Source organism: Conger conger, chromosome 1 (assembly GCF_963514075.1).
Source record: "Conger conger chromosome 1, fConCon1.1, whole genome shotgun sequence".
NCBI classification, from domain to species: Eukaryota; Metazoa; Chordata; class Actinopteri; order Anguilliformes; family Congridae; genus Conger; species Conger conger.
Window position 1 is genome coordinate 15,207,089 of NC_083760.1, and position 112,954 is coordinate 15,320,042.

Below are 112,954 nucleotides of genomic sequence, written 5' to 3' on the forward strand. Positions count from 1 at the left end.
AGCAGCTAATGGGGATCATAATAAAATCATAAATTCTAAATGCAGTTGCTGAATATTCAACCTGTAAAGCCTAGTTTGAAAGTTTGATCCGAGACTACCAATCTGCACTGACATGCACTGGAAGCCTCTCCATAGAAAATTAATTGAATGTGTTGTTTCAAACGGCAGGTTGGGACCAGTCGTACATTTTGTTCCTACGTAACAGAAATTCAGATACTCTGAACAGCCCAAAAGGTCTCTCACCCACTACACCGAATGTGACCACTGCCACTACCACTCAATCTGAACAAAGATGATACTTGATTGGGCTTGAAGTGGGATCCACTACACACATCAAGTCAGATTCACTAAACAGCAGCAGATGTCAAAAACTACAGAACAAAAATGATAAACCCAAGACTCTGTGGATCAGCAGTACTGTAGGGACAGATAGTATTGATGATTCTTAAGTGTATTTGAATTAGCACTGCTGAAATTGTGCATGCAATCCACCCTGTTAACAGCCACATTTATAATTTGGCCTTGTGCCGGAACAGTGGGGGATCAAGCTGGAGAGTGAATAGAATGTCAGTGTAAGCTTTCTTGTGATTTTACAAATCTGTTTGTGTCAGAATATTCACAGGGATGTCCAAGCAGGAAGATGTTAAGATGCAAATTGTGGGAAAAAAGGGATAGTTCAAATAAGACCAAAAACAGGAGTAACACATTGACTGAATTAGGACTTGACGTGGTGGCCATTTTAGGGGAAAAGTGTTATGGAGTATATGCTAAATCAGTTCCTTTCAGATTACATTCACAACAGTTGTGTGATATGACTAAGCTGATTTTTATGCTCATGGTATCAAATTGACGGAAAAGATGACCAAAGTCCATGTTTGAGACAAAACCAGGCAATGTGCCAATACAAATGGTGCAATGCTACCCTCCATTCACTGCATGTCAGATGATAAATGCATTAAACAAGAAACCAATATTCTGTGGCTTTTTCATTCAAAAGGTCTGTCACTCCAGTACCCAGACTGTAGAAACAGAGCTACAGGGAATTCAGGGAGAGTCACTTCTATGACTGTAAAAAACCCTCCTTTCTCAACCCATAATGCAGTGTTCAGAAGCATGTGTGCCTGGAATGATTCCGTGCGTTGCATGTATGTGCAAATTTCTGTTGTGGTTTTGTAAATTTAACAGGCCTGGTAGACTGACTGACCTACTGTACAGCCCATGGAGACAGTAGGTCACAATCACAGACACGGTTGAGCTTGACAAACCAATGCTTTGTTTATTTATCAATTAGCGTGCAGATGCATAAACTACCCAATCTTTCATGCTGGATTCACTTGCGGATATTAGCACACATATTGTAATTACACAGTAAGCGAAGTATTCAGAGTGTCTGTTCATAGACATAGTGCTAAATATAGCAAGTACCATTGATCTAGTCTCAGACAGACTTGCTGGATTTACTATAGTCTAAAGAGACAGTTAGTACTGTAAATGTTCTTTTAAAAAAATGCACAAAAGCCTCATGAAAGAAATCCGGACCTATGAAGTGGCTTCTGTTTCAGATTTAAAGAGTAAACTACTGCGTATAAACATCTGCTTCCTTCTTTTTCTTCTTTAAAATATCATGCATATCTGTCATTGTCTATATTCTCGGTTCCGCATTGACTCAAAATGGTTTCCCAGCAAATGGTTTTACATTACGTAAGCTGAACCATTTCAGTTAGGCTGCCATCTCACATTGGAGTGGCAAGTATGCAACATCAACAAAGCTAATTATATTGTGAGAATGCTAAATGAACTATGCTAAATGAAGTAATAAAAAACTAAGTGCAACTTCAAAGTACAAAAGTCCAATAAGACTACATGCCTAACAAGCCGATATATAAAGCTATAGTGTAAAACCATAAAAATACCACATCAAAAGCACAAAAGGAGGTAATGCGATGCAGTGGGAATTGGAGGGGACCTATTTAGAGTTTGAAAAGGTGGGTGTGAACTATCTGCGTGTCTGAAGGATGAAGACTGAGACTGCATCCGATTGGACAGTAAGTACACAATGTCCCTGGGCAGAATATAAATACAGGGGCCATGAAGGGCCTCTGTTAAAAAAAAAAAAAAAAAAAATTTTAAGAGCTAATAAGGGCATAATATGGTCTCCGCAGGTGGAAGTGTGTTTGTTCATTCCCCTGACTGGCCGATTAAAATGAGGCAAGGAAGAGGGCATTGGCGGTTATTGCAAAGGTCTGTTTTCACCATGGCGATTCAGAGGTGGATAAACCAGAGCAGTGAAGGATGTAGTAGCTCTGATGTTTAATCAAGCAATTATGCAAAGTTAATCCACTAACTACACATGAGATTTCAGGAAATTTTCTACCAGACAGCCTTTAAAGGCATCCAAGCCTTGGACAATATGAAGGAAGTTGGTAGAGAGGGGGTCAACCTGTTTTTTCAGGTGTCAAACCCTCAGTCCCAAATCTCTATGCATTCTGCTGACTAAACTATTCCAGGTAGAGACGAAATTCGTAGAACGCTATAGTTCTGTGAATGGATTTAACTTTAACAGGAATGTTCTCTTGAACGAGACAGTGTAACTTGGCCTACTGTGTACTCAGTAAACAATCTGCGTTGCTTTAAAGGACAACAAGAGTTCTGCTCTGATCCTATCCAGGTCCGAGGAAAAACTAATCCAAAATGTTTGTGAACTGGCCAATGCATTTCAAACAGCTTACATTAAAAAAAAAGGATTTAGTGAGCTAAAAAAAGAATTCTCCTGATACTGTAAGACAAATAAGCTAAGCATACTCAAAGTCTCAATAACATTACTTTTATTGAAAATCTGCTGCATTGTTAACATTTAAAAATGCAGAGCTTTCTGACATTTTAGAGTTAAATACAATTGTACTCTAGCAATTCAAAAGAACGATTATGCAAAAAGCAGTGACCCAGTTGGGAAGTTAAAAAGGACTGTATATTCTGAGTTATATACTGAATGAATGAACCACTATGCACTGTGATATGGCAATGCATGTTTAGTTCAACCTATGAGAAGCAAGGAAGAAACAACAACAGTGACTTCAACTGGTATGTTAAAACACCATATGAAATCATTTTCTTTCATGAGGCAACCACAAACTGCATTGGTATAAACATTTTTACTTTTTCAATGTCCTATAAAAATATATTGAAAATAATTGGCCAAAAAGAACATTAAGATTGACAGTGAATTTATTTCCGCAGTCTGACATACAGTATGTAAAATCTGGCATTTCGCAACGCAGCAGGATTTGGATTGTGAAAACATTTTTTTGAACCATGCATGATCAGGCTATACTGAACTATCTACCAAGAGTTAGCTTTTTTCAGATTCCAACAGACCACATGGGATTAAAGGTACAGTCATCACAGATATTGACCTGTAGTGAACAAGTTCCAAGAGATTCACCTGTGCCAGTGATGTACACTGGACGGTCTTACGTAACCTGCCTAAATTACAAAATAATTCTTGGCTTCATAAACGTGTAACAATGCCAGGATCAGAATACTTTCTATAACCTTATATAATGATCAGACAGGTATTTGATTTGCGTGACTTAACTAGTACCAAAAAAAGAGGAACACAAAACGCAATGCTGCGGCTCCGGGGAAGGGAAAGGAGGGGAACAGGTAAATGGGGAGGAAGAAAATCTAACAATACAATGAAACAGAGAGAAGACAATGCATGCCAGAAAGAAGCTGAGAAAGCACTCTGAGATTATATTATATTGATATTGATACTAGAAAAGAAAGATAAAACTGCCAGTCACTTATCTGTTGTTGGTGATTACGTGATGGATAGAGGGGACTGCACTGGTGTAAGAGAGTACAGGAGAGGCAGATATTGAGGTGGGGGTAGGTGGGGCTACACAGAGAGAGTCAACAGAGACCCATGTCATTTCTGTCTGGTTTGTATGGACTGACAGATGTGATAAACTATCAGAGAAGGCAAATAGGTAGTCCAGAGGATCACGGTCTGGAATGCCCTATCCCAATCAGCTCCTGAGGCCAGATCCAAAATTCTTTAAACTGGGAATTCTGAGGAAGATGTATTGGGAAAACACATGCTAATCCCAGCAGGGCAATTTTTGTGAAAAGAAATTCCATACACCAATAATCCTTCAGAAGTTACTTATCGAATCTGGAGATGAGATCTGGATCTGTAACAATCCAGAATTTTCATTACTCAACTAACGTCTCTTGATTCTTAATTTTATTTTAGTCATTGTGTGAAATAATATTTCTGCAGCATTTGAAAAATTACTTCAAACAAAAAAAAACTTTAGCAGAATTCCCGAATTTTCCCTTTCCTTTTCTTTTTTTTTTTTTTTTTGAAGTTGCAAACACTGGAAAAATGGTGGCCAAAGACGGAAGTGTAAGAAACCACACTGACCCAAGAATATAAAATTATTCAAATATGGCATGTGATGCTTCAGTCACGGAACAATATGTGGGTCACCCATCTGTGTTATGAATGGATCTACTGTGAAAAGCTTGCAAAGTTCCTTCCAAGAGCTTAATTTATGAAATAATGTTTCTGCACTGCAACTGCCACACTGTTTATACAACACTGCCCATGCTGTCAAAAAGAAACATCCTCCCTGCAAAGCAATTGCCCATACTGATTAATCTCTGTAACATTGCAAATTCTGCCCTAAAAAAAAGTCTATTCATTATTCATGGTCCAAACTGAAGTCTCTGTCCTATCACTTGTGCTAAACACATTTTATTGAATTATTATTATTATTATTATTATTATTATTATTATTATTATTATTATTATTATTATTATTATTATTAAGAAGAGGAAGAAGAAGAAGAATAACTAGGTTTTATTATGTGACATTGGATAGACTTTTGTATTGACTGTATTCATTGTAAATGGGAACTTTTCTGTTGTTCTGTCATTAATACATTGCTCTCTCATGAAATACATACAGTCAAAGCAAATCCTGGTGAATAACTGAACTCTGGCACCGCTTCATACTGATCAAATGTACTTACATTTTTATTAGAATTTTTTGGAATATTTCAGATTAGTTCACATCAACCTTGAAAGCACAGTGAGGATAAAGGTGCATGGCGTGGCATACATTAAGGAATGTGGTAGGCAGTACTCATGAGGTCATAAGCACTTGTACACAAAGCCTATGAAAGAAATAACAGACAGAAAGGCAAAACACAAGTAATGAAATTTGTGAATTTAATGAATACTTCACAAATTATACACAAAGCCTTGAGAGAGATACATTTGAGTAAGAACAGCTTGGTGGAAAATCATAACATTTATTGCTTTCAGTAAAATTAATTAGTGTCTTCAACGCAAGGCATACAGAAGTACCCTTAGCGATATTATCTCACAGGGAATAACCTGAAAAAGGAGACTTGTATTTTGGTGTTTTTTTCGAGGTAAGAATTCAGAAACCACACAGCACCTACCTGTATGGGGATATGCAGTCTACCCCACAGATGATGAATTCATTGTATCCATTGAAATAATGGCTTAACATGAAAAATATTGTTTGGCAGGGTCAAGCAATCTGCCTTGCATTAGGTTCAACAGGTCAGAACAAGGCATTTGCTAAATTCCAGTATACTATATTACCTGCAAAACAAGATATCATCTGAAAACAAGAGTGGCCTGAATTCCTAAACAGCTGCGCTCAGGTTTATACATAATATTGATAAAATTGCTACATCTGAGACATTATGGACACACATCTTAACATTTCCTTTCTGGAGAATGAAAGTATGATTTTAAAATACGTTTGTAATTAGATTGATAGATGTATTTGTGGAATAGCAAAACAGGCTGGAGTTGTGAATTTTGTAAACACTAATGAGACATGGCATTACCATCCCTGGTGACAACTACAGTGTGTTATTGGCAGGAAAGGTGCATAAAAGACATGGAATTTAGCTATTTCAATTTATACAGCCTAAAGCAACTCGCTATTACAATATTGATTTGGAGAAAGTCAATTACAGTTTAATCCCAAAATACAAGGGCAGAGAAGACAAACTGAATAGGACACAAATTAATACAGTGTAATGCTCGGTAGTGAATAGCACTAAAAGATCTGGCAGAGAACCTTAGCACGCAACACAGCCTGGGTCCCCTCTGAGTTGCATCTTGCTTATTTTACACCAAAATCAAGTGTTCCCTGCTCTTTCTTGGATAGATGCAACCGCCACACATATTGCAGCTGTCTCCACGAGTTGAAAAAGCCAACAGCAGAACGAAGGAGAAGCGGGGAGGTGGGGAGAGGAGAGAGGCTGAAAAACTTCCTGGGAGCCTCTCTGTGCCCTTTCATCTGTGCGAAGCGGTGCGGTACACACAATGTTCTCGGTATTATTCAGTCATAGGCAATTCCACCATTTCCGCCTCTTCTGGCATCTTCAAATAATCTTTTGAAGTTTGCCACTTCCAGTGTGTTGGCACAACAAAACCTTCAGCTCCACCACCACACTTTGATTACCGCCGAAGATCTGTGCAAGAAAGATAAAACAGATTCTGTCTCACGGGCTGGAGGATTGTGTTATTCTGCATCGATGCCTATCAAGTACATAGTCCTCTAAGTATTGAGCTGAACATGACTCATTGTTACAGTGCAACTCAGATTCAGCCATGAGAAATAAATTATGAATACAGTTGCCAAAGCCCTTCACTGGTAATGAATTGTCCTCTTGTTCGCTTTTGGTGGGAATGTTGTAATGGGACAGGATTTTTCTACCTGTTGGTGTTGTTGTTGCTGTTGTTCTGGTTGTTCTAATTGTTGGGTATTGTTGTTGTTGTTGTTGTTGTTGTTGTTGTTGTTGTTGTTGGTGATGGTGATGGTGTTGGTTGTTGTTGTTGTTGGTGGTGGTGGTGGTTGTTGGTGGTGGTGGTGTTTTTGCTGTTGTTGTTGGTTGTGGTGTTGGTTATTGTTGTTGGTGGTGGTGGTTGTTGTTGCTGTTGTTGTTGGTTGTTGTTGGTGGTGTTGGTGTTGTGTGGTGGCCACAGTCAATCAGTGCAGGTTGTAAACTCAGTATTCCCCAGAGGAAGAAGTTACACAAAGCACAATATAATATGAGGTAATATGAACAAAATATGAGGTATCTAAAACTCTTTCACCTGAGGCCAACTGCCAATTTCAAGTGTACACATTTTTTGTTTAGCAACTGTTATATGCATTAGCATCTATGTATTTTCAAGACCATAACTCATTAAGCAGATTTCAAGTGCACAGGTACAGTAAATATGAGTAATATATCTAAATCAGATGCCTAAACATACATATATTTAACACATGTGTAATTAAAACAAAGGTCCCCTACCAGTTACAGTTATAAGAACTAGTATGCAACTAATTGGACAGTTACTTATGTTGAAATTGGCCATTTAATGACTAATAATATGCCATTAAACTGCCTTGATTCACCTATTATATTCATTTACACAGGAAATCGGTGGATATTTTCTGAGAATTAGCTCCTAGGGGTAACAGTTTCTAAAATGGCAGTCTGACGCAGACACTAATGGCATTTCACAGATGAAAACCATTGACATCACTTAGTCTGTCCCTGCTGAAACAGCAGCAGCCCCGTTGAACCCCCTGGCTCCCTACCAACTAATGTACTGGATTGCTGGATTTGGGTGGCATTCAAGCATTTCTTCATCCCTTATCATCTTTCCTGATGATGGCTGAAAATTGCAGCTCGAGTTTATCTACTTTCATCATCACTCACACACAGCCAGAGTAAGTTCCCCTTAAAAAGAGAACACATCCACAGAACCCTAGAACCAAACGGCTGCACTCAGTTTCAAAATGGACCTTGTGTTCTATAAAAGAAATGGGCAATGTATCAATTGGTTTGCATGCCTAATGGATATAAGAATTAGACACAGTAACTTGGCATTATTCCACTTGCAACAAGAGGCATAAGGTTTTTTTGGGTTCTTTTTTTACTCCATCAGCAATTCCATATACTGTACAGTGCTGATGTCTTAGACACCTGTAAAACATTCTGTACAATATATATATATATATATAATAAATATATAATATTCTTTCAAAAATAATTCAATGGAAGGTCCTAAATAAATATACTATACATTTTACATTACATTTCAGTAATTTTGCAGAATAGTTAAAAACTTAATCAAATCAATATTTTTTGTGACCACCCTTGTTAAAACTGCATCACTTCTCTGAGATAGCCAGCGCTGTCCTGCAGTTCTATCAGACAATCAGCAGGGAGGTTGTTCCAACCATGATGGAGAACTTGCCACAGTTCTTCTGCAGACTTTGGTTGGGACCTTGCTTCTGATCTCAGACAGCCTTGATCAAGTTTTTAATGTAAAAAGTAATCAATTGCTTACATTTAAAAATTAAATACAAAAATGTCACTGTAAAATTTCATCTTTTGGAAAACGAATATTTGGAAATCTCAATGTGTTCTTTTATACTAACACACACAAAAAACTAAACATATATATAATAAAGTCTCGAGTGCCTAAGTACTGTATAATGTATTTATTAACTTGATTTTATCTGAAATAGGTCAAGGGCTTTCTTTTTTTAAATAAACATTATTTAGTAACTTAGTAACCTTTGTCTAGTCACGTGTGGTATGGTCCAAGTCATTTATTTTCCAAAATGACACAGTGTCAGTGTATATAAAGAAATAATCTGTCAGGTAGGCTACACCTTCTATGAACATGGACACACAAAGCACAAAATGAAGCATGTCTTATCCATCTCTGCTATTGTCATTATATTTGACTTTCTTCTGCATGTCTGTATTAAAGGGACACAGCAACAACAGGCATTAATTAGTAATTATTTCATAATAAATATGTTGATTGGACAAATCCCACCTGGAGCAATATGGTGTGGAGGACGCAGCTCCAACTGCTGTGCAGATTTTATTGCGGCTACACCGGGCCTTTAGAGCATTAGAGCAACAGAGAAGTTATTCGAACTTTTTTCGAATAAAAGTGCAATTCCTAAAACTGCAACTGCTCAATGAAGACTTTCTATAAAAAAATCTACTGATGAAGAACGGTGATCAAATACATCTCTGAATCTCTGTTTAAAAAAGATTAAATATTAAAGTCAACCAAATTGTCTTACGTTACATTGGTAATAATCGAATACAAATTGATTACTTTCTACATTATTTTATTCTTTTTCAAAATGTTGAACAATATAGGGGAGTTTTTTATGTTGTCAGCAACGATAAAAAAGGAACAAACCCGATAAACCTCTGGTGCATATGTTCATTTTGTGCCGTGTAGAGTGGAGTGGCATCACTGACCTCTCTGGAAGCTACTTGTAATACCCTTTGTAATATCACTGTAATCAAGGAGGGACACAGGCTCCATTAAGAGCCTCTTACTGCTGAAAGGAAATGTTCCCGTGTGCTATTTTAATACTTTAAAACAATTTTAAAGGAGTGAATCACGGCTGTGTTTCAAAACACTGTGTGACTGATAGAACAGGGACCTGTTCCGCGAAGCAGCTTTGCTTGAGTTATTCCGATAACAGCACTGAGTAAACCCTGGGCAGCCCAAAATCAGTAGAAAGAGTTGTTCCGTGTTTTACTCAGTGCAGGGTCATTCCATACCAACTCCAGGAGCACCACAGCACATCTCTGATTTTTTTATGAGATATAAAATTCCTGAAAACCGGAGCTTCGTACTCCATTTATTTTTCCTGGTAGAGCCAGTTAAAGGTTGTCAGGTGTTACGGCATGAAATATGATTTTTAGGGGTCCATAACTTTGTAAAGAAAAGCCCTAAATCCATGTATATTTGCATATCACACCTTCTACTTTTGTTTTGGAGATTCTTTTGTTTAAGACGATCAAGGATGTAAAGGAACAAATTACACCCCATTTAAAAATTGAAATTTTATATAAGAAGGGTATTACATGTATATAAAGACATATGAAGTTATGATAGCTGGAAGTGTTGTATAAACAAAACCAAAGTACCAAAGCTGAATATTTCTAGAATTTCTTTAGTAAGGATGTACCTTCAAAATATGTAGAGGGTCAGGTGACATTTCTGACATTGGTTTCCAGGCAGGTCTAAATGTGGCAAAAGTGGCCAAATTGAATTTTCCATGGGTCATTTGTCACCTAATGTTATCAGTAAAGTCCTTACACAGTGAGAAAGTAATCTTAGATGACTCTCATGTATAAATGTATGAATGACACTCACAATATGTTTACTTTTGGGGATACTGTATAACCTGAGCCTAACGTGAATACTACATACAAAATTCCGTTAGGATGCAAGATATGGCTTTTTTATGGCTTTTAAAATGGCTCTACTGACAAAACAAAGCAGAGTATGAAGCTCAAATTTGCAGGGGGTGTACAGTATATCTCATCATTATCTACTATTCAAACAAACAGTGAAAGAAAAACATCTGAGAGGTGCTGGGGTGCAACCTCCTGCAGTTGGCATGGAATGGCCCTACAGTTATCTGGTTACCTCAGTAACCGTGCTTTGTGGAACAGGCCCCAGGAGAGGATGCAGTTCTGATTACAAATCAGAGTATCATGTAGCGTACAACTAATCAGGACCACCTCGCCCAATTAATATCAGTCCCTATCTAATAAGAATTATAAACACATGCACTAGTTGTCAGCTATTAGTACATCTCAAAAACAACAGTCAGGTGTGCATCAGGTCCCAGTGCAATCTTAAATCTCATTCATTCCAAAGTTCACACATGCCCAGCATGCAAAACTACTGATTTATTTTCTTTGGGAATGCACACCTCTTGGCATTGTCAAATTAAATAAACACTCAAGACTATTTTTCAAAAGACAGGGTTAAGGTTAAGGAGAGGCATACATTTCAATATTTGCCAGCACAGATGTTGGTTTGCAATGTTTTCTTTCTTACAGCATATCTATTGGTTAAATAGTAACTATGCAGATCGTTATAGGTTCCATTTTTATTTTTTATTTAGATTTTATTCTGACACTTTAGGTATTTTCTATGCAGTGCCTTCCAGACTTATTCACACACTTTATAAAGATAGTGAAGAAGGCTGTGTAAATAAAGATCACAATGTATATTTATTTATTTGCTCAGGGGAAAAAAAGGTGTTTGAATAGTTTAAATAGCATTACTTTTTTTTTTTTTTTAAAGGATTTGACTCACAATTATATGCCCGCTGATAATTATTTTAAATAAAATGTCCCTTTTGTTGTTTCACTAAGGTTTTTAGAAACCACTTTCCAATATTTATGAGGTGGATACTTAAGAGCTTAAAACCCCCTGGAAGAGTGGGTATTGCCCCCATTCTCAGATATTTATAGAACAAGGTTTCGTGTGTATGTGTGTGTGTGTGTGTGTGTGTGTGTGTGTGTGTGTGTGTGTGTGTGTGTGTGTGTGTGTGTGTGCTATGAACCTGTGTTTTATTAGATCTTTCTGATTATTCAATCAAAACATATTTCAGTTGAATTAAAAAAAATAAAACACATGTAATAATATACTCAAGAAGTTCTACTTTATGAAGTAAAGCATTTTAAAAGAAATGTCTTCCTATCAATTGGGCAAAATCTTTGCCATTGTATGACCTCCAAAGGCACTATTTTACTTTGGTTGCTGTCTAACTATCCCTTAAATTGATGGCTTCTGTGCAGTACTCTACCACCTACACTAAAGCCCAGACCCACAGAAGCCTCCACGGATCCGGACCCAACATAAGATGTGAACCAGAAGAGAGGGTTCATATTGTGACTGCTGGCCCAGTGAGAGGATATTGGATGTACAGAAACAGTGAGGGAGCAAACCATGGGGGCAGATGTGCCCAATTCCCTTAGCAAACAGCAGTTTCTGTAATCACATATGGCTGTATGGAGAGGAATAAGTGCATCACACGGATTAGGAGAGAGTGAATTGCATGCAGGCCAGGCACTTACTGTCTACCAAAGCTCTCCTCTTCTCTCTGAATCCAAGGACAATGATGTCCCCAGTGAATCACACTCTTCCTGTTTGTCCCTTGTGCCTAGGCAATTTAGCTAGCCCCTGACAATCACAGACCAGCACTAGGCACAAAACCCCCCAAAAGAAAAAGACCTCATTGAACCTACAACCTCATCAGTGTAGAGAAACAGTCCTGAAAGGAATAGTGTCTTGTTGTTACTTCCGCAGTAAAATTGTACACAACATTAAAACATAAAAATAGAATGTGTGAAAAGAAATGCATTACATTCAAACTGGTGCTTCAACTCCTATCTTTCTCTCTTAGGCTCACCTCTGGCACCATGACAGAAAATCATATTTTAAAAAAAACACCAGTGAGATTTTTCTTTAGCCTAAGGAAGTTATTTCAAAACTGAACTTTCCTCAATAAACTGGAGTCAGCTAAACTCCCACCAATTTAAAAGGTCTCAATGTTTTCTTTCTAAGGGGCAGATATCGGCCATATAGCACTTCATACTGTACATTTTGACAGTGAACAACTGAACAATGATTATTTGACTACTCGCCCATTTTTAGCGAACAGGCTCATTCAAGACACTGAAAATGGAAAACATTCAGGGGAGGGGGTACACTGAAATTATAAACCTCATCAAAATAATTGTATTGAACTCGACTGTATCTACTGTTTGTTGGAAATAAATATCAAGAAATATCTTAATCTTAGTGTCACACATTCCACATTATCCCGCAAGACCTGCCTTGAAGTGGCCCTAATGAATTTGAAACTGAATATCCATACATTTTATAATAATCTGGGATTTGCTGGATGAATCCTGAAATATGAAGCATTAATTTGACATCACAGAATTAACACTTCTCCAGGATTTTTTTCACATTTCCCCGCATTAATTTGAGCATCTACCACTACAAAGACCAATAGCAGGGATCTAGGACGCAAAATTAAACCCTTTAAGCACTGCTATTGCACATGATTTAAGCAGCGGCTGACAAAGGACTCATTGCAGGTGCCTGTGGCTGGAGAAATACTTTTGTCCAAAAAGTACTGTTCACTGTGCATGTCCACATGGGAAAGCCCAGCATCTCTGGCCTGGGGATTAGCTCAATAATACATGCTATTGAGTGCTAATGCCATTGCTGGGAGATTGAAGCACCAGAAGTGGATCTCATTATGAACTGAACAAGTTGTACTGAAACATAAAGAACAAGGAGAGAAAGATGAGTAATGTGTGTGAGGCACTGAAGTTGGAGCCTACTGTTTCCAGGCATAGCACATCCGTAGCATATCAGCAGCACTGTCACTTCTACAGAGGAAGCCAACGTGTGCAATTAGAGTGATATATGGTATCACTGGAAAGCTTTGTCTGAAGTATGCTGGGCTTAAAGCCAGCACAGTATACAAAATAAAATAGTTGAAATAATTGATCGATTGTTTACACCATTGATGTTGAAGTTCCGTGATCTCAGGCTTCACCCACACCCATCACAACACCATCTTAAATTTTATTATGAATAACTTTTTATTCTCTCATTTTTGTCTTCAGGTTGGAGTGCCCTATTGTAGTTTTAGGTTCAACCCACTGTTGCAAGATCATCTGCCAGATAAGAAGCAGAAATTAGTAAATGTATAATAAACACATAAAATAAACATCAGTCCACAATCCAGGCGGATACTCCAGCTAAGCTGGGAGGAGGCCGCGTTTAGACAGGATGTAACTGACTGACCACAGCCCCACTTCCTGGTGACTCTTAAAACGCATCAAAGCTAACAAAACAAGTTCAATATTAATGAGTTTTTTCTTAAAACACGACACAGAGTACATCATAGAAAGCTGGGGTTAAGTTCATTGTCAGGGGATATAGTCCTGAAAAGCTTAAGAAGTTAACCATTATTTATTTACAAAATTGAGCAAACTGTGTTTCAAGTTGCTCTGTGAGTAGTTTGAGGCACTGGTTAAGTTACAATTATTTTTGAGTGTTAACAATGTGTTTTACAAATTATTTTACAATGGATGATATTAGCTCTAAGATCACCCATTGAAATATTCTGTTTCCCATAACAGGGCTTTGATGAGAAACCACTGAGCAGTGAGCCAGCAGATTAACTGTCAACTGGAATCCCATCTTTTAAAAAATAATATTTACTTTTTATTTATTTATTTAATTATTAAGTCTTCCCTGCCTGAGTGACACTATGGGCAAATATTGCACCATCACATTGGACATAGCCAGCCACAGCACTGATCTGTATGGATGCAATAAACAGTTGGCATGACATTAAAAGCATATACGGGCATCAACTGCCTAATTATAGGATGCTACTGGGGTCAAATATACCTGGTTTTCAGGACATAAAATCCAGCTGCCGGAGCCTCTTAGTAGATTCAACCTTCACCTTATTGAGCGAGAGTTCTTAATAGCCTCATCAGAAACTGGCACCATGATGTGATTGTGTGGGTTTACGCATTAGAATAGAGAGTGGAGATCGGAGGGACTGGCACCTTTGCAAATTGGTGGTCTTCCACCAGACATATGTTGTACTATACAGCAGATGTGTGGATGTAATGAGCTATAAAGAACTCATTTTTCCTTTCCTTCAAATTGAGCTATTGAGGACATTTTGCTGTACACACCTTGCCGGTGCTGATATCTCTGCCTACTCCCCTTCATTTGCCTACATGCACTGTCACGGTTGCAGCAAGAGCAATTCAGACCAAGCCAGAGTGATAACGAGCTCACAGCTATTGCAGAAACTCTGCTACATGAATGTAGTCATTGGAACAGCCAGCTCTCATGCAATGTTAACACAAATCACACTTGATGACAAAACAGTAATAACTGCATGAATAACAGCACAAGCACTGAAGTCTGGAGTTTAAACTTTGCCCTTTTTGCTGTAGTTTCCATTAAAGGTTTCACCATTTAAAAGCTCCACCAGTTCATTCTGAAAATGATTCACTGGGGTCAAACCTGCTTTGATATATTTAGCCATCAATGGCAGTGTGTAGCCACCCATTCACATATATTCCAGTCCAGTCCACTCTGTCTTTTATTTTGTAGATTCAGGTCAGTCCAAATTGGCCTGAATTTACAACATAACATACCAGAATGATGTGTGCTTTCATTTAGGTGATTTAGCAACTTTCCCTGCAATAGGTCTCATATTCATTCAGTTTAAAGGAAGCTGCCCTCCCCATTCATGCTGGTTGGGTTAGTGACAGGGTATTTACATGAAATGCAGTTTGCATTGTTAATCCTGAATTCCCTTCAGTTGGGTGATGTGCTGCCTCCTTACATGAATACAAAGGATCTGCATATTTTAACTGTCAGAGCTTTGAAAGGCACGCAGGTGTGGGTGCTGACCCACAACGTATGTACTGTGCTGCAACTGTAGCTGCAAAGTTACAGTTTGAAATATCTGCAATCAAACATGAATGAATTACTCAAAACCTAAGTGAATCTGTATGACATAACAATAAAGGTATCCTTTTGGCTCAAATTTGCTTATATGTCAGTAGGATAAATTCTCATTAGTTAAAATGATAAGAATTGAAACCATTCAAATTATAACCTATGATCATTAAATCCAATCACATGTCAATGGACTGCTTTTTGAACAACAGTAAACATATGATCCATCCTAATACTAGCTAATCGGCTATTAGCTTTGCTGTATCCAAATAAAACATACTTTTTTTTCATTTCTTACTCAAACCAGACAACAAAGGCATATTTTTAGGGAAGCATTTACATCAATGCAAGTGTTAGCTTCGATAATTATTCAGGTTGCATTATAATTTTGATTTGGCAGCAGGAGAATCTGTTTCTGCAGTGCTACTTCTGCTGAGCATGTCAATTATTTTCTGTGGGGCCCATTGTAAACATAGCTGCCATATAAAAATTCTATCTGTACATTACATAATTCCACATTTAACTTGACTGTCCCCCGTTTCCTCATAAAAATCCAGATGGGACTTGTTCCTTTCTTTCCGGGCAAGAAGTTTTGTTAAAAATAAAAGGGAAAGAAATAACATTCCTATATGACAAGTAAAAGCTTGCTCAAATTACAAACAAAAAATAAAAAAAACAATTGGAAACATCTGTCTTGGTGGGTGTTTCAAAAAAAAAAAAGAGGAAAAGTTATTGTATTTGTTGATCTGAGGTAAATTCACTGTGACATTCTAATGGAAATCTAAACAAAACCAGATCTCTACAGAACTGTTGCCAAAGCTACAGATCAGTTAATAGTTTCTGCGTAAATGTGATGATACACCCTGTTGCCCGGGAATTGGATGTACATCTTGTGATCAAAACAACAAAACGCCACCTGTCTCCAATGTAAAGTACAATAAACAACTCTTCCCCCGAGAACAAGGTAAGCTCAACTGAGCCATCCTACTCCTCAATAAACTCCTGCGTCATGTTGTATTAATGTAATCTTTTCAAAAGCCCAGCTAATATGCACTCTACAGGATGACATTTATTGATGTTTATGTTCTGCATCGTACTGATTAGTTCAGTGTAATTACCTTAATGGTTCTGTAAGTACAGGGCAGCATCTGATAAAAAACTGTTCTGAAAAAGTTCCTTTAGGATTAAATATGATAATAAGTGGAGAGAACTAGGGAATTAAAAGTTAAATGACAAATGACATACTGTATACCTGTACTTAGTGTAACAGTTAAGCCATGAATGAGCATGCCATTAATATGATTTCATCGATAATTCTGGAGTTCATTGTGCTTTAATTACTATTTCTACATTTTGCCTGGAATTTGGGTTCCCTAACTTATAATGACAGTAATGAAGTGTTCATAGCAGTCTGGGCTTCGATGAAATATAAATAAATCTAATCTAGATGAAAGGGAAATTATATGACATAATTCTTAAAATGGTTCTCAGTGCATGGACAAAATGACATGCAGTATAATGGCATAATAATTCTTATTGACATTTGTGGATGTATGTGAAATGCGATTACATTTATCAGAGATGTTTTCCTTGGACGGGTCCCATGTCCGTTGTCTTGCTGCGAGCTTCCCTGAAAACCCCTGGAGTAAACTAAAACAGGACATTTACTATGAAATACACTTTCCCACTTCACATGCATACACTTTCAATTTAAGATGCCTGACTATTTTTCCACAAATTAACAAAATAAGTTATTTATTAGCTCTCTAATACTAGACAAATCCATGAATTCTCACACTCACTCTTAATGAGGTACCATATGAGGTACCATGAATTGATCTGAATCAGGTTTCACCTCTGATAATAGAAATCTAGTTATCATGTGTTATAGTATCAAATAACTTCCAACTTGCCCCTCAGCTCATTTTCATTCTGCCCTCTTCTGATTCAAAAGTAATATACCCCTCTGCAGACTTTTAATAAGACTGGTTTGTATCCTACAGTAGCTTCTCTAAATCCTTCTAATTCATTCGATCGAAAGAAATGAGAGTGTGAAAGGGAAACAATCTGTTGATTTATGAATAGAGTGGGCTAGACTGATTAAGTTCTGTGTGCATATGTGTATATAGAACATATGAAAACTTCTCATTTATTTGTGTACCAGTTTTTACAAGACAAATTGTCACAAAGCAGCTTTACAAAGAACCCAGACTTGAAACCCCCTCAGACCTAGCCTACAGTGTGGCACCAATTTATTACCAAATGGCAAGCCTGCGAAGCAACTAAATGTCTGATAGTGAGCATTTTTCTTTTATGAGCTCCTGGCATCTGGGCTAGCGCAATAAAGGCCATACCTTTGGTGATTAGTGCCCAGACTCTGGAGGGCTGTCTGGGCAGTAATCAGTTTTCTGGGCAGTATGGCATGGCACTCTACCTGTCTCTTTGTATAAACGGATTGCGTTGCATGTATGTAAAAATATCTAAGCCACCTGGCTTGCGGCTACATTGGTTGAGCTCCCTTGGTGCTCGTGGCACACTGGAATATGACACACTGGAATATTTGCGCACTCGGCTTAACACTGTGCAAAAGGGAATTCTGGTGGGGAATCTGGGAACCAAAGTGCTGGCAACCCAACTACATCCTCCTCCAACTAGAGTCGTAGCCATAGCAATCATTCCATACAATCTAACATTCCAGTGTCATCCCAGTCCCATGTAGCAGCCATAGGGGCCAGTTGAAGTAGCTCCAGGTTTAGATTCCCTGGGGGGCACAGGCACTGCCTCTGTACTGTTAACCCAGGGGCATTTCTCTGTAAATATACAGCTGCATAAATGAAGAAAGGTTATAAAATATAGACTATAAGCTATACCAACCCAAGATACATAACAGCATCTGGTGAAATAACAAGAAAAAACTAAAATAAATCAAGAAATAATAAAGCAATGGAAGGTGTGAGCAGCTGCCATGTATCTGAGGTAAGTCTGCCTCCAGTAGACTGCAGCCTAAACTGTTCATGCTGTCTTTTACAGGAACATAAGGTATGCGAGTTTTAGGGAAAAACGTTAGAAAAACAAGGCGGTAACTCCCCCACCCGACATTGCATCTGTCAAGATGTGGATCGTTCACACTGCAGAACACTCTCTCTGTAAACGCGTTCTCAGGTACAAGGAGCTCCTAAAACCACCTCCAAAACGCTGACAAGACTGCGGTGGAGGAGGAAGGAGAGCGGCAGACACGGAGCCGGCCTTCCTCCGCAGACGCTCTCCGGCTGCGAGAAGCGCCGCTGTTCAAAACCCGGTGAACCGTGGGAAAAAAAGGCAAAATGAAACGTGGCGTGTCACAAGCATTGCTGGGATTTAATAAAAGCAATATCCCGAAATTGCATGTCATGAATAAAGGACCACTAACAGTACATGGAGGAATGTCTTTAACGCAGAAAACCCACGTGCGCTGAATGAATTCTCCGGATTTATCTTGGATGTGCCAAGACAGTGCTCAGCAGACACAGTTAATAACGGCTTCCATGGTGCAGAGCAGCACTTGTGGTCAGCCAGTCTGTGCCCAAAGTGCCACCATTACTTCTTCCACACTCTGGTAATCATCACCGACTAATGTCATCCCATCCCTGAAGCAGGGTCAGCCACTGAATGCAACCCAGGGATGAGTACTCCCAAGTCCCAACAATCAGCAGGTTGGTTTACATACTTTCTCCAGACATGTTTTGCAGCAGAAAATGGCCCCACTCCCAGCACTGGACGTGTTGCCCATGCAGTGTGATTCCTGGTGCAACTATGACTGTTATTATTTAAATGTTTGGAAATATTATTTTCTTAAACACTGACTGGGTTAATTACGGGGTTCGGTAACCTAATTTTTTATGCTAGATGCTTGGAAGGGTGTTTTTTCTCTTGGGCCACTGCCAGAACAGACTTTAATACACAGGATTTATAGTTTTCTTGAATATTTGAGCAAGTAAGGAACAGGACAATGTGTGTATGGGGGGGTGGGATATGTAATGTGTGTGCTTATGTGTGTGTGTGTGCGCGCATGGCAGATTGACTTGATACAGTACATGCTGTACACGATGTCCGCTTCAAAACTCTTTGGTTTTGTCAGTTTGTTGTCTATCACATAATTAAAGTAGCACTGGAATAAGTCCCCCAGTTGCACTTTGGATGAGCCATTAAAAATGTTCATGTTAAATCTTGGTGGACATTTTGTTTTTCCTATCAACTTCTGTTTCATTTAAGTAATGTCTGATTCTGTTTTGCGTTTGGAAGAAACACTATCTCACTATGGCAGCTCCTGATTTCCACACTGGAGAACTTAAACTGGTATCAATCTTTATTACGAGTATCTTCATAATCATATGCATCACCATTTTAAAGGTTGTAAAATTTTAAAACCTGAAGTTAACCCATTAAAAATGAAATGCTGAGAGTAAGAAAAATGAAAAAATGCTCTTGGCCCATTGCAGAACCCCTCCCACCCATAAAGGTCTTTGGCTGTAGGGAGAACCCATGGTCATAATGAACCTTTAAGCTGCACTCAGTAAGCACTCAGGTATTTATTAGACACATTTTTTAGACTTATTAAGTCTTCTGCTGTAGCCTATTCACAGGTTTGACGTGTTGTGTGTTCAGAGATGCTACTCATACCACTGTTGTAATGTGTGGTTATTTTTGTTACTGTCACCTTCCTGTCAGCTTTGACCAATCTGGCCATTCTCCTCTGACAACTCTCATTAAGGCATTTCTGCTCGGAGAACTGCTGCACACTGGATGTTTTTTGTTTTTCGCACCATTCTCTGCAAATGCTTGAGACTGTTGTGCATAGAAAATCCAAGGAGATCAGACATTTCTGGGATACTCAGACCATCCTCTCTGGCACCAACAATCAAAGTCACTTAGATCACATTTTCCCCCATTCTGATGGTTGATGTAAACATCCCGTATCTGCATGATTTAATGCATTTCACTACTGCCACACGATTGGCTGATTGGATAATCTCATGAATGAGTAGGTGTACAGGTGTTCCTATTAAAGTACTCTGTGAGTGTATATGGTTTTGTAAAAGTGGTGAATTACTCCTGCACACAATCAATGCTATGCCTAATGCAACATAATACAGAAACTGTCTGGAACATACAACAAATAAGTGATTTTTACTGTGGTAGAGTGACAATGGACTGCTATGTCCATTAAAGTTTGAAGTTCATGACATCTCTGACATACATTTTAAGCTCAATCACAGATGCCTTTGTCAAAGTTCAGAGCTCTGTGAGAAAGCCACGACTTTAACAATGACCTTTTATAATAGCTGCCGTTTCAAAGTATAGACTGTAAAAAGAAGATTAACCTGTGGCCCTGCTGATGGTAAATGGCTGGCATTTATACAGCACCTTTATCCAAAGAGCTGTACAATTGAGGCTTCTCATTCACCCATTTACACACACACTCACACAACAATGGTGATTGGCTGCCATGCAAGGCACCACCAGCCCGTCAGGAGCAGTGCTTGCAAATGCTGGTTTCTGGTGGATGCACAAAGGATACAATCTGCAATCAACAGCACATGTGTATCTTCCTATAATAAACACATGATCTTGCTGTGCCATTGGACGCCTACTGTAGAACAAAAAGCAAACTAAATCCAGCTATGCTAGCTTGACCAGCTTGAAAATTGAGCTGGTAAAACTGGTCATAAGCTGGTCTAGCTGGGTATGAGCTGGACAACCAGCATGACCAAGCTGGTCATGAAGCTGCTCTAGTTGGGTGTTACCTGGTCAACCAGCTGCCAGCTGTTTCAAAACATAGCTTGAGCTAGTCAAACCATGTCAAGCTGGGAGCTGGTCTGAACTGGTCAGCCAGCTATATCATATCGAGCTGGCAGCTGGTCTGAACTAGTCAGCCAGCTATGCCATATCGAGCTGGGAGCTGGTCTGAACTGGTTTCAAAACCTAGCTTGAGCTGTTTTTATTTTCAGCAGGGTTGTGATATCACACCAATCACAATTTGCACATTGGTTTCCATCGTATTTATGAAGTAATTCAAGAGTTTGTCCTGATTTAATGATTGTGCTTTTCCAGATGGTATTAGGAGCAAATGCTTACTCTCTGGTTTGTACACCACAGCTGTATCAAACATTAATTTTCTTCAACCCTGCAGTGTTTTATGATATGATTACATTTTACTGCTTTATTGCATTTCCATTGCTTTTATATGAGGTTGTCATGAACATAAAAGAGTGATGTCAGCAGTCTGACAGAAGAACCAGCATCCAGGGTTTCTATTCATGCCATAAACTCTTGAAAGGAAATGCTGTTTTAGAGGTTGACTGTTGACATTTTAAAAAATTGTGTGCAAATATCTTACTGAATTAATAAGGCCAATGTTGGTCACTCATCTCCCATGCTTCCAAATGAGGAGATGGACACATTTTTAAACAAACCTGGGTCACTATCTATCACTATCAAACAACTGGGGACAACAACATTGAACTTTCAACTTTATAACAAGCTGCAACATTAGATACTTTGCTTATCTACCACACCAGGGAAAGCTATCACCTTTCTGTATGTATGGACAGACTAAAATGAAATAAAATTGATTCAAGGAATTTCAATATTTTGATATGTCATCAATGTACTGCTCACTGGATGTTTTTTTTTCTTTTTTTCGCACCATTCTCTGCTAACCCATCACTGGATAGTGCAGTCCTTTGCCAGGAGCCCTGTCCCTCTCTTCTGCAGAGATATCCCCCACACCCAGACAGACAGACAAACAGACAGACAAATACCCAGACAAACAGACACCCAGACATCAGACACCTGCAAACACTCGGACTGGTTGGCTCCGGAACAGGACATTATTCTCTTGTTCTTGCCAAGAAACACTTGGCCTTTGACACCATTGAACTTGAAAGCACCTGCCCCCCTTCCCCCCTCCCCACACCACTCCCACCCCCTCACCCCACACATAAAATCAATACTACGATACCAGTCACATGCTGTGCGCACCTTGCCAATTACGTGCCATTCAAATAGTTTTACAAAGCAGGAGGGGCTAGGGAGAGTCAGAGCGCTGTATCCAACCAAGAGTGTGCACGCATTGTCTGCTTTTCATAACGGCGTGCGTATGTTGCTACAATACTGCTGCCTCAGTAAAGAGATGGTGAAATGCTTACACCTACTAGGAGAGCAGTCTCCAGTGTCTTTGAGTCTCGGTGGTTCTCTTCTGGAATTGAATTCAAGTGCCTGAGTTCTTCAATAATTGGGGGTCTTTCTCATATAATGGCCTCCGGTAAGCCAGCTGCAACATTTAACTTGTATTCCCAAATCCCACAGGCCTTTTTCTGCACTGTTCACACTGCCAAGAGTTTGATGCTAAAGATCTGCTGTTGTCTCTGAAGTATTAGGGCATTACCATTATAGCGCTTTGATGTTTTAATCGTATAACATTGTGAAATACGGAGCTAGTGCCTAGTACTTAAATTCTCAGCTCTGAGAAACATGAAAACTGACTCGACGTGGGGGCTGCACAGCATAAAATCAGCGTCTTTGATAACTGAAAACTGGGGTAAACACTGTCTACCTCAGAAAACACTGCCACAATATGTAGTGGACCAAGCTGACAGCAGTGTCCTACGTTATGTAGAACGGAGGGCATGAGGCAGTGACAAAGATGGATAGAGACTGCAGCGGGATCTTAAACCACAGTTCAGAGCTCAATTACCCGACGAACCTCATTATTATGTACCTCGTTCTCCCACTCTGTCTGGCTCCTATTGTTCAGTAACCATTTCCAATTATAGTTTTTATAAAAACGGCTATTATGTAATTCAACTGTGCATCTGCCTCAGTCTGTGGTGTGCCATGAGGGATAAATCACATTTGTTAGTTTGACAAAAAAGCTATTCATATAATCATATGCGGTAGTGCCCTCTGGTGGTGACAGTAATAGAGACGTGCCGACATTTTGATTTATGAGACTGGATGACTGCAGAATAGCAAAACCGGAATAATTAAACCTGATTATCCTCATGGCTGGTGCAGTGCTTTCTTTCCTTCACAAGATTTGGAGGGGCAGATAACTGGTGATATGAAAATGCCTAGTTTGCATATGAGATATAAGCTTTGGACCGCTGACAAAGCTCTACCCCACCAGCGGCAGATGTGATTTATGAGTGTTGGTGAACCCCTGTTTGCAAGAGGTGGATTGCGGTAGTACCAATAATAAGTGGAAAAGCAGTCAAAAACATAATCAGTTTTATAATCTGACATAATCAAAAACGTGGTTAGTACATATCTCTGTCATTTCACGTCACATCTGCTAGTGCAACTGCCGGACACAATGTAAAAATGGTTTCTACTTACATCAAAGTATCTTTTTCCTCTCTTTCTTTGATGTCATGTCAAATAATTATATGGAGAGGTGTTGGGTAATACATCCTGGTCAGGCATTGTTTTAGTTGATGGATTGGGCCCCTCCATTGATCACAACCATCCAGAAATTAATCAGAGCATGCATGGTGCCCTGTTAATTAAATGAGCACGTTGTCTCTGTTTGATCTCTTTACCTGCCCGTTACATGCAGTTCCAATAGGTCAAAGGGTCATATAGAGGGCCAGTGCCAACTGTGGCCCACTCACAAGATGATGCTCAATTGACTTGCAATAAAGGTAAGAAAAGTGTCCAAAAAGGTACACATGCTTGTCACTGGGCTGGTACCCTGTGCAACTAATCACTAATCAGTACCTTTTTTGCTTAGAAAAAGAACCCAAAATAGAATGTTACTGTACTTCCAGGGTACAGTATATTTGGGAAATGTTATCCTTGAAGAACAGAAATGTACCTCCACTGTCACTCTTTCTGAGAGTGTGCTGTCACTCAGGGACGGGAGGTTTTCAGTCAGAGGAGATGACAGCGTCTCATCACACACCATCAGTCTGCCTGCGGTTCACATTTACCCACCGTTCACATCTCATTTCGTCCAACATTTTTCCCCTAGTTTGATTTTGGCAAGAGGAGCGGGAGAGAAGGTCACATGTCACACAAAACAGTTAATATGATAAGCAATGGACCAGTCACCCAGCTGCCAGCATACTGGGTATATGTGCCTCATATGACATATTAGAACTGGCTGAGGGGGCTGTGTAGCCAGCCGCCTATGCAGCGCCCCCTACAGTTCTGTTATGGAAGTCATCAGCATATGGAATCTAGTGTAGCGTGGCTCCCATCATCAAACACCTGCTTTATCAGGGCCTCAGCTCCAGGTGCTGCCCGCAAAGTCAGGGGGAGGGAGCCAGATGATAGCATAAATAAACACTGTCCTGAAAAAACCAGAGGGATTCGGCTTGACACAGCTTGATTCAGCTTATTTTTAAGCATAAGAAAGGTGCCTCAGCCTAATCTTCCTCCTGGGAGAGCTCCATAAATTATTTCAATCTGGAAGATTTTCTGTGATGCAAAAAAAGAGTAAAAAGTGCTTCAACCTGAGAACCGCATCATCGCCTTAGCAACTATTTCACCCACTGCATTGAAGATGGTGTCCTAAATCCACTGAAGTTCAAAAGAACTGCGCCCGGGTGTATGAAGAAAAAAGCCTTATTTTTAGCGGTGCTGAATTAATGCACTGGAAGTGTTTGGATGTAAAGGAGGAACCTGAAAATGATGACATGGGAGAAAGAGCACCAAGTGAGACTTCCTACAACCATACACTGCTGAGATGAATCCCCAATAGTTTCCGCTCGTTGTTTCTTGGTCACACTTCTGCTCCATTGCAGTGCCTGTCATACATCTCAAAAGTCCTTCTCCAGCCGTGACCAGCCAGCCAGCAGAACCTATTGGACTTTAACAGACAAGTCGACAAAACCGCATTTGCAAATCAGCACTATATTGCAGATAATCTTCAGCTATTAAGTGTCCGTGGCCCTGGTGTCTCTCATCTCATTCACCTTGATTGTCCACAAGTGGGACACTGCATTGCCAATTTGCAAGAAACTGGTCGACTGACATCTGTGACATTACTATACAGCAGGTCCCTATATACTTTCTTGATCAGTACTCGTTCGGGGAGACTCTCTCATCCTGGCCTGATAGAGAGCAGCTCTGTTGCCATGGCAGTTAAGATTTTATCAGTGCAACTCGAGTTTTTGCAGCCTTTTACTTTTTTACCTTGAGTGTGCCCTGGCCAGATTCTTCCCCTCTAGGGCGTAGCGCGAAAATAGGACACGTCTTGCACATCTGTCCGATTTCAGCGTCCCTGAGCTCCAAATCCTTACTCAGCAACTCTTTACTCCCCCCGGACCTGCCTGCTCAGGACCTCCAGCAGCTCCTCCCCCAGCACCTCCATCTGGTGCCTGTTCTCCTCCTCTCCCTTTCAGATTAGGCTGGTGCAATCACCCCGAGGGTTCGGAGTCAGAAATGAATCACTACAGCCGTTTCTCATCTCACAAAGAGACTCAACAAAAGCACCGACAGCACCGCAGTTCAAAAGGACGTATAATACCCTAGGTAGCCAATACAGTGATGAAACCGAGATGGGTGAGAAAAACGTGACTCTCTTTAATAAAGGTGCCGTGTGACTCATTCTCTCTCAAAGGCACAAGAACTGCCCAGGTGAAAGAAATAGTATGCTGAAGTATACCTGAAGTATACTATTTTAGACATGAGAATACTCAAAGTATAATTGAAGTTAGGTGTAAAGGATACTTAACATATAATTTAATTTTATATCAAGAATGCTTACTATTTTTTCTACTTGGTTTGAATGAAGATCAGCCTTCTACTGTAAGTGGCCCTTTGACCTTTTGGAAATCACACTTGTAAAGGCATGGTTTCCATGTCAAACGGAACAACATGCTCATTTATTGTTAAACAGGGGACATTTACACCGAAGAATAAACATCCCCACGTATTCAAATATGAGCTGAGCAATCATTATGAGGTTCTTGGTGCTGGTCCATTTTACAGATAAGTATCGATGGATCAATTAACAAATCAGGAACAAGATGTTCTGCCCTTCAAAAGAAGCTTTCTCAACAGCTTTCATTTTCTCATGTTTCTGAAAACCAGCAAAATTACATTGTTTTCAACGCATAAGCTTTAGTAATCAGCTTAACAGCCCCTCTGCTTCAATGCTTTCACAAAGATATTCATAGGTTTATGAATGGCACACAAATGGGTAAGATGCCAGCAGAGGAGTAGTTTCAAATGGTCTCTGTGAGAAAAAGAAAATCCACATAAAATTTTAAGAACACACTGTTTTATTGGCAGCAGGAAAATAATTGCAGAGGTTTATTTCCAGATTATCTGTAACACGCCCTGCCATGGTGATAAAGCTGTATGAATTGAACTGAATTAAACAGAATTTAATTAAATGAAACCAGGAAGTGATCAGGTGATGTTGCAGAGTTGACTTGAACTCAAAACAACCTGTCATTTAAGAAACTACTAAAATTACTGTTGACAAGTGACCATGAACCAGAACATTAGCTGATGTCATATTACATCAGTTATGTTGCAATAGGTTGTGATATAACATCAGTCATATCAGTTGATAATTTGGATCCTTTCCCACCTCTCTTGCTTGAATTTATAAATTATATGTATTTATTTATTTGGAAGTGTTTTTTATAGTGTATGCGTATAGTGATTTCATAATGAATTTCTAAATAGCCTGTGCTAACATAAGTGTAGATCCTGCGTCTAAGGTATTCCCATTTCCAGCTGGACATTGCAGTAGCCCATAGACTCCTGTTCTGCTTCACTCACCTGGATCTCTCTGGGCTGCACTAACAGTACTTCCTCACCCATAGCAGGATTCACTGTCTGGATCATGAGGAGTGGACAGAGACAGCAAATCGCGAGCAGAAAGGGAACATTTCACTTCATAGGAGAAGACCGCAGGGTACAACCTAGCCATCAGGATTCATTGGTCCTACCACTCAGCTGTTTATTCAAAACAAATGAACTGTACTTAGGCATGCAAAATCAAGACAGTGCTCCTTCCTAATAGAGGTTTAAACCTCTCTGGGAAGTCATATGATGATACATCACTTTGTATTCACGGTAATCTTCAATTTCAGTTTACAACCTAGTCATGTGTCACTGGTGTCAGCAACTCTGGGAATAATGAAATTAAAGTTTTCTACCCATATCTTATGCAATTTAATAAGAAACAAATTAACTTTTACCTCAGGAAAATTTGAATGTTTACAAGGGAAATGTTGGGACACAAGGTTAAATTGCATCACTGAGCATGTTTTCTTTGTTGAGGCAATACCACTAAGCTTACCTGGCAAAACAATGCTATGCTCCTGTGTGTAGCACCATGAGTGACAACAGCCAAAATGTTAACCCTTCAGCAGTTTCCTACATTTCCTTTCCTGAAGTTTTAAGCACACACAGCAGGTGGGAAACTATTTCCAATGAACTACAGGCAGATGCCAAGTTGATCACCGTCTCATTTCTTCTCTATTATTTACACGAAACATATCTTCTGCATCACCGGGCATATCACATTCATTAACTTCTATCAGGTTTTACAGTTTAATACCGTGTCATGAACTGCCACCGCTATTCTGGTCTTCACACTGTTCTGCCACAATGGCCTGCATTAATTACAGTCTGTTATGAGTGATTAATATGCAACTTTAACTCAATTGTTCTTTGGTGTTGCGTGACTCTTCTGTTTCTATAAAGAGTACACTTTACAAACACCTTACAGAACAACACTGTCCATCCACAATAACCCATAATTACAACAAATAGTCCTTTTCTTACTGCTATACTTCACATTTCAATTGTGCAGCAGACGCGGCTGTCCAGAGCGAGTTCAAATAGACAAGAACACCAGTGTTAGTCTCAGGAGTGCTATGATTAGGCCTATCATACTGTTACCTTTGAATGAAGAGTGAATTGGAATATTAGTGCAAAACTGGATGGCGCTTATTTTAAGACCTATCAGCAAATATTTGCAAGTGAACACATAAATGAGTAAGGAGGCACTTGCAGCTATTTTAACTCCCTAGTCTGAGACAACTTCTCCAATCCAATCAACAGGCACTTCTCAGTCTGTAGTCTATTATAGACAGATCCAGAAACCATTAACATCTCCCGGAACACACCTCCAGCTCCCCACTGGCATTTTTGATTGCATTAGTATTGCATTCTATTCATACAGAAACGAAAGGAGAGTTGAGGTTCTCACATTAGGGTTGAAAATTGAGGGTTTTTTGTATTGTAATCCTATGTTGTGATCTAATCAGGAATATATCTAAATAATATTGCAGTTCAATGGCAGGTTCAGGATCACATTTTTGTTTAAAATTAAGGATACATCTATCTGAATTGTACATTGGGTAGGATTTAGTGTAGCACATATAGGATTATGCTGTGCAGGTGTACGATACTGTATACCTATTCTGCTGTGCAACCAGGAAGTTGTCGGGGCTGCTTAGATCTGGCATGTTAGATCATGTCAGTCATGTTCGATACCACTTACCTCTTAAAAAAGAGTAAGCTCTATAAAATAATGTGAATCTGGGAGGTTAAGCCCAGTTCATGCTCTACCACTTTCAGTCTCATCTCTCTCCCCAATCTGGCATGCCAAATCACAACTGTGGGTCTGTCCTTTTGCTAAATTGATGATTCAAAGAAAATTCAATACCATAATAGTAGAATAATACACAGTTTATGTATTTGCAGATGTGCATAGTAATTCCCAGACTATGCACAGTAATGGTGCATATATGTCTTTTAAGATGTGATCCTTTTGAAGTCACATGAAAGGCATGAATAGGCTGTTGCTCAATGGTAAAAGATATTGATAAAAGAATATAAAAGACATTCTCTATAGCCATTGTAGAGTAAGGAGGTTTATTTTATGAAAGCTAGCCTTTGAAATTGCATGCTATTGTATCACCACTATTGTATGTATAATAATAATAATAATAATAATAATAATAATAATAATAATAATAACACAGGTTAGACTTTATGGCCTACAGCTGATAGGAACAAAACATGGAATTTATGGAAATGCATACAGATAATACAGCACATAGGCCTATTCTGTTAGTTTGGTGTTTATGAGGTGGAGCTGATTCTCTGTCCATGTCAGCTTTGTCTGTGCAGTAGTTTATTTTCTGCGGTTTACACAAACATTAAAAACCTGAGGGGAGAACTACATGCTGAGGGGTGTATAACCCCGAAGGCTGGCCCAGCTATCCCTGGTGCTGTTCCCCCAGCACAGCAACCCACCGTCATCCCTATCCATAGCTTCCATTACCCTTTTTTAAAATTGAGGTCACATCACTTATGATGTGGTCTTATTCAGAAGTAGATTGCTTGTTGGTGATACTTTCTCCTCCCCCCACCCCTTAAGTTATATATGCGTATATAAAAAAAGATTACGCAAAGAATTTTAAATCCATACGGACACCATTTTGAGATAGAAACTTCAATAATTGTTTCACCTTATGTCAAATGAGAAAAGTACTCACACTGCTGCTTTGAAGAGTCCAGAACATACATCACATTCAAGGTCAAAGCCATTGCTCTCAAAAACGTTGGATTATCATATTGTAGTTAGCTACAAAGTCAGGGACAAATGGTAGAGAGGGAAGGAGAACACTAGCCACAATGCATGAATCTTCATTGTATGAGGTAGTTGCTACAACATTTTGGATGCCTGGCTAAAAACAAAAGAAAGAAAATAATACTAACAATACGGTTGAATAAATTTTAAGAAGCTGAAAGCATTGTTTTATACAAGTCTGCAGTTTTGCTATTGTGGGAGGGGTCAGGTGGCAGGTTGATGGTGACAGGTCTAATCGAGGACATAACGGGTGGATATATCATGAGTTGATTTTGAAGAGGTGTAACCTGCAGTCCAATACGTCAGATCTATTGTCCAGACAACTCTAAATAGTAAAAATGGTCATCCAAATACCTGAATAAGCAAGAGAATTTAAAGTTTTCATCAAAATAACTGAAAGAAACATCCATGGAAGGCTATGGGGGAGCCTAAGGGATCTGGTATAGAGACAGAAAGTGGTCCAGAACTGAACTTGGGGGAACACTTGTCAAGGAAAAATGGGCAGAACAAAGCAATATAAAACCATTCTGGAAGACTTGAAGAAGGGGCAAGGGTGTTTAGTTCCAGCTGACTGACAGATAGATTTTTGAGGACATGATTGACAAAGGTTTGGTTGAAGACTGAGGGTACATATCCAGGGGCAATGAATGAGCTGAGAGGGATTATGACAATGCACACAGTGTGGAGGAGGAAGAACATAATATTCATATGGATTAGTGGTACTCTTTCATACCTGCTGCAGAGAACACATGTACTCAGTTATTATCATTTATTATTATCAGTTATGTAGTCAATTCTGGTCTCAGATCCAACAATCAACACAAATTAAATCTAGAAGGCTTCAATTTAGAGATACGTCTTTGGCAGCATTTCCACGCAGTCTGTGTAAACATGATAGACCATGTGATTCACTTAGTCTGCACATCTGAGAACAGAGAAGCATTTAATGAAAAGTGCTGCAGAACAAATCGAAAAACCCTCTCCTGTAACACAAATACTTAAATGGAGGCAACAATCATGTTCTGCACGTGTGTGGGGTCAATATTCCCTTTAAGTTTTCATATTGAATAAATCATATTTCAAAGAAATCAATGGAAAGGAACCCCAGAGACTTATTAGTGCAATTTTCACCAGATCTGTTGCAAAATTGGGCCTTAAAGGCACTTAAAGGGACTTGGCGATGGCCACTCCAATACCTTGTTGTCCTTGACTTTGTTGTCCTTACACCATTTTGCCACAACTTTAGAAGTATGCTTTGGGTCATTTGCAAGCTTTAACTTCCTGGCTGATGAAGGGCACCAGTCCCTCTTGCAGCAGAGCACCCCCAAAACATGATGCTGCAAGGTTGCTGTTGACCTTGGATTGATTCACACTTTTCGCTCCAAAGCACATTAATCTCTAGGAGACGTGAATTAAAAGTGAAATCTGTCTGTAAACAAGTGTTGGAAAATTATGTCCTAAAAGACTTGCCAGCACTATAGCTTGCTAACGTGAAATCTGTGGAGTAATTAAAAATGTGTTTTAATTACTTTAGCCATGTGCATGTAAACTCCCAAATTCAACTGTATCTAAAATAGACACAACACCATGCAGTGATATATTTTTACTGAACATCAGTTTCAAAGGATTTCCCAGGCTCACCACACAGTAGCACAACAGATCTCTCAGATCTTAGCAAAAGCTGTTGTTTGTCTGGCATCTGTTTGATAATCATCAGACTGACATTTCTATACCAACTTGATTAATAAATGATTATTCATTAATTCCAAAAATATCACCCTTTTCTACTCTCACCAGGAAATTAGCAGGAAAAAGTAAAAGCAACACAAACAGTCCAGTACAGTGTGGTAATGTACGTCTAACATTTGGTTATTCGTACCATGCTAGATATAAATTTACCTTCTACTCTACTCCATCAATCCGGAGGCCCCTCTCCAATGGATGCAAGGCACCAAGCAGCTCATCAGGAGCAATAGGTGTCATGCTCAGGGGCCCCTTTGGCAGCATCGAACCAGCAACCCTCCGACTGCCAGACAACTGCTCTGACCTCCTGAGCCAATGTTGCCCCGATGAGTTTAGGATCATTATGCATACACAGGGACAACTGATTGGCTGATTGTCTATATGTATAATCTCATTCATAATTGGTGAACTGTATATCACTATAAAGCCTGACTCGTGCTTCATCCGGCAGCCTCCGTATGGAAGGGCCGTATGGTACTGAGACTCCTTCATAGTTCCCTTCATAGTTCCAATTGTTCCAGATTGTTCCACACAGCAGCGCGCTATAGAGACAATGAGATAGCTTTGTTTGACAATACGGATCAATACGGAGCACGCCGTATATAGTTAACATTTTTTGGGTGGCGAACAGAGTCTCAGTTTTGTGTCTGTACGGGCCCTCCACCAGGACCAGAATCTCTGGAACCACCGTACAGGCCCTCCGTACAGAGGCTGCCGGATGAAGCGTTAATCGGGCTTAAATCTGTACAGATGGAAAAATAAATAATGGCAGTTTCAGTGAGGCCATTTCAAGTCTAATGTGTCTTTGTGCATTCTGTGACTGGTGTGAGCGCCTGTTATGTACTCCTGCAGGTGGGTGATCCCAGACCGTAGCTGGCACTGTCACACCACTCTGCCCCTGATGATGCTAGGTAAGCTGTCTATTGTTCATATATTTGCGTGGTGCGGTATAAGAAAAATAAATAATAATAATAATAATAATAAAATTGAAATTAAATTAAAAATTTTATTTTTTATGTATAAATATAATCCATTAATCAAATAAGCCCTGGTCCTTATCTTTGTTGTACAGGTAGCAGTTGAAATTGTACTTCCCTTTCGGGTCTTTCAGCACTCTTATCCCTGGTTATGGGTATGCACTTTGCACTTTGTTGTAAGTTGCTGTGGATAAGAGCGTCTGCCAAATGCCAGTAATGTAATGTAATGTAATGTAATGTAATGATGACAAAGTCAGCTCAGAGCAGCTAGGCCAGTGCCACAGTCCACAGAGACAGGGAGTTTATGTCAATAAGTTACTATGAGCTTACTGCAAAAGTCATCGCTTTCCCTGCTATGCTGAAGGGAAAAGAGACCGTGTGTTGAAAAGAAACAAATATCCCGAATTACTGTTTCAATATAGCTAATGATGTAAAATCATACAAAAAAATGATTAGTACTGTGTAGCACTTGAAACAAGGATACTTGTGAGGATGATCAAGAATTCTCGCTTCTGAAATAAGCCTTTCAACAGGCTTTTGCCTCTGAGAAAAAGTTTTAATTTCACTTCCTTCCATCTAATGTAGAGGAAAATGCAAAAGCCATACTTTAGTCTATGTTAATTTTCGCATTAGAAAACAAAAGAAAACATACCACCGAGCAGCAGATGTGCCAGATGCTTGCATTTATCAGGAAGTAAAAGAATGCAATCATCAAATATGAAAGTATTTCTGGTTTCACAGTTAATGCAGTTTATTTTAGTAATCATTTTATTACAACACTTGTCTTTTCAATAGCACGGTTCAAATAACAAAAGCTGTAAATTAGCTAACATTGTGCGTTTCAGTGTGCCAAGAAAATCAGTTTGCTACATTTTTCAAGATTAAACACTGCCCTCTTCTGGATTTCTATGGAACTACTCAAATCCTCAAATACTGAGGATCAGTGGGGGGCATCTTGTCTTGTTGGTTGACTACCTGCATTTGTGGCTCAGTTTGTCTTCAACAGCTTACAAGCCCTCAGGAAGACGTGTGTGTGCACCTGCAGGACCAGTATTCTGTATTTAAAATGTCGATAACACAATTATGAAAGGTAAAAATAAGCCCTTTGCATCTTTGCATATGCAACTTACACATTTTTTGTGCTGGTAAGTACAGTACATTATTTAATGATTGCTACACTAAAATAGGTAAGTTTTGCCTTTAGGTGAGGACAACAGTTGAAGAAAAGAATGAGTAACGTCCTAAAACAAGTACTTCTATACTTCCCCAAGGAACAATACTGCTGCAACAGAAATTTGTTGCAAGAAACATCAATATTGTACCTATACCAGCATAGGTATCAGGTCTGACATTATTGAAAGGTTAATTTCATGAATTAGTATATCATTAATTCATGTTGACAACTACAATCAAGGCTGGCCCAGGCATTTTTGATGACCCTAGACATGCTTTTATTGTCGCCTCTGACCCCCCCAAACAAACCGAACCAAAATAGTGAAAAATAAGTTGTTCAAATAATTGTTATTAATTGCTTAGTAATGGCAAATTATTTCACTCAATAAAAACAACAATTCACAGTCAGGCAATAAGGCAAGTGAGACCAATACCAATCAGCAGTTTTGTCAGTTTTACACGACTAGAACACATAAGAACTATATAAATAAACTCAATATACGTTTAAACAGTTTCCACAATGGTGAAAAGCCTATTGTTTCTAGCAGTTTTTTATTTTATTTTATTCCTCAGCTTCTCAGCCTCATAATGGCTTCCTTGACTGTCATTGGCACAACTCTGTCATCCGGGGTTGACAAATGGCTATAGACTCCCATTAGTGTTAGCAAGCTAGGTGAGGATATGATAACCAAAAGAAGTAACGGAAATGTTGTGACAAAAAATAAATGGATGTGACATACATTGGGGGGCGGGGGAGGGGGGGTTGGCAGCACACACAAACCCCCACCCCCTAATCATCACAGCCAACCTAACTGTAATGGAAATATCAAGACTTTTCTCTTTTAATTCAATCCTTAATTCCTCACCATCTACACACACACGATGCATTTTCATCACAATACTGCATCATTAACAAATGGACAACCATTAATTGCACATCATTAACAAATGTACAAAGAGTGCATTTTAAGAAATACCGGCACCACCAGGGTCAGTAGGAATAGTCGGTGGGTTTGGTGGGGACATTCGTTTTAAAACTAGAAAGTAGCCCATTTTTACTCCTCACAAGAAGAGGTAGCCAGCAGAGAAATTATTACCATCTCAACATCAAATTTTTATGAAATAATTTTTACTAAACCGCAGAGTTGCCTAGTAACAAGAAAATTATTAACCAAAAAGCTACATCCTAAGTCATTTTTGCACTAACTCATAGTAATTGACACACTGACTTCATTGGAACACATTGATTAAAAAGTAAACCTGTAATGTTCATGCTTCACAATGCTAATTATGTTATGTATTATAACAGAAGTTATGTTTCTTAAGCTATAATTTGATCATTTTATTCTGTCCAGGAGGGGGTGCTCTATTGTTCACTGTGTTGGTGCAGGACACTCTTAGTGCTTGAATGTAAAAGAAAAGGACTTAAAACTGCAGGAGGAAGTTAACAATGGGGGAACTCAACACAAAAAGAAAAAAATATACTTGTCTGTACTTGTGACTTAATTCAATCCAAAATCCAAATACCTCAAGTTTATACGTTATCATTCCCACACTTTTGGAATGCACTGTATTACATGGATTGCTTTGTCCGGTGTCTTTTTCTCTGAGCAAAATGTCATTTTTTCTCGGTCTATGCTGGTTTTCATTACAACCACAAATGCAATCCCGGAATTTTTCTTAATAAGCTGCTTTTCACATTTATTTGTCTAAATATTTATCTATACATTTATCTATTTATTTCTATCCTTAAAAACAGTAGTAAGAATATGAATGAATGTACCTAGAAAACAACGACAAAATAAAAATGCAATAAATCAACACATCAAGAGAACAATGCAGTGACTGAAAAGGTAAAAATGATAAACACAAACTAAGAAACTAGTAGTTGGGGGCGGTCCTGCAGGTAGATGAGCACGGTCTTCGTGTTTTTTCCCTGCTGCTGCGGATGGCAGATGCTATTAGCGGATACAGGTTGGCCACGGAAGCACTGAGCTTGTTGTTTGCAGAAGCCGATCTTGCTGAGCAGGATGATGACATCGCCATGGAAGGCCTTGGTAAAGATTGTGTAGAGGAAAGGGTTGGCACAGGCATTGAGAGGGTAAAAGAGGACCAGTAGAATCTTGGAGTCAGAGACCGTGATGAGGGGTTTGTAAATCACGGCTGACAGTACGAAGAAGGAGATGGGTGCCATGCAGAGGAAGTCCATGAAGATGAGGATAGCCATACGTTTGACGATGATGGCGTCATCGCTTCTGCAGCTGCTTTGAGGGTTTTGCATCATGCAGTATATCCTGACGTAGCACACGCAAATTACCATGAATGCAAAAATGTTGAGGGACAGCATGGAGACAATGTAGACCTTGGCTAACGTGGAGTTGGTGTCCATGGGTAGGCAGATGCTGACCTTCTGGTAGCTGCTGATGCCCACCAAGGGGAGCAGAGCCAGCAGGGAGCAAAGGATCCAGCCCCCCAACATAACAATGGAGACATGGAGGAGACGCAGCCTGCAGTCTAAACGCAAAGCAAACGTGATAGTATACCAACGCTCCAATGTTATCACAGTCAGTGTGTAGACAGACAACTCACTGGCAAAGACTGTCAAGAAGCCAGCTAAGCTGCAACCTGGGCTCATCTGCCAGTCTATGGCATAGTTGTAGTATTCAGACCTCGTATGGAGGTCAACCGAGGCGATAATTATGAGATATATGCCCATGCACAGGTCCGCAAAGGCTAAATTACACATTAAGAAGCGTGAGACAGACAGCTTATAATGGCTGGTGAACAGGATGACTAAGACAAACAGGTTCCCCAGGATGGTCAGTAGGCTTATGAACCAAACAGATACACGCAGGAAACTATAGCCCATAATGTCCTCACAGGGGTTCAATGCATCTGGCACAGGAGAGCAGGTAATATATATGCTCTCCTCACACATTGTGTAGTCATAAATGCTGTCAAAATATTGGCTGCTGTCTTCCTGCATGGTCTGAATGGTATCCTCAAAACCAAGGTTGTTTACCAAATTTTGGTAATGCAGGTCGGAATGGAAGTCTTGGAGTTCATAGTCTTCCTTGATTGCATCCTTATGTTGAACTTCGCTCTCTCTGTAGTTTTGGGAGAGACCTTTCAAATCACTCGCTTCATTCCAATTCTTCTGATATTGCCTGGAGGTAGTCAGGTTACAAAGGGCATATTCAATATATCTGCAGAATTATAAAAGCAAAACATCTTTTGGTAACTCAAACCACCCTGTCGGGCACAAACAATCAGTCCACAGTCAAAGTCACTTAGATCATATTTCTTCCCCATTCTGACTTTTGGTCTGAACAACAGCTTAACCTCTTGACCACGTCTGCATGCTTTTATGCATTTAGTTGCTGCCAACAGGGGAAGACTACAGGTCTTAAAAGGAATTAATTATTGAAAGTCAAACAGTGCCAAAACATCATTTAAAATTCTGTATCATTACTGTCATTTTTTGACATGGCAACAATTGCTGTGCAAACATGAAAATCAGATAGCTTTCAGAGTTCAATAGACTGACAGACAGCAAACTTAGCCACCAAACACAACCTTAAAAACTGGCAACATGTAGCTAACATTAGTTAATGTTACTTGCAACTTGTTACAGTTTTCAGATCATCCAGCCAGCTAGCTACTCAATCAAAGCTACTGGGAAAGCGTTGTGAATGTAAGTTACCTGTAGGTTAGTTATTGACGATTAGCCAACTATTAACTAGTTATGTTGTAGCTATAGCTAATGAGCCATAATGCTGTTCAATACCATATTACACTTCCTTAAGATAGCCTTCCGTGTAGCCTATGTCTTTATACAGACAAAATATGTAGCAAATTCAAATTCACAAAGAAATATTTGGAGGGACAGCTGCAAGACAACAAAAAACTAAATTGTGAGACTGCCCCTGAAACGTGGCTTCTATGGTACAATACAGTGGCCCAGAAGGAAATTCTGTTTGCTGTTGTTTCTGAGAGAGAGGATTGTGATTGAGAATGTGAGGATTGCCCCTCAGGCCACTGTACTATATAGTCAATAGGCAGAGAGCATACAAACAATGTTTGTTGACATGTTTACAAATTTGACTCCTGGCAAGGTACACATATAGATAATTACAGTGATTTCAATATAAGCACATATAAACAATACCAAAACTGAGATTTTTTTTTAAGCCAAATACCATTTTTGTCATTATTTTTTGGAACCCGATTTAATCCGTGATCATCTGCTTTTGTCCAGTGTTTGGAATCACAAACCACTCAGAAATCTTTTTCAAACATTTCTCAAGTATATAGCCCAAACAAGAAACAGCTTTGCAGTCTCCAATCCTGAGTACAGCTCTGCGGTTTTCGGGAGTTGAATTAGTCTAGAGTGGCCTCTCAAGATTTCAGGTGCCTGAGAAAAGAAATGGCATGACCGTGAGAAACAGTCTCCTGCCCCCTTACTCACAATTTATTTTTCTTTAAGTCCTTAAATCCACAGCAATGACTCGGGTAGGTCACATCTACTTTCAGTAGATGCTGAAAGGTTGTTACCGGCGGTAGTTTCTTCAGGGTCCATGTGTTTCTTGCCATGAGTTCCTGGAGGGACTCCAGACCCATTGTGGGTAAAGAGGTCACGTGTGAATGGGAAACATCGCTGCCCAACAACAATTCATCAAATTAATTGGGGACAGCGAGAGACTTGGTTCTCATTTATAAAGAATAGCAGCAGGGCAGCAGGGCAGCAGGAGCACTTCCAAGAGCATAGGCTCAGTACTAATATCAGTTTGATATAAAAGCCAAATGCAGCATTAGCTGGGAACCTTCAGATTAAAAAATATAGATTTCTGTTAGCATGTACACATTCCACAAAAGTGTTAAACATGTTGGAAAAATTTGAGTTATCTGTGTTAATAAATAAGTAAATCTATGTTGCACTTAAATGTGTTTGGTTGAGTAAATCAGGAGTTAAATGTTAGGTAATTAGCTTTATCACCATATAGTTTTTTACAGTAGGTTTATACCCATGTCTCAATACTGAGTACGCTTTTTCGAAACTCTTAAGACAGGTAGCAGTCTATACGGACTAAACTCCTTTTTCGTTGCTGAAGGATGACAACATCTTTCAAAATTCATTTTCTCACTCAAACAAAACCACCAGGAAAACTCTGTATCTGTGTAACTACAGTTCAATACAAACATAATTGAGTTAGACAGACATTTGACATGTCCACAATGATACCATATTGAAATATATTGAAAATCTAAAAGTAAAAAAATAGAAACAAAAATAGATCAGCACAGAGTCACCATCTTTCCTTAGCATTGGACAAAGAGAAACAGTGAAAGTTCCTGCTCAGAGGGGAGCCAGCATACTGTATCAATGTGAGCAGCAATATCCTCAGATGGACTGCTGTTACACGTGCCGGTAATTGACCCATACAATACAGAGTGCCTCATCTAATTTCTGGGTGACCTCTGTGGCAGACTTGAACCAAGGGAGGAAAGGGGGCCCATGTGGCATTTCACCACCCTCGTGCCCTCACAGAATGGTTTGAAGCCCATCCAGGGATGATGTCACCTCCCAAGTTACACCATTCCTTGACCTAATAGAGGAACTCTTTTTCTTTTCCTCATAGCGGTAGAAGGTATATGACCACCGTCCACATGATCTGATGTCCCTGCTGAATGCAATGAATGCTGCATGCCAGGACATACAGTGGTGTGAAAAAGTGTTTGCCCCCTTCCTGATTTCTTATTTTTTTGCATGTTTCTCACACTTAAATGTTTCAGATCATCAAACAAATTTAAATATTATTCAAAGACAACACAAGTAAACACAAAATGCAGTTTTTAAATGAAGGTTTTTATTATTAAGGGAGAAAAAAAATCCAAACCTACATGGCCCTGTGTGAAAAAGTGATTACCCCCCCTGTTAAAACATAACTTAACTGTGGTTTATCAAACCTGAGTTCAATTTCTCTAGCCACACCCAGGCCTGATTACTGCCACACCTGTTATCAATCAAGAAATCACTTAAATAGGACCTGCCTGACAAAGTGAAGTAGACCAAATGATCCTCAAAAGCTAGACATCATGCCGAGATCTAAAGAAATTCAGGAACAAATGAGAAAGAAAGTAATTGAGATCTATCAGTCTGGAAAAGGTTATAAAGCCATTTCTAAAGCTTTGGTACTCCAGCGAACCACAGTGAGAGCCATTATCCACAAATGGCGAAAACATGGAACAGTGGTGAACCTTCCCAGGAGTGGCCGGCCGACCAAAACTACCCCAAGAGTGCAGCAACGACTCATCCAAGAGGTCACAAAATACCCCACAACAACATCCAAAGAACTGCAGGCCTCACTTGCCTCAGTTAAGGTCAGTGTTCATGACTCCACCATAAGAGACTGGGCAAAAATGGCCTGCATGGCAGAGTTCCAAGACGAAAACCACTGCTGAGCAAAAAGAACATTAAGGCTTGTCTCAATTTTGCCAGAAAACATCTTGATGATCCCCAAGACTTTTGGGAAAATACTCTGTGGTCTAACGAGACAAAAGTTGAACTTTTTGGAAGGTATGTGTCCCATTACATCTGGCGTAAAAGTAACACCGCATTTCAGAAAAAGAACATCATACCAACAGTAAAATATGGTGGTGGTAGTGTGATGGTCTGGGGCTGTTTGCTGCTTCAGGACCTGGAAGACTTGCTGTTATAAATGGAACCATGAATTCTGCTGTCTACCAAAAAATCCTGAAGGAGAATGTCCGGCCATCTGTTCGTGACCTCAAGCTGAAACGAACTTGGGTTCTGCAGCAGGACAATGATCCAAAACACACCAGCAAGTCCACCTCTGAATGGCTGAAGAAAAACAAAATGAAGACTTTGGAGTGGCCTAGTCAAAGTCCTGACCTGAATCCTATTGAGATGCTGTGGCATGAACTTAAAAAGGCGGTTCATGCTCGAAAACTCTCCAATGTGGCTGAATTAGAACAATTCTGCAAAGATGAGTGGGCCAAAATTCCTCCACAGCGCTGTAAGAGACTCATTGCAAGTTATCGCAAACGCTTGATTGCAGTTGTTGCTGCTAAGGGTGGCCCAACCAGTTATTAGGTGTAGGGGGCAATCACTTTTTCACACAGGGCCATGTAGGTTTGGATTTTTTTTCTCCCTTAATAATAAAAACCTTCATTTAAAAACTGCATTTTGTGTTTACTTGTGTTGTCTTTGACTAATATTTAAATTTGTTTGATCTGAAACATTTAAGTGTGACAAACATGCAAAAAAATAAGAAATCAGGAAGGGGGCAAACACTTTTTCACACGACTGTATCTGCAGAAGATTGCCTGGGATGGATCAGGCATTCAAAGAGGTTTTTTCCCAGGTGAATGGCAAGCGAGAATATAAATTGTAATATGGATGAGAAATTGTGGCTCAATCCAGAGGACCAGGTTGACTAGCACTGATGTACTGTACATACAGTATTTATCAATGAGTACATATTCTATATATACAGTATATGTGTGCTTTTTTCCTAAGACGCTATTGGAATTGTTTCATTTTGTATATTTTGTGTTTCCATTTTGGGTTGGAATTTTGGAATTTGAGAACTACAGCATATGCAAAAATACGGCAAAAATAAAGCATATTGTGGAATATTAATGCATTATCAATTCATTTAATTAATTCCTTTAAAAGTAGTGGTCTTATTTTGAATTTGCATCTTGAGTTTATGTTAGAAAACAAGACGCTTCAAAGAAAAATGATGCATCTTGTAATGCCTGTTAGTGTTTTTAGGTCATTCTGTTGTGAGTGACAAAGAGATCTTATTGGGCGACACCTTTAGCCATTGTTATGGTAGAATGTATTGATTTTGAGACAAGTATGAAGTGGTTTGGGAGTCTTAGTGCATTTTGTGTGCAAGATGAACTGCTGTGCCAAGCTGCGTGTTGTTGAAGAGAACTGTCTTAAGAGTTTTGAGAAAGTATACTCAGTATTGAGACATGGAAATAATCAATTGTAAAAAAAAAACTGTAATATCTAACTGAACAGAAAGCAAACCTGACCTCAAAATGGTACTGTATAAAGTTCAACATTTCTTCAAATCAGAAAATTTGAAAATTGAACAGTTGAAGTCAAGGCGAGGTCTGGATGTCACAGTTTTATACTTTGTGTTGCTAGCCGCTAGGTGTCACTACATTGATTTTGTCTCATTGCCTAATTGTATTGTTGTACGCACCTGTTGTTAAGTCTTGTGATTAGTGTTGCCCATTGTCTACTCTATATAGCCCGGTCCTTTTCACTTGGTCTTTGTTGAGTCTTCACTTTAACCCTCCGTGAGTACCCTGTCTGATTCCCTGTCTACGTGTACCTTGATTGGATATTCTGTTTTTGACCCTGGATTGTTTGTACACTACGAGACTTGGATTGCCCTTTGTGTTTTGGCTACCTTTTGGAGTATTTTTAGTTTACCCTTTTTGGAAGTTCATTGTTGTTTTTTGCTTAAATGGAATTTTGGAAAATCCTCTGTTTTTGATTTTTGGTTCGTAAATCTTCTGTGCTTTTGGAACTTTGTATTTTGTTCGAATAAATCATTGGACTACACCTGCAGTAATCCGCAATTGAGTTATCCTCAGTACTTGGTGGTTTAGGGGATTGGCATCTGACTAGCACGCCAGAGACTGGGGTTCTAGACCTGACCGTGACAGAAGACTCAACTATGTCTGACCCAGCGGATGCATCTGCAGGAGAAACCAGTAGTGTTAATCTGGCGGTTTCAGAAATTCAAAAAATCATGACAGCTCTCAACAGTTTTTGTAGCACTATGGACACTCATGGGCAGGCTCTCACTCTCCAGCAACAGACTCTTGCCCATCATGATCAACTCCTTCAGCAGCTCGTCCAGTCGGTGCGGAACCCAGGACCCGATCCACCAGGTGGACAGCCTTCATCTCCCGATCCTCCGGCACCTCTATACCCTGGCACGGAGCCACGTCTACCTGCACCCCAGAGATACAACGGTAACTCTGGTGGTTGTCGTGGGTTCATAACGCAATGCCAACTGACCTTTGAGCTGCAGCCCACCACGTTCCCTTCCGCTAGGTCCAAAATAGCTTATGTGATCACCCTATTGACGGACAAGACATTAGCCTGGGCCACGGCAATCTGGCAGAAACAGGGTCCTGAATGCTCTGACTTTTCTCTGTTTACCAATCAGATGCTGCGGGTTTTTGACCAGTCTGCTGCTGGCAAAGAGGCTGCTAAGAGACTCTTGCTTCTCCGCCAAGGGGAAGACCGAGCATCTGACTACGCCATTTCTTTCCGAACTTTGGCCACAGAAAGTGGCTGGAATGAGACGGCCCTGGTTTCCACCTTTTTAAATGGCCTGTCGGACTCACTGAAAGACTGTTTAGCCGTAACCGAGTGCCCTAACGATCTTGAGTCTCTCATCTCTCAGTCTATATGTCTAGATAATCGTCTCCAGGAGCGTCGAAAGGACCAGACCTGTGTCCAGCTGCCAACCAGCGTCCAGAGCCGGTCCACACCTCCCGTACCCACCTGGGACTCTCCTGCTTCCCCTTAGGCCACCGAACCCATGCAGATCGGACGAACACGGCTCTCACAGGAGAGGGATCGGAGACGGAGGGAGGGGCTGTGCATTTATTGTGGTAAATTGGGCCATTTCAGACGTTCTTGCCCCAAACTCCAGGGAAAAGGTCACCCCCGTTCAGCCGAGGGAGGGCTGTGACTGGGGTCACTCGTTCTCCCGAACTTCCCGGAACTGGAGTCTACCTCTCAGTAACCTTGGCCTGGGGAGAGCGAAGACACTCCTGTCAGGCTTTAGTGGACTCTGGTGCTGCTGGGAATTTCATTGACACCAACCTGGCCCAAAGACTGAAGATTCCCCAAGCCGCCTTGCAAACTCCGCTCTGTGTCGGCATTAGACGGCCAACCTCTCGGCGATGGGAAGGTTACGTCAACCACAACTCCACTCCACCTTATTGTTGGGAACCACAACGAAACCATTACCTAACACTTGATTGACTCACCAGAATTTCCTGTGGTCCTGGGTTTTCCATGGTTGAATCGTCACAACCCGCACATCGACAGGTCGACGGGGTCCATCTTAGAGTGGGGTCCTACTTGCCATGCCACCTGCCTTTTTTCAAGACCATTTCCTGTGTCCAAGTCTCCAGATCCCTCCGAGCTAAGTCACATTCCCAGTGAATATCTCGACCTTAAGGAAGTGTTTAGCAAACAAAGGGCCTGCACACTTCCACCCCATAGATCGTAGGATTGCTCAATAGAACTCTAGCCAGGATCCAGTCCCCCACGCAGTGGGATCTTCTCTCTCTCCTTACCTGAAAGGAAAACCATGGACGATTACATCAAGGATGCCCTCTCCACCAGATTTATACGCCCCTCCACATCTCCTGCTGGTGCGGGGTTTTTCTTTGTGGGGAGAAAAGATGGTGGATTGCGCCCATGCATTGACTACAGGGCTCTGAACAACAACACCATACGCAACCGCTATCCGCTTGCCTTGATATCCACTGCTTTCGATCTGTTACAAGGGGCCACTATATTTACTAAGTTAATCCGCATCCGCCAAGGTGATGAGTGGAAGACAGCATTTAATACCCCTTCAGGACATTATGAATATCTAGTAATGCCCTTTGGACTCACCAATGCCCCAGCTGTTTTTCAGGCCGTGATAAACAATGTGCTGGGTGACATGATAAATCGTTTTGTATTTGTTTATCTAGATCATGGGTGTCAAACTCTGGCCCGCGGGCCAAATTTGGCCCGCAGTGTAATTATATTTGGCCCGCGAGGCAATATCAAATCACTATTAGAGCTGGCCCGCCGGTATTATGTAACAGCGCATTCACCGCTAATACTACAAATCCCGTAATGCTCTGCTGTTGTTTTGGCGCGTCAATCAGGACAGGACCCAGACATGCCCTCTCCTGTGTGTCAGTAGCGATCCGTGTTTCGGCAGGAAAGCCCCCGCTCACCCCGCCTCCCCGTGCCTCTCTCCCAGACCACGCCGCGACCTCATACTACAACTGTCACCGTGTTACCCCTTCCCAAAAATGTCGAAAAGAAAGGCAGAAAACAGAACTTTTCTGGACAGGTGGGAGGCAGAATATCTGTTTACATATGTAAAAGACAGACCTGTTTGTCTTGTTTTAGGGAGGGCAAAGTGGAGCTTTAGAATGTAGACCGCTGTGTGTGCACGTGAGCTCGCCAATACATTTCTCACAGAAAACGTAATTTGTCCACTTTTTTACTTCACAGTAGAAGTGATCAAACTTACAATAACTAAGAGCTAGTGTGTTCTAAGCCTTTACTGGTCCCTGTACGATGTTAGCATGATGTAGCTAGCATACGCAAATAGCACAATTTGCTTTTTAACGGCACTTGGTCATTCAAACGATATAAATAAAAGCATTCGATTAAGTTCGACGGCACCGGAATTTTCTGTCGTACCGTCCATAAATGGCAAAAGTCCCACCAGAGGATTTATTTAAATCTTTAAAAGTTATACATTTTCTGAATTGTCATTAATTCATCCTGTTTCTATCAGTGATTCGGCGTGATCGGACAGTTCTGTAGCTATGTAAATGACGGATACAGCACTGTTATTTGCTACCTAAACTCGAGAGCGTTAACATTATTGAAGTCTGACATGTCTATTGTCAAAATCCATTGAAACTATTAAAAAGTAACCAGGGACTTTGGACTTATAAGGCTGGACATACCGAGTACCCAGCAAAAATATTGACCTGGCTACAGTCACACTTTTGACAGTTCGAACTGCCATCAACTGCCATGTATGAGCGCGTGAAGTAAACCAGTAAAAGCTATTGTTGCGTCACCATTTTCGATCTCGATAAATGTAAACAATGGAATGGCAGTGAAATCTGCCTGTTTTTCGGTGCCGTCGGGGTCCAGCATTTAACATTGATGGAACCGCCGTGTGCGCACAGTTTGCTGAAAAACTCAGTGTACTCGGCGCTGAGTTTAGCCGGCGATTTGCCGACTTTGATGTCCAGAAATGTAGATTTCAACTGCTTAGTAATCCTTCGGAAAACGCACCAACCAACCTCCAAATGGAGCTGATTGAACTCCAGTGTAATGACACGCCGAAGTCAAAGTATGATGCTGTTGGCGCCGCACAGTTTCCACAGTTCATCGCTGACACAATGCCTCAGCTCCGCACCCAAGCTGCTCAATTGCTCTCCATGTTCGGCAGCACTTATCTATGTGAGCAACTTTTCTCCTTGATGAAGATGACGAAAACATCTCACAGGAGACGTCTGACTGATGAACACCTTCGTTCGATACTGAGGGTTTCCTCAGCTCAGAGCCTGAGCCCAGACATTGATGAACTAGCATCCAAGAAAAGATGCCAGGTATCTGGCTTGGGCACATCAGATTAGATCAGTGTGTCGCAAACTGAGCAATAATTAACGTTTTCTTTATGCACTTTTTCTTGCTACTCCAAGGCCTGAATGGTTGATTCATTCATTGTTGTTATTTTATTTTCAAATTTATTAGCCTGTGGAAAAAGTTTATTTTGATATTTACCTCAGAAGGCTGCAAATAGAAAAGAGGCATACAATTTTTATTTAAATTTTATTTTATATGCCATTGATATGTTTTTTTTTAAATTTGAAATTCGAAGTTATATAAGCGTTGCTTGTTCCATATTCAATGTTAAAGCAAAACTTGTTTGGGTCCATATTAAAAGGTTCATTTGTTCAACGTTGGCCCGTGGCTTTGTTTAATTTTAAATTTTGGCCCACTGTGTATTTGAGTTTGACACCCCTGATCTAGATGATATTTGGATTTTTTCCAGGTCACGTCACGAGCACTTCCAGCATGTGCGCCAGGTTCTCCAGAGACTCCTTAAGAATCACCTGTTTGTTAAGCCTGAAAAGTGTGAGTTCCATGTCAACACTGTGTCATTCCTTGGTTTTATTCTCAAACAGGGTCAGGTGCAGATGGACCCTAAGAAAACCAAGGCTGTGCAAGACTGGTCCAGTCCCAGGAATGTGAAGGAGGTCCAACAATTCCTTGGGTTTGCTCATTTTTACAGACGTTTCATAAGAGGTTTTAGTTCTGTGGCTGCCCCTATTTCTGCTCTGACTAAAAAGGACAGGTACCCATTTGCATGGACTCCTGAGGCAGACCAGGCTTTCCGAAGCCTCAAGGAGCGCTTCTCGTCAGCGCCTATATTGACTCTGCCTAATCCCTCTCTGCTGTTTATTGTAGAGGTCGATGCCTCCGGTGTGGGTGTGGGTGCGGTTCTGTCACAACGCTCGACTGATGGCAAAGTACACCCGTGTGCCTTCCTCTCACACCGCCTTACCCCCACTGAGACCTCTCACACCGCCTTACCCCCACTGAGACGAGGTATGATGTGGGGGACCGAGAACTGCTGGCAGTGAGGATGGCGCTGGAAGAGTGGCGCCACTGGCTGGAGGGGGCCCAACATCCTTTCCTGGTCTGGACAGACCACCGGAACCTGGAGTACCTTCAGCAGGCCAAACGCCTGAACCCTCGGCAGGCTCGGTGGGCATTATTCTTCGGCCGATTTGACTTCACGTTGTCCTATCGACCGGGTTCCAAGAACGGGAAACCCGATGCCCTCTCCAGGCAGTTTGGGTCCGAAAACAGAGCAGAAGACATAGGACCAGTCATTTCCCCTACCAGGATCATCGCACCCGTCCCATGGGGAATAGAGACGGTAGTCCAACAGGCTCTTCAGCAGGAACCTGCTCCTGGCCTTGCCCCGGCTGGGAAACTGTTCGTTCCCAGAAGGGCCAGGTCTGAAGTCCTCCTCACACTCCTCACACCTCACTACTCACCCGGGCACCCAAAGGACTCTGGAATTCCTAAGGCGACGCTTTTGGTGGCCTGAAATGGACAGAGAGGTAAAGGACTTCGTGGCAGCCTGCACCACCTGTGTCCGAAGCAAAGACCCGCGTCAACGGCCTCAAGGGTTGCTTCACTCACTCCCTACTCCCAGTCGGCCCTGGTCGCATTTGTCCATGGACTTTGTTACAGGCCTACCCATCTCAGAAGGTAACACGGTTATTTTGGTTATTGTTGACCGGTTCTCCAAAGCCTGTAAATTAATACCGTTAGCTAAATTACCCTCTGCACTTGAGACTGCTAGACTCGTGTTTAATCATGTGTTTCGAGTTTTTGGTCTGCCGCAGGACATCGTCTCTGCCGTGGGCAGAATATGCTCACAACACCCTCCAGTCCTCCTCCACTGGCCTTTCTCCATTCCAGTGCCAGTTTGGGTTCTAGCCATCCTTACAAGAAAACAAAGCAGCCGTGCCATCAGCGCTACACTTTGTGAGGCGGTGCAGACGGAGCTGGATGAGGGTCCATCTGGCACTGCTTCGCACGGCCAGACGGAACCAGGAGCAGGCCAACCGCCACCGAGGGCCAGCTCCTCGCTTCCGCCCGGGACAGAGGGTCTGGCTATCTTCCAGGGACCTACCTTTGCGGGTGGAATCCTGTAAACTGGCTCCACGCTACATCGGCCCTTTCAAGGTGACCCATCGGGTCAATCTGGTGACCTACAGACTTGCATTGCCCCGTTCCATGGGAATCCACCCCACGTTTCACGTTTCCCAGTTAAGACCCGTTCTCACCTCCCCTTTTGCCCCAGCTCCCAAGCCCCCTCCTCCACCCCGTATGGTTGATGGTCAACTGTACACTGTCTGCCAGCTGCTGGACTCCCGTTGGGTCCAACGGTCGGTCCAATACCTGGTGGACTGGGAGGGCTACGGCCCAATAGAACGGTCATGGGTTCCTGCCCGGAACATTGTTGACAAGAATTAGAGACTTTCACCAGCAGCATCCTGGTCGTCCTGGGAATGCCAGGAGGCGAGATTTTTGAAGCCTTCTCCTTCTTGGTGGAAATGATCTTCATTCTGACATCCACAGGAACCCATGGTTGTTAACACCAGACCGAACAGCCAGTCAGTTGGATATTTTAGAAGGCATGGAGTTACTTAAAATAAAAAGTTCAGCCCTAGAACTCACCTGATCAACTGAAGCCCTAACAAGTAAATCACCTGGGTCTGGGCCTTGGTAATCATCTTTTAAAAAAAGGAATAATCCAAAAGGGTTCCCAAACGTTTGCACAGGGCCCTTTTTTAAATATTATTTATAAACAGTAAAAATAAAACATTTGCAGAAAGGTTTCATGTTAAACTCTGTACTATTTAGAGTTCAGGCTTGCTTTCAATCATGTAAAGATTCATAGTAACAGATATTTAAACCAGGGGTGCCTACATTTTTGCACCCCACTGTATATGTGTTTATCTCAGGACTTTCGCCCACCTGCTTAAATTGGCACCTCCACCTAAGCCAATGCACAACATTTTCATTTCAACATCATACGAATTTTGAATAACTTGTGTTACCGATGGGGTACTTTTTTCACATTTCTGTACTCCACTGTATACATGAGTCAGGTGCCGTGGTATTCCTATTCAATATTCCACATTTCACAATGTTAAAATAACTTCACTGCTCACTGCACTTTTGACCATATTCAGTCACCGGAAGGTTACATGAAAAAAGTGGCACCGGTAAAGCTGGACATAAAAGGAACAAAGACCCAAGCCATGGTACACCGGAATTCAGCACAACAAAAGCCTTTGAAGCAGTGTTCTCTTATGAAACTGAAGCTGTACAGAATTAAGAGATTATCTGCCAGCTACTCACAGATGCAATGGTCCATTTATCATGCCGGCAAACCCCATCTCGTCAATTCTGGTCAAGAGTTCATTTCTGTGAAGGTAGCTGGGGTAAAAAGAGCACAAGATGTCAAAACCATGTACAATCAGAATTATTGGCACCCTTGATGGAAAAAGGCTGCATAAAATGTACCACAGATAATGAGATATATTTTATGCTTTATGCTTTTATTCAACAATAATTATTATTTAAGTTCTAATACTTTTCCTTAAAAACATAGGTATCAAAATGAATGGTACCTCTATTAAAAAAAATAAAAAATAAAAATAAAAAAAATTTACAATGAAATCAGTTAAATCTGAAATGGACTCATTCAAGTTTATCTGTCTTAAGGAAATGTATTGTGTATCATAAAAATGAGATACCATGCTTCTCAAGAACCTTTTGTAAACCACAAACTATCAAATAACAGAGACATGGCTGTTGGCTTACACAAATCAGGCAGAGGATATCAAAAATTATCAGATGGTTAAACACTGTTAGGGCACTAATCAAATAGTTTGATGCATCTGGAACAGTTTCAAACATGCCAGTAAGCGGACACAAACAGCACACAGTGCAGAAAATGGTGAGGGAGGCAAAGAGGAACCAAAAGATAACCGTTTCAATAACAGCAAAGATTAGTTGCATCTTGGTTATTAAGTCTCAAAATTAACCATAAAATGCCACCTCCATACCAGCAGACTCTTTAGAAGGGTTGCATGAAGAAAGCCCTTCAATATTACAGCCATTACCATTTGCAATTGTTAATGTCATAATTACATAGTGCCTACCTTTCTTCTCATTCTCTTCCATGGAGCTTCTGACCTTTTCCTCACCCTTCACAGACAGCTCCAGCCCTCTCCCTCTCCTAGTCCAGCCCATGCCATGACAACTTGGAGGCTACCCGCCCCTCTGAACTGCATATTCCACCTCTCTTTTCGTGGACTTTCTCTTTTGCCTGCTAGTTTATTAATATCTCAGACTGTGACCTGCCCAGCCCATTTGGTTAACCGTTCTGATAGATCCCTCATTTCATTTGTTACCCTACAATTTCATTTTTACTATCGCACCAGGCCAATCAGCAGAGGATGCCCCCACCCTCTACACCCGGGCTCCTCCCATGATTTCTTTCCATTGGGCAGTTTTTTAATTCCCACTGGCAAGTTTTAATCACTTAGGCAGTCCATTTACTTTGTGTTCTGGTTCTTTCCCCACATTTTAGTGAAAGTAGGATGCCGTCTATGAGAAGAGATGCCATCTGGGCCTGTAAATTTGTCATTGCATACCTTACAAAACAACTGTTGGACCTTATGTCAACCACTAGCCTAGACCCTGGATCATTACATGAACCAGGGCACAGGCCTACACATTTGTGAAAGTGTCTCTATGAAAAGCACTATACAAATAAAATTGAATTGAATTGAAAGTATCTAACAAATTCAAGTCTAGACTTTTGGAACTCAATGCTAAGGTCATATGAGACCCAAAGTGACTATCATTTGAGACAGAGAGTGACAGAAAGAGAGTGAGAGAAAGAGAGAAAGAGAGAGAAGAGAAGAGGGTATGAAGGAATACATACGCAGCTTTCAGTTTAGTCCCATTGAAGGCATATGGCTTGATTTCAGTAAAACCATTGCTGTACAACATCCTGTAAAATAAAAATGTATAATACACAAATGTAACAAAAAGGCAACATCAGTCACCTAGCCAGTGAGTTCTGGAAAAACTTACCTGATCTAGATATTGCTTTTGATTCCAGCATGGTTCTTAAACATAGTATGAATAGGATACAGTATTATCCAAGTGACTACTGCCTACCATTTTAAAACAGAAGCAGACTTAAACAAACCACCAGCAAGATTAAAGACAGTTGATCCCTAGATATCACAAAACCAGACATAATCAGCATGCAATACTTGCTGAGGAACTTGTAATACTGCAATAATAGTAATAATACAGTTTTTAGAAGTAATGGTAAAAGGTCTGCTAATAAAGACTCCACCTAAATATTCCTAGTCAAATAAAGGTTTATATATAAATATTTGATTGGTGTTGCCATGTTATTGTAACATGGGTGAGATTTGGGACGTAACACCTACTGAGAATAATGATGACAGACCTATTGTTTTTACATCAATTGTGATTAAATACATGGTGTCTATGCTGGTGTGGGTTTTTTTTGTTGCATGAATTGCTTTTTTTGACAGTGCAATTTTCAATTACTATGGTAACACGATATACCAGTAACCACAATGCAATTGCTAAGTATAGGCGTTCTCCCCATCCATGCCCAATCAACCTCAGTGTGACTATGTACATATTATTGAAGTGATGACTGAAAATAATTTTAGCCAATCACATTCCACTTCCAACTGGGTATAGATGGTTAGGCTTGCATAAAACAACACAGCAATTATTTGCATGTAATTTTGGCATGCAAATACAGTTCTTTCGATTTCATGCCTAAAAAGGTTCATGTTTTACAACAAAAAAATTATTTTGCATGCCTACATCTAAATAGAGGACTTCCAAGGAGTCTATCATCTGACTGAATATTTCTGAGGAAGACAGTGAAAAACCTTTGACTCCACAATAGAGGGCATTTTCAGTGACGTAACCCCATTTTATATAAGGTGAGCATCTAAGTACATTCTCAAATTATTTAATTATTATTCAGTATGCTTATAAATAAGAAGCCAGCCTGCTTTTAATAAGAAATAGCATGTGAAACTGTGGAATGTGTTTGACTTGTTGATGGGGGTTGGGTACTTATCAATCTTAAAACATTACAGCAGAGTAGAAAACCTGGTATCTCAGGTAAATGATGAATATAGTTGGTAATTAAGTCTCAAACTCAAAGGTGGAAAGAAAAGGCCACAATAGGTACAAAAAAAAACAAATAAAGAAATAAATAAGAAGAGGAAAAAGGAAAAGGAAATCCTTTAGTCAGAATGAATGAATTGCCCTAAAACTGTAAATATTGTTAGAAAATGATAAAACTATTATCTTTCTTTTTTTTGTCATTATATTCTGTTCACTTTTGTTCAATTTGCATGTATGACAATAACTTTATTTTCCAAATATTGTTTAATGTATGTCAAATTTGTATAAAAAGTTGTTGAGGGATTTAGAAATTTCTTTTATATGTTATTGTCATTATTGTATTCTTTTTTATGATACTCTCAACCTGTTGCTGGGAGAGGGTAGGGAGGTGGGGGGGGGTGCAAGGCGGAGGTAAGTGCGGACACTTTTTTTTCAGTATAATTCAGTTGATTCAGTTGATGATTCAGTTTAGTTTAGTATAGTTTAGTATAATTTACTTTCCATGTGTCCTAGGCATAGCATAACAATGCAGAATGCTCATTTTTGGGATTTTTCAAGTGTTTTGGTTGTGGCTTTCATTGTGTTTCTAACCACATCAGCCACAATAATCTGTATCCATTCGAAAACAGAGTATCTTTTCAGTGAGGATAAAAGCTTCCTCTTTCACTGTGTTTGGGCTTCTTCTTTGCTTAAGTAATACGTAGAGTAATTATCTTGTAATTTTCAAGCTTGTGTCAAGAAAAGGGGAAAAACTTAAGGGGTTAACTTATGTGACTTTTGAGTCACATATGCTACCTACAAAAGAAAATGTGGACACTTTATTAACTGTAATAAAGCTTATTGAATTCTTATTGTTGATGTCATTGACTGAATGGCCATCATGGCATTAATTAGGGCAAGTCTTTATAAGAGGATTTTTTTCTTTTACCATTTCATTGAAGACAAAGGACAGAGATGTACAAAACATAAATAATTATTTAAATAAATAAAGTTCCAACCATAACAAGATACAGTGTTGCAGAGTCCATGGTTTTATTTGTGCTTTCATAGAACAGGCCATGGAAATAAAACTGAGCTTCACACACAATCCTCGAAAAAAGATCCAGCTTTATCTTAGTCTAGTTTTATCTGTTACTAGTTATTTTTAAAAGAGGAAAGAGTATCCGTGACCATTTGTACATGTTAATATGCCACAAATTAACATGTTTAATGATGGTTCACAATGTTGCCGTGCTCATGGTTTTAACTTTAGTTTTGAGAATCTCAAGCAACAACATTTATTCTTACACAATCAGCACCCGCAGCATTACTTACACAGTCAGGACATTCTTGGTAATGCCATGGAAGGAGTTGGCTGGGATTGCTGTGATGTAGGGATGATCAGCCATTTCACTGTGGAAATAAAAAGAGAGCACTAAGAAAAATTTTCTGCAAGCACACATTGTTGTTGAAATTATATATTCATGTGATTATTTTATTATTAATTGCTTATCCTATTATTAGTGCTTATCCTATTATTAATTGCTTATGCTGGAGTGATCCAGATCATACATAATTGTTAAAGTACCATAACTTGCTTTGTGCTAATGAATATTATTTTCTGTAACTGTGTGAGTGGAAATGTCTCTCCCTGTCTGTACCATGGGCCTTATCTTGTCTTGGTGCCTGAGAGCCTGCAGAACCAAAAACATAAAACCTCATGACGGAAGCTACCATGGGGATTATCTTCCTGGAAATAGGGAGTTAAAACAAGATAAGATAGATTTCTCAGACGCGCAGTTAATTGCACATATGCGTATACATCATGCTGGAATGTTTTGAGAACATGTATTTGCATAAACAGTACCTTGAAGGGGGGAGATGTGAATAAATAATCTGTAGTAAGGAGAAGAGTGGTGGATTGGCTTTGAATATTGATCATTGGGAATATTAATATTCAAAGGGGGCGTACATTTGTTGCGCTCTGCACATACATATATCCAGACAAAGGAGAAAAACCTTTGTCCTTGTTTTTGCATGTAACTTGGACCCAATGCGCATAGTAAAGATTGGATTTTATTTACTGTCTCTGTCTCTGAGTGTTTTCTTACAGGAATAAATTAAAATTCCCACCACACACATGGTTGCATCAAGAGTCCAAATAATAGAAGGATTGTGTGTAATATAACTTTTAACAAGAAATGAATGCAAGCAGTGTACTATTGTTTAGGGACATCTACTGAAATATGCAGACCACCCATTAATTTTAGGTGGGCTTTTGAAGTGTATACTTCATAGGACTTGAACCGAGGCCCAGAGATATTTGTATGGGAAAAAATGGGTCAGCACAGAAATAAATACCAGGGTGGCCAATGAAGATATAACAATACTGTAAATAAAAACTGATAATGGCAAGAGAGAGACTGTGCATTTATACTGCACCTCCTAATTTATCTGAATGGAAGAACTATGCTGATAACACTGCATGGAAACCAGTTGTGTTTCACTATATTGCACATATACTTGCACATTTTGGCATGATCTTAGTAGGTGTATAATTCATAACACCTAATATGCAAACATTATATTTACTGTCATTGCACAACTTGCTCAAAAAGTGATGAGAATGTTTTTTTATTTATCTCATTCTGTTTCTTGCTATATTCCATAATACAAAAAAACAAACTATTTAATAATTAATTAAATAGTTAAGTGTTTTTCTCAAATTAATACAATTAATAATTAATAAAAAAAACTCATTTTATTATTTTTGTTTAATATGTCTACACCTGGTAGTTTCTTTTTATATGTTCTTCATTTTTAGGGCCCAAGCACCCTAGGGTGCGAAGGACCCTATTGTAATTGTAAAGATTTTTTTTTTTTTTTTTTTTCAGTAAAATGGACATTTTTGAGGGGCTTCCCATGCGTAAAAAGTCTTGAGATTTTGAACACACACCAGAAGTGATGGTCAACTGAATCTATCAGATGCTCAGACCTGGGTGTGGCTGAGGGACTCCACAGCGCCCCCTATCGTATTTTCTTGTTTTGTGGGCATGCGCTTCGACATAAATGCACCTAATTTGGTAGGCATGTGGGTCTCCTCAAGACAAACACATTTCACATTTGCATCGATGAATATATGCAAACAGGAAGTCAGCCATTGCAGATTTTGTGTGTTTTTAAACATACACTTTCCAAACTTTTAAATACTCCTCCTAGGGGGTTCATCACATTCACACCAAAGGCAGTGAGAATGGTCTCAGGATAGTCCTGATACTAAATTGCCAGGATGTTTTTGATATGTCAAACGGTATGGCCATGGCGAGGTGTACAATTTCATGTCTCGACCCGCCAACAGGAGTGTAATCTCATCCATATACCAATAAAAGCTCAATGGCATAGCGCCACCATCTGGCAACAGGAAGTGGCCTTAATTTCACTCTACATCTTCCGATGTGGCTGAAAATGTAGAAATATGTTTATTATTTGAGTGTAATCAAGTCCATACACTAAAAACGGCTCAATGTTATAGCACCACCATCTGGCAACAGGAAGTGGTCTTAATTTCACTCGACATCTTCCGATGTGGCTGAAAATGTAGAAATATGTTTATTGTTGGAGTGTAATCAAATCCATATACCAAAAACGGCTTAATGTTATAACGCCACCATCTGGCAACAGGAAGTGGTCTTAATTTCACTCGACATCTTCCGATGTGGCTGAAAATGTAGAAATATGTTTATTTTTGGAGTGTAATCAAATCCATATACCAAAAACGGCTCAATGTTATAGCGCCACCATCTGGCAACAGGAGTTTTACGCATTCCAATAGTGGCACCAACACCTTCATTGATCAAAGGGGAATTCCTGTGCACACTATACATTGCCTAGGAAGGTGATTATTTCCAAGTGTGTACATATTGTTAATCATGTCATTGGCACAACTATGCAATAATGCAATAATGTAATCTATGCCACCAAGGCGGCTGCGCCCATGGTGCTTGGGCCCGCTCATTGCTGCTTGCAGCTATATTTATCAATTGTTTTTTAAAGACCTTTTACCTTCAATTTTCAAATATATTTTTGTTAGCATTCATGTGTATACTATATACTTTCAACAATTTATACTTGTTACTTCAATAAAGGTGTTTGGAAAAGAAAGGCTTATTTCTGTCTTAATCTAAAAGCACATTTAAAAAAAGGTTTTTCAGTTGCTTGAATACAATACATATATATAAACCTAAAATAATTTGTTTACTGAACCAAATCACAATGACACAGTACTATAATATGGGTACTTATATAAGCAGATAATCATAAGTGAATTGCATTCAAACGTTTAATTTTTTAATGAAAACAGAAACTTTGTATGCTCATTGGGCAGGGGTGCATTGTTTTGTAATTAAATATTAAATATCTTGGTATATACATTCTTGGTACTTTCTCATGATCTATCATAACAGGTGCTACAGGACTTGTAGAATAATAAAGACCATCTGCCATATTTCAAAATGCATGGGATCTATTCCTTCATAAGTTTCACCACATGCAGCACCATGCAATTCAAATGGAGGGAAGAAGGGTGAAACCTACTTGGGATTAGATGCCATGCATTAATAAATATGGCAGGTTGCCAAATGTGAATGTAAAATGTAAAAATGTCTTCTTCTTTTTTTTAAATATGAAAAATTCTACAGGTCCTGGAGAATGTGTTAAGATGGACATCATCATGAACACCAGTACGTACCAAAATAATTAAATTTATCTAATTTCTGTCTTTCAGATCAATTTTTTGTTAATTTAGATTACATTTATGAACACTCGCTTTATGTCTTTTTTTAAATGGCAAAACACTTACATGCAATGTAGTTATCAGTCAACATTAACAGATTTATTTTTTACAAAGAATGGATTTAATCTGCTAGTGGCTTCCTGAAAGAAACTGAGTTATGGCTAAGCACCTTGCTCAATGGTGCAATACTCCATATATTAATTTAATTAAATTGAATTTAACCTTGGAGCCAATTTCTTTCATGATAACCGTATTTGTTACATCCTGCCTGGTTTTCTGGTCAGTTTGTAAGCAAGAGGATCACGTTTGCTTTAGTTAACTTGATAAAGGAAATATGTAACTGTATCATGCAAACATTGAGTTCAGCTACAACAGGACTCAGAACAGGAAGTCAGCATATGTGAAATATTACATATGTTCTTGTAAAGTTGAGTGGAAAAAGATTTTCTTCTGTTGAGATTATTGGACATAGATATTTACTCATTGCCTGTCAGTTTATTGTTTACTGACTAGAAAATAAACCCATGCCTAGCAACGACTATTTCTGACAAGAGACAACTGTTTCTTTGAGAACAAATTCCCCAATGGGGAAGAAAGCACCATTGTATACTAAACCTAGACAGTGAAATCACTTTCTATAGCTTTCCATAGACTTACAGATTTTTAGCACAGCTCCGAAAACATACATTGATGTAGTGAATCTGTCCTTTCTATAACCATGAAGAAACAGATGGTTGAAAAGAAGATAACTTACAGTATGAAGTTCATATCATCAGAGTTGATCTTGGTCAGGTCAGGGAATACTGAAAGCCCGGTATTAAAAATCCCCCTGCAATGAAATCCGAGAGCCAAGATATTAATGAAATAGCAAATGAAAACCAAGTCTTTGCGTGTGTGTATGTGTGTGTGTGTGTGTGGGGGGGGGGGGGGTAGAGGGGGAGGGGTAGCAGTGGTGACAGAGGCTGACAGGGAGAGAGAAAGAAACACAAGAAATAATGCTTACAAGTACTTCAGATTTGGTAGGTTCTTAAATGCCTCTGAGTCAATGTATGCCAAACTCCTGGTATTCCGTACTTCTCTGGAAAACAGAAAAGCTACGTCAATTGTAATGGTATTTTGGTCATTTTATTTTGCGATTTGTGCAAGGAGTTTACAATAGAGATCAATTTAATCAGCTATATGCTGTCAACCTATTGATATGAATACTGAAACCTAGTGGTTTCACCACACATCAGAAAAGAAAAAAAAAAAGAAGAAATGACGGTACCCACTTAATTATTTGTCAATGGTACTAATGTGGTCAAAATACAGTCAATCTTTTTTTTTCTTACAAGAACATGTAATCATAGGTGTTTTTTCTTCATCTGTGTCCCCATGAGCCAATTTGTTACAGTAAGTGATTATGTTATTTGGACTATATTTTCATATTTTGTGGACAGTTCAGTCTGTGTCACTACCTAGTCACTGGATCTGAAATTTCATACTAGCATACTATTTACTATGAGAAAGCTTTTAGTATATCATCCAAAACCATAGTATTCAAAAGAAAATTGTGATATTACAGTACATAGTGCATAGTTAATGACCCAAGAAACCAGACATCAACTAATATTGGCATAGGGTGGTTCAAGCCAAAGCAGCGAAATAATTTTTATTTCAATGAATTACCTATCACTGTGCTTATCAGAAAGTAGTTAAACCAATGGTCATATGTTTCACCCTTTTTGTTTTGATGTTTACCTTACACATTCACATCAACTAGATGTTTTTTTTTTTTTCTAGCACACAGCAGCCCAACATTAGCGAACCTAAACAGTTCTCTTGAGTGACATATTTTACTGATCCAGAATATACCGAGTTATGTACATACCGTGAGCGATACATTTCAACATAATATTATTACATAAGGTTGCATTTGCAAGTTTATACAAGTAAACAGATAACATGAGGATTTATGTCATTAAGTTATTATTTTGGATATTATGTCCATAGACAGCAAAACCAAAGCAAGGTGTAATAAGTAAACTTCATAAGAGAATATTTGATTATACTAAAATAGGTAACAATAACATAGTGGAACAAAAACATTGTAGGGATATACAGTGGTGTGAAAAAGTGTTTGCCCCCTTCCTGATTTCTTATTTTTTTGCATGTTTGTCACACTTAAATGTTTCAGATCATCAAACAAATTTAAATAGTAGTCAAAGACAACACAAGTAAACACAAAATGCAGTTTTTAAATGAAGGTTTTTATTATTATGGGAGAAAAAAAATCCAAACCTACATGGCCCTGTGTGAAAATGTGATTGCCCCCTAAACCTAATAACTGGTTGGGCCACCCTTAGCAGCAACAACTGCAATCAAGCGTTTGCGATAACTTGCAATGAGTCTCTTACAGCGCTGTGGAGGAATTTTGGCCCACTCATCTTTGCAGAATTGTTGTAATTCAGCCACATTGGACTAATATTTAAATTTGTTTGATGATCTGAAACATTTAAGTGTGACAAACATGCAAAAAAATAAGAAATCAGGAAGGGGGCAAACATTTTTTCACACCACTGTATATTGCTATTAACTGTATCTCCCAATTACATTGGTATATCTCAAAAAGCAATGATAAACAAATTGGTTTGTCTACAGTACTTACATGTGGGTGGCTTTCATTAAATTGTAAAATGAGTGCTTCTCCAGCCTCTTCAATATCACATCTCCGTATATGTATCTGAAAGAAACAGCCAGAGAAATCTGTCAATAGACAGCTTGCTGGCAAGATGTGTGCCAAGTTCCTAGACAGTCCGGACACCACTGTCTTTTTAAGGGCAATGGGCAAGGAAATGGAAAGTGCATAGAAAGAAGAATATCAATAGTTCTATGTAATGTTCTTTGAATATACATTTTCATCATGATCTTTAGCACCACATAGGCCATTAATAGCACTTCCTGTGGTCCCTCTTTTGTGTTAGCAGTGCACCATTTAAACCACATCTACTGTAAAACTTTTTGTGTTTGAAAAAGTATTGTGTTAAAATAAAAGTTCCCCTATATGTCTCATTTGTGTTAATCTTTTCATTTTTATGAAGGGTGTTGCCTGCACATATCACTTATATGCTATAAATAATTAATATCATTGATCCTACAAAATGTTTAAGTATGATATCATAATATAATGTTAGTATAATGTGAATCATTAGGAAAAAGTACAATCATGTTCCCCATTTATTCCTTTACACCAAAATTCACAAATTAAAAACTGCATCATAACACAACTATTTGCAAGCTAGGATTATTAAAGTTTTTTACAATCACTTTGGCACTAATTTCAGAACCTTGAGGTATTTTTTCAAAACTCAAAACTCAAAATGGATAATCTAAAAGCACATTAAAAAAAAAACCTTTTCAGTTGCTTGAATACAATACATATATATAAACCTAAAATAATTTGTTATCAATTATTGTTACCAAATCACAATGACACAGTACTATAATATGGGTACTTATATAAGCAGATAATCATAAGTGAATTGCATTCAAACGTTTAATTTTTTAATGAAAACAGAAACTTTGTATGCTCATTGGGCAGGGGTGCATTGTTTTGTAATTAAATATTAAATATCTTGGTATATACATTCTTGGTACTTTCTCATGATCTATCATAACAGGTGCTACAGGACTTGTAGAATAATAAAGACCATCTGCCATATTTCAAAACGCATGGGATCTATTCCTTCATAAGTTTCACCACATGCAGCACCATGCAATTCGAATGGAGGGAAGAAGGGTGAAACCTACTTGGGATTAGATGCCATGCATTAATAAATATGGCAGGTTGCCAAATGTGAATGTAAAATGTAAAAATGTCTTCTTCTTTTTTTTAAATATGAAAAATTCTACAGGTCCTGGAGAATGTGTTAAGATGGACGTCATCATGAGCACCAGTACGTACCAAGATAATTTAATTGATCTTATTTCTGTCTTTCAGATTAATTTTTTGTTAATTTAGATTACATTTATGAACACTCATTTTATGTTTTTTTTTTTTTAATGGCAAAACACTTACATGCAATGTAGTTATCAGTCAACATTAACAGATTTATTTTTACAAAGAATGCATTTAATCTGCTAGTGGCTTCCTGAAAGGAACTGAGTTATGGCTAAGCACCTTGCTCAATGGTACAATACTCCATATATTAATTAAATTAAATTGAATTTAACCTCGGAACCAATTTCTTTCATGATAACCACATTTGTTACATCCTGTTCCATGGACTGCCTGGTTTTCTGGTCAGTTTGTAAGCAAGAGGATCACGTTTGCTTTAGTTAACTTGATAAAGGAAATATATAACTGTATCATGTAAACATTGAGTTCAGCTACAGCAGGACTCAGAAGTCAGCATATGTGAAATATTGCATATTTTCTTGTAAAGTTGAGGGGAAAAAGATTTTCTTCTGTTGAGATTATTGGACATAGATATTTACTTATTGCCTGTCAGTTTATTGTTTACTGACTAGAAAATAAACCCATGCCTAGCAACGACTATTTCTGACAAGAGACAACTGTTTCTTTGAGAACAAATTCCCCAAAGGGGAAGAAATGCACCATTGTATACTAAACCTAGACAGTGAAATCACTTTCTATAGCTTTCCATAGACTTACAGATTTTTAGCACAGCTCCAAAAACATACATTGATGTAGGGGATCTGTCCTTTCTATAACAATGAAAAACTCAAAACTCAAAACTCAAAACGGATAATCTAAAAGCACATTTAAAAAAAACTTGTTCAGTTGCTTGAATACAATACATATATATAAACCTAAAATAATTTGTTTACTGAACCAAATCACAATGACACAGTACTATGATATGGGTACTTATATAAGCAGATAATCATAAGCGAATTGCATTCAAATGTTAAATTTTTAAATGAAAACAGAAACTTTGTATGCTCATTGGGGTGCATTGTTTTGTTATTAAATATTAAATATCTTGGTATATATATACTTGGTACTTTCTCATGATCACGTCTATCGTAACAGGTGCTACAGGACCTGTAGAATTTATCATATTTAAAAAATAATAAAGACCACCTGCCATATTTCAAAACGCATGGGATCTACTCCTACATAAGTTTCACCACATGCAGCACCATGCAATTCCAATGGAGGGAAGAAGAGTGAAACCTACTTGGGATTAGATGCCATGCATTTATAAATATGGCAGGTTGCCAAATGTAAATGTAAAATGTAAAAATGTCTTCTTTTTTTTTTAAATATGAAAAATTCTACAGGTCCTGGAGAATGTGTTAAGATGGACGTCATCATGAACACCAGTACGTACCACGATAATTAAATCACAAAACAATGCACCCATCCCAATGACTAAACAAGGTTTCTACTTTCATTTTAAAATTAAACTTTTGAATGCAATTCACTTATGATTATCTGCTTATATAAGTACACAAGTGTTTAAGTTTATGAGGTTTAAAGCATTTTTAATCATGAAAAAACTGATTTAAGCACAGTTTTGATGTTGTGGCTGAACGGTGTATTATGAATGCACAATGCAAGATTTTAAACAGAGGATAGGCTCTGTTCCAAGCGCTAACCATTTTTGAGTCTTGTGTCTAAGGTTTTGAAACTCAAGTTTAGAAACTTTGAAAATTGTGAGATTAGCACCAAAGTGATTGTAAAAAAAATGAACTTAGTACATGACATTTGAAATGCTGTTGAAGAAATAAAATGATATGTTTCTACTCACATCCCTGAGATGTTGACCATGTTCACAAAGGCATCGTGTGGAACTGCTGTGAGTCGTGTCTCCAGGAGCCATCTGTTTATGACATACATCATACATAGTATTGTACCTAGTACATAGTAGCGCTTATATGTGGAGCATAATATAATACATTTAAAAAGGATTTCAAAAACACAATGAACCCATTTTTCTGGGCTGTTCAGGCAGAGGCACACATACCTCCTTCGGTTTCATGAGACCTCAACTGATCATTGGAGCAGAATTAACAGTGAATAAATATAGGCAAAGATGAAGGAAAGAAGAAAATATGTGCATAGAAATATTAATTTGAGATATGTTCTTGTCATATATAGTAAATAGATGATTGTATATTCAATATATTCATTTGATTGTCTTGACCAAGAAAAACATACATGTATATTATATAATAACAATATATTATATATGATATATATATATATATATGATAATTACATGACATTACTATTATATTACATTAATTAAAAATACTTATTCTAAACTATGAATAACTCATAATCTCAAATATGTATAACTATTATATTACATTATAATTATAGAATATTATATTTATTTTAATATATATATAACTAGCAACTATCAGGTTTTTTTTTACCAAAACTACTGGGTATAGTGAGATTAAGTAAATCAGAGCACTTTAATCCTGCTGTTCACACAAAACACACACGTGGATGATGTTGGCAATACATTCAAAAAGCAACACACGGGAAAATGTACTTACAGCGTTTCTGTGCTTGCAGGAAATGTAGGCATTACATCAATATCAAAGCAGGAAATTGTGTAGGTCATCCATTCAGAGCATTCACAGATAGCAGGACATGGTTCAGAATCCCCCAGGATATAGGCTGGTGATATGACACTGAGCAGTGCAGGCATAAAATATAGCATTTTCCTCATTTTGTTACCATATTTGAAAGCAACATAAACTTTTGGGAGCTGGTGAAATTATCAGTGCTGTTATGTTGTATTAAAAGAAACAACACAAAGTATGTGCTAATGCTGGTTAAACCCTTTGTTTTCTTTCCTGACACTTGCAGCTTCTCAGCTCCTGAATATCTGTCAGTAATACAGCACTGGATAAGAGGCTCCCTGACAAAGGGCTCAAGGATGGCTTTTATGCTCTCTTTCGTTGGACTCTGGAATTGCAGTTACCAACCATGCGTTGCACACCATTGTCATATATTTCTGCCTAATATAAAATGACGAAATCCTGCATGTCTTTGTATTCCACATTCCTTATTGGGGGCCAAGCAGTGAAGCTGCGTAGGAACACAGTGTGTTTCTACCTTTTGTTATTGGGGGCCAAGCAGGGGAGCTGCATAGGAACACAGTGTGTTTATACCTTTTTTTATTGGGGGCCAAGCAGGGGAGCTGCATAGGAACACAGTGTGTTGGTACCTTTTCTTATTGGGGGCCAAGTAGCAAAGCCTTTTCTTATTATTATTCAACATCATCATCATCGTCATCATTTCTTCTGGCTAGGGTGTCTATGGCAGCCCCTAGAACCGTATGGTAAAAAGTTTAGAAATTTGGCACATTGATTGGGGACAATCACACGATTCTTTTCACCAAGATCCATGTCTCCACCTCGAGTGATGGTCCAGGTTGGAGGTGCGGTTATGCATGTAAGTTTTGAGCCTCTTGGATTCCTTGGATCAAGCCGAGTTCAACACACCCATTGACGTCAATTTCTGCCATATTGTTTTTTCCACCATATTGGATTTTCTGAAAAAGTTCTAGAACATTTCACTGGCCACAAATTTTGTCCAATCTTCACCAGATTGGCACAGATAACGTTCAGACCAAGCCTCACAAAAGTTGTCGGATGGATTTTTGATTTTGGAAAGCGTTCGTCCGTCACAGCCAATCAAAATCCGTGGTGTAGGCGCCAACAGGAAGTGACCTCATATTTCAGCAACGCTTTGATGTATCAACACCAAACTTGGTACATAGACTCAGTACCCCTTCCTGTGCAAGAAAGGTGAGTCATTTGACCACTGGGGGGCGCCGCAATAAGAAAAAAAGTGTTTGGCCTAATAACTGTTGATGTGTTTGGCCTAAAAAAGTAATTCTTGTGTGGGGCTGTATCTTGGGAGATCCTAAGGCAGTGACAAATGCATTTGCCCATTACATTGAAAATGGGGGCAAAATCCAGTGGTTGAGGAAGCACCAAAAGGTTTCCATCATTTTACAACTGGGGGGCGCTGCAATAAGCAAAAAAGCATTTTGGCTAATAACTAAGAGGCTAAAAAGTTATTTGATGTGTTTGCAAAAAAAAAAAACTAATGTCTGGTGATACTGTGAGAGGTCCCAAGGCCGAGACATGGCAACTTTTCATGTCAACCTAATTGATGCGGCTGCCATATTGAATTTTATCAAAAGATTTCAAAGTTTTTCACAGGCCACAAGGTTTGCCCAATTTTCACCAAATTTGGCACAGATTCTAAAACAAAATTTTTATTTTTATTTGTTCAATAAAATTAGAAAGTGAGGGCATATCTCAGCAACGCTTTGATGTTTAAATACCAAATTTGGCAAATGGACTCAGGACTCCTTCCAGGGCATTTGGTGACATTTGACAACTAGGAGGCACTGCAATGAGCAAAAATGTATTTCGCTTAAAGGTTTTGTGTTAAAACATTGTTACAAGACCATTGTAAATCCATTCCTATCATTGAAAAAGGGTCATTGACGTGTTGTCTCACCCTCTGTGCTTATAGTCCTTAAATTCTAATTGCAAAATATACAGTTGATTTACCGACACTCTGTGCCAAATAATTCAAGCTCTTTGGTTGAAAATTGGTTCTAATTGCCACAGCCAATGACATTGAGGGTGCTTGTTGACCATTAGAAGTCTGACATGACCTTTAAAAAAACTGATTCTTATGCATGCTGATCCCTTGGTAAATCCTAAAAATATGACAACATGTAAGCTGAACTTAATTGATGGGGCTGCCATATTGGACTTGATCACAATGTTTAAAAACATTTCAACACCAACATATTTTGTCTAATCTTCACCAAACTTGCACAGATTATCTTCAGGCCAACCCTCAAAAAAACATCTCTGATGCATTTTTGATTTTCAAAAACATTCATCCATTATAGCCAAATCAAAGGCAAACTATGTGAGCTCATATCTCAGTTACACCCAATTGGCGAATTGACATAAAACTTGCTATCAGAGCTCACAGCCACAGTTTTAACAAGATCCGATCAAGTTGCCTGAACTGCTTCGTCCCCTCTGCTTGCAGGTTTAATGATAAAATATACTTACCTATTATTTAACATATTCACAATGAAGAATCATCATCTTTGATTTATTTCTAATAATTACAATTAAGAGTTAACTTCATAAGTAAGATGGCCTTTTAAAACATATTTATCTGAAATTGATACACATCCCAGATTTAAGAGAGCTATTAAAAGAACATTTCAGCATCCCACTCTCTGACTTATTGAGCATACTGAACTGAATTTGCAGGAAACGAAGCCACATCTTATCCTACTGTGCCAATTTTCTTGTGTTTCTTGTTCAGTATACTTGCTTGATGTTCAAGTCCTTCCATTTTTGTGATTGTCATTGGAAGACATTCTTTTTGCATTTCTTGAGTAGCTTAAACAAGTAGCAAATTTCTCTGTGACCGTAGATTGCCCCCTTTTCAACGAAACATAATTAAGATGCTTGAGTATGAGCTTTACAATTCCGCTGTGAATACAACATTTCCTTTAATTACTTCCAATTACTGAACCCTGCTTTTTGAAAGTGCCCAATTCTTTTCTTTCCGCAGCTGATCCTCGCTCACTCCTGTGAGCGGTATGTAGACCCCCAGCCAATTGTAGCAGAACATTGGCTACGGAAATTCACTAAACCATTTTGGCTCATTGTGGAGAGCTTGAAGCTATTCTTTCTATATAATGCTTGAGTTTTAGTTTGGATGAATGTTCAGGATATTATTAACGGCTCTCATCTGTAGTCTCTACGACTAAAGGTGATATACAGTACACAATTATTTTTTTTTTTCATTCTCAGTGTTCTGCGAAACTCAAAGTTCATAATGTGAGAAGTATGCATGGCTGAAACAGTTCATACATGGTAAGGGTAGTTATCTAGTAAATATTTGAGAAGAACTCTGCAGTCTTGCCACTGGACCCCGAGAATAACTTTTGAAACTAATGGGTAGTCAGCTATCAAAAACTCTATCATGTACCACTCCACTACAACAGATCTTGCTAGCTCGAAGAAGAAAAATGAGCAAAATATAGATGCAAGCCGCAATTAAGGATGCCAAGCACTTATAGCCCAAATGCCCTAATGACAGTGTTATCACATATACACCCTTCATTTTTTGTTCATATGCCTTTCTAAATCTATGGCATCTATGAAATGTCTTTCTCTTGCAGACATTGAAATTGAATAATACAAGCAAGCATAATCACTGAACATTTGACTGAACATTTAACATTTTTTCTTTCCCCATTAAGACATTCCCCCCAATTAGTGAGATGAATTCAGTGTCCACCTGCCTGAGCAGGAATTGTTTTAGTAAAGCTGTTTTGATGTGTTTAGAGAGAATGATATTGCTTTGCTGATACCGTAGATGTAAAAAAAATGTAGCACAGACTAATCAACAACTAAATGGTCACTTGCAAGCCTTTTCCACAGGGAAGAGGACAGAATATACAAATGTTGTAAAGTGCTCGGGATATCTTAAAGCGCAGCAGACAAAGCCTTCTCTGTTCAGAAGCTTGCATAACAAAGACTTTGAACTCTCTGGTTTTCTTAATGCTAGGACTAAAGGCCCGTTAGTCATTGAAATGCTTTCTGAAGCCCTGGACCCCACCCCAGAATATGTTTCTTTTTGTTCCCTGCAAGCAATCTGTTTAATGGTTTATCTAGGTCTTAAATACACCCACAACAAAACTGCACTGTTCCTAAGAATGACCCCAGCAAGTGACAGATATAAGAACAGGAAGTCCATGAACTGGCTTCACTTTGAAGGTGTCTGGAATGCATCCACTCTCAATCACATTGATTCCCGGATATGCAACAGATTCGAGTTTTCTTTTTTAGGATTTAAAGGTACAATAGATAAGATTTTTGTGTTAAAATATTGTTACAAGAGCATTGTAAATCCCTTCCTATCATTGAAAAAGGCTCACTGGCATGTTGACTCACCCTCTGCCAGTGTTTATAGTCCTTAAATTCGGGTTTCAAAGTGTACATTTGTCAGGCCGTCACTCTGTATGAAAACATTTTACAGTTGTACAACAATTTAAGTTAATTGGTTGACAATTGGTTCTAACTGTAACCAATGGCGTGGGTGTTTATTCAGATTGTTTGTGTAGCTGCCCAAATTGCATTCCAGACAAGCGATCACTGAAACTCAGTATACTATTGGATTATTGTCCAAGCAAAGACTACATATCTAGTTAAAAAACAATACCAGTTTGTTATTGGTAGCAACAAGCAAATTAGCTATAGTTAGCTTGACGAATTAACAAATATCCACTTACGATAAAATATAGGCAATACGGACATAGTAGTGATTGCACAAGCATTGTGATTCAGGTGGATATTTGTAAATTCGAGAAGCTGACTAGTAATAGCTCATTTTCTTGTTGTTACTGATAGCGAACTGGTATTGTTTAATAACTAGATAAGCAATAGTATACAGAGTTTCAGTGATCACTTGTCAGGAGTGAAATTTGGGCAGCTAAACATTCTGTTTACGCATTCAATCACCAGTGTTTAGCTAAACCTTTATTTCTCTCAAACTGTAAGTTACAGTTGCATCGTTCGTGATAGACGATCATATCTCAGTTATATAGGCAGCTAGTTACGTAGCCAAATAACTGGCTTGCTCACAATATAGTTGGTCAGCTAAAGTGACAACTTTAAAGACAGAAAATATAAAAAGTGCTGTGTAGCATACCAAAGTCACCTGTTTGGCAAACATTTTCTTACAAGAACACTACAAAAAGTCGGCAGACTTTTGTCACTGTCAGCTTTCCAAAACAGTGCACAAGAACATTGAACTGTATAATAACACTTTATATTCATAAAATGTGAGAAGCATAAACAGTGTTGTGGTTTGAGGTTGTTTGTTGTTGCAATTCCTCTCTTGACCGTTAGGAGTCCGAAATTACCTATTGTACATTTAACTTAGATCTGTATCTCCACCTCCAGCTTGTTTCGGGTCTTCTCTTCATCGTTTGAAAAACGTTCAATTCGATTCAGATCAGGTAAATGACTTGGCAAGTCAATAATTTTCCAGTTTTTGGCTTTGATAAACTCCAGTATGTTTGGGATCATTGTCTTCAGGGCTGTAGTGGTAAATAAAAAGGTGGGTAAACCCTATCTCGTCGCAGCTGTGCAATGCAGGCCAACCCAGCATGGGGAAGAAAATAGAAAATGTATTTTTTCACAACAAATATTACATTCTTTTCTTATTATTATTATTATTATTATTATTATTGTTGTTGGGGTTTTTTTCTATTGGGGAAATTTTGCCCTATCTATTCCAATTACCCATGTTGCTGTGGATACACTGCAACGGCCCCGTCGTTCAGGATTAGGATATTAGAGAGCGATACACCTTCGATAAGCCGCATCGTCTCAAGTTCCCACGACCGTGACTCCAAGGCGAGCCTCACGTGTGCTGGCCAACCTCGGCTGTGGCAGAACCGGAGATCGGACCCCGGTCCTCTGTGTGCAACTGCAACAAACTGATGCCTGCAGCAATGTCTGTCGCTTTAGCTGTGCGCCACCATGCCACGATACCACACCCTGCCGTGTATCTATCTAGTGGGCTTAATCTGGGTCCTTACAGAAACAGCGCGATTTCGCCAAGAAAAGTGCTCAACTTAAAATGTGATATTAAATTTGAATGCGTTGTGTTAACCACAAGTTTCACTCCAGTGGATAAGTACATTGACTGATGTGTGAAGTTGTGCATCGAGTCAAACACAATAGCTAAACTAACTAAATTAAGTTGTCACATTACATGCCACAATGAGTTGAATTCATGCCACTGTCTGCTTTTTTTTCAATAATGGGTATGTTGACGTAGTTTGACCATTAATGAATCGGATATTGGCTAGTGGTGTAATGGTATTAGAACACAGCGGAGCATCACTCCATGACTTTATATGGGGAGGTGTAGTAGAGTAATATAAAAAATATTATAATATAATATTAATAAACCACCTCTATACTCAGAATGGTTTGACCAGCTCAAGCTATGTTTTGAAAAAGCAGGAAGCTGGTACAGGTCATAGCTGGATACACCAGGGCATACATTAATCTGACTACTATTCCTTTACACTGTGGTCACACCATCTCCACTCCGAGAAACGCTGGTCAAACTATCTGTACTTAAAATTTTGGTGCGCATTTGGTGTGCTTTGTAGTAAACCGTGTTTTGACAAAAATGTACTAGAGCAGGAAAACTATTCACGTTCAAAACTTCAAATTATGCCTTTCGGTTACTACATTTCTAAACATTCAATAATAAAAATAATAACCTTTAATACACCATTTATTTTCATTATTTTAATGAATTGGAAGGGTACATTTATGAAATTTGATCCTTGAAGAGCAAAACACTCACTTTATTTCTGAAAGTCTGGTGAAGTCAGTCACTTGCAATCTCTGTTTCACAACACATCACTACACTTCATTCAGCAGTATATCCAGATGAGATTGTACACAAACACCAAAACACTGGCGCATCACTACAAACCTGCATGGCTGGAGCCTGCAGTCCACAACTTTGGGATGTGAATATGATGCTGTATGCAGCACTGGGTGCCATTTGGACCTGTCATCATTTTTAGGACCTGGCCTGTGGTAACAAACATAAGAAAATGGCCGATAAATTAGAAAATAGAAAAACAGTGAACAAATGATTATCCACAAACAAGTTAACCAGTGTGCACACACTACTTTTTAAGCAATCACGTGTGTCTGTTTGTAAGCAATTAGATCAAGTTGTTTGTCTCAGCCATAATTGGATGCTTTGTTCATGACTCTCATGAACGCAGAATATATACAGTAACCAGAAAGCGTGTTGCCTTTTCTTCAGAGAAACATAAAACTGATGTCGCACTTGAGTCGCACATACACGCATTCCAGACTCGACTCGGACTCGTCGAAAAATGACTTGAGACTCGACTCCTTAGTGAATAATGTCACAGCCAATGATTATTTTTCAATTATTTATATTAAAGATATACCTCAGTTAAAACACACCCAACGTCGTTTTACGCGCCACACCGAACGCCTTTTAGTAGCAAACATAGCAACACCCTACGATGTATTTCTTGCAGCATAGCTCGCTAAGGTTACAGTTCGACATGTTGTGGCCTTTGAGTTTAACAAATTCAGGCTCATCGAGCCAAACAAAATGATTGCAACTAGCAATTAAAATAAAAGATCCACGTCAAATTTCAACAGACATTTGAAAACTCCTAGGGAACTGTAAGTCAGTTCACCAGCACCAGAGCTGACCTTACCGCTGTTCACTGTTACGTTAATGAAACTCACGTTTCATACTCAGTATAGCTAATGTTCGTAACAGCATAACAGAAGCGCATATTTTCTTATTTTGTCAACTGACAAGTTGTAGCTATGTTGGCTTGCATTTCAAATTGTTGATCTTCAGGTTGGCTTGAAAAGCCCCGTACATTTTCATTGTCAACGTAGTTCACACAAGCAGCTCCGTTTTCAGTAAAACGGCCATGTAATGGGATTGTAATCTGGAGCCTGATGAACTATTTAAAAAACCTTTCAGTATGGTCTTTAAGATCGCAAGCAGGACAGCGAGTGATTCTGAATGTCTTGTTAGGTGACGTTATATACTAGTTGCGTGGACGTTGTTTGGTATTCTAGTGTCATACAAATATGAACGGTATTTTCGTTTGCAATTGACGTTAACATTAAAAGCTACCGTAGATCCCGAGTTTGGCATACTGTAGTTGCATGCGGTTTTGAAATGATTTATAAAATGAGGTTCTCCTATAGCATAATGTAGATGTAGTCCAAAAATCATGCATAAACAATATCTAGCCTCATTTTTTAAAATGATTAAAGTAAATGTAAATGTAAAGTAAAAAAAATTTTGTTGTTTTTTTTTTGGGTTAGACAAGAGGGATAGGGATATCACAAAGGGGGGCGGGGGAAATCAGGAGGGAGGACTAAGGTACAGTTTGAAAAGGTGTGTTTTTAGTCTGGTCAAAATAGGGGGAGGGATTCTGCTGTCCTGACAATGGTAGGCAAGTCATTCCACCACTGAGGAACCAGAACGGAAAACAGGCGTGAACATGCAGCTCGACCGCCAGGTGCTTGTAGAGAGGGAACCATAAGGTGACCAGAGCTGGCAGACCGGAGTGGTCTAGCTGGGGAGTAGGGAGTGATTAAGGATTGTATGTAAGGTGGGGCAGTCCCCTTAGCAGCCTATAATGCCAACACTAGGGCCTTGAATCGGATGTGTGCGGCAATAGGAAGCCAGTGGAGGCCAATGAGGAGCGGGGTGACATGAGCCGACCTGGGCTGACTGGTGATCAGGCGGGCTGCAGCATTCTGGACCAGCTGGAGGGGCTTGATAGCACAAGCTGGGAGACCGGCTAGGAGGGAGTTGCAGTAATCCAGGCGGGAAATGACGAGCGCCTGGACTAGGAGCTGGGTGGCTTTCTCTGTTAGGAGATGACAGATACGGCGTATATTGCAGAGGAAGAACCTGCAGGTTCTGGCAGTGGAGGATACTTGTGGAGCCAGGGTGAGGCAGTTATCAAGAGTCACCCCAAGATTCTTTGCCGTCTGGGAGGAGGAAACTACAAAGTCCTCAACAATCAGTGAGAGGTTGATTGTCGGAGAGGACTTAGCAGGGATGTAGAGAAGCTCAGGTTTGGCAAGGTTAAGCTTCAGGTGGTGAGAAGTCATCCACGCAGAGATATCAGCCAAGCAGGCAGAGATCTGTGTAGTGACCTGGGTATCGGGGGGGAAGGAAATAAAGAGTTGGGTGTCATCGGCGTAAGAGTGGTAAGAAAAGCTATGGGAAGAGATAACAGAACCAAGAGACATGGTGTATAGCGAGAAGAGGAGAGGACCAAGAACTGAGCACTGCGGGACTCCAGTTTGTAGGGGGTGAGGGTCAGAGACTGAGCCCATCCAAGTCACCTGGTAGGAACGACCAGAGAGGTAGGAGGAAAACCAAGCAAGTGCAGATCCTGTGACACCCATCCCAGACAGCGATGAGAGCAGAATCTCATGGTTGACTGTATCGAAGGTGGCCGACAGGTCGAGGAAGATGAGGACAGAGGAGAGGGATTTGGCTTTAGCAGAGTGGAGTGCCTCAGTGACCACAAGCAGGGTGGTCTCAGTGGAGTGGCCACTCTGGAAGCCGGACTGGTTGGGATCGTGGAGATTGTTGTGAAGAAGATAAGTGGACAGTTGGGAGCAGACCGCCCCTTCCAGAGTTTTAGCGAGAAAGGGAAGAAAAGAGACAGGCCGGTAGTTGTTCAGAGCAGAGGGGTCAAGAGTAGGTTTTTTGAGCAGGGGAGTGACTCTGGCCCTCTTCAGGGAAGAGGGCATGGTGCCGGAAGAGAGGGAAGTATTGATTAGAGAGGAGAGAAAAGGGAGAATGTCATTAGAGATAGATTGTAGAAGGGGAGAGGGGACGGGGTCAAGAGGACAGGTGGTCGGGCGGTGGGATGTAAGGAGTTTCAAAGTGTCGGAGTCAGAGAGGGGAGAAAAGGAGGCTAAGGAGTTGGGGAAGGTAGGAGGGTCAGCCAATGAACCAATACTGCAAATTTCAACACTTTGTAACTTTGTTTACAAATAAAGTTATAATTATTATTCTTCTCAGATTTTTCCATTTTATCCCAATTTGGTAGCCAATTGTACCCTATCTAATCCAATTGGTGTTATCTGGGGGATGCACCGCCTATATGCTCATGACCCTGAATCCGAGGCGCCCGGGGTGCTGTTGTGTGTGGCGATCCGCTAACCCTTCCAAGTCCCTCCCTCTGGAGCAGCAAGCCAATTATGCTGCTCCACGAGAGCCGGCCAAACTTGGCAACTGCAACGAACTGCAACCGCGAGTCCGCTGCATCTTAGCCTATTGCGCCACCCTATTTTGCCATTGACCGTCATCTTATATTACAGTTCATGGTAATGCGTCACACAGATTTCTTTAAAAAATAGGTTATCTTATTTATTGATATTACCTACCACACCAGACCTGAGGTTTTGGCAAGCCATTCTCTAGCCATCTTGGCTCAGGCATGGTAGTTCATTGATATATGAATAAATAAATGAAATAACCACTATCTTTTTGTGTGCCCCTGATAATACTGCTTCTTCAGTTGTCACACACTTGATGTCATATACAAAATATGTCTTCTACACTTCTGGTTTCTATATCTTCAATTAGCATAGGGATCGTGATGAATTTCTATAGCCATACTGTTGTTTACGCTGTACCATTTTGGAGACTTGACTCGGACTCTAGCTCAGAGACTTGAGACTTGACTTGGACTCTAGTTCAGACACTTGAGACTTGACTTGCATTTGATGACTTGTAAACATCTCTGATAGGAACATAACACTGTACCCCTAGGCAGCAATATATAATTAATTTGTGTGCAAACAGAGCAAAAATGTACCTGAGAGAGAAGAAGCCACTTGATATGTTGGCCTGTGGTTAAAAAAGATTGCCATAGCAACGATACCGTTACCATGGAGCTTTACCTCCTAAGAAAAAAATAATTTGGAGGTAATATATGAATAGTTGCTACATCACCTGGGGGCTCATTACAGGGGTCTGCTTTTCAGGCAAGGGAGTTTGCTTGGAGACTGGTGATTAGACTGGTGTTTTTTTTGTTTGGTTTTTTTGACTTACGACTTTTTGACTGCCTTTTTTAACCTCTGCCGGAGTGCTCAGGTAATTAGCATTATTTTGTGTTGACTTTTGATGACTTATTTGTTTGTGGACCTAATAAAAGGCAGTGAGCCAAATGTTTTCTTTTGATTTTGTGCCATTTGTTCACCACATGATCAGTGGCCACCCTACCCTGCCTCACAACCTGCTCAGAGTACTCTGCACAATTACCCCAAATGTAGCAACACTCATGCATCACCTGTATCTTGATCTTCTTCTAACCCATTTGTATCTCCATCTAGCACTGATTTTGACTTCTTACCTCCATTTTGATGCTGTAGTTCTTTCCCATAATTCTTGTAACCATGCCTTACTTCTAGGTTAAGGCATGCTATAACTTTACTGATGTAAAGTAGCTAGAACTACACATGATGTTCATGGCATATGGATATGATGCTTTTTGTGAAATGTTATCTGACCTTTGCTCTCTAGTTGTCAATGACCTTCGGTATGCATATATTGTATGTTGCTTTGGATAAAAGCATCTGTCAAATAAACGTATCGTAATGTCTGCATGCCCCTTGTGCCTAAGAAATTGGACACTGGAGTACCTGGGAGAGGGACGCTATCACCACCGGGTGCTGAAGACCCTTGCTGACACCATCGTCAAACACCTTGGGGAGAAGCTCCAGTCAGAACCATGGATGCTGGCAGGGCTCCAGGAAACAGCTAGGGACTGGCTAAGGCTCAATTTGGCTAAGGACTGGCTAAGGCTCAATTTGGCTGAATCAATCACATGATGACACTTCTTTAGAACAGACTTGGTGATGCAGTCAGAACCAGGTGGCAAGCAGGCGGTCATGCTCGAGTCGACTGTTCCCTGGGAAGATTGGCTGGAAAGGGGTGGAGGCACAGTGTTTGCCCAGAGAGGGAGGTGCAGGAGGTTCGCTGGTCAGTCCCGCGGTAAAAAGACAACAATCTACCGGGCATCACAGGTGCTTGCACAATGAAGGCCATCAGGACTGCCACAGAGACTGCTAGCATGCAGGAGGACATCAGAAATGAGTAGATTCAAACTCACAATATTAAGAGCTTATAGACAAGTATAAACAGTTTTTCATCATGAGAAATTGGTTTAAGCAGGTGGTTTTAATGTTGTGGCTGATCGGTGTATATTTTAGCTTCTGGCGCTTTTGAGTGTTTGAGGACAGTGGACGTCAAGGTTTTGGCTGTAGCATTAGGCTACTTACTCCTAGCCCAGTGATCCAAGTTGGGGAATCTAAATTATACACATTGTATAATCCTATGTATTGCTTTTCCAAGTTATTTGCCCCCCTCCCCATCCTCAAATCCTAGCTACGCCCAGTTGTCATGGATTATTGAAGAAAGACCACAATGAAAAAGATTTTAGAGAAAAAAAGTATTTCCTTTATCTGTGCAAAGTAACAACATTTAAAAATAAAAATGCACCAACACATACTTTTTGATTCCAGTCTTAACCATAAGGCATGCTGATTATGTTAGTGGGGTAATTTGTTGCTGTAAACAGGTGTCAGGTATGAAAGCAATACACAGTAAAAAAAAGAAAAAAAAGAAAAAACAAATCACAATTGAAATGTGCACAATTCATAGCTTCCCCAATAGGCTACAGAGCCACAGTTCACCATATAAATATGCTGTCTTTAGTCATTCCAACAGTGAAGGGAAATGTAATCAATACATGGTCATACACAGAGTGTACTGCTTTAGAATGGTTGTAATAAAGACATATTGTTGGTCTGGCAAACCCTTAGAAAGCCTATCAAATATTTATATCAGAGTTTTAAAGCCGTTGTGAATGTTTCCTTTACAAATGAACAAATAAGACAGGAACTATGCTACGGCAATAGGCACTAAAATCCCTTTTCACGTTTCATGTTTACTGTCCCGTGCTGCAGCAGAGCATTGTTCAGTCAAAGTCAAACTGCATTCCCTTACCAAGTAAACTCCAACCAGTGAAAATATACTGTTTAAGGATGCAAGAGCAATTGGCAATACACAATGTGTAATTTGGGTTCTTCTGTACAGTAAATTTGAAGTTGGTACTAAATATATGGCAGTATGTTCAGCTATATAATATGCAAAACACATTTTATCTGGTCAATTCAGAAAAAAGAGATGGCACACAAGATTCAGCACTGAGGCGTTGATTTCTTTTCTAATACCACCACACCCTGTCTCACGTTTACCTTCCAGCTGGCAGCGATTCATTCAAAACTTCACAACCTGGCAATGATGGAAAGAAAAAGTGGCAACACTGATTATAAAAAACAAAAATGTCACCTAACCTGAATGGTCTTGCAGGATACATGAGAAGTTTTGCAACATACTTTTCAGGAACTATAAAACTGGACATACATTAGTGCACAAAGACTTCATCATTAGATGTAGGTACACAGTTTTAAAGCACAGATCACTTGTTATTTTTTGCTTCTTACATCCATATATAGGCTTGTATGGATTTCCTCCAGTACAGCCATTTTCTTTCAAAAATTCAAAAACTTTAAGTTGATGTTAGTAGTTTGAACATAGTTTGTGCAGCTATACACATGCATTATATTGATGTGTAATAACAAAAAAAGACATTTCTTTTTACCACATCAGATACAGCAGTTTTGATATCACTGATATCAACATTTAGCATAACGGTTAACACAATTCCATATCAAAGAGACAATTTGTATTTCTCGCAATCACTTTTGTTCTGCTAATACATGTGTTGCTCGAGAGCTCCATTTAGCCCTACACTGAACTTGTAGGATACTTGGTTTTGTTTAACAGATTGGTATGACAAGATAAACACTGACCCTTAATTCCAGGAGGTCCCTTATCATTTTCCAACATGCATATTTGTTGCTTCAGACATTTTACACATTTTTCAAGCGGTATTCTAGTTTTGCACACTGTTTAAGCATTAGAGAGAATAGGCTAACTGCAAAAAAATCTAAATTAAAGCTTTTCAGAAACCTGAAAATTGTTTGAATTCTGAATCTGGAATGGGAACAGGGGAAAACAGTAATGCAATTTAAAAAATCCTTCTGTCTTCAACAGAAATGTATGCAAAACTGTACGTAGAAATCAACCTAAAGCCTGTGTCTGTAAATAAATGAGCAAGACAATGATTCAAAAGATCAGAATACTAATCATATGAAGTAAAAAAAAAAGAAATGTATGGGGAGAAATTAAATGAAATAAATGAAGTCCTAGCTCTAATTTACTTTCCGCAGTATTGATCCTTTTCACAGGATCAGAAGAGCAGAGTGCCAAATTAAAGGCACCTTAGTGTCAAAGCTTCAGTTCATCAAAACGTGATCACAAATAACCAAGCTTACTGTACATGGTCAAAATGGAAATCAAACTCCAAACCATCTTTTGTGTTGCATTTCATTTGAACATTTCAGAATCTTTTCCACAAGAAAGCAAACTTTCAGTCAGACGATTTGCCAGACAATACACTATACACAGGCCTTCAAGAGACATTTTACACCTTCTGTTCCCTCCAAAATAAGCTCTGAAATATTACAAAGTTGAAGCCAGTCATATCTGTCAGCTAATAAATTACTCATATAAAAATATGTTCCCCAAGACCACGCTGGTTACAGCCTACAAAAACAGACAAGACAACATAAAGCAAACCACAGTCGTTCAGCATCCCACACAGTATCAACAGACATTTGAAATGGTAAATGGTTGGCATGTATATAGCGCCTTTATCAAAAGCGCTGTACAATTGATGCTTCTCATTCACCCACTCATACACACATTCACACTCGCACACCAACCATGCAAGGCACCAACCAGCTCGTCAGGAGCATTTGAGGGTTAGGTGTCTTGCTCAGGGACACTTCGACACACCCACGGCGGGATCGAACCGGCAACCCTCTGACTGCCAGACGACTGCTCTTACTGCCTGAGCCAATGTCGCCCCCTACTTGGACATTTACTGTCCAATAATTTTTCCAAAGTGCAAAATTATGCCTTTTCTCCTGTATTTCCAGTGTTAAAACAGGCAGACATCCAAGAGATCCGCCTCACTGCTGCACACACTCCCCAGGCTGGTCAGACTGCTGGCTGTCCGAAACACTGCTATTCTTCTGCTCTATCTCCACCTTGAACACAGAAACATCATTAGAACGCAGACAGAAAACACACAAGGCAATCAGGCCACAACAGCAGTGACCATCTTCAACCACAAGATGGCAGTACTTCCACACAGATAAAAGGGATGCAAGAAAGTTTGAAATACGAAACATTAAAAAAAACTTCACATGGAAACAGACCGAGGGTAAGGAACCCTCATTCTCATAATCACTGATACGATGAAGATTGATATGCATATTATTAATAGACTCATTTAATTTATGTATTTGCTGGTAGGATCCAAGGTAAAAAGGGAGAACATAACCCTCATGAACCAAGCCCAACTAGATTATATTTGCTGACATACTTTTGTCCCTGGAGAAGTAATACTGTGCAGTGTCATATTCAGACAGCCTGCTTATTAGATGGTGAGCCCCAATCCCCGCCCTCCCCCCATCACCGCAACATAATACTGAAGTTATCCCACTCTGATGACAGAGCAGTCTGCTTTTGTGACTGAATAATGCTGACCTCAGACATTTGCTTGCGTCTAAGCTTCTGCGCCTAAAGTCCTTGTGAAATAAATAACATTTCATTGGTCTGGAATGAATACATGTATGACCACTTGCAACTCATTATAAAGTTACATTGGCTGCCTCTGTCCAAGGGCCCACATCAACCTATTGACTATTCTGCCTTGTTGTGAAAAAGGATTCCATTGTACAGTCACACAAACACATCAGTTTGTTGGCATGACTCAAACGAACATGCTGACTTCTGGTAAAGCTCCTCCCCCACCACCACTGCCACCACCCACCCAAAAATAATAATAATATGAAAAAACAAAAAACTAACAAATAAATTTAAAAATATATATATTTTCATATTTTATAATATTATTATTTTGAGCGGGCTGTTGGAATCAGAGAAAATATCACCAGTGAGGTTTTACTCCTTCAATAACCATGTCTTGGTTAGTACATTTCATCAACAAAGCAACCAGGGAGAACTGATTAACTGTCCAATAGTTCATATGGATATTACATAGACACAAAACGCACAAACGTACCTGGTAACTGTAGTGTGATTTGTAGTTGATCCACTTCTTAACATCGGTCCTCTCGCCCACGGACAATGAGCGTACAGTGGCTTTAGAAGCGGAGGCGGCGGGCATGTCAAACTCCACCTCCAGATGGCGATGAAACTTCGGGGGCACGTCTCGATCCGAGCCCAGCTCCAGCCGACAGAAGAAGGTGTGGGGGTGTCCCAGGGCTTATGGATCAAAAGACACAACGAGAGTGTTAAAATCACAACGTTAAACTCAATCCCTAACACTGAGTTCTTGGGGAATCCTAGCCGGTCTCATTAATGTCCTGGGGCAGACATTTATGGGCACATTCAGCTATCTGACCTTGCCTCCCAATATCCTGACCCTGGTTGACAAACAACTATCCAGGATTTCTGCTCAATGGGTGCAGAGTGATGACTTTGGCCATTTCAGAGGGAAAAATTATTCACACACAGCAGTGGTTTCCTTCTCTTCTCAGAGTGGAAAGAAACAAGAGAGGGCCCACACTGAGCCTCCAAATCCAGTAAGCAAATCTCATTAAGGCTAAGTGTGAAAGAAATCCTAGAAGCTCAACATTGTGTCACAGAGGAACACGGAGCCTCAGTTCTCCCTTTGAGAGGTCCCATTGGCCTGTGGATTTTATTGTGAGATGCGTAGAAAGACTTTTGTAATGTTTGGTTTTGTGTCGAGAAGAAAGAAAGAAATGTCCCGCGCTGTTAAGTGAGGGGAAAGGATGGGATCACAAAGAAGATGCAGGGCTGTGATTTTGTGAGTTAATGAATGCTGACAGCGGTGCTTTGTCTAACCAATGGAACGGGGAGAGAGGGGACCCTGCTGCTGTCACACTGAAAGGCCTTGAGGGGGAACCATCGGCTGGGAAATAGCAACACAGGCCCAGGGAAAGCATGCACTTAGAGGGGAAACCTAGAATTTTAATAATAGGCTCTCTCTGCGCCGTAGCACATGCCGCTGGCCTCACCAACAAATCATAAGCGTGCTGAGGTTTGGCAAAGGTGTAAGAAGACAGTTTAATACACATGTAAGCTGCCAAAGTTGTGGCAGCATCACGGCTTCAAGCTGAATGACTGGTTTACAGAAACGCATAATATAAAGGCTTTCACATGGTCAGCACTTTCAGAACTATCTTTCTTTCACATGATTTGGAGCAACCAACAGCCTTTCAAAAAAGATAAAACTACAGCTTTAAATGTAAACTATTTGTCCAGCTTAATACCATGTAAAGTAGCAAAGAATATTTAAACATACTTGGACAATCTGTAGTACAGCTGAAAACATATTCAAAAAGTGCAAACACCAATGGCATGACCAAGAGGCCAGGATACACCAACATGTTAAGGTTCTGGTTTTGGTTCTGGTTCAGAAGCAGGTTCAAATTCTCATGTTACAAGCGCTTAATACCAGCCCCGAAAGATACTAATGGTTTAATTACACAAAAGAGAAAGGAAATCATTGTGATGAATTGTATGGAAGATGTGAGTTGGCAGCTTTTGCTGGGATAGATGACACATTATTTATATATTTAGACTACTTCAAGATTTATGGACAGAAAATACCTGTGACTGTGATTTACACATTGACAGCAAAGTAAAATGATCACCACCACAACCATGAAAACACAAGATATAATCATAGATATTTCTAGAGATATGATATGCAATTGAAATTGTACTTCCCTCTAGTGTCTTTCAGCGCACTTACCCCTGGTTATGGGTATGCACTTTGTTGTACGTCGCTCTGGATAAGAGCGTCTGCCAAATGCCAATAATGTAATGTAATGTAATGCAATATGAGAGGCAGGGCTTAATCATTTGAAATAGTGGACCCCTTATTGGACCCCTGATTGAAAGTGTTTGTAGTTCAGAGTATAATTAATCCATGACAAGCATAAACAATTAAACACAAAGAAAAATAGTTATAGAACAATATGGTTTTGTTTTTCTGTCATTTCTTTCATTTATCATATACTGTACGCGTATGGCTGTGTCCACAGCATATTGACCCCACCAGGTGTTGCTTGTTCGAACAACCTTCTTCTTCACATATTTGACATATTTTTTAAATGACTTTCACAAAACTTTTTTAAGATCATCAATATACATGAACCCCAAGTTAGTATAATAGACAAAGTTGTGTCAATTTGTATGTTGTGCTATACCATTTTTTGCTTCCCATCCTGGAAAGCAAAAAGTCATTTTTAATAACTAACTGCATGTGATCACTTCACTTCAACATCCATTTGGACTCTTATGAAAGAGGTCCCTGCAAATGCAACGCTCTAGTTAAATTCCATTTCTCCATGCACTAGCTTGTATAGAATTCTATTGCACCTGTATTTGCATACCCGGCGAATCTTGCCTACCTGCGTTTTTGTCCGGGAGTCTGTTTATCCTCCACACCACAGACTTGAAGGCATGTTCATATTTGGCAGTTCCCAAAGTTACCCTCATGGCTGGTTCTGACCCAGACGTGCTAGCGGAGCCAAAGCTGGCGCCTTTGTTGAATCGTGCCTTCAAAGACTTCTCCCCCGTGACGCTGTCCCGGCGGAAGTTCTTGGCCCACATCAGGGGGATGGGGAATCGAATCATCACGTTTTCACACGGGATCAGAGTCAGAGGATCTCGGTTGGATGAGAAGCCAGTTGACATCACCAGCCATGACTGCAGCTCCACCTCCGCTCCCTTGACACTGGCCACGGTCCTCACGGTGAAAGGGAGGGTCTTCTCGGCAAAGACCGTACGAAAACGCAGCAGCTCGAATCTGCGCCCACCAGGAGGGCTGAAGGCGATCGCCCTAGACTCTGCAAACTCCTTCTTGTCCGCATAGCCATGCAGCTGGCAGTCCCACAGCTTGATCCAGCGAGTGGTGGTGTTGGGGATGATGTCGTGCCGGGACACAACCTCGTTCCCTTTGACCTGAATGTCATTAAGCCCTATCTTGCAAAGCGGAGACCCAGAAACAAAAGGCAGCACATTGACATGGGTCACCACCAGCTGCTGAAGGATCCGGTTGTCCCCTTTGGATACCACCCCATGGAACTCATCTCGTACATCCACAACTACCTCCTCCTCAGAGTAGGACCCTGGGTTGCTTGCGGGGCGAGAACTGACCGGAAGGCGCATCAGCTTTTCTTGCAGCATGGCGGTGAAGCTCAGGAAGTCCTGGTAGTGGATGGTGCCCAGCTTGACCAGCTGCTCCTTGATGGGCATGTGTACCACGGCCACCTTGGGCTGGATCTTGCGTTTCTCCTTGTAGACCACGTGGTCAATGCTGATGGTGTGCACTCGACCGTTCTCGTCGTAGTTCTGCAGCTTGTGCTCCGACAGCTCGTGGCGGCCGTCCAGCTGGAACTCCTTGAAGGGCTTCTCCAGACCCTTCTCGTAGAAGAGCTGTAGTCGCCCGGAGTCGGTTAGCTTCACGAAAATGGGGCCCCAGTGCCGCGATGACATGATGTTCTTCTTCTCTGGTATGCGCAGCATCATGGGCCAGCCGTCCTGCGGGTTCAGGTAGGCCGGCTGGTACGGGGGCTCCTCTGGCTCCTCAGAGTCTGGGAGATCATCCGGTAACGTGGGACTGCCGAGCTGGTCTGGGTCCGAGATCTGCAGACTCTTAAGCTGCTCCAGCCGGTCTTTGGGAGGGCAGAAAACATTGTCATCTACGGAGCTTGAAACAGGAGAAAACAACAGTAAAGATTCCCTTTTGACATCTGGGACATCGGACTTAAAGAAAGGGGAGCTGAAAGAGAATATGTGGGGACTCTCTGAGCTTGAGCCATTGCTCTGAGAAACTGTCATTTGCTTTTCATCAAAATAGGCACTGAAAGGGTTGATAGGGGAGGGCTGGACATTTACGAGTTCCTCATCCAGGAAAGGGTTCTTCTTATTGTAAGGGGTGTTTGTGCTGAGCAGCGAGCTGTCCAGGGTAAAGGCAGGGTTGACACAGTCTGGTGTCAAGTCCAGAAGGTGCCGCTCCACTCTCTGGTTCTGAACCGGAGATATGATCATGTTGCTGTTGGCATCCTGGGTGGAACCACAGCTGAGGTTCTCCAATTTGAGGGAGGAGACCCTCCCAGGACATTGGAAGTTTGGCTCATCGTCATCGAAAGTGACCCAGCTGGAGAACCGGCCTGTGCTGGTATCTGATTGGCCGTTCATGTGTTTAGCGCTTGGGAGCCAGTTAACTGAGTCCATGTCTACGCTGTCATCGTCTTGATAGATGGAACAATCTACAAAACAAGAACATGCCTATGCATTATAACACAACATAATTTCTGATTCTTGTTAGAGAACCACAATTTGGAATAAATACAGTCAATAGCATACAGTGGTGTGAAAAAGTGTTTGCCCCCTTCCTGATTTCTTTTTATTTTTTTATTTTTTTTATTTTTTTTCATGTTTGTCGCACTTAAATGTTTCAGATCATCAAACAAATTTAAATATTAGTCAAAGACAACACAAGTAAACACAAAATGCAGTTTTTAAATGAAGGTTTTTATTATTAACCTAATAATTACCTAATAACTGGTTGGGCCACCCTTAGCAGCAACAACTGCAATCAAGCGTTTGCGATAACTTGCAATGAGTCTCTTACAGCGCTGTGGAGGAATTTTGGCCCACTCATCTTTGCAGAATTGTTGTAATTCAGCCACATTGGAGGGTTTTCGAGCATGAACCGCCTTTTTAAGGTCATGCCACAGCATCTCAATAGGATTCAGGTCAGGACTTTGACTAGGCCACTCCAAAGTCTTCATTTTGTTTTTCTTCAGCCATTCAGAGGTGGACTTGCTGGTGTGTTTTGGATCATTGTCCTGCTGCAGAACCCAAGTTCGTTTCAGCTTGAGGTCACGAACAGATGGCCGGACATTCTCCTTCAGGATTTTTTGGGAGACAGCAGAATTCATGGTTCCATTTATCACAGCAAGTCTTCCAGGTCCTGAAGCAGCAAAACAGCCCCAGACCATCACACTACCACCACCATATTTTACTGTTGGTATGATGTTCTTTTTCTGAAATGCGGTGTTACTTTTACGCCAGATGTAATGCGACACACACCTTCCAAAAAGTCCAACTTTTGTCTCGTCAGACCACAGAGTATTTTCCCAAAAGTCTTGGGGAACATCAAGATGTTTTCTGGCAAAATTGAGACAAGCCTTAATGTTCTTTTTGCTCAGCAGTGGTTTTCGTCTTGGAACTCTGCCATGCAGGCCATTTTTGCCCAGTCTCTTTCTTATGGTGGAGTCATGAACACTGACCTTAACTGAGGCAAGTGAGGCCTGCAGTTCTTTGGATGTTGTTGTGGGGTATTTTGTGACCTCTTGGATGAGTCGTTGCTGCGCTCTTGCGGTAATTTTGGTCGGCCGGCCACTCCTGGGAAGGTTCACCACTGTTCCATGTTTTCGCCATTTGTGGATAATGGCTCTCACTGTGGTTCGCTGGAGTCCCAAAGCTTTAGAAATGGCTTTATAACCTTTTCCAGACTGATAGATCTCAATTACTTTCTTTCTCATTTGTTCCTGAATTTCTTTAGATCTCGGCATGATGTCTAGCTTTTGAGGATCATTTGGTCTACTTCACTTTGTCAGGCAGGTCCTATTTAAGTGATGTCTTGATTGAGAACAGGTGTGGCAGTAATCAGGCCTGGGTGTGGCTAGAGAAATTGAACTCAGGTTTGATAAACCACAGTTAAGTTATGTTTTAACAGGGGGGGCAATCACTTTTTCACACAGGGCCATGTAGGTTTGGATTTTCTTTCTCCCTTCATAATAAAAACCTTCATTTTCATCAACCTTCATCAAACTGCATTTTGTGTTTACTTGTGTTGTCTTTGACTAATATTTACATTTGTTTGAGGATCTGAAACATTTAAGTGTGACAAACATGCAAAAAAATAAGAAATCAGGAACACTTTTTCACACCACTGTATATTGAGAATTTCATATTATCATGGATTAAATCAGAAAGTTCAAAAAAGTGAAGTCAGTTAACCGCTATGTGTCCCACATACACCATGGAACAAAATCATCTCACTAACCATATCAAACACACAAACAAAAACAAATAACAAACCCTTGTCACATTTGCATACTCTTACGTCGCGAACACAAATTCATGGTCATTTTCAGACATTTTCATTATCAACAAACCTAGTTCTTTATATCAACATTTATTATGTACATTTAGGCCTGATTACCTAAAATAAAATAAAGTAATCAAATTAACCATTTTATATTTTATCATCTATCTTCACACATTATAATACCATGCACTCAATAATTTAGCAGGCACATACTGAATCCAATGAATGTGCTGAGTGAAGTCTTGCTTTGAGACAGTACAGAACACAGACTCCTACATGCACTCACTTGCAGTCGATGACTAATTAACAGATTTCCAAACTAGGCAGCACACCCGAAACACGATGACACACAGATGTTTGCACAATATCCTGCCACTGAGCCGCTTTCGATTTCTCTTTCAACAGTCATGTTTTGCTGACAACAAGGATTCTTTAGAACTGCCCGGACAAAGGTCCCACAACCAACTTGACTTGGAAAAGATCCAAAAATCACAATTTGGTATCATCAATAACACAGCAATATCGTCTGATGTGATTTAAGGCCTTAAAGATTTATTTTTTATATACATTCAAAATGCTTTTGGGATCATATGTATTAGGGAGACCTGTACACCAACTTGTTAATGCAAATATTTAATTAGCCAATCATATGAAGGGTCAGACTGGTCGAAGTGGACAAGAAGGTGACAGTAACGCAAATAACCACTCATTGGTATGCAGTGGTATGCAGAAGAGCATCATATCAACACATAATGTGTCAAACCTCTAAGTGGATAGGCTACAGCAGCAGAAGACCAATAAGTCTAAAAAATAAGTCTAATAAATACCTAATAAAGTGCTCACTGAGTGTTAAGAGAGTTCATAAAAGAATGTATCAGGAGGAAATGAAAGGGTAAGTTTGGGCAAGCTTTTCATTCCGTGTCTAAACTACGAAGCCACCATGCACACTCCAAAACATCTCCTTTTTCACATAAATGGAATAATGGGAAAAGCTGGTTTCGGTTGCAGACTTTGGGAGAAGGCTGAGGACCAGCTTCAAGAACACAACGCCACTCTGAAGTATTCAATTCATACATGAATTATGTATTATGAATGAAGTATGTATTCCTACCATTTCAACGCATAACAAAAACGGGCATTTTCATTCATGTATATTTAACATTGAACACAAATATTTAAAATGGAACAGAAATTCAAAAGTATACTTATTCAGTGAATGAAACTAAACTCAGGCAACTATGGCAGCCTGATATTCAGTTGCATATTGTATTGTGTAGCAGCATCTGCAGACTCCTTCACCCTAAAAGTACCCTTTTTCTAGACAATAAAAAGAAAATGTCTTCACCTGTTGCTAGGCACCGGCATTCTCCAGCTCAGATTCACTTCTTCTGCCAAGGCAACAAAGCATTAAATGAATGCACTGCCGCAAAGTGAACACAATGAAGGAAAAGCCAGCCCAGCTCAATCCGTGTGGGGGAAAACAGATTGGCAGGGGGAGTGACATGGCGAAGCACAGAATTCTCATGCCTTTTCCAAAAAACTATCAACTTCAGCCATGAGACTGGCAGAAATGGGTCCGGTAAAGAGCCCATGCTTCTCTTCATCCTGGCCGTGTATAGTGTAGCGTCCGGAGGACCCAATAACATAAACCTGGTGCAGAATGAAACATTGCTTCTGAATTTTTAAGACTTTTAAAGACACAACTCAACTAGATGCATGTGTGGCCCTTAAACTGCGCAGATACAGCATCCCATGTAATCTTGCTTAAGAACATTTAACTCCACAAAATCACAATTAAAACAACAATTTAAAAGTTTAACGCTCAAATATTAAGGCCAAGTTCATTCACACAAAAACTGTAAAAAAATAACTTTGTTTTTAAGGTTACTGAACGATGCTGACTTCCGTAACTGTTTTTTTCTGGAGACGCTGCAATGACCCAACAAGTAGCTTCATGTTTCCCAGAACAAAAAGCAGGACCTGGGGCAAAGATAATTATCTACAAAGACAGTAAAAAGGTCTTGTTCTCTCGGCTGCTTTGGTTTTGCTTTGAAAGTTTAGTAAGGGAGTTTGTTTCTTTTAATCTTGATCTCTATCTACTGTTGATCCACCTCATGATGAAAGTGGTGTGGGGGGGGGGCACTTCTCGGCCTCCATAGAGTCCATTTAAAATGGTCAAGGCTCTCACGAAAAAAAAAAAAAAGACCAGAGCATGTTGCTAAGCACCAGCTCTCTCCGGCTTATCTGGGCATTTCTCTACAAGACGACAAAGCGCTACATTAATGCACGGCTGCTGAACCAGGGGTCTCAGAACTTAATCAGTATTGAACAGTGTGTGGCTTTGTCAGCATGACTCTCCCTCACTCTCCCTCTGCACAGATATCAGCTCCAGTTTCAACCTTATCTTTCACGCTCTGGCCGTGAGCCTACAAAGGTAATTGAGAAATGGTGAGTATAATTCCTTTTTACAGAGCTGAATGTCATTTCTGTTCTGTATCTAGAGCTACATTCCTCAAAAATGAGAAAAAGTTTGTAGGAGCCAAAAAGTGTTTCTAAGAAAATATTAACATCAATGTTATTACGGTAACGTTAATTACTTGTATCTCTCATCTGCCCAATGGTTCGCCTGTTGGATCAGACAAAGCCCTCCGGTCCCACCACTTCAACTCATTCCCCACCAGCTGTTCACAGGCCACAACCCCCGCCCCACCACCCCTGACACACAAACACACACACAGACACACGCACACACACACAACAGAACAACTATAGACCCCGGGTCACATTACCGGTTCACATGGATCCTAAGTAGCCCTGTGGAGGGGACCGACCACCGCAGTCGGATCGGGAGCGGAGCCACAGCAGGCAGAGGGCGAGGCTGTCCAACAGCGGAATGCTCCGGAATAACACAACAGAACAGTCACTGGTTGAAGCTCAAGTTTAAGAGCCCTGGTGCACAGGGTAGCTGCCGTGTCTATCTGGCCCTGCACCACACTGCCGGGAGAGGGTCACGTGACAAACTAGGCAACCTGCATTTTTCAGCACAGGCTTGTAGTCGCTTGCCTGGCTGCCTACCGTGTTCAAAGATCTGAGGGAACGAAGCGGCAGGTTAACTCTCTTTACAGAGGAGCCACACCCAGCCATACAGCCAGAGGGTGAGAGAGAGAGAGAGAGAGAGAGAGAGAGAGAGAGAGAGAGAAAGAGAGAAAGAGAGAAAGAGAGAAAGAGAGAAAGAGAGAAAGAGAGAGAGAGAGAGAGAGAGAGAATGTAAACATTGCAATGCCAAAAGTTCAGACAGTCCAAGAATTTCTCTACAATGTACCTTAGAGCCTCTATCAGAGCCAGTGATATTTCAAAGTGACTTGCTAATGGCAGTTCTTGAATATTTCAGATGAAGGTGCAAAGGCCATAATAACAAAAAAACTATGTCAAAGGATTGGGAGCAGTTCACTATCATAAATGATCAATAATAATACATTAAATGTGTGTATTTTATAAAAACACTATTCTAACAAAACTGGAGAGTAATGAATAAACAATGTGGCTCAACTTTCGCGAGTCTAATATATTCTACCACATGTATTTCAGTACCTTATCAACAACTCTTCACATCCCGTTTGGGTCAGACTGCCATAAACACGGTTCCTGAGTTCGGAGGGCACATCCCGGGAAAAGTCTACATCCAGGGAAAAATAAAAGCGGACTTCCCTACCCACAGGAAGTCCTGCTGGAAACTTCAGCTCTGCGACAGTGTGGCTGCAGAGCTGTGATCCGCAGCCACAGGTGTAACTCAAGGGGGGCGGGCAAGGGTCATGCCAGGGTCAAACAAAAGGAAGTGTTGTGTTAACTGCACGGAGAGAAACCAGATGCTTTTAAACACATTACCACCTCTGAAACGGCTCCAAAACAAAAGGTTTGCAGGCAACTATCCACGATGACAGCCAAAATGGTCACGTGAGCACATACAAAAAAATATGCTCTTAATAAAACTAACCATGAATCACACCGGTTCCTGTGTCATTCCTCGCTATTGGACATACCCCCGGTCTCACATTTTTATTTGTTTTGACTACGTGAAACCGAAGACAAACGTGTATTTAACAACAAAAAGTTGCGTCCATAAACAATGTCAAGAGGTCACCGTCTGAACGTCAGGTGGAAAGACATGGAATGCAGTTTCTGTCGCAGTGATTTCATTTGATTTAGTTTGATTTCACTTGGAGATTAAGAGAAGGAACCAGCATGAGAAGAGAAATGTTGGCAAAGCACCTTGGCTCTGCGTCACAAGCATGATTCTGTTCAAACTTGCCCAACACCTCACTGGACCTGAGTTTGAGCAGTTACAAGCCACTGGGAAAAGTGCTCATCCATCTGTTGGGGTCATTAGTTCTGCATGTACACTCCAAAACTGCAGACAGGCTCCAACTGTTCCTCTGTCACAGACACACTGTCACTCAGCCGGTAAAAGCAAAAACTACCACACACAGACACAGACGCACACACAAAGGAAGCATACTCGACAGACCAAGCCAGTTCCTTTGTTACTGTAGTCCTATTTGGAGGCCAAATCAGCAGGCTCACAACAAGAGACAGAGCTCCAACTCCATCTCTCACTCTCACCGATCAGTTCCTGGGGTGTCTCTGTGCATTTTATGACAATACTCTAGGTCTGAACACCTACTGTCTGAAACTTTAACACAAGCTAGACAAAGCCAGGACACACAACAGCTGTTCTGTTCCCTTGGGAACAAGCACAGACATCCACTCATATATCACACCGCACAGGACCCAAGCAAAATTGAACAACCGGAGAAAATAAATAGCCTAAACACAACGGGGATCATTAAAACAATAATTAAAATGGCACAGCATTGCATATTTCAGTTTATTCAACAGAAGAAAAAAAGACTCTAAGGAAGTGTACAGTATTTAAAGGAGTGAGAAGTATACAGGTATGTGCCTTCACACAACATGAAGTGAGTGCCTCAGTGCCAAGCCACAACATGAAGAACCTACACAGGATGATCTGTGAGATCTTGCCAATTATTGGGTTTCAAATGCAATTACCATTAATAAGCAAGCAATTTAAAGAGTTCAGCATCACTAGAAGCAAGAGAACAATACATTCAGGTTACAAGCAAACAGAAAGCAAATAAGAACATATTGATTACAGACTGCCTTCAAGTTACCAGATGGCATTAAATGAGGTTGGAAAGATACAAAGTGGAGAAACAACATGAAAAGAGCATAAATATTGTTTTAAGATGTATGCCTAGGGAGGAAACGATACTGTGTACTCATGGTGTTAGGGCACAGTTTATTAATCACAGAGATTGAGATGTATAAACAGAAAAACAAAGAGACTGTTAAAGATTACCTCCAGGGACAAGAGGGAGAGTTGGAAGAAATACGATTTTATATTGCCAATATGGCACGTGGAATGTAGCATAGTGCCACAACGTCAGCTCAAAGTGACGGATCGGACATGCAGCATTGCGTTCAAAACCATTTTCGTGCTGTTAAACATGGCTGACGAAGATTAAAAGATGATCCACGTCTTTTCATCCAGCACAAATAATTATGGTGGTTTCATAAGATTATGGGATCCAGAGAGCTTCAGTCGGTTTAGTCACTCAGTAAGAGAGCGGGTAGGCCTAATGGCACAGACCTTGGCAGCAATGCCACTAGCTGACTACAACTGTGAGTCTGCTGGGGGTCCTTGGGTTACCATTGCATTGGCCCCTCTCAACACTGCAGCAGGAGCACATAGGCTCCCAGCTCCACCAATCAGGGCCAGCTTTACTGTGTGGCCTACAGTATGAAAAGCAGTCACTAGCACCACTGCAGATTTAGCTGCAGTGCTTCCTGCATAGGTGTGGGTGGTACAATTACAACTCACAATCACTGCCACAGCTAAAGTCACAGCCTTCAGTGTCAGCTTTACGGATGTGTGTTGTTCTTAAACAAAGAGGTGACAGTCCTCTCTCTTTTCATTTGTTCCTCTTTATTCAGTTGGTAGAAAGCAGAGAGGGTAACGGAGATGGAGTCACAGCTCACAAAGTGAGCGCAGTGACAGGATCGTTGAACCCCACCCACACGAGGGGACTGATACGGCTTGAGTCAGCCGCCCTATGAACTGTCGCCATAGAACACATTTCATAATATCTGCAAGGTCAAAACCTTCCACGACTAGACAATGCTGTGGCTTTCAAGACAATATCTAACCAAAGGAGGACTACACAGCTTTATTCAACCGTATACAGTAGTTAAAAAAACAACAATGCAGTGATAATGCAATGTTCTAGAGCAGACACAAGACTTTCCCAGCAGTGCCCCTTTATAAGCCTTCTGAATTGATATCAAACATATTTTTCCCACAAAAATGTATAGTTGCTCAGTTACGCATGCCATGCTACATGGAAAGATTTGATATTCAGTAACGCAAGGCAAACACAGCTAAACACCAGCTAAACCACATTGCCTCTACTTCAGTCTCCATGGAAACGCTCCTCTCAATAAAACCACCAGGAGGAATAGGTTAGTCTAGACAATGATGGATCAGTCTTACAGTAAGTGATCAAATCCCTGGGATGTAATATATGCAAGAGGGAATTTTTTCAGGGTGTCAATCAAGCAAGAGAAACATACTATATACTTGGCAGTACAGGACTGGGTTGTTATTAATTTTATCATTAGTAAGAGGAATAAAATGTCTATATATTTGGAATGTGGCTACATTTCCTCCTCATTTTCTGGGGTTGATAAAACTCTCAAGATGGTTGAATTCCGATAGCACATTTTAGATTATATATTCTATCCAACCCTTCCTGATATATTGCTGTGAGCAGACTTTCACTTCTTCTTTCCCTCCCCCTCCACCTTAGCTTGTGTCCGCACTGTGACCGCTGTCTTCTCGTTCAGACAGACAGTGGTTGAACTAAGGCATGTGAATTCCAGGGAATAAGGAACTTAGGACATTCCCTCCACTCTATAATTTCTACTCACTCCGGTGAGAGATCACTTTCCCACAGGAACAAGGCTGTTTCAGTTACTACAGTTATCACACTCTCAGTGACGGAAACCCTTTCATGATCTGGCTATCCTGGAGTGACTCACACGGAAAGTTTACCTGCAAACAGAACAGGGTGGGGACTGCCTAGTCATTGGCGATGAATACAAATTCCTACGAGGACCACCTGATAAGGATGAATACTTACAGTCTGCACTTTAACCTCATATTGGTGGTTTTATTTCTAATTCACTAAGCTGGAGTACAAAGCCAAAACAAAAAAAATTGTGTCAGTGTCCCAATACTTTTGAATATAACTTTTTGATGGTTGTTGTCAACTTATAGTCCTCATGATATACACACACACAGACCACTGTCCCAATACTTTTGCATTTAACCATAGATAGGGTGGAAGAATTGTCCACTTTTTGTTTTGTAGGATCAGCAACCATCAGCACTCATACGGCACTCACTGGGAGAGGACACACTGGATGGCGTCTGATTGGCGGGATCCTCAATGGGGAGGGATGGGAGGTCGCAGGACGACTCCCCCATGCTCAAGGAGCTGTGCTCCTCAGACTGACCGGTCCAACTGCTCTCCGAGGGAGGCGCGATGCTCCAGAAACTGGCAGAGGAGCACACGCTGTGTCTGGGGCCTGAGAGAGAGCGAGAGCGAGAGCGAGAGCGAGAGAGGGAGGGAGGGAGACAGGGAGAGAGAGAGAGAGAGAGAGAGCTTTTATTGGACAGGGCTCGGCCAGCCCAGACATATTCAACATGCCTGAAATAGCCAACAAGCATAAAGATTATGTGAGCAGGTGGTATCAATGAATTATATATATATGAAAGATTAAATAAGAAAAGAACAGATTAGAAGGGATACCATATTCTATGCAAACATCGCTTTTTAGGTCATATTAACACCGGCAAAGGGATTGCCTTTGATGTTGTGAATTACTCTAAAACACAGTGATTTCATTCATATGATTTCATTCACAAGGGCGTGTATTTTCAACAGCTTCAAAACAATAAGGACTGACCTCAGAAGCTGATTCAGAAACATAACTTGCCAATCAAAAACAATGTTTTACATTCCTCTGAAACGTACATCAAACTTGAGATAGCAACATGATATAAAATAATATATTAAAATTATTTTACACAGGCCTAGTTAGATGATGGTAAAATTGCTTATGTTATCAGCATCAAAATAGTGTTTCAGTCTCGGTTTATCTGAAGTGATTTATCAGTGCCTCTACAATCTGGTTGAAAGACCCATTTAAAATGAAATAGGAGAGCAGATGAGTGTGGAAAAAAAAACAACACACTGCTTCTCTGGATCATCAAGCATTACCCAAGACTCCACTTCAGTGTCCTGGAAGCACATTCTTGCATTTCCCCTGCCGTCAGCCCTTCATTCAGGATTAAAAAGAGATGTCACGAGGCCCAGAAGTTCCATCAAAACCATCAACAGACGGGGTGTGGCGAATTACCCATCTTCTGTCTCACTGCACTAACAACAATCGGCCCTTGTCTGTGGTGTTGGCCGTGACAGAGGGCTGCCCGGCCACAATCCCCCGTGACACACGGCTAATGAGGGGGCAAGTGGCCGCAAGCTAACCACGTCATTGGTCACTACAGAGAGAATACTGTACAGCGCTGGACAACTACTGTATGAAATGAAATCCACATTGCAGAGACATTTAAACTGAAACTCCTAACAGATCTTTGAGCTATACGAGGGTTATATTACAGCAAGGAACTTGAAAAGCATTCAGAGCAATTTTGCATTGCAAGCTCCAAAATCATTTTTCACATTGTGATCTCCAAAAACCAAAATATCCATTTTAATTCCTTAATGATGCTGTCCCCCGATTTAAACTGCTGTGTTTATAAGTACACACTGGGCACCGATATTCCAGATAAAAAGATAATCCCAATGTTGACATGTAATCTTCAGAATCTGAACAGGGCTTGATGTACAAACCCACTATTTATAGACTATTTTTATACAGCTAGATTTCATTGAGCAACAACAGATTAGACTAATGCTATAGGACTGTCTTCGCATGTTGGTCTCCTTGTTTTGAAGCTTTTCAAAGACACAGATTCACAGCATGTAAACTATAATGAATCTTCTTCGATCCATAATGCATTAAAATGGAAACATTTCATAAAAGCACTCTTTCTCAGTCACATAAAATGATATAGTCGTGCACATTGTCACGGGCACAACACTTTCGCAAATTAAGCTACAACAAAATTTATTAAGATCACCATGACAACGTGCACCTTCTCCCCCTCAAACTGGCCAAAGCCAGAGAGCCCAGAGACAACAGAGCCAGCCACCCGGACTATACTGACAAGTAACAAGCAATCTTCCTCCATTAATTAGAAAATAAAAGAGAAATTGATGGACATCCTAAGATATCAAATAACAGTGGATAGGCCAGAGCCGACACCATTAGGCATTCAGACATTAAAATAAAAATTATACCAACACCGTGTCAATGAATGCAATACCTTCCGCCTTCGACTCCTACATATTGGGGCTTAAAATAATTAAAATAATAGGGAAAGAAGAAGTGAAAGTCTGCTCACTGCAAAACATAGATTCAGTAAAGAAACAGACAGTTTGTGCCATTTTCTTCACAAAAACCCCCTGCCACCAGCAGAGGCAGCAGGTGCAGGTACCCAAGGGTGAATATGTAAAAACACATTACGTGCATAATGAGCAAATGCGCAAAACAAAAAAGTGTGCTGAATTTATTATGACTGAAATGATAGCTTATACTGTAGGCATCCCCCCTGGCAGATGCCTACAGTATAAGCTATCTTTCTTCTCATACACAGACACACACACACACACACACACAGTCATAAGGATAAGAAATCCAAAAACTCCACATCAGTCAAAGGACACATACATTTTTCCAAGGCGGGATTTTCTGAAGCACTCCTTCCATGGTCCTACGAGGATACAAAGGGCATGTCATACCTTTTACCTGTGACTGAGAAGGAGAGGGGGAGCGCCAGGACTTCTCATCGAAATGGACCCAGGCATTCTGCTGTGAAAGTGCTCCTGTCTCTCCCCTAGAGGCAGGACCGAGGGGTGGGGAGACCTCCTCCTGGGGCAGAGCTGTGAAGGACTTCTGCAGGTTGCAGTTCCCATCTGAAGGACAGAAGGTGCAAACATGACACCTAGCGATGAATCGGGTGCATTCGGCCATTTCACAGAGCGGGCGGGTCACACGGAGGTGTCAAAACTAGCACGGGGCGGGAAGAAGTCAGAGACCCGCCCCCGCGCGGCCTCTGGCCTGCATATCGGAGGGAGGGACTGGAATTTCACAGCAGAGAGAGAACGCACACTAATGTGATGGAACCACATTTGCTGGGCAAAGAAAGGCACCGAGCCTTGACTTTAAAGGGCACTTGGCAAACTCATTTCTCTCTCTAAGATTAAGTACTATAAATACATTTCTAGAAAGTGCACCAGGCACATATCGCATGCTGTCACTACTGACTGGACAACCTGTTTTTTTTTTTCAGAACTGCAAAAGAACAGCGATAGTGAGGTTCATGTCTCTCGGCTTGATCTGATACGCGTTTGCAGGTTAACAGAACGTGCGGTAGTAAAAATATTCAAAGCATGCTCATTATCGCATCTGTACTGTACCTTTCTGGAATTCCATATTGGACCAGGAAGGGTCGTCTGAAAAGGCCACCCAGCCAGTTCTCTGGGTGCTGGTGACATCACCAGCCGCAGCGCTCATGGTGGGCGGAGCCAGCACCCAGGGCCAACCTCTCACTCGTCTGTGGAGTGCAGCAGTCTTCACACCTCAGCATCAATGCACTCCTTAATGGGCTGAAACAGAGAGAGGAACAGCAGGGAGGGGATGAGGCATCATTGATACCAGCCCCATTTTATACCATAGCTACTGACACCAGAGATAGATAGACAGATAATGACATTATCAAAGCCACTCAAAGCACTTTACAGTGATGAGTAGGAAACTCGGCTCAACCACCAACAGCAGTTTTTTTTTCTTAACTGCTTAATTGCGAGCATATTCAATGAAAAGCTCATAAATTAAAAGAAGGAGGCCCACACACTGATATGCTCAGCGTTGTCATCCGAGTAAATCTTCGTCAGGCCACCATGTTATAACATGTTATTCCCAGCAGCTACCCGCCCAGTTGTTTTTTCCTGATTTGAAATACTTAATCATAACAGTAATCTGCTCTCCTCACAACATCCTCCAGTGAATTGGGAATCCTGTAGACTAGAATGAGTTGTTGAAAGGAGGTGCAATCAGCTAGTGCTAACTCAAGCTGCATAGTCCACCAGCTGAACTGTGCAGCCACTGTGCGGAAGCACTGCAGTTTAGCGGCCCACAGATGCCGGGCCAAACAACAAATGTGTTAATGTGCATTGAGCCAGATGTTAACCCACCAACCGAAACCCTCCCTCTGTCTCAATCATGCTGCTGCATGGCAGTTGGGACGGACATTTTGTTTCAGACCTCCAGCTTATCACCAGGGGTTTGGCCTGTAGTTGAATGATCTGCACCAGCTGTCATGATATGCAGGATATCCTTAAAATATAAAATTATAAAACATTGCTCACGTCAAATTCTAGCACCATTACCTCTCACTTGCGCAACACACAATTAATAATAATACAAATAATATAGCAAAGTGATTACGCGCTTTTCATTGAATAAACAATCTCAAAGTGCTACACAAAAAGATAAAATAAATTATCTTTGTCAATTGTCTTTATCTTGCCATAAACTGATGTGCTAGTACATTGTTCTGAATTTGGACAGTCATATTTTTGCAAATTGCACATGCAGGTGTGGCACAATGCACAATAAAGATCATTGCTTTAAATTGTGTGATGTCTTAATGACCCCACTTTCATTTGACATGAAGACATGGCAAACTTCAGGCTTACTTCCCACAGATTTCCAAACAAAGGACAAGTTCAAACTCCATTCGTTCGAACTCCATTCGTTTCCCATAAGGATGGATGTGCGTGCATGTTGACGGAAATGTTGTCAGAACTGAGAAACATAAAAAGGAGTCATTTCCCTCATGGTTTCATCCCAAACAAAGAACTGAAAGAAGTCTGAGACAGACAACAACAGGAAAGCAATGTCATATTCTGATGTATGGTACCTTGCACCACCAGAGGAGGCCTATTTTAAAGAGGAAAGGTGTGTGAAACATGGTGAAGAATGGACTGCATTTTAGTAAAGTGGTCACGCTAACAGAACATTCAAGCATAGATGTATTAAACGGTAAACATATAAAGGTTGCCCAGTAGGTTTTCCTAATAAAAAGCAGTGCATCCTAACCGACAACAGTATTTGCAGAGCTACACCTCCACCACCATGTGAGCACAGGTGACCTTTAAAGGTCAGAGTAGGGGAAACACAATTAATTCCAAAGACAATTCAATTACATTTCCACATCTATGAGAACTGCCGCTTCCGTGCCGTCTCTCTAGCGAAAGGACAGGAAACGCGTTCTCTCCTGAAGGAAACGCACTTTGACTTATTGTACGAGTCAGATACTGCAAATAACACAGTGTCATTTGGGGGCTGTTTTCAGGATGAACTCATACCATCAGCAATCTCCCTGGGCTCTGTCAAGCCCGACTCTACCCTGAGTCCAGCGTCACCCCTCCCACTCTCCAGTGTATTCCATTCTACATCTGAGTGCTAACACAACACACCCACTGAACATTTGCTTGCCATCCCTAAAGCTTGTGTTTTATCAAAAGAAATGCAGCACAGAAACTCAGTTAATGCAACAGTTCCACACGTTGCTCACAGAGTGAAATTAATCTACTATCTTTATGGTAGGGGGATAATAAAACCATTATTAATAGAATAGTAAAGATTTCACATCTGCATGATTCCTCTAATCATTCTTGTTTTTGATGCTTTTATAAAGAAAACACAAGTTGCACATTAGATTAGCACCAAGGGACAGAGCATGAAAATCGGCTCCACAACCCACTCACCATCTTGCTCACGTCCTTCCAGGACAATTGCTCATTCCTCGGTTTTCTTTCTTTTGCTTGCTTATTACAAGATAACAGGGTATTATAAAATTACAGGAACCAGCATAAAAATTATTATACAATATAAATTACAGTTTAAACGGGGGTTTCTTACGCAGCAAGCACCACAGTTCAGGCTTAATGAGAAACCAGTCCAGTGGCATACGCAAACTTTCGTCAAAGTAAACAGAAAGTAAACGTTAAATTACATCGGCGACTGTAATACAGACCTGTTGTAGAATAAGCGATTTTAGCAGAACACTGGGTGTTGCGCGGTTTCAGTAGAACGTAATGCTAGGCCGCCGCCCCTCGCCGCTTCTTCGTGTATATCCAGCCAGTATCACATGCAGTCAGTATATCCTCAGGAGCGCCGCAGGAAAACACGCCGGTGCAGTTTCAGCATATGGAGCAACTGCGCCCCATGGCACCTGTGTCTGATCGTAGCCTACAGGGTTTGCAGCTAATATCACCATCTGTGTCGCTGACGAGACTCCTCACGAACGCTATATCCTGCGACGCTCCATGAGGATGAAGCTCGGCTGGCTCATGGAAACAAGGATGACATCACGCACCCCTGTATTTTTATAGACTTGTCTCTTTCCAGCGTCTCATAAGCTTTTCAAGAGAAAAATGTATTCACTCAAGACACGCCAAAACTAATACAAAGAAAAAACGTATATATCCACGAAGGTATATATACACTTATTACTATGTGAAGTACCTCAAGTATATTATAGATCAACATATGCAATTATTTTAGAAACCAGTTTCTATAAAACAGTATACATGGATCACTGCTTCAGGCATGAACTATATTAACTTTTGATTGTTTACTTCCGGAAGAATAAGCACTTTTTATTATAAACGTGTGATACAATCTGTTCCATTAAAATTAATTACCAACACATTTTAAAGCAGGTCTTTTGTCTACCCCCATTATGCAACAGAAGGGGTGTTCTCCTTGTTCGCCTTGAAACCGCCCACAGTTTTGCACAATGACAATACACTGACTGACTGCTGACACTGCCAACAGAAAACAGCTAATCTGGAGGGAGAACACTGGCACTCTTTTTTTTCCTCCTTTACTCCACACATTTCCACAGGACTTGCCAAGTCATAAACTTGCTGCTCCTAACACAATATTATCATTTCAGAACAGTGGTCTCCCAATGAAAACCCACAAAGGCTTAGAGGCCGGAGTCAGCACAGTTTCGATAATTCACAAAATAACGAAATAGAACACACTGTAACCATGCAGAGAAAAAGTGGTTTGTATTAAATCGATGGAACCAGATTTTACAAATCACCGATATCCACAGCGGGTCAACCCTTGCTTGCCTTACAAGGTATCAGATGCACGGCTTTAGGCAAAAAGATATTATTAAAAATATATATTATTTCATTATTTCAAATACTTTCCCCTTATTAGCCAGATACTTGCACCCTAAACTCTTTGATCGTCATATAACACTGAGTGAAAGTGATCTCAGCTTCACTAAATTACCAACGAAGCATGCCTTCTTGTCTGGTGATATTCAACAGTGATTGAATTTACTTTATTGGAATGACAGCCTTTCTTGTTAAGTTTAACAGGAAGGATGGAGTTAACAGGTGGAAGAGTTGTAAACACAACCTAGCGCCAAATTGCCCCACCTCACCTCACCCCTTGCCAAAAACGGCACTGCAAACTCACCCATTTACATTAATGGATTATCAGACATCTGAAACTAAAACTATTTAAGTATAACCATGAAAAGTATTAGCATGAGAATTTATGGAATGTTTATATTGTCCTAAATATAGCCATATAACCGCTGTAAAAACAATTATACAATACTATACAGTACTTTAACAATCTCTAATGAGAATTGTCAATTGAATTTATATTGAAATGTCTTTGTGGTTACTAGTTACTCTGCCAGCTGAAATTCCACTCTAGACAAATCTGGATATTCAAGAAATTAAGAACAGGAAGAGCAAATAAATAAATAAAAACATAGTTTTACCGCCGTCCAAACTGAGTCTAGAATCTCCGCACACTGCTACAGGCTGAACCCTGCACAGAGGGGCAGAGTGGTGAATAAACTTTTTGGACAAGCCACACAAAGGGGGCACTGTGCACTGTTGGGCGCTGTCCAAGCAGTGAGCCAGCAGCAGGACGAGCCTCTTAGACCTGATGTGTCCGCCATGTGTAGCGTGCGGCAAGCGCTAAACACAAACAGCACTCACCCCCAGCCAGTGGGAGCCTGATGCCCTGTGAGCTCCCTCGCCAGCTGTGGTCAACATACCTCTGCTGTAAGAGGACAGCAGTGACCCTTAAAGCAAGCTGCTAAACTGGCAACTGTCCTTTATTGCTATGAACACTCTGCCCACCAGTCTCAGCTGTCGCCATGACAGGAGACTTGCTTCAATATAAGATTTTTGCAATTGTTGGATATTTTCACACAATGTCGCACAACATAGTGCTGATGGAGCGTAGTGATTATGTCTGCCTTCTGTAGGCAATCTGTCATCTGTAATCACAACGTCAATACAACAGTACACGACATGACAACAAAAAAGCGGTGCATGAAAGCAGACTGCTTGACACAGGGCTTAGTTCAGAGAAACACCTTCTCAGATGTTTTGCATAAATGTTACAATAAGAGGGTTTCTAATGGAACCGACTCATTCTTGATGCACACAAGCTTATTCTAGGGATGTACAATATGGGAATTCTGGGGCCAGTGCCAACAATCAATATTTGACCAAATGTTTTAACATTAAAGCTCAAATATAATAACTGCTACTAAGTGGATGATGTGACTATTGACATCAGCAGTATGACGAAGTGCCCAGTAACAGCCTGGAAGTTTGGTGGTTCATGCCCCGGTGTAGTCACAAGCAAGGCCCTTAATCCCGCATTGCTCCAGGGGCGATTGCCTCCTGCGTAGTCTAATCAACTGTAAGACACTTTGGATAAAAAACATTAGCTAAATAACTAATTATGACTAATTATATCTACTCAGATCCAACCAAATACCTCAGGACTCACTGTACACTGTTTCACTCCTCAGCATGGCAATGACCCTAAAGCTATTGCTAAAGCAGCTAATGAGTTTCTCAGCGCAAAAAAATGTATTGACTGGCCAAAGTCAGTCAATTGCCCAGAATCCAATTGAACATGATTTCACTTGCACTGAAGACAAGGCTGAAGGCAAAACGCCCCAGAAGCAAACAGGAACTGAAGATGGCTGCAGTGCAGGCCTGGCAGAGCATCACACGACTACATACCCAGCATCTGGCCATAGCTACAGGATGGATCGCAGACATCAGGTTTCGACTGCAAAGGATTTGAAACTAAGTACTAAATACGATGGCTCGTTACAGATTATGTTACTTTGTCAATTAGTTTTGCTGCCCTAAAATAAGGGCACAGTATAAAACGTGGATGTAATATGGATGTAAATACCCTCAAATTAAAACTGATAGTCTGAACTTTAACGCGATACTCCTCGTTTCACTTCAAATTCAAATGTGCCAGAGCACCGAGCCAAAACAACTAAAATTGTGTCACTGTCAAAATAATTGCACACTGCACTGTATCTGTCATAACCTTGGCACTGAGTCAAGCGGACAATGATAGCGCTGATTATAAGCCATACTGGCTGATGATGACACAGCCCACACATGCTCTCTGCATCTCTGGCTGACTCTGCAGATGCGTAACAGCTGAATCAATGTGCTGCAGTTGTCAATCTAGTGCTTGACACGTGGCCTTTTCAAGCATCTCACCCACAGTTTTATTCCTCACATTTATGACAGTATGAATCCATATATTTATGCGATAAAATAAGGGAATAAGACATTTGTTCATAGATGTGATGCCAACTTCACTGAAATTGGGAGAGAAAAAAACAAACCTAGAAACAGTGCATGCCGGGAAACGGAGGCAATGTTAAAGGGATTGCTGTCAATCTAATCTGCAATATAAATACACAATGGCATCTAGATAACAATATACACGTCTGAGGACACTATATTACCACCTTGTGGCAGAGAGTTGGACATAACACTACCGATTCAATTACAAATGAACCAGAGAAGGGAAACTATTTTTGATATTGGAATGTGCCAAATTCAAAAAAATTATTTTGTGGATCTGCATGGATACGTAACAAATAAGGGCACCTACTGAGCAAAATAGAATATGAATGTAGAATATAATAAAAATAACAATTGTCAATAGAATCCACCATATGTTCCTGCCACGGATGTTCTTGCACTGTTGTTGTCCTCTATACCAGATGCATGTGGGGTTGTCTGATCTCAGAAGTCACATTACATGGCAAATTTAGCTTTAATTATGCATGCTTTAAAAAATCCTCCTAAAAAGAAGCCACTGTCAATTAACATAATCGGTTCTTTAATCCTAGCAGTTATGCTGAATGTTGCATCAGAACTGTAATGACTACCACTACGCAGCGTGTTCATGAGATAAAAAAATTTTTTTTTAATGGCTTATCGTTAAAGATAAAACATGATTCCACGATTATGCTATGTTAGTACTGTGCATAAGTTAATGTTGCGACAAGTGGAGAAATCCTCTCGGTTTCCATTGCGCATAGCAACGCATCATTTTACTTTTTTTTATTCACATCACATCGTGTGTAAATGCGGGCGTGTAAATTCAAAATGCAAGCGATAAGACCTCGTTTCTCGGGAATATTCGGACACAGGGAACATTTCTGAGTAAACAGGTGGCACAGTAGCACGTTAGAAAACATGCGACAACATTGGAATGTGCACTGCTTAATCTGGAAAGCTCAGCGCATGAACATTTGTAATACCAATCAAACATAAGGTAATTCGACGTCAATGTCAATAAGAATTACTCAACGCACATACCATCGCATAAGTTTTATCCCTAAAATATCACAGAAATCACATTTTACAGACCTGTTGAGCGACTAACGTCGCTTTTATGCGGTTTCTAAAAACGTGCACATAGTTAAGCCTTGTTAAGACACGCACATCAGTTACTCCGCAAACATTATATAGCGCCTTACAAAACAAGTGACAAAATGCACCTTTTTTTAACGTACCAGCTTTGTCCAGTTTTACACTTTCTTTCCCTTGCACTCCAACCGGAATCTCCAAGCGAATGCGATATTACAGCAACGTGATTGGCCTCTGAAATAAGCAAGGGGCGCGCATGAGCCACGATTGGCCACACGGTAAATAATGAAAGCTAGCAAGTGTTGTTGTGGTAAATGTACACATTACTTAATAGTCTACTGCGAAAGTCACCGCAACTCATACTTGTAATGTCGCGTACGGTGATGTTTGGCAAATTGAATTCGCTACGTGAACATTAATTCGGTTAGTTTTAACCGACTTGGGGTTTCGTTATGACTTGATAGAGTCGATAGAGAACGGCCATGGGTTTGCTTTCCCAGCCCTATGTAGGTGGCTGGAATCCCGCGATGTTTAGTGCTCTTCCACAAAGGATACTTGGAACAAAACATGAACTGTGAGCCCGAAACAGCCTGCCAACCCTGCAGGAAAAAACTCTCTTTCTGGATCGCGCCTCACTCGGAGAGCAGTTGGACCGGTCAGTCTGAGGAGCACAGCTGATGTTGATGGTTGCTGTCCTGCAAAACAAAAAGTGGACAATTCTTCCACCCTATCTATGGTTAAATGCAAAAGTATTGGGACAGTGCATACGTGGGCTTGTGGTCTGTGTGTGTGTGTGTGTGTGTGTGTGTATCATGAGGACTAGAAGGTGACAACAACCATCAAAAAGTTATATTCAAAAGTATTGGGACACTGACACAATTTTTGTTGTTTTGGCTTTGTACTCCAGCTTAGTGAATTGGAAATAAAACCACCAATATGAGGTTAAAGTGCAGACTGAAAGTATTCATCCTTATCAGGTGGTCCTCGTAGGAATTTGTATTCATCGCCAATGACTAGGCAGTCCCCTCTCTATCATCATCTCACATTTCTGGATGGTTTGATAGCCTAAGCCCTAAGGAATACAGCTTTAAGGGAGACACCAAACTTTATGGAGTACAAAACTTCAAAACTCAATACAGTAGTAGCTATACCACCATCTGGTGGATATATTATTCGTTACACTTCAGCTGTAGTTTCCGAAGTCTTAAGAGTGGTTCACTGCTTTAAATGAAAATTAAAAATATATATTTGTTTCACGTAAGACAGTGTTTTTTTATTTCGATTTTTATCCCCAGATTTGATGTCCTTATCCTGCAGCGTTCAATGATAGAAAATGTATTCCATTATATTTATTTATTTTCGCGAATTATTGCTTCCTCTAGAATTATTAAGATATTAAACCAAATCCGTTTCTTTATACATTGCTCAATCGACCCGCTTGTTATACCTTTAACGTCCTCTATATAAAAATAAAAGGTCGTGGAGTCATATTTATTGACCAGTAGATGGCAGTAGAGTTCGTGAAATAGTCCAAAACAGACTCACCCTGAAGTGAACACATCAAGTACAGCAAAGAAAGTGGCTGGAAAGGAATACTTAATTAAGGCTGGATCATAAGTCTCTAATAATTGGGTCGAATTCCATATTTATTCTCATGTCAGGACTTAAATATACAATCCTTGTTCACTGTATGCCTGTTCACCTTTGTATGTGTAGGTTACCTTTTAGAATGGTGTGACATTGTAGCTTTTTCCTCTCAGGCGTTTCTGTCTGACAAGAAAAGTAAAAACCTATGGCCTACTTACCCAGCTTGTACCCTGAAGAAACAATATCCTTTCAGAACGCATCACCCCAGTTTACACACTTATCATTTCTAGCATGCGTGCTGAAAAAAATTAGGTTACAGTAAGTTATTCTACATGTCAATGTGATTTGTTTGTTTTGCTATGCTCTGGCCTCTCGATGATACCACCAGTTCTATTACAGAAACTTCAGTACTGTAAGTTCAAATTTCATCAATGTGTTAGGCTACCTCCATGTTCTTCTTGAACAGGTCTTTGTAATCAGACTCAATTACACTGAATTTGTATATTACAGCAGTTTTAAAGTGCCATCGGAGCTATTTCTGTTTACGTATGCTGTTTGTTCTTTGAACGAGAAAAATATGCGGTATTAATTCATTTAACAGTGTGTAGGTCTGTTTAAATTATTACATGCTTGTTACATTGGCTAAGACATGCAATACACACACATAAGCACAAGCACACACAGAGCACACACACACAAACCTTTTTGCCTTTTTATGGGTAAGATACAGTAATGTGAGTAGCAGGTCTCATTAGTTATATAGCGTGATTTTCACTGAAAGCAGAACATCCCTACAACGTGGTACATACCCTCTATTCCTGCCCATCTGGAACTGGCTTTTGTAGAGTTAATCAATTCAAACAGATCTCGTTTTTTCCCAGGAATCATGGGACCTTGTTATTCCTGGGACCTTGTTAAGATGGCCGAATATTGTGGAGAAGTAGCGAGCGGGGCCGCAAGTCAGGAGGGGAGCTGGTGCGTGTCAACTGTTAGACGTGTCTGTGCCATGACAGTGGGGATCCGCTGGCCCCTGCCCAGATTGGCCCCTGAACATCTGCCCATTCAATCAGTCATCAATGGCACCCAGTCCAACAGACACGCAGCAGAGCGCAGAGGCCAGGAAACTCAGAAATAGACCCCGCAGTCGTGATACTGCCACACACCAGCTGCAACCAGCCCCCATTAATTCCCCATTGATTCATTACAAAAAAACCCCCCAAAGATGGACACGTCTGAGTCTGACAACCCTTGACTACAGCACTGAAGGATGAATTTGAAAACCCTGTTCTTTGCCTACACTTTCAATCATTCCTTCTTTCCTTCTCCCCGGTGCTATTTTTAACTGAAGCGATGATTTTTCATCCCGCCATATATATCCAAGTGAAAGCAAGAAGTCTTTAATGAAACATCTGAATTTCTGGTTGGGCTGTGCCTGTGCGTCTGCAGCTGATTGCATAACAGCCAGTGACGCCCATACTCCTGTTGTTGCTAGGGACAGCAGCCTGCCCCTGTGGATGCTGCTGCTGCTGGTTCCACCGTCTGCGTTTCCTGGCAGGGGACTTTAGGGTTTGGCCCAGATTTCTGTCTTAAACAGCCCTTTGGATAAAGACATCAGTATCAGCACAGCCTCTCCTCACTACACACGCGCACACACACATGCATGAATGCACACATGCAAACATGCACACACGCACACATTCTCCCACACACACACACACGCAGGCATGTATACACATGGACACAAATGCACACCTGCAAACATACACACACGCACACATTCTCACACACACACACACACACAGGCATGTATACACACAGACACAATTGCACACATATGCACATGCACATATAGACACATATGCTCATACACACACATACAAATGCACACACACTACACACAAACACACACACATGCACACACGTACAGACATGCACACTCTCACACACACACAAAGATACACAAGCAAAACAAATGCCTGTAATGTAACAAGCATATATGCACCTACACACACAAACATAGTCTCCTCTTCTACCATTATCATTCTACAGTGCAAGCATAAAATGTCTGATGTGCTGCAGTCCTTTATGGTACAGTGTCTATTGGTGAGCACATGAGTTCTGTGTTTTTATACCTATTCTACATATTCTATCTTTTGTGAGGAGTGGCTGAAGAGTAGGGCATGCCCCAGATGAGTGCAGTAGGTGCTGGTCCCCACCACCCCCCAAGACACACTGGTGTAGGGTTTTCCCAGTATGTAGTTCCTCACGTACAACACCACTCTCCTCCTGTCTCATAACCACCACACATTCTCACCATATATCCCACTGGTTAACCTACTTTCACTGCAATTAAAATGCCGAAGGCTTTGTCTTTTCACTATGCTGGGCTAAGAGAAAAAACGAGCTGGCAAAGGACTGAGACCAAGCACTACAGTGACCGAGTATTACTCAGTATCAAGGGATATGTCAAGGTTTAAAGTTTAAGTCATATTATCTCCAAATTGTATCGAATGGGGATGCGTTATAGCCTACTTACATATTATAAACCCACCTCAGATTATTCTGCAGTGAATCAAGACAATCGGTGAATCTAACGCTGTCGTAGCAAGTGAGTGAAAACTGATCTCATCTCTCTTGTGTGGTTCCATTTCAGGGTTGATCTAATAAGACTCTTTTTTAATGAGTGCCGTCCACAGACCCCAAATGTTATAAACTGTTATGAATACAACTGGTCACAGAGGGCTGGTAAATCTACATTGTTAAATGAAATCGGAGCCATAGATCTGCATTGTAAATAGGCCCAAATTAATCCATCCTACATCCTGATTTTATAATGGCACTCCGGATTAGTGTAACTGCAGCTGTCTGCCAAGATACATTAATTCTCTAAATAAGTTCTCAATTAAGTCATTGCAAATCAATTGGCCCTCTTTGTCTCCAGGTGGCTCGACTGTACAAACCCGACTAATAGCCTCAGTTTGATTGCTGTTCCAGAATGAGCATGATCAATAGCACAGTGTTTACTCACTGGCCTTTCCCCCCCAGGTTTCCCACCCCTGTCATTGCTCAATCAGGGTTTTCAAGCCTGCACGTACACTCACACATGTACAGTACAGCTCACTACACGCCTAGCTACAGTAGCACTCTGAGCACATCCTGAAGTATGGCGAGTTATGTAATTAATCATATCACACAGCCACTTCTAGTACTGCCAAGAGTACTGTGTTTACCAGGTACTTTCAAAACATTTCTTCACAGTTGCTACTGAAATAGATTTTTGCTGTGGGTGTTATCCTGAACAGCGAAGCGCTGGGCTGATCACAACCAAACTTGTTTCTGTCTGCCGGTTGCTAGTCAATAGTGTGTCACACACATAAACAGTGAAATTCCGTAACTCAGAACTAAAGATGGATTGAAACAATTAACCATTACCAAGTGACTAGCATAATCGTTTCTAACAAAGCTAAAGACCGTCTATGAGTTTATTGTGTTTGTGTGGTTATCAGAGTGCCGGTATAAAATAAGCGGGAGGGCCCAAAACGGAAATAATGTAGGAAAGGGTGATGTGTTTTGAGTGGGGTGGGAGTCAGTGTTCTTCTGCAGTGGAGGAGAGGATGATGCCGGTGACAGGAAAGACTTTCCCCCTCCAGTCCCATCGCTCCACTGGGCCGAAGACTCCCTCAGGTGCTGTAGGTAGACTCCTAATGAAAGATCAAGGGCATTAGCACTGTAGAAAGCAAGTGGGGTACCTGCAGTTAGCCGCACGGTTACAGAACATTAATTTTACTGCAGGCCCATTTGTAGAGGCAGAGGCAGGCAGCCATTGTGAGAGACGCACAATGGAAGGGGTAAAAATTTATTTCGGGCTTTGTGTGGGAAGAGGGGAGAAATCGCAGCCGCACTCCATGGTATTTCTAGCCGCCTAGTCAGCACTGCAGCATGGAAATGTCAGATTCATTACCTTTTCTCTCCATCGCCTATTGTTTCCCCCAACACAATCACATTTCTGAGCGTGGCTCCCACTGCTGCTGTGCGTTGGGTCATTTCAGGCATTGCTGGGAAGCATTCTGGCCACAACAGAAGGAATTTGCTTGACCAACCTGTCGCAGATTGCGTCCTCAAGCCATTCTAAAACTGCCCATCACGTTTGAAGGAACCACTTCAGTTGTGGATCTCTGGAATCCTGAATCAACAGATATCAGTACCAAGGCTTAGTTTCGTCGCAGACATGAAGGTCTCCCTAATTGTGTTCCAGCACTCGTCAATGGATCATTAGCAAGGCCAATGACGAGCATTCGACCTATTACGCTGCGCCTCGAGGTTGGCTGTCCAGGCATTGGTGGAACATCTGGATCCATAAAATAGAGATGCAGGAAACAGGCGAGCACTGATGAAGTCCCCACACGTTCACGAAGGGCATGACACACATTCCAATTTCTCCTCAAATCCCTTGTGTCTGCCCCCATGCAAATTACCCAGATTACAGAGATGTACAGAGTCGCGAATGTATCCTAGCGTGCAACCGCTAATGCCAGAGATTTGCTGTAATACTCTTATATTTGTATCTGACTTACGGGGACTAGGGGACAAATTAAAGATGGTGTGTGATGGATTTGGGCGGTCATTATCTTTCTGTGTATTTCTTTTCTGGGAGTGTGGATATTGATTTATACTGCAGATGAACACCTTCGTATCCTGCTACCTTGGAAACTGGAATAAATGACAGAATAATTGCAGAGAGCGCTCTCCAAGATGGCACTTGTTTTCCTGCCAGCAAAGTGCAATATTCTCTTTCCAACTTCTTAAAAGCAAAATATTTTCAGTTGAGTGTCCCCGTGTGTTCTTGTTTTCACTCTATGACAAATGGGCATCGTTGTCCACTGAATGTCAGGGCAAACAAAAGAAGGAGCAAACAAAAGATTGCTCTTTTCATTTCATCATGTATAAAAAATGGCTGAATGATTGTTACCCTGGCAACAGGGGCTAACAACATGGCTAAACTAATAAAGACACTATTGTCAAAGCACCATGGGACCCAGTGGATATTCAAATTGACCTACAACAGCTCATCCATTTAGTGGACAGTGCCCCTTTAGGGTGCATTTCTCTGAATCAAGGACATTAGCAGATGAGCTCTGGTGATTGCCTGAGGCAACAGGCAGGAAAATAACCAGCAAAAATTAGCTGCGCATTTCTCTTAATCAATTTCAAGGCGTGAAAACATGTTCTCTGTTTTGGATTATGGTCCAAAACATGATATTTCTGCTTTTATTATTTTTATTCTTTACAAAGCTTGCCAATATCAGATTGGTACGACAGTGATGTTTCTCTGGTTCAGTCAAGCCTTCCATCTCCCCCAGCATGACCAGAGACCTAGTGTGGAGTAATCAATATGGCACTCACTGGCCTCCCTGCCACTGGCCACAGTGACATCACAACATGGTTGACCCAGGGTCCTACCTGTGGTCACATTGCCTAATTGGTCAGCACTCACTATGGGGCTGTCAAACTGGGAGGCCGCACAGTCCTAAATGCTGAATAGAGCCATTCATCGCGCCGTTCCCTGGAGGAAAACCAGTTGAAGACATTGCAAGCCCGGGTCATAAAGCACTTAACAGATAGTGATAAATCTGGAAAAAGAAACACGTTATCACTAGGGCACTACAATCGCAGGAATCAGCGGGTTGCATTTACAGAATTAAATTCCCAACCAATATGCATGCGGGGATTTATTGTCATTTCTAATGAAAAATAGGGAGCAGAGCTTTAAAATCATTACTTCCTGCCACTGAGAGGCTGAAATACAGCCCAGGAGATGTGGAAGTCACAGCTCTTCTAAGTACTGTACACAACATGCATAATGTAAATTTTCTTTTCTTTACAGCCGTTGCATAGCAACAGAGTAAGCCATGGGTGTGGTGCAAGTCTGCTGGAAGCCAGTGGCCTATGATTAAGCCCATCCACCTTTAATTATAAATGGGCCTCTGTCTACATATGGCTCTAAAATGGCACCCATGAATTATAAAGGCCTGGAAAACAAGGTGCTCTGAGAAATGTTCTGCTTTAGATGAACAGTATGCATGCAAGCATTCTTTTCTTTTTCAGGTACAAATCCAGATTTTTATTCAATGAAGCAAAAAATGTTCAATCGAATATTAAAAAGGGTGAAGACATATGTGATAGGCTTGAGGGCCTCTTTGAAGTGAAAACTATTGGTGGTGGGGGACATAGATGACTCATGCTTCACTCCGATGGCAAACTTGAATGACCTTTCTAACCTTAATATTGGAAAATAATAATGAAAACTCCAAAGCTCAAAATAATATATTTTATTTAATTCTGACAGTAAACAGGATGAAACAATAACCTTTACATGAATAGATAAAAATATCACTATCACGTTCTGACTGTAGCATACAGTACGTCAGTGCAAGGTTTAATTCTTATTTTTTAAATGTGACATCTCACCTTACACCAACAACTTTATGTAATGTATACTATTATTTTCTTGACCATTAAAATTGACCTTGACATTTATACACACACATACAGTACATGCGTAAACCGCAACGTCTGCAGTGTCGGTGGGATCACAGGTGTAGGGGAGGATTTCCGTGCAGGACTGACAGTTTATGGGCACTGTTCGGTTAGACCTCTCTTTGTTAGTGATGAAGCACGGAACTCTCACCATGTGATAAAGAGGAGCAGATACACACAGCATTTTCCCCGTGGCTTTAAATCTTCACCACACAACGCTTTGAAATCTTGCCACATCTGACTATTGTACTGTTATGCAGTAAAAATGGAACTTTAATGTCTATCGTTCTGCGATAGAATTATTTTTCCTTTTAATCTTTTTGACAGATAAACCCCGCTCATAACCAGTGGGCACTAGACTTCAGTTGATACTTTATAAGAAAATAATCCATCACTTCTGGGATAACAGGAAGCAAATCTGCAGAACATGTTCTGAAAGAAAACAAAAGTTGTTTGCTGAAATGGTCTAGACTATAATGAGATCCGTGCGTCTGCAGGCTGGTACATGACAAGGAGCTCTGCTGAGGGATTTACGTGATGGCGAGGGCGGAGTGCGGATTTCTCATGTGGCAGTCACAGGCTGGAACTGGATTCATACTGTATCCCCAA

The 112,954-nt window shown here is 40.4% G+C and overlaps 2 protein-coding genes across 7 annotated transcripts; both read right to left on the minus strand.

Annotated features, from left to right (window-relative positions):
- Positions 1-35,759: 35,759 nt before the first annotated feature.
- Positions 35,760-63,932, minus strand: LOC133142177 (thyrotropin receptor-like). Its single transcript, XM_061263238.1, has 10 exons — positions 63,766-63,932; positions 63,009-63,080; positions 59,900-59,974; positions 58,256-58,330; positions 58,007-58,081; positions 53,796-53,873; positions 51,238-51,306; positions 49,644-49,721; positions 38,355-38,543; positions 35,760-37,092 (listed from the first exon to the last, which is right to left on the minus strand). The coding sequence occupies exons 1-10, from the start codon at positions 63,930-63,932 to the stop codon at positions 35,760-35,762; spliced, it is 2,211 nt and encodes a 736-aa protein (XP_061119222.1).
- A 6,711-nt stretch (positions 63,933-70,643) lies between these two features.
- On the minus strand, positions 70,644-104,404 carry ston2 (stonin 2). 6 transcript variants are annotated; one of them, XM_061224192.1, is made up of 7 exons: positions 104,368-104,404; positions 96,890-97,078; positions 96,212-96,385; positions 93,690-93,872; positions 82,495-84,357; positions 80,115-80,317; positions 70,644-70,891 (listed from the first exon to the last, which is right to left on the minus strand). In XM_061224192.1, exons 2-7 carry the CDS (start codon positions 96,984-96,986, stop codon positions 70,880-70,882), a joined length of 2,532 nt encoding a protein of 843 aa, XP_061080176.1. In that variant the 5' UTR covers positions 96,987-97,078; positions 104,368-104,404; the 3' UTR covers positions 70,644-70,879. The 6 variants fall into 6 exon arrangements, with proteins under 6 accessions (XP_061080176.1, XP_061080502.1, XP_061080098.1 ...); XM_061224518.1 differs by lacking the exon at positions 70,644-70,891 and adding an exon at positions 76,332-79,074; XM_061224114.1 differs by lacking the exons at positions 70,644-70,891; positions 104,368-104,404 and adding exons at positions 76,332-79,074; positions 99,514-99,744.
- Between the last annotated feature and the right edge of the window lie 8,550 nt (positions 104,405-112,954).

Excerpts from the sequence above, each read along its gene's own strand:
- LOC133142177 (XM_061263238.1), bottom strand. The coding sequence starts at position 63,932 with ATGCTATATTTTATGCCTGCACTGCTCAGTGTCATATCACCAGCCTAT. Across the intron at positions 59,975-63,008 it reads ATGGTCAACATCTCAGGGAT|ATACATATACGGAGATGTGA; the intron begins GTGAGTAGAAAC and ends TGTTTCTTTCAG. Across the intron at positions 53,874-58,006 it reads GATGATATGAACTTCATACT|TGAAATGGCTGATCATCCCT; the intron begins GTAAGTTATCTT and ends TTATTTCCACAG.
- ston2 (XM_061224518.1), bottom strand. The coding sequence starts at position 96,986 with ATGAGCGCTGCGGCTGGTGATGTCACCAGCACCCAGAGAACTGGCTGG. Across the intron at positions 80,318-82,494 it reads ACTCCCGGACAAAAACGCAG|CCCTGGGACACCCCCACACC; the intron begins GTAGGCAAGATT and ends TTGATCCATAAG. Across the intron at positions 79,075-80,114 it reads AATCACACTACAGTTACCAG|GTGGAGATAGAGCAGAAGAA; the intron begins GTACGTTTGTGC and ends TCTGTGTTCAAG.